At 42.5% G+C, this 144,179-nt stretch overlaps 1 protein-coding gene and 1 non-coding gene across 2 annotated transcripts; both read right to left on the bottom strand.

Moving 5' to 3' along the window:
- Positions 1–71,824: 71,824 nt before the first annotated feature.
- Positions 71,825–140,709, bottom strand: TNFRSF21 (TNF receptor superfamily member 21). Its single transcript, XM_004590424.4, has 6 exons — positions 140,185–140,709; positions 119,671–120,322; positions 118,007–118,501; positions 94,708–94,973; positions 74,581–74,809; positions 71,825–73,239 (listed from the first exon to the last, which is right to left on the bottom strand). Exons 1-6 carry the CDS (start codon positions 140,278–140,280, stop codon positions 73,010–73,012), a joined length of 1,968 nt encoding a protein of 655 aa, XP_004590481.2. The 5' UTR covers positions 140,281–140,709; the 3' UTR covers positions 71,825–73,009.
- Positions 132,623–132,814, bottom strand: LOC118758306 (U2 spliceosomal RNA). Its single transcript, XR_004995635.2, has one exon. It is a non-coding gene; the product is annotated as a U2 spliceosomal RNA (small nuclear RNA).
- Positions 140,710–144,179: the final 3,470 nt, after the last annotated feature.

Below are 144,179 nucleotides of genomic sequence, written 5' to 3'. Positions count from 1 at the left end.
GCCAATTTATAACACCCACCGGCATGTATGAGGACAGGATAGAGTGTGGGACAGGCCAGGTTGGGCCACAGCACCAACCAGTTCACATTAGGACTGGGACTGGGGGCAGCCCAGGCTGTGCTAGGCTGTAGCACCCAACAGCATGGCCTGAAACTGGAGGCAGACCAGGCCAGGACAAGCTGTAGTACTCACCGGCAAATGCCAAGGTGAAGTGGGCCATGCCAAACTAGCTGCAGCACCCAGCAGCATACTTAAGACCTGACAGGGAGGACATCTTGGTAAGGAGGCAGGGAAGACTCTCCTGCTGGACCATTGATCCCACTGGTAAGCATGAGACCTGGGCTGAGCAGGAGTACAAAACCCATTGACATGAGTGTGAGATGGGTTCAGAGGAGTGCCAGGCTGAGCTGAGTGATTGTATCTGCTGATGCATGCTGGAGCCAGAGTAAGCACAGGCTGGTGGGGCTTTGCTGCATCATCAGTTGAGAAGTCCTGGGAATCTGGCCAATCCTGTCAGGCTAGACTGCAAAACCATCTAGAAAGAACAAGATCTGGACTGGGAGTGGATTCAGCAAAGAAACTGGGTACCCCTCTGATAGACTACAGCTTCCGCTGATAAGCTTGATACCCAGGACTGGGGGTGGACCTGGCTGGACAGGTGATAGTATCTGCCAGCATAAGTATAGGCTGGATATTGGGGCTGGTTTGTTGGGCTGTAATAGGCTGCAGAACCCATTTATGTGTACAAAAGCTGAATGGGATGCAGGACAAATCAGTCTAGTATGCTGTACATACTGGCACACACAGGAACCATGGCTGGGGATGGGCCTAGCCAGGGTTATCAGGGGTCGCTCCAACTAGACTGTAGTTCCTGCTGGTGTTTGAGGGTTGAGTGTGGGGTGGGCAGGTTTGGGCTGGGCAGCAGCATCCATTGGTTTACATAAGAGATGGGGCTGGAGACATAATTGACGCAGGAACTGCAGCCACCAGTGTATGCGTAAGCTGAGGTGGGTGATAGACTGAGTCGGCTTCTATCCCGGCTGACACACACAAGAGTTATTCATGTTGGGAACCACTGGATTCAGAACTCCAAACACAGTGAAACTCGCAGGATCTGCGGTCTGACCTTGGAGTGCATGTATCAAAATTGGGCATCCTCATTTGCTAAAGACAGTGCAGTGCACAGCATGCACATGGAGCATATGGCAATCCATTTGGGCCTGTAGAGGACATCTAGTACCGTAGCAGAGGATGAGGGCAGAACAAATTGGACAACTCTGCCAGCCAAACATCAACAGCAAATGTGTGGGTAAATGGAAACTCTAAGCTGGACCATGTCAGCCAATGGACCTTGGAAGGATTTCCTCATCTTTGGAATAACAAAATCAATAGCATTTCAGAACTATCAAAACCATATAAGCAGGGCCCAGCGCAATAGCTTCATGGCTAAAGTCCTCGCCTTGGACACGCCAGGATCACATATGGGCTCCAGTTCTAATCCTGGCAGCTCTGCTTCCCATCCAGCTCCCTGATTGTGGCCTGGGAAAGCAGTCAAGGATGGCCCAAAGCCTTGGGATCGTGCACCCACATGGGAGACCTGGAAGAAGCTCCTGACCGCTTGCTTTGGATTGGCTCAGCTCCAGCCATTGCAGCCACTTGGGGAGTGAATCATCGGATGGAAGATCTCCCTCACTGTCTCTCCTCCTCTCTATATATCTGCCTCTAACATAAATAAATAAATAAATAAATAAATAAATAAATAAATAAATAGCACCTATAAGCAATACCCTTGGATCATGCTCCACATAGAGGACTCTGGGATAGCATTGGGTGGTTGTCCCCTATCCCCAGGGACTGATGTGATGAGCATGCTGGGTATGGCTTATTCCTTTCTCTCTTTTCCCCAGAAAGAGGAAGAAGAAAAAGGTAATTGGAAACAATTGTCTCATTCACTTTCCTCAATTCTTCAACTCTCCCCACACTAATCAGTGGTAAACATGGGCATGCATCCTTCTCAACTATGTAAACATTAAAAATATTATTTTTTAAAAAGACTCCAGGACAACATTCTGGCCATTTGTAATATTATTTCTATTTTCTTTCTTATAGAACACCAGAGACCTCCACGGTGCAAACATGGCATGCCACATAATATTCCATAGTACAATTGCTCTAACCCTCCATCTGAGGATCCAGTGGGGAGATTATACCTCCTACTGGATGTATCTTCTCCAGTAGGAACTGGAAAAGGAAACACTGGCTGAACTGGGGTGCCCAGCTATGGTCCTGGGCTCCAATGATCGCTAGATATTGCGTCTCTAATAAAGGACACATGTTGATGCTTTGACTGACCTTGTGTCTAATAGTTTTGAAGGGTTTCAGCATTTCATTTTCTGCAGTGTGTGGTCACCTCAGTAAATGCTTGTGAATTGGTTACAAGAGTACAGGGGAGGGACTGACTAACTGGTAACTCAGTGTGGTGTTGCAGAAGCCTTGCTCCTGAGGAACTGCTTTGCTCAATGGTGTATTACATGGGCCCTCCATAGAACATATACCCTAGTAGCTTTTCTGCACTTATGTAATGCATCTACTTAGTGTGGAGCTCTTTCATGCTTGTGGGAGTCTTCAAGTAATATATTGATGACATTTGCAAGTTTCTTGGACAGGGTGTTGAATCTGATAATCCAGGAGAAATCTTATTTGCTAAACCTTCCTTAACTGAGCTTTTCTGTTAGCCTTGATATAGAACCTGCAAAGCTCAGTCCCTGTGGCCTCTTGGTTATTGCAGGCATATTCTGACTAACCCTGCAACTGCCCAGGACCAACCTTTCCTCCATCATCCAATGCAGCTCTGGTCTTAGCCAACTTAAAATATGATCTAATGTTGGTTGCTAACCTGATGAACAGGAGAGATGGGAACAAATTCTTACAAGGAAATATGCTTTCCTAGAAAGGGGAGAACTCTGCATGATCTTCAAACAACAGCAGAGCACCAGCACTTAATAGGAAGAAAACATATTATTCCAGAAGCTCTGGTCACATAGAGAAATCATGGAAGTCAAATTCATTCAGTCCCAGCTGCTTTGTGTTATTCCCAAAAGAGGTGAGTATCTTGACACTGAAGACCTGCCTAAAGTGAGAACTCAGCCTCCTCTGGTGCTTTACTAATCTTTTTATTAAATCATGAACTTGAACTTCTCAGCCCTTGGGCTACAGAAGACAAAGGTTCTCTATAAACTGTCAGGAAATCCCTCTGGCATTCACATTTAATCTTTAATTGCCAATTAATCCCTCATGATCTTTCCTTACCTAGTTCATAACTGTCAAGTGTACTTAGCCACAGACCCAACTGTGCTATCCTCAGAGTTACATTTCCCCAAACCCTTGAAGTATGGCACCTGCTGCAGCATTCTTTTCTACTACAAGAACACCTTTCTAGTACAGCTCTCAAATAAATGCTTTATAATGGCATTCCTTATTGTCTTCTTAGCTCCAAACCCCCACCCCAATATTAAGCTTCTCAAACAACTACTGACATCATTCGTCCCAGGCTGGGCTTCCAGGGAGCAGACTCTGGGACAGAGAGTAGTATGCAGGAAATGTCTTGTAATTCATACCTGTAGAATAAAAGAGAAGAAAGACTGGGAAATGGAAGAGGCTGTGCTTGCAATTCTCTCAAAAAAGTCCATGTGATTCCTTGGAAAACTCTGCATCTGGAGTAGCTTAGAGAGATGTACAGATTGGGCACGTCTTTCGTTATGGATGCTCTCAAAAAACTAAATAATAGAGCTACCATACTTTGAAGCAACCCCACCACTGGATATTTACCCAAAGGAGAGGAAGCCAGTATGTCAGAAACTTTTGCACTCCCACATTTATTTTGGCATGATTTACGATGCCCAAGACTTTGTAAATGTCTGCTTACACAATAAGAGATTAAGAATATGGGATAAGTACACACAATGAAATAGTATTCATTAATAAAAAAGAAAGAAATTATGTCCTTTACAGTAATATGAATCATCCTGGAGGACATTATATTAAAAATGTAACAAGTCAGGCACAGGAAGACAAATGCCAAGTTCCTGCTTTTATAGGGAAGGCAAAAAAAGTTGATGTCAAAGAAGATGACGATGGAGTGATAGTTACTGGAGACTGGGAAGAGGAAAGAAGGAAGAGATAAAGAGATGTCAGTGATTGAGTACAAAAATATCAGCAGTGGAAGCCAGGATTGTGGTACAACAGAGAAAGCAAGTGGCATCAGCATCCCATATGGGTGCCAGCTTGAGACCTGGCTACCCCACTTTCACTCCAATTTCCTGCCAGAATGTTTAGGAAAGCAGCAGAGGCTAGCCCAAGAACTTCAGCCTCTGCACCCACATTGGAGACCTGGAGTAAGCTCCTTGCTTCTGGCTTCGTCCTAGGCCAGTCTGGGCTCCTGCAGACACTTGGGGAATGAACCAATGAAAAATAGATCTCTCTCTCTCTCTCTCTCTCTCTCTCTCTCTCTCTCACTCTCTTTCTCTCCCACTTTGTAATTATGCCTTTCAAAATAGAGTAAATAAATTAGTAAGAATAAGTTCTAGTGCCTTACAGCACATTAGTAAAACTATAGTGAATGATAATTTGTCACATATTGTAAAATAGCTAGAATACATATTTTTTTAAGTTTCTAAATAAATGATACAGCAAAGGATAGGACTCAGGTCATTCATGTCCTCATGGAATTTATAGCAGGCTGGAGTTCAGACTTTTGCACAAATAATAAACTGATTATTACTGTTTCGGTTTGTGTACTGTAGAAGATTTGATCTTGTCTAGGGGTTGGGAAATTGTCCCCAGACAGAGCTGGGTTTAAGACCAAAGAAGAGAAGTTACTTAGGGATAGAGAAAGAGGTAGTGCAGGAGAATGAAACAGACTAAAGGCTTGAAAAACCAAGGGACTTGGAGATGGTGGGAGTGCCCAAAATGAAGTTGCACAACCAACGAGAACTTGAGTCACTGGGCCACCGAGCTCATCTTAGAAACTTTAGACTAAACGTAGCAAGAGATAGGGAAGGCCTTCATGCATGGTGAAGTGATTGCAGCTGTGGGAGAAATGAAAGCTATTTTAGGAACTTTGTGATTGTAATAGCAATTCAGCGCTGGAATAGATTACCAAGAGTTCTTGAGGGAGCTTTCTCCCCAAATAAATTGAGTGGACTGTAAAGGAAGATAAATAAATTCACTTTGGAATGTATGCAGAAGAGAGCTATAGGGATTTTTTAATTAGGTCAGAGTGGAGAAATTGGACAAAGCAAAGCTCTCATCGCTAATATCAGACTTATAAAATGGGAAAACAAAGGTAGACAATTTCCCCCTTTTGTCATAAGCATCAAGTCTGTTTTGTAGAGTTTTAGCAACATTTTTCTGTTGCTTCATAGAATCAGAACAGGGCAATATTTCCAAAGAGGAAATGGTTATGACAACCATAGAACTTGTTTCTAAACTTCTGCAAAAATTTCTCAGAGACTTTTTACCCACATTAGTGGATGATTATTTTTCACAAACAGCAACTGTATCCAATGAATGGGCAACCCTTGAGAAGAAGAATGGGGAAGAATGGAATCTTAATTTTCAACACATTTTTGAGGGACTTTTTCCTGTTCTTATACAGTCTCCTCACTGTCAGAGTAAACTCTGCGTGACTCCCTATATTTTATCTCCTGTCTTTTTAATACTTAACGACAAATAGTTACAATAGTGAAGTAGGGAAGTTTGGAAAACCCACTTATCACAGTGGTCAGTGGTGACACTTGCCAAGTACAGTATCAATTGTACCTTATTAATAATCATATTCAGTGTTACTGGATGTTAACTGTATCTAATAACTATGCTACTGTATACTTGATGTTTTCTATATGAAATTCTAGGGAAAAATGAATGCAAATTTTTATTAAATAAGTGATTGCACAATAGCTACCAATCATTGTCGGGTAAATGGAAACTGAAAATGGAACCTATTCCAATAGATCAATGCAGGGATGAGTGATAGAGAGACCTACTAAGTCAAAAAACTTCAACTGTGCACACATCTCAGAGAACACATCTGGCAATAATCCTCTAATTACCTGCATTGGGAGATATATACATTTCTTTTTTTTTATAGATTTATTTATTTGTATTACAAAGTCAGATATACAGAGAGGAGGAAAGACAGAGAGGAAGATCTTCTGTCCAATGATTCACTCCCCAAGGGAGCGCAGCGGCCAGTGCTGCACCGATCCGAAGCCGGGAACCTGGAACCTCTTCCGGGTCTCCCACGCGGGTGCAGGGTCCCAAAGCACTGGGCCATCCTCGACTACTTTCCCAGGCCACAAGCAGGGAGCTGGATGGGAAGTGGAGCTGCCGGGATTAGAACCAGCGCCCATGTGGGACCCCGGGGTGTTGAAGGCGAGGACTTTAGCCGCTAGGCCACGCCGCCGGGCCCGATAAGTCATTTCTTAGAAACTCATGAACACTCACATACACCTAATGGGGCTAGGTACTAATCAATTTGAAATGGAAGTTAAATTTGCAAAGATACCTGAGTAAGCTTAGATGCTGTGTGAGAAGAACAGTGGATCATCCTGATTGGATTAATGAAGGCCACCAATGAAGAAGCCTGCCTTAAGTATAGTGTCTTTCTTGGCTGTACTATCTACTCTCAGCAGATACCATTTGAATGGACTGTGCAGATGGTAATCTCAATCCAGAGCAGAGTGTATGTGTGCAAGCATAAACAAACAAAACATCGTAACTGTCAAGTTCCATATCTAGCAGTATTTCACTAAAAGCCTTTAATGTCTTATTTGGTCTTGTGTTTGTTATTTCTAATAACTGCACCTTCTCAGCTTTCTACTCAGTGAGCTCAAACTTAGAAGTTAAAAGAGAAAATACTGAGAATTACCAAATATGTCAAAGAAATGAAATACGGTAGCCAGTAACATCCAGCATGCTGATTGTTCTGTCACCTCCAAGTCCCTGAACCAAGTACTCTGGTTGACCCATCATTGGCACACAATTGGAGGAAGAAAGAAAACCTTGATGGATATAAATCTCTGTAATATAATTATCTGTGTTGCTTGCTACTGAAAACTAAATTCAGAACATGGAGTCTAGCTCTCACTAGGAGTGCAATACGCATTTTATTATATTTTGTTTTATTGAGTCAGGAGCAAAGACCTGGAACTTTCACAACCAGCCCTCATGAGATAGCATCAGTACTAATTTGTAGATGATCCTCTTTCATTTAATTTGTTCTCTTAAACTGAATCAGTTTTATAATCAGCATCTATGAATCCCCCTCCAAGAATGTGATCAAATCACACAGTGTTCAAATAAGTCACAGTTTCCTTTACCTTCCTCCGAGATAATAGTTTCACGTAAGTATTACCAGTTCACCACCATTGCAACACCTGCAATGGTCTGAAGTGCACACTCAGTGTAGCCCACCTGTCTCTTAATGAACATCATTTCCCCTGTTGTCTGTCATTTCTTTCTCCCGTACAAGCACATTGTCACCTTAAATTTATCAACTACTGTGGTTTACATGTGTTTCCAGAAAAAAAGTGTATATTACTAATCATTAAATTGTTGGGAAGTGGGGCCATGTGTATGAAGTAAATGGATAGATGTCATGATTATGAGGGAAGGGTTCCTTATAAAAGATGAGCTCAACTTGTTTTGCCTTTCGATCATTATTGTTCTCACTCTCTCAGCCACACTTTGCCTTCTGTCATGTGATACTGCCACATTATTGGGCATCAGGAAGACCACTGATGGATGTTAGTTTCTTGATCCTGAAACCAGCAGCCTCAAGAATCGTGAATCTATTTGTGATATTCTGTTCTACAAGTAAAGAATAGACTAAAACACCAACAAAAGCTCAAAATAACTATTTTGACTTTGCCATTCTTCTCCCTCCAAATCTCCAATCTCTCTTCTCTTCCTGCATAGCCATCGAATTCATCAAAGGCAGGTTCTGCCATAGATTTCATTATTGATTCTGTGTATATATTGATTCTGTGTATATAGAAAAGTTTTCCTGAGTCAGAATCAAGCATGCATTAGGCACTGCTACTTTGCAATATCAATCACATGCTGCAGTTTACCATCCAGTACTCACTCAAAAAAAAAAAAGCTTAGACAGCATAGCTAGGAATTGCCTGAAGTGGTTACCATAGTGACAATGTGGGCCATCAGGCACAGTCTTTCATTTCTACTTCCATCAGACAGAGGTCATCAAAACAAGTCAGTTTCTATGGTCTGAATGAGGATTGTTTCTATGCACAATTGCATTTTTCATAGACTCCTTGGAAGGGGCTTCAAATAGGACATGGGGATTCTAGAGACTTGGTTTTTTAGTTCACGAACCATGGAATGAATTTGTCTTAGTCAAAGAAAGGTTGGAAAGCAAAGATAAATGAGTAAGAAAAGAGAAATATCAGAATCCGATAACAGAGGCTGTAGAAAGGTCACACAACAGTCTTGTATGCCTTAGAATCATCAAATTTCAGAACTGAAAGTGACCTTAGAACCTGATTCTATTAGCTCATTTTACAGGCAAGGAAATCTACATCATAAAGGTGAATCCACCTACCCAAGGTCATGGAGTCATCAGTTGATGGAAAATACTTTCCTCACAACAGAGGAATAAGAGGATAAGCTACGTTTTTCTAGGACTAAGTGGATAAAGTAATTTTTGTTTCAAATTGACTTTGTCATAACTTGGGAAGATGTTTGCTAAGTTAATAATTTAGAAAATATTGAAGTGTGGGCCCAGCACAATGGTGTAGCAGGATAATACTCTGTCCAGTGGCATAGGCATCCCTTATGGGCACCAGCTGTGTTCCAGTTGCTCCATATCTTATCCAGCCCTTTGCTTATGGCCTGGCATTGTATGGGTCAAAACAGGTTCGTATGACCCAAAATCAAACAGCCAGCAGATTCTGGCAAGATTACCACCAACAACAACAACCTAGCATGGGACAGCTGGCATCTCCCTGATCCTGGGAACTGCTCCAACCAGAAGTGGGAGAAAGGTTGTACAGACAGCAGTGCAGTCTCAGCGCATGATCACAGGAGGCAGAGAGTGGTGAGCCAGGAGCTGGGGATCCAGATGCCATGGTGGAAATGTAAATAAGAACCCAGATCTGGAACTCGCTGGAGGGAGTGACTGCAAACAAAGAGCCATGTACCAACTACAATAAGTAAAATTGAACTGTAGACCTGTGGTGACACAGTTTAGAAACATACACCAAGGAGAAGAATCCTATAACCAGAAGCACAATGACCAAGAGCAAAAGAAGAAACAGAGGCACAATGATTATTACTGAAGACTCCATTGTAAAAAAAGCAAAAGCCTTTGCCAACCTCAGAGTTCACGAAGGAAGACATTGAGAAACTGGGTCACAGAATTCAAAGCACTTGCTATAAAGTTTCTCATCAACAACTTAGAAGCCCATAAAGCAGGCATTCAAGGAATTCAAGGAATATATCACACTGGAAATTAATCAAATGAAAGCTGATATATCAGAGATGAAGAATATATTGGAGCAAGTTAAAAGTACAGTCGAGAGTCTCATAATAGAATGAAGGAGGCAGAAGAAAGAATGTCAGAATTGGAAGATATTTCCTGTCATGGGGGGAAACAAACAAAAAGCTGGAAGCAGAGCTAGGTGAAGATAAAAAAAAAAAAAACTGTTTAAGAATTGAAAGACACTATTAAAAGGCCAAATATAAGAATTATGGGAGTCCCAGAAGGTGCAGAAAGAGAAGCTGAGTTTACAAATGCATTTAATGAAATAATAAGGGGAAATTTCCCTAATCTAGAGAAAGAACTGGGAAACAACATCCAGGAGGGGCACAGAACTCCCAACAGGCTTGACCAAAAGTGATCTTTACCATAACACAAGATCATCAAGCTCTCTTCAATCGAACATAAGGAAAAAATCCTGAAATGTGCACATGAAAAAAATCAACTGACATATAAAGCAATGCAAATTAAACTCACAGGAGACCTCTCTCAGGAAACTCTACAGGCCAGAAGAGAATGGAGTGACATATTCCAGATTCTAAAGGCAAAATATTGTCAGCCCAGAATAACGTGCACAGCAAAGTTTTCCTTTGTCTCTGAAAATGAAATAAAATTCTTCAACAATGAAGAAAAGCTAAAAGAATATGCCTCTCCCAAACCTGCCCTACAAATGATACTTCAAGATGTTCTCTTGTCAAGAAGAGGAATAGCACCCACCAAAACCAAAGGCAAATGTGAAGAACAGTCCAGTGGAATCACAACAGAAGACTCAATCAGTGAACAACCCATTGCTAAAATGACAGGGCCAAATTACCACCCATTCATACTAACCCTGAATGCAAATGGATTAAACCCATCAATCAAATGTTATACATTAGTAGACTGGATTAAAAAACAAAACCCATCTATTTGTTGCCTACAGGAGACACATTTTGCCAGGAAAGATCAGAAGAAACTGTATCTTATGGATTTTGATTTTTTTGTTAGTTTCATCTCTTCAAAATATTTCTAATTAAATTCTTCAGTGACTTATAGATCATACAGAAGCATCATTTTCTTCAAGAAGGTTCTTGATTTTCTTTTTCATTTCTTCAGAGACACATTAGTCATTGAGTAGCATGTTATTTAACTTCATGGTGTTGTTGATTTCTTTTTTTTACCTTCCTGTTGCCTATTTTATTTTGTGCCTTTTCATTAAGGGAATGTATAGTAACTGTGTAATGGAGGCTATCATATTTAGCAGTATGTTATTTAACTTCATAGTGTTGCAAATTTCTCTTTTTCCTTCCTGTTGTTGATATTGCATTGTGGCTTTTCATTTAAGGGGATGTATAGTAGCTGTGTAATGGAACCTAACATATCCAGATATAAGGATACAATGCAGTACACATCTCTACTTCAAGATCAAAGATGGACTCCCAATGAAGCTGTTTACTTTATCTTGAAAATAGGATGCTGGACTCTCTGCCATTGTTTATGCCTGCAATGATGGATATAGGACTGTGTATGAACAACTATACTATAGTAATGATATAGGGGAACTTACTAAGGGGAGACGGAATTTGGGAAGGGATAAGGGAAATCCCAGGGCCTATGTAGCTGTGTCATAAAATGATAATAATAAAAAGAAGTAAAATTAAAGAAAGAAAAAAATGCTCCTTTGCCATCTTCTATTTGCCCTCAGCCAGGTGAAGATAAAAATAATACACAATATAAATAGAATCTCTCAACTTCCCGTTGACCTCCTGGTGCTGTACCCTCTTTCTTCCTCTTCTCTTTAAGTGGTCACTCTCCATCTTGCCTAAGCACTGGAATCACTGAGAAATGCCTAAATTTGAAGTCTGCAACATTTATAATAATTCTCATTTACTTACTCTGGAGTGTTGCTAAGGCTATTTTGCTTTCAAAAAGATTCCATGGGACTCTTGTTATCACTAAGGCAGAGATCCACTTGCCTTGGACTCTTCATGCCTGCACAGCACTCGACATTACAGCGCTGCTCCCTCCCTGTTCCCTTCCTTCACATCTTTCTTGACTTTTGACTCCCATCTACATGAGAGAGATGAATAACTTGTACTTCTATTACTTATACTCCCATCTAGAATAACTTTGTATAATGTTATAACTATTATCTGTGATTATAACTGCAATTTTCTTTCTGAATGTGTTTTGACAGTAATCAGTAATGACAGGTAAAGATAGGTAGATTCACCAACTGAAAATGAAAACTTTGACTGAGTCCAAGGAAAATTAAATAGTTGATCCTGAAGCAATGACTCTGTCTTACCACTCTAGGAAGGCTTGGTGTTCTTAATGTTACTGGAAGGTATAGGATAAAGAAGCTGAATTGTAGGAACACTGATTCCATTGCAGAAGGTGAACTCTGGCCAAGACATCAGCCAGGACACTTTCTCCATCTCCTTCACCCTTCAAACAACCCCATCTTCTATGACAACAGTCGACCCCTTTAGATTTGAATACTACTTACTTTATTTAGATGCGTATGGCAGCTGTTCATTTTTTTAATCCAAAAAAAATCACAAAGAAGAAATTTAAAATCATCCAAAATGTTGCCACCTAAGAAGAATCATTTTAACATTTTCTATATATTTCATGGAAATTATTAGTTTTATATTTATCTGTTCTGGTACACACATAATACAGCATGCAGCACATTTTGCTACTAAACTGAGATTATACTAGTCAAATATTTTGTGAACAGTTTTCCATATGACCAGATACTACTCTGTAGCACAATTAGCACCTAAAACAATAATTGGAGGAATACTAACTTACCTTATTCTTTTTTTAAAAAAAAAATCTATTTTTATTGGAAAGGCAGATTTATGGAGAGAAGGAGAGACACAAGATCTTCATTCACTGGTTGATTCCCCAGGTGGCTGCAGTGGCCAAACTGAGCTGATTTGAAGCCCAGAGCCAGGAGTTTCTTCTGGGTCTCCAACATGGGTGCAGGGTCCCAAGACTTTGGGTCATGCTCTACTATTTTCTCAGGCCACGAGCTAGGATTCGGATGAAAAGTGGAGCAGCTGAAACATCAACTGATGCCTATATGAAATCCCAATGCTTGCAAAGAGAGAGTTAGTCAATTGAGCTAACACAGTGGGCCCCCAAGGCATAGTAAATTATCAAGTCAGTCAGTGTTATAGGTTATCTTCCATTTTTCAGCCTGCTATGCCACACCAGAGGCAATATCCTCTAACAGAAATCTTCGTAATTTCTATTGAAGTCAACATTTACTTCAATATTTACAATCACTTACTTCATAAGATGCAGACCAGCTTGCCTATTCTCTTAGATAGCAATTCAGCCTCAGACCATTTTCAACATCAAAATCAACATGTATTATAAAAATTAACATTTCGTTTTGAGGTATAAAATGATAAAGCATGGAAAGAATTCCTGTTAACAATGAAGGCAGGCTATCAATTTGTATGACCCCAGTTGGAAACATGGGTGTTAAGTGACGCAGTTCTTTTTGCCACCCTGTACCTATCTGCCAAAAAGCCATGAAAAGCCACCTACATTGATTTTGCTGTCACAAATTAACTAGCAAGTAGGAAATTGTGCAAATATAGAATCCATGAATGATAAATATATTGATGCTTTATTTTCACAATCATATAATGCTTATATGGTGTTTTTTTTGTAATATTTCTTTATTTTTATTATATTTTTTACTATCTTTACATAGTTAATTATGGTAAAAAGTTCAGGGGCTATAGGGAAGTGGGTAAGACTATTATGTCCATATTGTTTCCTTCTTCTATCTGAGGTAAAGGGGGATATTGAGGGAGAAGCCCCACCCAGTTTCCCACCCACCCACCCCAAATCCTGGATGTGGGGCATGCTCTGAGATACTTGCTCAAGTGGTTTTTTTTTTTTTTTAAAGGTTTATCCATTTTATTACAGCCAGATATACACAGAGGAGGAGAGACAGAGAGGAAGATCTTCCATCCGTTGTTTCACTCCCCAAGTGAGCCACAACGGGCCGGTGCGCCATTGCGAAGCCGGGAACCTGGAACCTCTTCCAGATCTCCCACGCGGGTGCAGGGTCCCAATGCACTGGGCCGTCCTCAACTGCCTTCCCAGGCCACAAGCAGGGAGCTGGGTGGGAAGTGGAGCTGCCGGGATTAGAACCGGCGCCCATATGGGATTCCGGGGCATTCGAGGCGAGGACTTTAGCCGCTAGGCCACGCCGCCGGGCCCTCAAGTGGTTTTAATAGTTCATCAGTTATGAATTGCTGCCACTCTCACCACTCCAAGCACGATGAGGTCGTTGGGGAATCCACTGATTGACATAGTCCATCATAGAGCCTCCATTTGTCCAGTATTTTGCTGCCAACATTTAGCTGAGGTGGTTGATTGACTTGTTCTTTCTTCTGTCTTTTCTTGGCTAGGGTTCTGAGTCCAGCAGTTCGATTGGGGAGATCCCCAAAGAAACTTTGAGATATTCCCAGACCAGATTCTAGTATGTTCTAGCAAGCACAGGGCACGGCACAGTCCATCACCACGATCAGCTGGTGGTTGCAATTGCTGGATTGGTTCTGTGTTCAGTCCCGACTTCCACTGGAACCAATGGGTGTTGCAGTCCAGCCTGCTTCTGCTCAGCACATACTCGGCCCATATGGTGTCTTTTTACCTTGTCTGCATTAACTGTTGTGCTCATTCATAAGATTACATCTGATGTATATTTTAATTATTTCTTTTTATTGGTTTTACTTTGACACTGTATTATAATGTGCCTGGCACAGGGCAAGTATTCAGAAATGTTTTTTTTTAATTTTTAATAAAGCAAACATTTATTAAACTATAATAAAAACATTCGATCAAATTACAAAACTTGAGCAAGAAAAACAAACGGCACATGCTTAACTGTAGTTGACATTCAAATAAAATTTACATTCCCAAAATATTATACAGTAATTAGAAAATACCAGCCAAAGTAATATTAGGATACTTTTACGTGCGATCTCAACAAATTTGAACAGAAGCAAATTTTAACAAAGGTAAATTTTACAGTGAAACATAGCAGTAGATTAAGGATCTTAACATGTTTATTTTACTGCTATTTGACACTATGATACAAAAATAAGAGGATTTACTTGACATTTTTAATAAATATCTCATGGGCTGTTGAGTGCCTTACTGGTGAAAAGATTTAACTGGCTAATCTCATCAATCCATTTTGTACATTTAGTAAGCATCATCTCTGCCCTACATAACTCTTAATGCAATTCACAGCACACAAATTGTTATCAAATTAAATACATAATCAACTCGGACTTCTCAACAACAAGGAAATTAGTAAACCATCAAATGGACTGCTTACCGTACACTTTCCTCATAACTAAATAACACACAAAAAAATCAAAATAATATTTGTCATCACTCTAAACTATTGCCAGCAACTGACGGAAACTGCCAATTTGCCATATTCATTTTCACAACATGCTAAATATACTCTGCTGTTACTTCATCCATGAAATGCCAACATGCCTAGCACAGAGAATTTTCACCATCTCTTGCCGTGGGACCTGACTTGCAGCAATCTATATTTAGATCAGAACTCCATGGGCACTTGATGAACTCTACCTTTCCATGTTGGCTTTCTTATATGAGAGAGAATATATGGTATTTATTCTTTTGTGATTGACTCATTTCGCTGAGCATAATAGTTTCTAGTTGGGACCACCTGGTTTTGAATAGAATAATATCGTTCTTCTTGACAGCTGAATAATATTCCATTGAATAGATGTACCACAGTTTTTTTAACCATTCTTGCTTAGATGCACATCTGGTTTGTTTCCATGACATTGCTATTGTGGATTGTGCTGCTGTGAATATAGGATTACAGATCCCCTTCTCGTATGCAGATTTCACTTCTGTGGGTATATTCCTAAGAATGGGATTGCTGGGTCATATGGCAGGTTTATTTGCAATTTTCCAAGCACTCTCCATATGGAGTTCCACAATGATTGTACTAGCCTACACTCCCACCAGCAGTGAAGGAGGGTACCTTTTTCCCCACATCCACGCCAGCATGTGTTGTCTTTCGAATTCTGAATGTAGGCCAGTCTCACAGGAGTTAGGTGGTACCTCAAGGTGGTTTTCATTTGTATCTCTCTGATGGCTAGAGAGCCTGAGCATCTTTTCATATATTTATTAGCTATTTGTATCTGTTCTTTTGAGAAACGTCTGTTCATTTCCTTTGCCCATTTTGCTACAGGGTTTATTTTTTCACTATCCTTGGGTTTCTGAAGCTCTTTGTAGATCCTAGATATTAGTCCCCTGTCACTTGTGTAGAATGCAAAAATTTTTTCCCATTCTGTAGGTTGTTTCTTCACTTTTTTAATTGTTTCTTTTGCTGTAAAGAAACTTTTTAGTTTGATATAGTCCCATTTGTTCATTTTGGATTTGATCGCCGTTGCTTTAGGCGTCTTTTCTAAAAAGTCTTTCCCTGTTTCTATATCTTGGAGTGTGCTTCCTATGTTTTCCTTTAGTAGTTTAATAGTTTCTGGGTGTAAATTTAAGTCCTTGAGCCAATTAGAGCTGATTTTTGTATAGTGCGACAGGTACGGGTCCTGCTTCTTTATTCTGCAAGCTGCTATTCAGTTGTCCCAACAGTTTTTATTGAATAGACCAGGGTTTTTACCTGGATTGTTTTCTCTGTTTTCTTGTCAAAGATTAGTTGACTATACATGTGTGGATCCCCTTCTGGTATTTCTATTCTGTTCCACTGATCTTCTTCTCTGTTTCTGTACCAGTACCAGACTGTTTTGATAACCACTGCTCTATAATATGTCTTGAGGTCTGGAATTGTGATTCCTCCGGTTTGATTTCTATTTTTCAAGACAGCTTTAGCTATTCGTGGTCTTTTGTGGTTCCAGATGAACTTCTGTATCATCTTTTCTATTTCTGAGAAGAATATTGCTGGGATTTTGTTTTAATAGCATGACACATCATTCTTCATATATACTTTACTATCGTTTACTATAGTTTACTATTGAAACTATCCTCATAGCATATAATTTCAGATAAAAGCATAAAGACACAAAGAAACCTAGTGCTGAGCTTGGCAATCACTTGTGATTCCACAACTGTAAGGTATTTTTCTTTTTTGGTAACAGAACACTGATTTTATCTGTTGTTAACAGTATTGTTTCCAATTTAACCAGGAAAATTTTGGTCTCAGCCCATCATGACAACCCATATTCTTTAGCCAGTGACTTTTCTGGGGCTCTAATCATTGATGAGCCAAGAGAGCTCTCCCAGGGGAGTGTGGGAAAGTTTTTTCTCTGATTAGACAGGCGTGGAGAAACTCTTAGCATTGCTGTTCTCTGTCTTCTTCCTTTCTGACTTTAGAGGTTGTCACATGTCTATTCAATGCCCAAAGTTGTTGGCGCCACATTGACTATAGGAGTATAAAGTGAAGAAACTGAAAAGTTAGTGTTCTGGAATCATTGGAGCAAACTGTAAATTTCTTGTTAGGTGAGATAGCTAAATGCTCATTTACTACAGTTAAAGTAACTGCTAGTTGTGATATCTGTTCTTGCAGCTCAACACCATCCTTGCCAGCGCCATTGGCCAGAATCATATCAGTCATGTAATAGTAGACTGAGCTTGAATATAAGTCTATCTGGCTCCAAAGTCCATCTTTCTATTTTTTTAAATTGCTTTTATCTTGACAATCTTTACATAGTTGATTAGGGTACAAAGGGTCAAGGGCTACAGGAAAGTGGGTAAGACTATTGTTTCTACATTATCACTTTTTTTTTCTGTACCTGGAGTAAAGGGGGAGATGAAGGGAGAAGCCCCACCCAGCCTCCTACCCATCCCAGGCATGCTGCGAGGGTCCTGCTCAAGTTGTTTGAATAATTCAACGGTTCTGAATTGCTGCAAATCTCGCCATTCCAAGCACGATGAAACTGCAGAATCCATTGGTTGACATAGTCCAACTTAGAGTCTCCATTTGCCCAGATTTTCACTGCTGACACATGGCTGGGCAGTTGATTACTTTGTTCTGTCCTCTGTTGTGGTATCAGGTGTCCTCTGCAGGTTCTGCTGCACTGCTATATCCTCCATGTACGTCTTGGTATACTGCCCACTGCTCCATCTGAGCCTGTGAGGAGGCTCAGCTTTGACACTTGCACTCCATGGTCAGACCATGGAGCCTCCTGATTGGGGTTCTGAGACCAGCAAAGTCCCCAAATAAACTTTTTCTGAGGTGATCCCAGACCAGATTCTTTTTTTTTTTTTTTGAAAGATTTATTATTATTGGAAAACCGGATATACAGAGAGGAGGAGAGACAGAGAGGAAGATCTTCCATCCGATGTTTCACTCCCCAAGTGAGCCGCAACGGGCCGGTGCGCCAAAGCGAAGCCGGGAACCAGGAACCTCTTCCAGATCTCCCACGCGGGTGCAGTGTCCCAATGTATTGGGCCATCCTCGACTGCTTTCCCAGGCCACAAGCAGGGAGCTGGATGGGAAGTGGAGCTGCCGGGATTAGAATCGGCGTCCATATGGGATCCGGGAACGTTTAAGGAGAGGACTTTAGCCGCTAGGCCATGCCGCCGGGCCCCCCAGACCAGATTCTTGTGTGTGCTTGCCAATACAGGGTCTGGCACAGTCTGTTGTCCTAATCATCTGGTGGCTGCAATTGCTGAGTCAGTTCTGTTTCCAGCCCTGCCTTCCACACGAACTAATGGGTATTGTAGTTCAGCCTGATTCTGTCCAGCACATATCGGCCCTCACACAAACCAGTGGGAGCTGCAGCCTAATCAGACTGACTCACAATAACCAGACCCGCCCCCTTCCCTGGTTCCCATGCTTGCCAGTATGTACCGCAGACTTGTCCAGTCTGTCCCACATCCATTCAGCTCTCCTACATGTCAATGGGCACTGAAGCCTAGTTCAACCCAACCAGACCCACTATCCAGTCCACGCACATGCAGGTGGGTGCCATTCTGTCTAGCCAGGTCTGCCCCAGTCCTGGTTTTCATGCTCTCCTGTTGGGGTGAAAACCCAAGAGGAAGGTGCCCACTATTTCCCCTCTCAGCTCACTCCTGGATAATGTACTTTCCAGGTGGTTCTGCAGTTCAACTTGACAAAATCAGCCCCCAGTGCCAGCATCTGCCAGCTGATGCTGCAGCAAAGCCCAACCAACACTCACAAATTCTGATTTATGCTTGCACCAGTAGGGACAGTCAACGAAGCCTGGTTCTCCCCTGATCTGGCCCACATGAGGCCCACAAGTTTGTAGCCCTGCCCGGTCTGCCCTACCCACGCTCTCCAGTGAGAGTGGCTGTTCAGCCGGGGGGCCCTCCACTTTCTCTGTACCAGCTTTACCACCTTCCTTCCTGGTTCCAACATGTGCTGGTTGGGTGATGCGGCAAAGTCTAGCATGGACCCCTCGCCTCGGAATTTGCCAGTGAGTGCTGTAGCCTAGCCCAGCCAAGCCCGGCCCACTCTCAATCCAGCTGATGCTAGTGAGGGTTACAGTCTAGCCCAGCACAGCATGCACCCAATCCCAGCAATAATGTTTACTGGTACATGTTGCAACCGAACCTGGCCCAAACTACACTGTTCTGATGCTCAGATCACCAATGGGTGATGTGAACTGGTTCAGCCTGGTCCGCCCCCGACCTGTGCCAAATGTGTGACCGTGGGTACCTTTCCCTGGCCTTGTCTGGGCTGCTCCTTATTGTGGTTCTTTGCTCATCTGCAGGGACTGTGTCCTGCCAGAGAAGTTGCCCAGGCTCCTGCATCAGAACCTCTCCCAATGCCAGATCTCGTGCATACCAGGGGGTCCATGAGCCAGCCCTACTTAGCCTACCTCCTGTCCTAGCAGGAACAGTGGCGTTTCTTGAATGACCTTCAAACCATTCCAGTTCTTACTGTTGGATGTTTCAGCCCAGCCAAGACTTGTCCATACCAACACAGCTCACACATGGCTCAGTAGGGGTAGACCTAGCCTAATCTGTCCTACATCTACCCTGGTCCTCCAGAGCACCAGATGGTGCTGGAGTCTAGCCTGGCTTGGTGCATCAAGTCCCAGTCCACACATGTGCCAAGGAGCACCGCAGCCAAATCCAGACCAGAACACAGCCCCCACTCTGGCCTTCACACTCACCTTAGGGAACCCCAACCCAGCTAGGGTGTCCTCTTAGCTCCCCAACCAGGCCTGTTCCCAATCATAAATTGTGCACATGCCAGTGGTTGCTCTGACCCAGGCTGGTATAGCCAACCCCTCACCTGTCTTGGCCTTTGCCTTAGATGCTGTGTCCTAGCATTCCTGGCTCATGCAGACCAGCTGGTGTAAAAGTCTAGCTCAGTATGACCTGTGCTCTACCCTGATTACTGTTCTTCCTTGTGAGCTAAGGTTTGCTCGGCCCTGCCCAGTCTGCCCCTTCCATACCCAACCCACACATTAGCAAGCCATTGGAGCTGCTTTGCCCAGCTTGTCTGACCTCCAGGCCTAGACCATGTGATCATCAGTGAGAGTTGTAACCCACTAGGGGAGTTTCCCAAGTTCTCCCACCTGAACCACTGCAAGACTCAGTTCTCACACATACCAGTGGGTGTTAAGCCAGTGTCCAGCATAGTCTGGCCTTCCATTTTGGCCTTCTATGAACTGGTGAACGTTGCAGCCCAGCCTGCCCCACACCCTATTTAGGATGTACATTCGGGTGCCGCTGCCTTTACCAGCCCAGACTGTTGTTGGTTCCTTTAACCGTGAGTGATGGCAAGTTCCATGGTCATACCTAGCTCAGACCATCACCACCCCAACTCTTGAGCTAACCAGTAGGACTAGTATTTCTACAGGGTTTGGCTCACACATCCCATTCAGAATCTACCCCTGGAAATGGTTCTCGTGTATGCTGGTTAGTGTCATGGCCCTACCTAATGTGACCTGTCCCCTTATCCAAAATTCTGTCAGGTACTAGGATCTGGCCATGCTAGACAAGTCCCAGCCTTAGCTATGCATGGACTGGTGTGTGGCTGTCAGCATTGTTCAGTGATAACAAGTTCTACACAGGACTCATAAGTAGGCTGGTATATCAGTCTGACCCATACAGATCTTCTAGTCTCTCTCCTCCAAACCACCAGGTCTCAGTACCCTTGCTTCTTTTCTTTCTTTTTTTTAAATTCTTTTTTTAAAATTTATTATTTATTACGTTGCATTATGTGACACAGATTCATAGGCTCTGGGATTCCCCCTTCCCCTCCCCAAACCCTTCCCCCTTGGTGGATTCCTTCACCTTGTTGCAATAATACAGTTCAAATTAAACCGAGATTCTTTCATTGCAAACATATACCAAGCATAGAGTCCAGCATCTTATTGTCCAGATAAATTCAACAGTTTCTTGGGGAGACCATCTCTGGTCTGAAGGCAGAGCTGGCAGAATATCGTCCCGATCAATTAGAAGCCCCAGCACAACATCAACAACAATTTACAACATTATGGAATTAATTGACATGGTATTGGGTAATCAATACGTTATAACAGTGCAAGTTCTTAACCATCTCCTGTGACTACTTCATTGACCCTTCAATTTTTGTTTGTACACAGAACCGGCTGCTATACATCCTAAAGTGGTTATAGGGTACTATTCAGCTGTCTCGTGTCTGTTTTCATTTTAGTATTTAGCTGTTTATTGTGTTGATGTATAATTTTGCTGAACTTGGTAGATTTTAGGATAGTCTTAAACTGGCTTATAAATCTAACCAGGCCTTTGTCTACAGTTGAGGTGCAGAACAGTTTTAGAAGGGGTGTGCAGAGAAATCTTCCATACCCTAGTGAGGGGTAACTAATCTTTGTGTCCTATCTAGTAAGGTATATATGGATCCACGCTGATCGTTTCCTGTTTGGTTCTAAGCTTTCCTTGTATTTCTCTATCCATTCTATGGGTTTTTGGGGGGGAGGGGCGGGGGGCCTCCGGAGCGATCCTGATGGTCATTGCAAGAGAGGGTGGGGATCCAAAGTTGGAACTAAGTAAGGACCAGAAGAAGCTCCTCTCCCTAGTCCCAAAGGAAGTTTGCTGTTCTATTTCTACAGATCCCTCAGGGCTCCTGGCAGTTGTTCCGATGACCTTGGGTGCTACGAGGAAGGATTTGGTCTTCTTCCATCCCATGTGGTAGATCCAGATGGGGCTGGGTGACCTCGGAGTTCTCAGCCTCCTATGAAGTATCTAGGAATAAATCTAACCAAAAATATAGGAGACCTTTTTGAAGAAAATTATAAAATACTTAAAAAAGAGTTTGAACAAGACCTCAAAAGATAGAGCAACATTCCATGCTCCTGGATAGGCAAAATCAATATCATTAAAATGTCTATACTACCAAAAGCAATATATACATTCAATGCAATCACAATCAAATTACCCAAAACATTCTTCAGTGAACTGGAAAAATGATACAAAGGTTCATTTGGAAACAAAAAACCACGAATAGCTAGAACCATTCTGAAGAATAGAAGCTTAACAGAGGAAATCACAACCCCAGACCTCTGGACATACTATAGGGCAGTGGTTATCAAAACAGCCTGGTACTGGCACAAAGATAGAGAGGAGGATCAATGGAATAGAATTGAAACAACAGAAGGAAACCCACATAGATACAGCCAAATAATCTTTGACCCTCGCTTATTTTCAAGGAAGTCACTCTGTCATTGGGAGTCCTTCAGGATTGATTTGCAAGTTTCATATCCCCACGACCAGAGCTTGCAGATTAGCCCAGTTCACCACGTGGTCAACATGGCTGGAGCCGGGGTCCCACCCACCACCTGATGTTGGCAGTGGGTGGAACCCAGGACTGCCCTGTTCCTAAGAGTTCCCCTCTCAGTGTACTAACCAGGAAGGGAAAAACCTCTTGAGCCCAGGCCTGGTCCCTTTCCTAGCTCACTGCATGTTCGCAATGGCTGGAGCCAGGGCCCCAAGCATGGTGTCTGACCCGGCCCTCATCCTTCTGTTCTAATATACTATCTTCCTTTCTCTCTGAAGACTGGCATATTTTCGGAGATACTTCTAAACTTCTGAAAGGAAGAATATAAGCCCTGTGAAATACCATTTTGTTTATATACAATCTGTTTAAATAATCCAGATGATTTTTATTTTAATTCTACTCTTCCTGAATATTAAGCACATTAGCTTATTTAGCATGATTGTTAAATTTAATCACTGTCATTTTCTTCTTTTCTCTGTTTATTACTGATGATAGCAGATAGATTTATGTTAAAGTATCTCCCTAAGATATATTGTTTCAGTTTGAACTTCAGCTCTCCTCTTCCCTACACACCCAGCAATCCTTCCTGTATGCTGAATGTGCCCCTTTCTGTCACTAACAACAGCGATACTTGATATCCTCCCTGATGCAGGTGGCAATGCCCACATCTGGATGTTTCATTCTGGATTCCCAAACCCCCTAATAGTTATGTGGGTTGGATATTATTTCATCTGGTCAATTGGTTGTCTTAATATTTGGACATTTTGTTGTTGTTGTTGTTGTTTATTAGAAAGGCAGAATTACAGAGAGAGGAGAGACAGAGACATCCTCCTTCCACTGGTTCACTCCACAAATGGCCACAATGGTCAGAGCTGAGCAGAAACTGGTGCTGATAAACTTAAGTGGAAAGGCAACAACAATAAGATAGTAATAGGTTTGACTATTAAAAACAGGACTGAACATTCAAGAAAAGGAAGGAAAGAATCTCCAGGCATCTCAGCAGCCAGGTCTCCTGCTTTGGAATGACACACACCCATGAGGATCTCATGGAATGGGGAAAGAAAGATTTAGGGAAAAGTTCTTGGTGCGCCAATATGGATGTGTGTCACATGTGAGTGCTACTGGGAAATAAGAAAAATGTATCCCCTAAAGCTTTCTAGGTTGGAACCCATTAGAAATTATAAGAGCAGTGTTTTCCCCTTAAATAACTGCAGAAAGGAGGAGCTGACATTGTGGTTTGGCAGGCTAATTATTCACCTGTGGCATCCCATTTAAGCACCGGTTTAAGTCCCAGCTACTCCACTTCCAGTCCAGCTCTCTGCTAATGGCCTGGGAAAGCAGCAGAAATGGCCCAAGGATTTAGACACCTGCACCCTCATGGGAGACCTGGAAGAAGCTTCCTGGCTCTCAGCTTTAAATAACCCAGTGTGGGCTGTGTTACCATTTGGGGAATGGGACAGTAGATGGAATATTGAGTTCTCTCTCTCTCTCTCTCTCTCATTCTGGCTTTTAAGTAAAATAAATAAATCTTTTAAAATAAAAAGGCAGAAAGGAGACCATGGAAAAGTGTTACTTCCTGGATTTCATTAATACTGGTTTTCAGCAAACTTCTAACAAGCAGAACTGAAAGTAAAGGGAATTTTTCATCTGGAGAGTGTTGTGCCTCTTGGAAAAGGGGACTGTGGTTGTGTAGAGCTGGAGTTTGTTCAAAACATTTATTGTGATATCTTCGATAATATCCCACAAAGCAGCCCACAAATAGCAAGATTTTCTGCATCTGGGACTGATATACACACACAGTTTGACCTAACCCAACCCTAATAGCCAAGAGGGCAGTCCCCAAACCTACCAGACAACTCTGCTCTAATGATCCCCACCAGCAATGTGCATTTGACTCACATTGTTTGCCCTAGGGAAATCATAGTCACTCTGCAGGGGAGACAAATTTTGCCAGACTATTCGCACTACTTAACTTCTTAGTTCTAGAGAAAAGGCTTGCATTACACAGGGTAACAAAACAGACTGAGTGCCCAGAATGGGAATGTATTCATTTTTCATTTGGAAATTGCTTTAGCTTTGTATAATCACCATTTTGCTTCTTTCTTCCATTCAACCTTTTATGTAGAAATCTCAGTCTCTGAGTATTAAAATTAGTGGTGAGATGAGGAAGGTTGTGTGAGTTTTGGGGAGCACCTTATGAAACTATTATGTAGCAATATCCATTGCCGTCACTTCCCATCTTAGTCAACATTTCTCCAAGAGACACAATCATCCTTTGTCCTGTCCAGCAGGACAGTCAACGGGGTCGCAGCCACCTAGGAGAGAATGAAGGGACAAGAGACACAAAGAATGGACAGCAAGACAGTAGGTCTGATCAAGCTGTCAGTTTATTGATTTCAACTGAGGGTTTTTATATTCTTCAGTAACTAAGGCTCAGGGAAAGAGAAGCTGGGACGCAAGCCATGGTCTCAAGACCGATTGTTCTTGAGCAGCCACCATATCAACAATAGTAACCCACATATCGACAATAGCGTAGGTAATCAGTAACAAGATGTTGGTAAGTACAGCATCAATCACATTCTGAAACAGTTGCTAGGAACAATTGAAGCTAAGCGTGTGATTAGTTTCATAACTTCTTTCCCAAGCATCTAGCCAACTGTCCCATAGGTCTATATTCAAAATGGCTTCAGTGTGGCTATAGTGCACGGCTCCTGACAATCCTTGTCTGTTCAAGACTGATTGTATCATTTGGATAGAGCAAAGCAAGGTGAAAAATACGATGCCTCATTTTTTAAAATTTACTTGAAAGAGAAGGAAAAACAGAGAGAGAAATCTTCCATTCATTGTTTCACTCCCCAAATGTCTGCAATAGCAACAGCAGAGCCAATCTGAAGCCAGGAGACAGGAGCTTCTTCTGGGTCTCCCGCATGGGTGCAGGGTCCTAAGTCTTTGAGCCATTTTCCACTGCTTTCCCAGGCCATAAGCAGAGATCTGGATGGGAAATAGAGTATCTAGGACAGAAACTGGTGCCTATATTGGATGCCAGCACTTAAAGGTGGAGGATTAGCCTGGTGAGTTGCAGCACTAGCCCCAGCACCTCATTTTTATAAAGAATTTCAAGGTCTCAACAGTAGAGCACTAAACCAAGAAAGCCCATTCTGAGTGGAGGTCTCTATGTAAATGCACAGGTTACACGCCCATGAAACTGGCCCTTCGTTTGTTAATTGAAGCCCACTCATTAAATTCTCAGTCCCAAAATTGCTCCTTTTTCACTGGCCTTTCCCAGACTTATCTCTATCCACAACTTTCATTTGGAGTTGCCAAGTGAAAAGAAGTAGTAGAGAGGACATGTTTGCCTTTGGATTCTCCAGAGAAACAGAATCCATAGGTGAGAGTTGGATCAGTGATGGATAGATAATATGAATACTTTGAATTTTATTTATTATTGAAAAATAGGAGAGAGAAAGAAGGAAAGAAAAAGAGCAGGCTTCCCCATCTATTCCATGAATACCCATAAGAGTCACAGATGGGCCAGGGCAAAGCCAGCAACCTAGAACTCAGTTCAAGTCTCCCACCTGTTCACTTGAGCCATGACTTGACACCCCTCAGAGCACACATTAGCAGGAATTTGAAATGGAGAGCTGAGGCCAGGACTTGAAGGTAAGGGCTGTGTTATGGAATGCTGCCTTCTCAAGTAGGGTATCAAACCACCACACCAAATGCCCTCCCCAGTAGAGTATGCTATGAATAATTAGCTTAGAAGGTCACGGAGTCTAAGAAATCTCATCATCCGTATTTGGTAAGCTGTACACCCAAGAGAACCTCTGGTATAGTTCAGACTCTGCTTAAAGTCATCTTCCTTTTTTAAAAGATTTACTAATTTTTTTATTTAAAAATTATAGATAGAGAGGGAAAGATAATAGAGAGGTCTTCCATCCATTGGTTCACTCCCCAAATGGCCACGACAATTAGGGTTGGACCAAGCCAAAGCCAGGAGTCAGGAGCTTCCTCCCAGTCTCCCATATGTGTGCAGGGACCGGAGCACTTCAGCGAGTCAGATCAGAATTGGAATGGGTGGGATTCAAACCTGTGCAGATATGGGATGCTAGTATCACATGCAGCAGTGTAGCCCATCATGCCACAAGGCTGGCACGAGAGTTTGAAGTTTTGAGTGCCAAGAACATTATTAGTGTGAATTTCACTCCAAGTTCTAGTCCAAACACAGAAGATGATTCTTGTCCCACCTAGAAATACCTTCACAGACATCCAGAGCAGTGTTTAAGCAAATGCCTGTATATCATGTGGCCCAGTCAACTTGAAATACAATCAATCACCATTAGGGCTTTTCTCTTCCCTGTACCCATCACTGAAATTCCCGTGGTGGTTTGTTTTGCCACCTCCAGGAGAAGGTGTGACTGAGATTTGGCTTTTAAGATAAACATGAAGTCTGAAATGAAATCTGTCTCTGCACACTAACCCCCTTTCCCAGGAGTTGTACTGATCCACTCTCTATCCCCCATCAAACCTTGCCTCTGTTCTGTTCTGGGCATCAACCCTTTGGCATTACCATTGCATCCTCTTGGTTTTCCCTGAGTCAGTAGATCATTCTATGCCTCTACACTTCCAAAATGTGACCATTTCCATAGCAACTCCCTGATAACAGAACTCTGGGTTGTCTTATTTGTTTGGTTTTGCTTTTTTTTTTGTTTTGTTTTGTTTTTTTCATTTCATTCATTTGCAATACTTGGTATAAAGCTGACATGGTAGATGGAAGGAGCCATCATAAGTTATTGGAGCCATTGGAAGCTACTGGAAGCCACTGGGGAACCAGAGCAGCAACTCTCCATTTTCTGCTTTTCTTCATGTTCTTACTAGAGAAGTACAGTTGCTTTCTCCATGTGTTTCTTGGTTGCACCCACTTGGCACACGAGGAAAGAGTTGAATTTTAGAGTGAAACATGCCTGAATGTATTGTTAACTTGTTTTGTGGTCTTAAATGTGTTTTTAAAACTATTTCTATTTATTTACTTATTTGAATGTGTGTGTGTGTGTGTGTGTGTGTGTGAGAGAGAGAGAGAGAGAGAGAGAGAGAGAGAGAGAGAGAGACTCTTCCATCCACTAGCTCATTCCTCAAATGACAGTAACTATGGAACAAAGCCACAAGTCTAGAACTCCAAGTTTCCCTTTTGGGAAACAGGAATCCAGTCCCTGAATCGTTTTCTGTTGCCTCCCAAACTCACTGGCACTAAACCGGAATGAAGTGGATTAGCCAGGGCTTGAAAGCTCTCAAATATGGGACAGAGGCATCTCAAGCTGCGGCTTAACTCACTATACAGCAATGCCACTTTAAATGCATTTCTTCATCTGTACAATGGCGAGGCTCATGTACATACTGCCAGACTGATGAGAGGCCCATAAACAATTGTGTAAGGTTCCAGGTATATGACAGAGGATAGAAAAGAGATGCTCATAATTCAGTTCTTAGTTCTACTTTGCTAAATCCTTCTCAAGCACAGGAGAGAGATGAGCACACGTTCTCAGGGAGGTCTTGAACAAATTGGGTGTGTCTTCTATCTTCAGAGGAAACCCTGGACTTGAGGTGGCCTCTTTTCCTCTCCCCAGATACTTCCTTTCAATATCCGACAGATTTTATCAGCTTGAAATAATCATTGAAGCTTGATGCCAGCTTCCGCATCCTTCCTTCGCTCGCCAAAGTAAACATGGCTGGCAAATGTTCACAAAGAAGCATTTGGCCTTGATCAACATTTGGAGCCCAGAGAGTACATTGGAATGGACAGCTAAGACAGATAAAAATGAATCTTTCCTCCTTCTCCTCTTAGTTTGCACCCATTACAATTGTTTACCCACAATTGTTTAATAATCAATATCTTTCTATCCCCCCTCCCCACACTGGTGTGAAACACTCTCAAGGTTTAAGACAATTAATATTGATGGCTTCCATCTCATGAAAGTGGAGAAGGCAAAGACTTTTGAGTCCAACTCTCCTGTGGAGGTATTTGGGATGTCCACCTGGTTGTTTCAGGGACGTTTTCTTCTGCATCCAATGTCGGCCTTTTGGTCTTTTGGCTAAGATCAAGTGCAGAGTCAAGGTTGGCAAAAGCAAATTTCCTTTCTGACTTTGAGAAAAGGGAAGTGCAGAAATTTGTGCTGTGACCTGTCAGTGAGGAATTATTTCCTTCAGGAGATAAAGTGACTTATGAGAAGGTCTCTAATCTGACCTCCTGTGTTTCCCATCATTCTGTTGCATATTTGCTCTACAGATACTGACAGCAACATCTTGGGTTATTGGAGGGCAAACATAGCCCCAGGGACTGCTTCACCTTAGTATTTACTTACCTCTCTGGGTTCAAACTTCCTCCTTCATTGTTTGTTTTACCTCTCACTTTCCTTCTGCATTTTAAAAGACTTCAAAAAAGCATTTTGATAAGAAGTAGGCTGGAAGTGAAACCCTCTTTCAGCAGATATAATTCTGTTCTCCTATTTGACAGTCAAAACCCCCCTTTCCCAGGATGCAGCTGCTTCATCCAGGACCTTGGGGAAGTTGCTATGAAAATAATCTGGAGCACCAGTTGGGGTCCATGGAAGGACTACTAAAATCCCAGGTGACTTCATACTTATAAAGGCACCTGCCCTTCTTACTCCCCACCATGCTGTTAAAGGAGACCAACAACTGCAAAGAGGGTTCTCTCTTGCACCATAGGCCACAGAGGAGGGGACTGCTAGGTGTACACTCTTCTTCCCCTCTCCCAATTCTTTCTCCTTTTGGGCCCACTACAACCTCATGAGGGGTATCTCTGTGTGGGTCACCCATGTTTGGGGGTGTGTGTGTATTTCCTCACCTTTTGAAAAACCTTTATCATTTTGTGCCCCTTACAAGTATCTGCCCTTAGAACACTTCTCTAGGTTCAAGGTAAAAGCCTAGAAAAGTAATAATCCACTCCTGCACTCTGACTTTACTTATCCTTTTCAAGTGTTTTGAAGAAGAAATGTTTTTAAGATAACAAGTTCAGTATTTCACCCCTGACAGATGTTTTAAAATCTCTAATGTCCCCCAAACATGAACTCAGTTCTTGAGATGGTCCCCACCTCCTGATACTCATCCCCTGTCTAATTCCTTTGTGCAATGGATCAAGAATGGTCAGAGTAAACACTGAACCAAAGCAGAATTTATAGTTTCTTGGAGGCTTAAGTGTAAAAGTCACCGAGCTTCTGTGTGCGCTCTTTTCTTGATCATACATTCTCAGAAAATCTGACTGCAGTGTTCAAGGACATTCACGTATGTAGAGGCCCAGCACGTAAGGGGAGGAGGCCACCACAGCCAGCACATCAGTGTGGGAGCAGATCCTGCAGTCCCAGGCAAAGCTTCAGATGACACTGTCCTCTCCAATATCTCGTTACAACTTCCCGAGAGACCCTGAACCAGTTTACCCAGCTTACTGATTTCTGAATTCTTGAGCCTCAGAAACTGTGTGAGATAATAAAATATTCATTGCTTAAAGCTATTAAGTTTATGGGGAGATCTTGCATGGAAACAGATATTAAACACAAATTCTCTGCCCTGCTTCTAATTGCAAGTTTTAAAAATGGTGCAGGGCAATACGTCTGTAAGTTCCTCAACAAGTTGTATTCCTTGATATGTAAACTGACCAATACTTTCATGGTTAACCCTAAATTCTCCTTTGTGACTAACTACCCTTCAGAAAGCAGATCTGGAATATGGGAGGCACGCACTGGGGAAGTTCTGTTGAAGAGGGCTGTAGAGTTAGTATGAAGATTATGCTCAAGAGGGGCCTGCTCTGAAAGGGGAACGTCATGGCATGCGGTGACAGGCTGCTGCGACACGGCCTCCTCTGCATCTTCACTTACGCTGTTTTCTCCTTTACACTCTGCCTGGTTCTTTCTCTCTTTCTTTCCCTAGTTTTCTCTCTGTGTGTTTCTTTCTCTCTCTTTCTCTCTCTCTCTCCCTCCCTTTCTTTCTTCCTTTCTCTCCCTCTCCCTTTCTTTCTTCTTTCCTTTCCTTCTTTCATTTGTTCTTTCTTTCTCTCCTTCTTTCTTTCTTTCCCTCTATTTGAAAGGCGGAATTCAGAGGCACAGGGAGACAGAGAGATATCTTCTATCCAATGGTTCACTCTCTAAATGGCTCATCATCACCAACTCTCTAGTTGCAGATGAGTCAGGCTAAAACCAGGAGCTAGAAAACAGGAGATTCTTTCAGATTGCACACAAATGTACAGGATCCCCAGCACTTGAGCCATTCTCCACTGTTTTCCCACTTACAACAGGAGTAGAGCAGCCAGGACACTAACTGGCACCCATATGAGTTATTAAACTGTTATCTTAAATGAGATGGTTCAGCCATCTAAGGCTTCTTCATTGGTGAGAAGGGAACGCCACTACAGTGGACTGGTTAGGAGACTTTCCAAGATCATCATGGGCAGTGTGTACTGTGAGACAAAGCATTCCAATTGTGTAGGAGAGCAGGGGCTGAAATCCAGCTTCATTCTCCTCCCCAAATCTTGTATCAGCCAGAAGAACGGGTATATTGTTATAATTCATCGACCCAAAAGGCACCTTTCCTGGCATGTGTAGAAATGTTCTTTATCCTAGAAGACCTTGAGCACTGCCTGGTAGAAGGTGATACTGCCTTGCCACAATCAGCCCCAGGGTACAGGACCATGAATTCTGCCATAAGGTCCTGGGACCATCAAGAAATTGTGAAAGAAGCTCAAGCAGGAAGCTACTTTCATTCCTCAATCACATGATAAATTAACAAATGTCATTTGCTGTCTTCCTTATGTAGCCAAGGAAACCTGGCTATGACCTTGATTTAGGTGACTTTTCCTGGCCAGGACTCCTATAGGTTGCCACATTTTTCTCCTCTACTCCTGTTCATTGTGTACTTTTGTGTATTTAAAAAATGCTCATTGTTTCCTGGTTAAACCAGTTTTCTGTATTGATATTTAATACATGTGCTTAACAAAAACGCCCTGCGGGGTGTTTATATTGTATAAACAGAAGCAAAAGTCAAATAGCTGAGCTTTATAGCTGCCATTTGAAGTGAGTTAGGGATAACATGACCCTTTCATTCAGATGTCTTATACCATTGGGTGCTCCTTTCCTTCTTTTTTTTTTAATGTCTTCCTGTATCCCATCACCAACCTTATATCCAAAACTCACAGTTCCTTAGATCACAAGAATACATTCTTGATTACTTGTAAATTTATAAACTTAACACTGTCTTTACCCTGTGACCAATTTCCAAACCATTTTGACTTTTTAGGAAGATAACGTAACTTCTCAAAATGTTCACATTCTTTCTCAATGTGTCCCCAACAATAAGAAAAAAGAAACTACTCTTCCAAGAACGCAAATTAGCATCAAAAAAACCTTCCCCAAAACAAGGCCTACATTCATTGCTTGTTTGTAAACCTATACGAAATGATCACTTATCTGTAACAGTCTCAGCCATGTAGTCAGTAATAGCTTTAACGCAAGATGGGCAACCCAGACACCAGAGCCACTCATACTGTCTGACATCCCAGAAGCCAGGTCCTCTAATACCTTAGTTGTCCTCTTTCATGTTTAAGATTTTTTTTTTTAATTTGAGAGGAGAGACAAAAAACAAAAACAATGCTCCATTTGTTGGTTCACTCTTCAAATGCCCTAGAGATGGCCTGCTTCCATCTGCTATTCTTTCCTTGTTCTCTTCACGCTATTTCTCTGCCTCAGCCATGTTTTTGTTTTTCTTTGCCTGGATCAGCATTATGGAAAGTTGGCAGTTTCTCATGGGTTACAATTAAAGGAGACTTTTGGTGGTCTTCCTAAGGAATTGATGCTCACAGCCCCATAGACCTGAACTACAACATGAAAGGGGCTCCTGACATTCAGATGCTATCTCCCCCTAGTGTCTTCCTACTGACTTTTCCCTGACTTTTCGTTATCAAATTTTTCAAACATGCAGAATGTTGGGAAAAAGTATCCAATGGATACCACTCAATTCTTTGATGAATATTTTTGCTGAATTTGCTTATCACTCATCTAGATATAAATGCATTCCTCAGTGTGTCATACTTCTTAGAGTACTTGAGAACAGGGTGCAGGCCTCAGAACACTTTACTGTCAAATTGTGCAGCATCCGTATCATTAACTACAGTTCATTTGCTCATGATTTATATTTTAAACTGCTATTTACATACAGGGAAACCCACAGATCTTGAGCGTACCAACAAGTCTTGCCGGAGACCAGTTCCAGCTAAGTTCGGAACTCGCGAAGGGTGCGTGGATAAGGCGCAAAGAAGAAAGAAACAGACGGACCACTAGGATTCCATGATCATCATGGACAATGCAAGAAAGCTGTCTGCTTTATTTATACAAAATCAGTGAAGCTCTGGCTCAGACATTTTACGTAATGGTCAGGTGGGTGTTTCTAAGGATAATTCTGCCATTTGTTTTACTTTAAAACAATAGAAGTTCCTGCTACAATTCTTATTCTACAACTTAATCTTGTATCACAAAGAAAAGGAGAACCTAAAGATCAAGGAAAGAATGAAACCCTAAATATAGGTCCCTTGATTAGCATAAGGTCAATGGGGACAGCCAAGACAGTAGGAATAATAGAAGGCCCTTTTGTAAGACGTTATTATTGACATTAACCTCCAAGCTCACATTGTGTAAAAAGCCAGTCTCAAAGCCAGTAGTAAATGCCTGGATGGATTAGAATTCTTCTGCAGGGTGGTCCGGTATCCATGCAAAGGAAGGTGGAGCTGCATTCAGGTGGTTGTAGAGACATCCACCCAGGCCCTGCCTCACAGCGGGAAGTTCCTTGCAGCCCTGCCTACAAAGGAACAATACTCTTCACACCATCCTGTCCCCCACATCCACTGCATGGACCACAACAAAGTCTTACTTTAGATCTTCCACCAAATTCAAATATTCTCCTGGAATAATTCTGAAGTTATTCAGGTATGAGCATTAATTGGCTTGTCCTGCTTGCTCTCCTCTTTACCAGAAGAAACTCATAAAAGGACAAAAATATGTAGGGAAAGACAATCACTTTGCTTCAATGTGAGTTGTTATTAATTTTTTAAGATTGTAGCTTTTTTAAAAAAATATTAATGCATTTGAAAGTCAAAGTTTCAAAGATAGAGAGGAGACAGAAAGAGCTTCCATCCATCGCTTCACTTCCCAGATGAGCACAACAGCCAGCATTGGGCCAGGCTGAAGCTATGAGCCAGAAATTTCATCCATGTTTACCAGGTGGGTGACACTCTTTGGATCACTGCTTTCCCAGGTCATTAGCAACTGGCTGAGAAGTGGGGCAGCTGGGACACAAATTTGCACCTATATGGGATGCAGATATTGAGGGCAGCAACTTTAACCACTACACCAAAACACAAGCTCCTGAAGTTTGTAATTCATAACTGTGGAGTAGATTCCTAGTCCCAATAATTTTATTGCAAAAACACTTGCAGGAAACACCACTAGTGCTTACATGGACCTGTTGTGTGCACACAGTCAGCCTTCACGATAATCCTGCAAGGCATATGTTGTTATTTTAGTATACTCAGGGAGCAAGTTAAGCAACTTGCTCATGTGTGCTACAACAGAAACTCAGGAGTGTGCAAGTGTGATCTCCAAGCCCACTCAATGGCCAGCATTTCACCAGAGTCCCGAGCAATTGCTAAATCTCCATGATAATTCTAGTTCTCAGATACACAGTGTAATAAAAACTCAATGACTGGAAGAGTTCACAGTATGGGAGAAGACATATTATTTAGTAAGTACATTTTCTTTAATTTATTGAATGGTAGATTTTAGCACTACTGATTTGCAATAAAAAAAGTTAAAATTAGATTCCTAAAGTCAAGGACTTTATCTAATTAGTTGGGCAATGATGTTGAAACAAAGACCAATTTCAAATGTAGACCACTGAATGGAACACAATAGTTTTCTTTGTTGTCAAGATTATCTAAAGCACAGAAAAAGGGAGTGTTAATATAATCAGTGACATGCATACACTGAAATGGAGACAAGAAAGAGAAACTCAGTTGAGAAAACAAACTATGCAGACTTAGTTCGTGCCCACCCTAGCCTGGAAGAAGATGAGACCGTCTATGTGAGGTGAGGATCAATAGAGAACAAGTCTCTGAAAATGGGGTCACTTGCAGCAAAATGTTCCCAAAGAAAGCAATATGAAGTAAATCTGATAGGGCAGCAGGGAGGGGTAACAATCACTAAAATACAACTGTTTGGGTCTCTTTTTGTGCAGCAGAGGGGCAGGTTTTGCTTTAGTTTCTGTTTTGGCACTTTGAGCCCAGTGCTGCAGGGCACACACATGCCTGGGATTGCTCTGCACAAATGGAGACAGAGCATCGGCAGACATAAATCAGAACCAAGATTTAGAGCCCAAGTCCAGGAAGTGAAAAAAGTGGGGAATCAAAGATGTTTGCTGCTGTTCTCTAAAGTCGGCAAGAGGAAGCAAAAGACAGTATTTTAATTAAATGATTTTTAAAAATAAATCAGAATTTCCTGGGTTGGGATCCAGATCCCATTGGATACACAGAAAAGCTGCCAGTTTCAGAGGAAAGGGCCTGGGTGTTAGAGTCAGGGCAGCAGGTTTGACATTACCAGCCTTGTAGTCTTAAGGTTGGGTACCAACCTCTCACTCTGCCTCCTCTTTTACAAAATACAGATGAAAACATACAAGGTAGACTTCAGCGATTTTGCTAATGGCCATTTCACACACAACTAATCCTTAAAAGATGCAAAAATGACTTAATTTTTCCCCATCTCAAACACACACAAACACAAATGCTTACATAAATAAAATCGGTAATTCTATGCTGAGGCCAGCACCTTAAGCCTACACCTGAGAATACAGAAAAGAATGGCTTAACCTTGGGCCCCTGTATCCATGTGGGAGACTCAGAGGAAACTCCTGGCTCCTAGCTTTGGACCAGCACAGCTCTGTGGCCATTTAGGGAGTGAACTTGTGGATAGAGGATCTCTCATTCTCTCTTTCTCTCTCTCTGCCTTTCCTTCTCTCTCCTTCTCTCTCTTTAATTCTGCCATATATATATATGGACATATATATATATATGTAAAGGAAAATGTAATACTACCCCAAGAAAGCTGCAAATAAAGTCTAGTTGGGAAACTAAGCACTCAGGAGCAATGAAACAGAATATGGAAAGTAAAATATGGTCACGAAAGGTTAAATGAGGAAGTACAACAATCTTAGGCTTCTGGGACTAAAAGCCAAAGAAAGCTAAGCAAGGGCAGTGGCCTGAGAATAGGATGTGCCCTTGGCTTAGAAAACTGGACAGAGTAAGACCTAAGCAACCTTGAATCTCAGGTTCTTCATTTTTAGAGCAAGGTTAGTAAGACCTACCTCACTAATTTGTTGTAAAGATTAATATAATTAAATGTGATGACATGTACAAAATGATAGATGACCATACAGGTCCAATAATGGTCACTAGGGTCTTAATCTGAATTTCAGAATTCAGAATTTCATAATTAAACATTGTTGATTCATATTGGCTTGCTTCTACAGCGTTATTATCGATATGCAAAATAAAACACATTAATTGACTATGTGTTGAAATCCAGCCTCTTGTGCTACGCAGAGCACACATCACTTTGATTTTCCCTGCTAGAGTTCAGGCGTGAAGCCCCTCTGTACTTCTCGGGTAGGTCAGAGAAGCAGCTGGTGCTTGTTCAAAAGGCAAACATGCAACATAGGAGTGAAAGCAAAGTTCAGACCAGCTGTTGACAGTAAACTCTGCAATGTCCTTGGAAACTTCCTTCTGATGATATCTCACAAGATCTTATCTGATCAAGCAGGCAATCCACAGATTCCTGAGGAAGTTTCAACCCTCTTTATTTAAAATTAGGGACCCTGAGAATGAACTACAAGTGGGGTTCCTTGCAGTTCCCCAAATACAATTCAACAGATACCATGTTGCTTTTGATGTCAACTGTTTCTTCAACTAAGAGGGTTCTTTGGAGCTTAGAAACTTCATACACACAGGGAGAAGGTTAGCAGCAATCCAATCCATCAATCTGGGGCATTTTGCTTGCTTTTTCTTTATCCATTGAGTTGACAGATATTTCTCTGTAAAACGTTGTGAGGTGAGATTTTTAAATATGAAGCAAGAGCTTGTTGCTCTGGTAAGACTCAGCCAGAGAGGAAACACCTACTGAGAAGGCTAACCTGTCCCCTTAAGTTTTATCTCCACATTGGGGTATGCCTTGTGCTTGCTGAATGCTCATGAACACTCCTCTACTGCTCCAGGTAAACCATGGACTTATAACAAAGCCAAAGTCCCAGGTTCTAAGAAGTGAAGCAACAAATCAAAATAGGAGTCGTTTAAAGGCATCTCTGTGATGGTATAGTTCTTGATAAGTGTTGGAAGGGACAAGGTCTAAGATGCCTTAATCTATTTGGAGAGATATTTTGTTCATTAGAGATGTTTGACAGAGATCAGGAATTCAGCACACATTTGAAATTCTACATAAACATTGTCACTCTAGTCCCCTTAGTGCCAACTATATGCACTAGGTACTCTATGAGGCACATTTCCTACCTGACTTTATTTCAACCCATAGGAATCTAGAAGATGGTCAACCTCATTTAGTAGGGAAAGGCATCAGACCTGGTCAAATAACATTGGAGATTCCATGGGTAATTCAATGATGGTGAAATTGGCTCCCACGGTCATCTGACTCCAGAACTCATGATGCTCCTACTTTTAGTTAGTGACAAAAACTGAAATCAACACTTTCAGAAAAGAACACAAAGGGATTTGCCTTCATTCCATTTTACAGCCAGACCTCTGCTGCAGCTGATGGATCCTCAGGTCTTGTAATGGCTCCTAATTATCATACCTGCCTCTTCCTCCATCTGCCTTCTTACTCTACTTCTGAGTCACTGGGACTTTGCCCAGTTTCTATAGCCTTCCAAGTCATCTTTTATATTCCCCTTAGCATTATTCATCTAAGATAAATATGGCCATGTTACAATTTTGTTTGAATCCTTCAGTAGCCTCTCTACAGCCAATAACAGTTTGATAACAATTACCATGTAGTAGACACTGTTTTCAGCATTTTACCTATGGGAACTCCTAAGACATAAATGTGTCATTATCAGTGCTAACTCCATTTCACAAACATAGCAGTTATATTCCTTATCAAGAATACCAACTAATAAATCCCAGAAGGAGTATTTAAATCTTGTAAACATAACTCTAGGTTCTGTGCCTTTAAGTCCATTCTGTTGGTAAAATCTGGGCTTTTCCCTGGCATATAAGACTCCTTATAATAGAATTTTGCCTCTCAGATCTTTTTATTTTGCCTGTACTCCAACCATTGGTATCTATTTCAGAGATTTCTCTTTATTTCTTTATTTACTTATTTATTTGGAAATCAGACGTACAGGAGGAGGAGAGATAGATGAACTCAATCCTCATCCCATTTCTGCTGCTTTTTGCCTAAATCCTACCCTCGGTGTCTATGTGACTGACAGCAATTCACCCTCAAGTGTCACAATTTTTTTGTGTTTAAGAAAACACAACGGGAAATGGGCAGACATTTCACAAAAGAACAAACCCAAATGGTAAACAAGCATATGAAAAAATGCTCAAGTTCCCTGACAATAAGGGAAATCCAAATGAAGACTACAATGAGGTACCACCTAACTCCAGTAAGGATGGCACACATACATAATTCCACCAACACTTGCTGGCAAGGATGTGGGGAAAAGGGAACCCTTCTCCACTGCTGGTGGGATTGCAGACTTGTACAGCCTCTATGGGAATCAGTTTGGAGAATACTCAAACAACTGAAAATCAACATACCATATGATCCAGCAATAGCACTCCTAGGGATATATCCAAAACATCTCCTACACAAGAAAACAACATGCACGCCTATGTTCATAGCAGCACAATCTACAATCGCAAAAACCTGGAAGCCAAAATGCCCATCAATAGAAGACTGGATAAGAAAGCTATGGTTCATCTACTCTATGGAATACTACTCAGCTATCAAAAAAACCGAAATACAGTTCTTTGTGGTCAAATGGGCCCGACTGGAATCCATCATGCTAAGGGAAATGAACCAATCGCAAAAGGTTAAATACCACATGTTTGCCTTAATCTGAGATGAAAAGATGACAACTTGGAAGATAGTACCTGTATATTGTAATATTAGTGCAATCTCTAACAACCTGTATCCAATGCAATAAGATAATGCGATATAATCTATAAACCAACAATTAATGTCAGAATACTTAAGATCTACATCGAAAAACTGTAAAACCTACTATACCCTCAATAAGCTATGTTAACCTGTAATGGGGAGGGAGTGCAGGGAAATCTTTCAGGACCATAAAAAGAGTGAGAAAAAAGTACAATATAGCCTATCAAGATCAAATCTGGTAATTCATAGATAACAGACTCAAAGCGGCACTAAACAACAATAAAACTACTATACCAATGCATGAGGGGGGAATCGGGTGCGATCCTGACAACCTGTTAACAGGAGGTCATGTGCGTAGAGCAGGGGGGCACTCCAGAGTGGAACAGGTGGTAAGGAGGAAGCTTGGATCCCAACCATGAAGACTCCCAGACCTTCACCACAAACTATTAATATGAGCAACAAAGACTATATCCCAACTGCCAAGGAGGCCACAGGGAATTGGATGCCCTCGGAGGCCGAGTACTCTGAGGTCACCCACCCCCAACCGGAGCTTCCACAGGGGATGGAACAAGTCCAAACACTACCACGCAGAAACCAACGTTATCGGAAAGACAACCAGAAGCCCTGAGCAGTCCGCAGAAACAGAAGAACAATAAATGTCCTTCTGGACCAGGGAGGAGAGCTTTCTCTGGTCCGAGAGCCTGGCTCCACCTCTGGACCCCCCCCCCCCCGCAATGACCATCGGGATCGCTTCAAAACTCCTCACAGCAAACAAACAATCAAAAAAAAAAAAAAAGATTTATTCATTATTTGAAAGGCAAATTTACTGAGAAGAGAAATAAATCTTCCATCTGCTGGTTCACCACCAAATGGCTATAATGGCCAAAGCTGAGCTGATCTGAAGCCTAAGGTCAGTAGTCAGGAGCTCCTATGCAGGTACAGGAATCCAAGGACTTGAACCATCCTCCACCACCTTTCCAGCCCATAAAAAGAGAGCTGGATCAGAAATGAAGTAGCCGGGACACAAACCAGTACCCTTATGGGATGCTGGTACTACATGCTGAAGATTAGCATGATATACCACCATGATGTCCCCAAGAGTCACAGTTTTGGGTAGGACTTTCCTATCATTACAGTTCTTTTAGGTTTATGCAAAAAACATGATCCATATTGTAGTGTTCACCAGTCATTGACCATCTTTTAAAGCAGGCTGGGTTCCTTGAGAGGACCTTGTTTGAATGGCACGTAATAATATGAGCTCAGTAATTTTCCTTTCATGAAAAAACTGAAAGCAGTATGTGACAGAATTAGAAATCAAGAAAGACAAGAAAGAACTGTTAAAAAGTTTAAGAGAGGGAGATTATAATGGGTTGGGATCATCCAACAATGTCTTCATTTTTGCCTAAGATAAAACTGAGGCTCATAAGCTGGATAAATCATCTAGCATCTCACAGGTAGTTAATAATAGAAATGAGGCTTGAACTGAATTATCAATCACCAGGCCTCATGTTCCACCTGTACAAAACTTTTGTGTCTTATCACTTAGCTTTTTAATTTGGGGTGTATGAAGTATTGGGGCCCATCACAATAGCTAGAGGCTAAATGCTCACCTTGCAGGCACTGGGATCCCATATGGGTGCTGGATCATGTCCCAGCTGCTCCCTGCTTGTAACCTGGAAAAGCCTTGGGACCCTGCACCCACGTGGGATGCCTGAAAGAAGCCTCTGGCTGCTGGTTTTGGATAAAATCAGCTCTGGCCATTCCAGTCACTGGGGAGTGAAATGGCAGACAGAAGAGCTTTCTCTCTGTAAATCTGCGTTTCCAATAAAAATAAATAAATCTTTATAAAAAATTAAAAATAAAAAGTATTAACTAGTAATTATATGAATATTATTGTTTAGGATAAATATTTGAAACAAAATAGCAGAACTGAGACCAACATCAGAATAGTGGAAAGATAGTGATTCTTATACAGCACATAACAAACTATAACAAAGGAAAAGGTAACTGATGTGTAATGTATATGCCTACAGCAGATGTAGTTGATGAAATCTCTATGACATCAGGTGGATATAAGTCAAGGAAATTTATTGGCTGTCTAACATTTTCCACTGTTAGCTTGGAGACTTTCATTCCATTGTCAATAAATTCCTTTATACTTTGGGATTGTCAATAAATTCCTTTATACTTTGGGCTTTTATCTGAACAGCTTCTCCTTTTATGATCCTTTCTACTCTTTCCACTACTCAAAAATGTAACTTTCTCTTTACCTTTTAATTCTCAAGACTAGAATTTGTTTCTTCCTCACTGTAGGCCAACTTCAGGAAGAGGGACACATTCTCATTAACCTCTATCCCAGTTCTGATCCTACATCATTCTGATTAACTTTCACCTCCTAAACCAACTATGCGTCCTCCCTAGAAATACATTTCAGATCATCACTTCTCCATATTGGCCTCACTTTCCCTCTGCTGTCTACCATCTACCAAGCTTCCCTTCTACACTGGCAGGCTCTGATCACAGCAATTTTTCAGTGTGACTTTCCTTTTCCTTTTTGAAAAGTGTCTTCATTTGTTTTGGATTTGTATTGTTCCTCCAGCTAAAAGATAGGTTCCTTCAAGGTCCTACAGTAAGCTCTTCATTCTTATCCTTTTCTATATTACTTGATTGATGATCTTTCTTCAAACACTGTTTCTTTTTCACATCTTTCAAATCTACATCTTTGTGTCAAACCTTGTCCTGAGCTAATGGCTAAAATTTCCAAACATTTATACAATGTCTACAATGACATGTCTTGCTTCTAAACTTGACTCTCCCTCTAAATCCCTTCTCCAAGAGAATGTGAATGACCTAGAAAACGGTACTCAGCTACTTTCAAAATGTTCCTCATTTCATAATCCACCAACTTTCCTTTGGTCACCATCTCTCTCTAGTCAGTCACTGTCATTCTGCTCTGACGGTTGTTCCATGGCCTATCTTCATCAGGTCTCAGATGAACCTGTGTGATTAAGGGCCATGTCAACATCAGATAGCAAAGCATAGTTTGGCTAGAACACTTCCAAGTGTCAACTTTGTCTATATAATACACCTAAAACATAGTAGGGCTAAAGCCAATGTTGTGCCTCCACTATAGCCATCATCTTCCATTTTCCATCTGTATAAACCCTATTCTAAGCAATCTGAGTTTCTTGGTGCTACGCCTGAAAATATTCATGCATGCAGGCATGCATTTATTTATCTATTTCAGAAATATTTATTAAGTATCTGACATTTGCCCAATGTTGTTGTAAGAATCAAGAACCTAATTACAGTAATGACTTCTTTGTTTAGATTTATATAATGAAAGAATAAAATTAAGAGTGACAAGTCCTAATCTAGGAAGACAGTTGGATATTATAGGGATTAATCTAGAAGCTCTTAAATGGATAAGTGTAGGATTCGGGGAATAAGGAGAGAGGAAAAGTTATCTGAGGAAAATAATATCCCACTGATACATGAAAGTTCACTATGGCATGAGGAAGAGTGTGCTATTAAGATGGAGGAAAATGAAATAGAAAGACTTGGGTCAATACGGGATTGGCAGAGAAAAAGTGACTGAGGACAAAGTTCGAAGAGAAAGGAAAAAAAGTGTTACAGAAGCGGAAGGATTGGAATGTATGGGGAGGTTACAGTGAACTAGAGTGTCAGTGTTGCCATCAGGCCAACTGAGGTAGATTTAGTGATGGAGAAATCATTCCCAACACACCAGAAGTCATTTGAACAGAAACACAGACAGAGGTTAGGTTCATGGTAAAGGCATAAATGAGTGGATGGTGAGGCCCTAAAGACTGCAATTGTACACAAGTAATGAAAATTGAAAGCACCACATCTTCATTTTATTCGGGCATTCTGGACTAGTTAGTTCCCTCTTCCCTTGATTCCTTCCCTGTGTTGCTAACAGCCTCACTTCCCCATTTCTTTCCCTATGGAAATCCTCATTATTTTTCTTTAAACAAAAACCAATTCTTCTCAACAGTTAGAATGGACGATTCAGTTCCTAATAACTACATCTTTGTTGAATTAGCAAATTATTTCCATTTCACTGATCACATGGCATTTTTCTGGTATGATTGGTATAGACTTTGCTTCTTGATATGTTGCAATCTATTTAGGAGTATATTGCTCTCTCCTTAACTACCCAATTTGATGACGATGAACAAGCTATGTATTTGTCATCTTTGCAGCACTTGTAGTTCCAACTAGATGTGCTGGACTTTATGGTCATCAACATTGAACTCAACTGACTATTGGTAGTCATGCTTCTATTTCTGTACATGACATGTATGACATGGTCTTTGTTCTTGGTGATGTGATTTTTAACAATTTGCATAGTGGAAATGAACAAATCTTCTCATTTTCTAGAGTCATCCTTAACTTTTCAAACTTTTTTCCATGTGCTTATTCATCCTTAATGCATAAATTATTTTCAGATTGGTTCATTCAATATACATGAATGAATTCTCTCCACAAGCCAACTTTCTTATTTGAAGGAAACTCACTCAGCTTTGAAATTCTGAGTCTTTAAGTAGCAACTTATTAATGAAGTTGAGTTAACTATTCACATATCTCTTTCTTTCCAAAGAACAGCCTGGAGAATTGTTAAACCAAGTCAAACTGTAAAAGTGACATTGAACTTTTGAGTTCATGAGAACTAAAACTGAAAGAGTAAGTCATACTCTTAGGTTTTACGTGCCTAGAGATTTGGACATGAGTGATTTGAGCAGGGAAGAGACAACAGTGGATATTCGATTAATGAATAAATTTATTATGCTATGGATGAAAAAAAATTCAAAGCTTTCCGAAGTTTTGCAGTTAGAGAAATAATAGTCCACTAAACTCTATTTAATAGTATAATTAACAAAGCTTAACTTTGAAAATATTCTAATATTTCTCTTACGTGAATTTCACAATTATTTTGAAACATGATCTAGAATTTTTGTCACTGCTCCCTTAGCAAAGTTCTTGTCTTCACTACATTTTAAAGTTCAAGCCCAAAGAGGTGGCCAATTCAATCCCAAATCACACAAGATAACCCATTTCTTCAAAATCAGAGTTCTGGGGCCCAGCATGTTGGCTCACTGACTAATCCTCTTTGCAAGTGCCAGGATTCTATATGGGTTCTAGTTCATGTCTTGGCTGCTCTACTTCCCATCTAGCTCCCTGCTTGTAACCTGGGAAAACAGAATAGGATGGTCTAAAGCATGGGGATCCTGCATCCAAGAGGTAGACCAGAAAGAATCTTCTGGCTCCTGTCTTCGGATGGACTCAATTCTGGCCATTGTACCAACCTGGGGAGTGAACCAGTGGATGGAAGATCTTTCTTTCTGTCTCTTCTTCTCTCTATAAACCTGCCTTTCCAATAACAATAAGATAAAATCTTAAAATCAGAGTTCTGAAGCAATTGTGTCTACATGTTAATATCTGATATAACTGGATAGTAAGCATTAATCATGGACCTACCTGTAAAATGAAAGGGGAAACATCCGTGCAGTCCAAACTTCTAGAACTTATCAACTGAACGCATTTTTGGTACTGAATCTTGATTTTCTAAGTTCTCTACTTACTCCATGAGTACTTAGAAGTCAGAGGTATTTTTTTAGTTTCCAAAGGAAGAAAAAATTAGTTAAGAGAAACCAAATTATTCTAGAGCAAGGGCAATTCTAAGTTGAAGTAGGGATTAGAATTTCTGAGGTATCAAAGGAAGGAAGACTGCTATCAAATGCTGAAAAGCATCACAGACATTCAGTCAGTGCTTCTTCAGGAAATTCATTGTTAGTTTAACAGGACTTAAGAGCTCCTTGGAAAAGATGGCCTCTGTTACTGTGTGTTCAATACTGACCATGGCAGTGCTGGTCCAAACTCAGTAGAGCTTTTTGCAGCTTCCTTTTTAGTAGTGATGCCAGCTGAACACAGAACTACTCGTAAGAGTACTTGCATTTTTTTTTTAATTGGAAAGATGCATTTACAGAGAGAAGGAGAGACAGAGAGAAAGATCTTCCATCTTCTGGTTTACACCCCAAGTGGCCTCAACAGCTGGAGCTGAGCTGATCCAAAGCCAGGAGCTGGGAGCTCCCTCTGGGTCTTCCATTAAAGTGTTCAGGTGCCCAAGGTTTTGGGCCATCCTCCACTGCTTTCCCAGGCCACAAGCAGGGAACTGGATGGGAAGTGGAGCAGCTGGGACATGAACTGGCAACCATATGTGATCCTCTTGAAGGCAAGGTGAGGATTTAGATGCTATGCTACCACCCTGGGCCCTATCCTTGCATTTGTAAAGGAGTTAACTGGGGGTTCTGAGTGTTGTTTGGTGTGGAAGAGTTAATGATTCTAAAGTGTAGGAAGAAGTTCAGAACATCAGGGCAAGAAAGAATAAAGTTTTCTCCAAATTCTCTTCCAAGCTCATTTGATAGCATTCTGTTGCTAGGGAGCTAACTACATGATATTCATTTGGTTGATGAAGGGATCCACTGAACAAGAAAGGGAGTCCATGGTAGTTTCAGTACGGCTCTTCAATTCTGATCTTTCCTTCTTTATGAAACTCCTATCCTGCACCAATAGTAAGACACTACTTTATCCTTTCTCCTCCTAACTCCTCAGTGTGCTCTCCTCAATTACACACACACCACACTCATACACACGCACTCACACATTCACACACATACGGTCATACACACCCCTGATATTGGTAACAGTTTGTTCTGCACACCAGAAAACACTGTTCAAAGTTGATGAAGTATCATTAGGCAGCTGAGGGCAATGGGATGTTGATAAAGAAGGGTAAATCTCAACTCTTTGGAAAGAGGTGTGAGGGAAAAACACAAACAAATCTCTTATCAATGCTCACTGCCTCGAAACTGTTGCAGGATTCATTGACAGTGTTCATTCACAACCCAATCATGGTAGTCACCTGACCTTCGCTTTAGAATCACAGCAGTCACACACACAACAAAACCCACAGTCTCAGGTCTCAGCTGTTCAGCCTATCTCTAGTGGCTTTCTCTAAAGCTTCCTTTTCTCTCTCAATATCATCTCCCACTGCGCAAGAAACACTGCATCAAACAGACCTGTCCAGGCCTGTGATGCTCAGCTGTCTGAATCCCCACAATCACTGCCCTCCCTGGGAAGTTACCACACTCTAGGGTTTGTTACCTGCCTCAGCTGACCACACAGAAATCCTTCCTCAAGCTGAAATCCTGGTCTGTGTTGCTCTTGGATAATTCTACAGGCCACGTCAAGGCCTGAAGCCTCCTGATGTCCATTTCCAACCAATTGGCGGTGCTACAAGGCGAGAACAACAAAGAGGAGAACCTATCAATTTAAGAAATGGGGCAGAACATGCAGACCAGGACATGGTGGGACTTTAGGATCACCAAAGCTTTTTAAATCTTCCCTCAGTTTTGTCTCAATCAAAGGCTGTAACCAGGGGAAGGAGCACTTGCAAAGGCATAGGTAATAGTGGGGAAAGGTAGATTAAATCACTTCTCTGGAGACAGAGGATTCAGAGTCACAAGAAGCATAGCAAATATGTGTGGGGTTATGTGTATTTATGTGCATCTGTGCATGTATGTGTGTACCTAAGTGCATATACATTCATGTTTATGTGTGTGCACATGCACATGTGAGCATGGCTGTTGTCTGCAGGAGTGGTTCTTCCAGTGCCATTGCTTTAATCTGCCCTCCCTGTGCACTGAAGCTCTGGTTAGCATGAACATTCCACCCGGGCCAGTGCACTGAGACAGGGAAGGGTATAGGGCATCTCGGAAGGCTGGAGATGAAAAGGACTTAGGGAACACAAAGCTAAAGTTACTCATTGCACAAATGAAGCACTGTGATCTGAGAATGGTACAGAGGCTGTTCCAGGCAATGATAGAGCAGTTGGCACAGCTAAGACCCTTCACATCCTCTGCCTTGGAGTGGGGCACAACTGCCCAGTGGGAGCTTGCTTTGTTATTTACTGAAACTCCACCAATGAAAGAAACTAGGAGTAAGGAGTCTCATCCTCTCATTAACTCGCCTTCCCAGGCTTGGCAGTACATGATGTCTTCAAATCTTGCTGTTGGGCCTGGCAGCAGAATTTTAGCATAGAGACTCCACATCAAGGAACCAGGAGGGTGTGGAGAAGGGTTAAGTCAGTGCACTGTGTGACAGGTGGGGAAAAGGGCTGCCCAGAGAGGGCTAAATGAGGAGAGCCAAAGAGAAGCTGAGGTCAGCCATGGACATATGATTGCAAAGGCTCCCAGCCAAATTGAGCAATGCATCTTCTCTTCTCTCTGGAGCAAGAAAGCAGACCAAGCAGGTTCTGGGGGTTACCTCTGAAAACCGCAGCCTGCTCAGTCCTTTGGCTTACGTTCACAGAAAGTCAGGTGAGATGATATCATAGAAAATACAGCTGGTATTCAGTAGGAGGAGACACAGGGACACTATCAGATACCCCCTAGAAAATCCTGGCCTTCCCAAAAAGGCTGCTGAAAACTGCAGCTTGGAGCCCATAGCAGGGCCAACCCTAGGAATACTATAGTTGCTTAAGGACTTCTTGTCAATGTTTGGTCTGAACCTGCCTGGGACCCAGACATTTTATGCTCATGCCAGCCTAATCCTCCTGAAATATGCTTTCATCGTACCACTCCCTGCAACAGATCACTCCCCTGGCTCCGTGTGGTCTCCTGCTTCAAGTCCAAGCTTTACTGTCCCATTCTAGAAGCCCTGTGGGGCCAGTCCTGCCTCCCTCCTCCACATCCACAGCCCTCCCATCAACTCCACACCCTGCATTTCCCACAAATTCCTGCCTACTGAGCTGTTCCCTGCATGCGCTCCCTATGCCCTCCCTAACTCCTAGCCTTTCCCCCTCATCCATCCAGAAAAAACCTCTCCTCCCTCCTTGTCCAAAGAGACTCTCCCAGGAATCCTTCTTTCATGTCTATCTGTATCTCTCGCTCCCTTCTCAAAATAGCTTTGCAAAACTGTATCAAGGCTGCTAATATTAAAGCTAATACACTGGGAGTAAAAAGTTCTGAGGTGTTAATGTTTGCTAGACTAACTTACAAAGAATTCTGTGTACTAACTGGTATCTCCCAACAATCCTGTAAGCTGAATACTCTGGTTACTCTTACTTTACATCTCTGAAGAAAGAGGATGAGGATGGCCATGTGAAGTGTCCTCACATTTGGTGAGTATCTGATACACAAGTTGTATCCAATGAAAGTTACACTGATATCTCAGCTGTGGGGCACGGATAACCTTTACCGTTCTCGCCAAACAATGTCAAGAACTAGGATTATCAGGATTCAGGCTGAGGAACAGGCAGAAAAAACAGGGAGGTTGCATTTATCATGATAAATACCATATGCTGGGCAATTAGCTGACAGGGTGCACACATGTATATTCTGTGTTAAGGCATGTATAAATGTTCAGTTCATATTTTATGTTTTCCTTTGGAGTAGAACACGGAGTGCCTGATGGGGATTAATTCAACATTGTTATTATGAATAAAATCAAACATACACAAAAGTACAAGAGTTAAAGAAGCCCCAGTGTAACCTTCACCTGGCTTCAACAACACTCAGTCTCTAGCCAGGCATGTTTCATCTACATCCCACTTGCTCCCCTGCAAACCCAACTGCTTGGAAATTCACAATACCGTATTATTTCATGATAAGATTCCAAAGAGAAAGGAAGGGAACACATATGTTTTACGTAAACTTCAGTTTCCCTTTATCAAAGCGTGAGGGCTGGGAAAGAACAAGATAACCTGCTCCCAGGATAGACAGAAAGTAACTAATTCCATTCCATTTTAAATGTTTCTCCACTTCGTTTTTTACATAGCTTATTGTTGCTGTCATCAATGAGGGTACTTCAAAAAATTCATGGGAAAAGTGACATGAAAAGGTAAGTTGATTTTGGCACAAGCAAAAAAGTTTTGAAATCTATAGATGTTTTCCATGAATTTCTTAAGACCTGTGTGTACTACCCTGGAACTTGTAGCTCAACGGATCGTCCCTGGGTTTGCCTTATTAAATTCAACTGGATTTGGAACACCTGGTCCACAGGTTCCATGCTTCCCTCTGACTGAATTTAGCATTGTGTTCATGCTGGTGCTTCCTGCGTCATTTGGCTTATTTTACTCATCTGCCACTTGCCACCTGTTCTTTGTTCCTTTCCTAATGTCCCACCTTCCTAAACAATTACCTGGCTTTCTTTCATTAACCCCACAAGCATTCACTGGCATAGCTCCTAGCGTAGAGCAGAAACAGTACTAGATAAAATGAGGACATCTTGGCAGGTCAGATAGCAGAAGGAAGGCATCTACATCTGTGAGAGTGAGTATGAAGGAGCCCTAATGTGGTCTGTGGGTGCGAGAGAAGAAAGGGCCTTCCAGGTGGACAAACAGCCCTGGCAAGGACCAACAGAAGACATTTGGAGGCTATTCAAGGAACTGCAAAATGAACCATGTTGCTGGACCAGTAAATTTGAGTGGGTAAGAGGGGAGAAAACAATAAGTGTTAAAAATGTAAAATTAAACACAGTCTACAATTTTGATAATAATATTGATTTGTGTGAGAGGAAGTGAGTGAAAGAGGGCTAATGGGAGAGAGGGGGTGACCTGAAACTTCACAGCTTGGATGAACAATCCAAGCACCAGGAATCACTAGAACACTTTCCAACTTCTACATCATCTCCTATGAGAACGCATTCTTTTAAGAATAGTGCATCTGGCCCAGTGCAGTAGCCTTGTAGCTAAAATCCTTGCCTTGCACATGCTGGGATACCATATGGGTGCCAGTTCATGTCCCAGTAGCTTTGCTTCCCTTCCAGCTCCCTGCTTGTAGCCTGAAAAAGCAGTAGAGGAAAGCCCAAAGCCTTGGGACCCTGCACCTGTGTGAGAGACCCAGAAAAAGCTTCTGCCTTTGGATTAGCTCCGCTCTGGTCATTGCAATCACTTGGGTAGTGAACCAGCAGGCGGAACTTCTTCCTCTCTGTGTCTCCTCCTCTCTGTGTATCTAACTTTTGTTTATTTTGTTTTGTTTTAAAGAATAGCATGTCTTTGGGCTGGCACTGTGGGGTAGCAAGTAAATCTTATGCTGGTTTGAGTCCCAACTGCTTCCCTTCTAATCCAGCTGCTTGGTACTGAAAAACAAAAACAAAAACAAAAACAAAAAAAAAAACAGCAAAAGATGGGCACATAAGGAATGAATCAGCAGATGGAAGATTTCCTCTCTGTCTCTCCCTCTCTCTGTGTAATAAATAAACAAATTTTTTAGGTAGTATACCTTTTTATTAGTTAGCAAAAGACTAGTGCCTTCCGGAAAAAAAAACAAAAAGTGTGGAACCTGCATGTCATCTAGGAATAGCATCCATCTCAAGAACACGTACTTAGTTTTGCAAAGATTTGACTCTCCATATAATGTTTTCAGAATAGAAAATAGACCAGATTTTGTTATGTTTATATATTTGTTTCACTTGGTACAAGCAAACAAATGCAAAATGATTATGAGCTGGGAGGACAATGCAAATATTTTTGAGGACTGTTTTCATCAGACTGAACTCATTGTAGTGCACCTGCAGAAATGTGTTTGGAAATGTTCAGTTCACAGCAGGAGAGCTGCTTAATAATGAGACTGAGATTTTGAGTTGCACTTGCAGTTGGTATTTGGCTGCTGCATTGGAGTTGTGTAGCTAATTATTACCCCTGAATTATCTATTTTGGCTGTTATCACCACCCTCATTGCTTGGCAGTTGGGCATTCTATACTTTATGCTTGAGTTGTTGCACTTGACTGGTTTCAGAGCTGGAGGGCTGTATTGATGTTTTTAAGCTCCATGGGTCATGAATTTGCATTGCAGTAAAGTATGTACTAGACAGTTCTGGAGTGAGAAGTGTGATTAAATGACCTCTAATGTATCTTGGATTTACATAATACTCTAGTTCTTGGGTCACAGACATGTGGGGCTTTTAATTTTTTTTTCTATTTAAATTAAAAGCAGGCCATTGAAAGACAATAACTCAAACATGAATCTGACTTTGATAGGGGTTGGGATCTGGTTTCTCAGTAGGAGGTTTTGACGTGGGCTCTCCCAAGACAAAGGCAGGACAGGACGATGCTGAGTCCCCTGCACCCAAACATGACTTCATGTTCACCCACTGGTTCCCTGGTTTGATTCAGTCTCACTCACCTATTTTCTTCATTTAGAGTCAGTTTCCCAGGTTTTGATTTTACTTTCCTGTTCAAATATGGTCCACCCAGTTCTCATCCTCATCCATAAGCACAGTCATGCCTCTATCTCTAAGGATAGATCTGGTATTAAGGAAGAAAAGCTGATTTTCTAAATACTGAGAGCCTTGTAGCTCTGTTTTTAACCTCCCCACCCTCAGACTTTGAATAGTGAATCGGGTTTCTAACCTTTCCTCAGCTGTTTCAGGGACAGGCTGCCCAACACATGCCCCTAGCCTTCTTCGTGCTAATACTCTGTTCTCGGGGCGTTGATTGATCTCTCATCTTATTTCTGCTTGCATCCACATCTAGATTGTAATCTGTGAGACATCAGAAATGATCCTTGTGACTCATAGGTCTGAAATCCCAGAATCACACAGCCTCTGGACTCACCCACACATTTATCGTCCAGCTAGGTACCACGACGTGAACCTTTAGACCCTGTCACCAGGACAGCTCGGCCGAGCACAATCTCTCGGTCTGTTCCAGCCCCTGCTCCAACTGAAGCCTCACTTGTGACCCTGGCCCCAAGGAGAAAGTGAAAATGAAATCTCAAACTCTGCCAAAGCCTTGCCTAAGTTAAGAGTGCTACCTTATCATCTTGTAGTTACTTTTCTCACCTGTTGCTTTTCTTGCTCAAATATTCAAAGGTTAGCCTGTGACCCAGAGTTTGCCCCGACTATGATAACAGTGTCTGTGTGTGCCTCCTGTTTCCTTGGAACTCTCAGAGCCTCCTAATCTACTACAGTATTACTTTACCATTCCACTTGCCTTGGTTTTACTCAGCTCTTCCTAGCCTTAATAGTTGCTGCGGCCTTAGGCTAGAGACTTTTGACCCAAACAGTGTTATAATCTGTTTCAGTATCTCGCAGATGCTGCTCTGGAGAAGACAGCTATTCCATGAGATAATAGACATTTGTGAAAAGTAAACAGAAATTAGAAGGTTCACTTTAAGTCAAACGTATTAAATGATCATGTGTATCTGGGAAATTCTGTAATATATGCTAATTAATAAATAAATAATAAATAATGCTAAAGAGGTTACTTCACTATAGTCCTTCACTATTCACTATATGCTTCACTATTGGTCCTTTGCTCTGCCACTAACGAGCGCTATTATAGTTAACTGAGAGTTGAAGGGAAAGAGTATGTACATAGATTTTTTTCAAATGTATTGACCTATAGAAGTTTCGTTTTGTTTTGTTTTCACAGAGCACTCTACATGTTTCGCTAGAAGTTCCTGAAAACACCATATGGGACAAGCCTAGTGAGATATGTTCCATGGTGTGACACTGAACCAGAGACACCCACAATAATTTCTGACAGTTGCAGTGAAGCAGGATAAAGACTCTTCCAAAAACATTGGAATTAAACTGGCCCCTTATCACACACTATATCAAAAATCTACTCTACAAGTTTAAGAAAGCAAAAATGCCCTGTTTGATTATTATACAATGTATACACGAAATACAATATTACACTATATCCCACACAAATGCACAAAATTTTAAAATGTATATAAACCCAAGTGTATCAAAAACTTAAACATCAGACCTAACATTAGTAAAAAACCTAAGAAGAAGCATAGGGACAACACCTTGACATTGTTGTTGGCAATGATTTCATGAAAGTGACACCAGAAGCCCAGGCAAGACAAGCAAGAACAGACAAAAATTTTTGTACAGCAAAGGAAAATAAGGAAGCAAAATTTGGAGACCATTAATCTTTTTTTAAGCTTTATTTTTATTGTAGTCAGATATACAGAGAGGAGGAGAGACAGAGAAGAAGACCTTTCTTCCACTGACTCACTCCCTAAGTGTTCACAATGGACGGAGCTGCATTGATCCGCAGTCAGGAGCCCAGAGACTCCTCCAGGTCTCCCACATGGGTGCAGAGTCCCAAAGCCTTGGGCCATCCTTGACTGCTTTCTCAGGCGACAAATAGGGAACTGGATGGGAAGAGGGGTTGCCGGGATTAGAACCAGTGCATATATGGGATCCTGGCGCATGCAAAGTGAGGACTTCAGCTGCTAGATTACCATGCCAGGCCTGAGACCAATTGAGAAAACCAAGAAAGCTTAATATAACAATATTAAAATCTGTGGTTTTCAATGGTGCAGCCTCAGCATGGATCACAGCAGGTGGAGAGCAGTGATCCAGGAGATGGGACTATGGAGACTATGCTAGAAATCTAACAGAAGAACCCAAATCTGGAACTCGCTGAAGGGAGTTACACAAGTGACTGAAAACAAAGAGCCATGTACCAACTGCAATAAGTAAACTCGAGGGCCTGGCGGCGTGGCCTAGCGGCTAAAGTCCTCGCCTTGAAAGCCCCGGGATCCCATATGGGCGCCGGTTCTAATCCCAGCAGCTCCACTTCCCATCCAGCTCCCTGCTTGTGGCCTGGGAAAGCAGTTGAGGACGGCCCAAAGCTTTGGGACACTGCACCCGCGTGGGAGACCCGGAAGAGGTTCCTGGTTCCCGGCTTCGGATCGCCACGCATCGGCCCGTTGCGGCTCACTTGGGGAGTGAAACATCGGATGGAAGATCTTCCTGTCTGTCTCTCCTCCTCTCTGTATATCCGGCTTTCCAATAATAATAAAATCTTTAAAAAAAAAAAAAATAAGTAAACTCGAACTGTAGACCTGAGGGTGACACAGTTTAGAAACATACACCAAGGAGAAGAATCCTATAACCAGAAGCACAATGACCAAGAGCAAAAGAAGAGACAGAGGCACAATGATTATTACTGAAGACTCCATTGTAAAAAAAAGCAAAAGCCTTTGCCAACCTCAGAGATCACGGAGGAAGACATTGAGAAACTGGGTCACAGAATTCAAAGCACTTGCTATAAAGTTTCTCATCAACAACTTAGAAGCCCGTAAAGCAGGCATTCAAGGAATTCAAGGAATATATCACACTGGAAATTAATCAAATGAAAGCTGATATATCAGAGATGAAGAATATATTGGAGCAAGTTAAAAGTACAGTCGAGAGTCTCAGAATGAAGGAGGCAGAAGAAAGAATGTCAGAATTGGAAGATATTTCCTGTCATGGGGGGAAACAAACAAAAAGCTGGAAGCAGAGCTAGGTGAAGATAAAAAAAAAAAAAACTGTTTAAGAATTGAAAGACACTATTAAAAGGCCAAATATAAGAATTATGGGAGTCCCAGAAGGTGCAGAAAGAGAAGCTGAGTTTACAAATACATTTAATGAAATAATAAGGGGAAATTTCCCTAATCTAGAGAAAGAACTGGGAAACAACATCCAGGAGGGGCACAGAACTCCCAACAGGCTTGACCAAAGGTGATCTTAACCATAACACAAGATCATCAAGCTCTCTTCAATCAAACATAAGGAAAAAAATCCTGAAATGTGCACATGAAAAAAATCAACTGACATATAAAGCAATGCAAATTAAACTCACAGGAGACCTCTCTCAGGAAACTCTACAGGCCAGAAGAGAATGGAGTGACATATTCCAGATTCTAAAGGCAAAATATTGTCAGCCCAGAATAACGTGCACAGCAAAGTTTTCCTTTGTCTCTGAAAATGAAATAAAATTCTTCAACAATGAAGAAAAGCTAAAAGAATATGCCTCTCCCAAACCTGCCCTACAAATGATACTTCAAGATGTTCTCTTGTCAAGAAGAGGAATAGCACCCACCAAAACCAAAGGCAAATGTGAAGAACAGTCCAGTGGAATCACAACAGAAGACTCAATCAGTGAACAACCCATTGCTAAAATGACAGGACCAAATTACCACCCATTCATACCAACCCTGAATGCAAATGGATTAAACCCATCAATCAAATGTTATACATTAGTAGACTGGATTAAAAAACAAAACCCATCTATTTGTTGCCTACAGGAAACACATTTCACCAACAAAGATCAGAAGAAACTGTATCTCATGGATTTTTATTTTTTTTTTGTTAGTTTCATCTCTTCAAAACACTTTCTCAGATTAAACTCTTCAATGAGTCATTGATCACACAGAAGTATCATTTTCTTCAAGAAGGTTCTTGATTTTCTTTTTCATTTCTTCAGAGACACATTAGCCATTCAGCAGCATGTTATTTCACTTTATAGTGTTGTAAATTTCTTCTTTTCTTCCTGTTGTTGATTTTGTTTTGTGGCTTTTCATTTAAGGGAATGTATAGTAACTGTGTAATGGAGGCTATCATACCCAGATATGAGGATACAATGCAGTATGCATCTCTACTTCCACATCAAAGATGGACTCCCAATGAAGCTGTTTACTATACGTTGACAATAGGATGCTGGACTCCCTGCCATTGTCCATGCTCACAATGATGGACATATGTCTGTTCATGAAGAACTACCCTATAGTAATGACATAGGAGTATTGTAGCAATGATATAGTCAGAGGGAAGGGAATTGGGGAAGGGATAAGGGAAATCCCAGGGCCTATGGAACTCTATCATAAAATGCTATTCATTTTTTTTATTAATTATTTTGCATTATGTGACAGTTTCACAGGCTCTGGGAATCCCCCCCCTCCCCCCCTCCCCCCTGGTGGATTCCTCCACTTTGATGCAGTATTACAGTTCAAATTCAATCAAGATTCTTTCCTTGCAAACATATACCAAGCATAGAGTCCAGCTACTTATTGTCCAGATGGGTTGAACAGTTTCTTGGGGAGACCATTTCTGGTCCGAAGTTAGAGCTGGTAGAATATCACCCCAGTCAATTAAGAGTCCCAATATAACATCAACAGCAATTTGCAATATTATGAAATTGACATGGTTTTGAGTAACCAGTATGTTGAAAAAAAAGCAAGTCCTAACCACAACCTATGATTAGCTCATTGACATTTCAATTTTAGTTTATATACAGGACCGGCTGCTATAAGGTACCATTCAGCTGTCTCATGTCTATTTCATTTTAGTATTTAGCCATTTGTTGTGTTGAAGTATAATTTTGCTGATCTTGGCAGATTTTAGGATAATCTAGACTGGCTTGTAACTCTGACATTTGTCGACATTTAAGGTGCAGAACATTTTTTTTAGGGGGGGGTGTGCAGGAAAATCCTCAACACCATGGTGAGGAGTAACTAATCTTTGTGTCCCATCCAGCGAGGTAAGATAATGCGATATAATCTATAAACCAACAATTAATGTCAGAATACTTAAGATCTACATCAAAAAACTGTAAAACCTACTATACCCTCAATACGCTATGTTAATCCGTAATGGGGAGGGAGTGCAGGGAAGTCTTTCAGGACCACAAAAAGAGTGAGAATAAAATGCTATTAATTTTTAAAAGCATATAAAATGAAAAAAAAATAGAGTTAACTTAAGGTCCAGCCTTTCCATATCTGGATCTTTATTCAAAAGAGCTAAATTTGGGATCTCAAAGAGAATTGACACTCCCATGGCTATTACAACTATTTTCACTGTTGTCAATACACAGAAACACCCTAATTGTCCATTGACAAACAAATGAATTTTTAAAATGTGGTTTATATATCCAATGACATATTATTCAGTCTTAAAAGAATAAAATGCTGCAACACATGATACTGTAGATGAACCTGGATGGCATTACGGTATCATTCACACATAGAAGCAAGTATTTCATCATACCAGCTGCGCAAGGAATCCCCAAGCAATCAAGTTAATACAAAGTGTGGAATGGGGCCTGGCGTGGTGGCCTAGCAGCGAAAGTCCTCCTGGCAGCCCCACTTCCCATCCAGCTCCCTGCTTGTGGCCTGGGAAAACAGCGGAGTACAGCCCAAAGCCTTGGGACCCTGTACCCATGTGGGAATCCCAGAAGAGGCTCTAGACTCCTCTCTTCAGATCACCTGGCTCAGCTCTGGCAGTTGAGGTCTCTTGGAGAGTGAATCAGTGGATGGAAGATCTTCCTCTCTGTCCCTCCTACTTTCCAATAAAAATAAACAAATCTTTTTTTTTTTCAGTGTGGAATGATGGTTCCTAGCAGCAGTAGGGAGAGTGAAATAAGAAAGCATGAATCAATGAGCATAAAGTTTCCATCCAAGCAAGATTAATGAGTTCTAAAGAATTGCTGAAAAATACTATATGTCAACAGTTAAAAGGATAAACCTCCTGCTAAGTGTCCTTCCACTTGAGCAAGTATCTCAGAGCATGCCCCACATCCGGGACTTTGGGCGGGTAGGAGACTGGGTGGGGATTCTCCCTCAATATCCCCCTTCACCTCAGATACATAAATAGTACAATAAAAATATATATTAATTAAGAGTGGCAAAAATAAAATAAAAAGTATAAAGATCTAAAAAAAAAAAGTGTCCTTTCCAGAGGGAAGATCATTTAAGAAAAAAATAATGCATGCAGCTAAAGAAAAGTGAATGTAACAGAGCTAACATTTTTAAATTTTAAATTCTTCACTGCATGTCTTCATAACCACAAATTCAGGTGAACTACTCTGTGCCAGTTAGAATGACTATAATAATAAAACTAAAAACCAAGGACTAGCAGTGACAGAGAAACTGGCTGCGTTCTACATCAATATGGGAATGTGCAACAATACTATCACTATAAAAACAGTTTGACTGTCCATTATAAAGCTAAGCAAATATTCCCCATTCCAATCAATAATCCCAGTCCTTGGTATTTAACCAAAAATAAAATTTATGTAACAGAAATAGTCGCAGCAGCTTTATATATAATAGCTTTAAACTGCAAAAAGATACAGATGTTGGGCGTGGTGGCGTGGCCTGGCAGCTTAAGTACTCGCCTTGAATGCGCCAGGATCACATATGGGCACAGGTTCTAATCCTAGCAGCTCCACTTACCATCCAGCTCCCTGCTTGTGGCTTGGGAAGGCAGTTGAGGACAGCCCAAAGCCTTGGGACCCTGCATCCACGTGGGAGACTTGGAGGAGGTTCCATAGCTCCTGGCTCCGGATCGGCACAGCATTGGCCGTTGCACTCACTTGAGGAGTGAATCATCAGATGGAAGATCTTCCTCGCTGTCTCTCCTCCTCTCTATGTATCTGACTTTGTAATACAAAATAAATCTTTAAAAAAAAGTGCAGATGTCCTTCAATGTCTGAACAAATTTAAGAAAACAGAGGTGCTTCAATAGCATGAAATATAACTTAGTAGTAAAAACAAACACAGGTTCTGGCACAGAAGCCTAGTGGCTAAAGTCCTAGACTTGTCTGAACCAGGATATAATATGGGTACTGGTTCTAATACCAGTAGCCCTGTTTCCCATTCAACTCCCTGCTTGTGGCCTAGCAAAGCACAGCCTTGGGACCCTGCACCTGTGTGGGAGACCTGGAAGAAGCTCCTGCCTGTTGGCTTCAGATCAGCTTAGCCCTAGCTGTGCAGTCACCGAAGGAGTGAATCAATGGATGGATGATCTTCCTCTCTGTCTTTCCTCCTATCTGTGTATATCTGCGTTTCCAACAAAAATAAATAAATCTTTTTTTTTTTTTTAAGAAGTTCATCAGTGAAGCAGACAGCTTTATTTCAACTGATAGAGACTCCCGAGACAGAAGATATGGCAGTGGAGTTGGAGAGGCTCCCTGGGGGCTCTTGTCAACCCTCCACATGGTTAGGCAAGAGCTGCTGTACAATACCTTCTGTGAGCTTACCCAGCAGTGTAAGCAAACTCCTTTATGACCCACTTTCAATCCATATGTGAACTTCTGCTGTGCCACTGGATTTCCACATGAAAATCTCAGATATCTCTCAGGACAAGGCTAATATTCCTCACGTCAGAATGCTGTGCTGCTCTGCCACATCACAGAGAGAAAGACACTCAAGAGCAAGCTACCGCATGACTCTCTAATGGTTTGCTAGGAGCAGCTACCTTGGGTAGCTTCTGTGGTGAAAGTAGGAGCCTCCACTGAGCTACTTTCATTCTTTTTTTTAATTTTTGTTTTTATTGATTACATTGCATTATGTGACATAGTTTTATAGGCACTGGGATTCCCCCCACCCCTCCCCAAACCACCCCCCATGGTGGATTCCTCCATCTTGTTGCATTACCACAGTTCAAATTCAGTTGAGATTCTTTCATTGCAAGCATCTACCAAGCATAAAGTCCAGCATCTTACTGTCCAGATAATTTCAACGGTTTCTTGGGGAGACCATCTCTGGTCTGAAGGTAGAGCCGGAAGAGTATCATCCCAATCAATTAAAAGCCCCAACATAATATTTCCAACCATTTACAACATTATGGCATTAATTGACATGGTATTGATTAAGCAATATGTTAATAGGAGAATGCAGGTTCTCAACCACAACCTGTGACTTCTTCATAGACATTTCAATTTTGGTTTACATTCAACCATGTTCTATACGCCTTAAAATGGCTTAGATTGTTATGCAGCTGTCTCATGCCTATTTTAATTTAAGTCTTTAGCAGTTTATAGCATTGAAGCATGATTTCGCTGAATCTGGCTGTTTTTCGGGTGGTCTAACTCTTTAATTCTAACAGGATATATGTCAACAGTTTAGGTGAGCATGTTTAGGAGGGGTGTGCAGATCTTTTTCTCTTTTAACATATTGGTTACTCAATACCATGTCAACTAATTCCATAATGTTATAAATTGTTACTGATGTTATGTCAGGGCTTTTAATTGATTGGGATGATACTCTGCCGGCTCTACCTTCAGACCAGAGATGGTCTCACCAACAAACCATTGAACTTACCAGGACAATAAGATGCTGGACTTTATGCTTGGTAAATACCTCCAATGAAAGAATGTCAATTGAATTTGAACTATGGAAATGCAACAAGGTGGAGCAATCCGCCGTGGGGGGAGGGTTTTGGGAGGGGCGGGGGGAATCCCAGTGCATAAAAAAATGTATCACATAATGCAATGTAATTAATTAAAAAAAAAAAAGGAAATGCAATAAAAATATATGTTAAAAAAAAGAAAAAAAGAGAGAAAGAAAAAAAGAAAAAAAAAAGAATGTAAGTTCTGAACCACATCCTGTGACTTCTACATTGACATTTCAATTTTAGCTTATATACAACCGGGTTCTATACACCTTAAAATGGCTAAAGATTGCTATTCAGCTGTCTCATGTCTATTTTAATTTTAGTATTTAGCAGTTTAAAGCGTTGAAGCATGATTTTGCTGAACCTGGCTGTTTTTCGGGTAGTCTTAACTCTATAACTCTAACAAGACATATGTCAACAGTTTAGATGAACAGTTTTGGGAGGGGTGTGCAGAGAAATCCTCAATACCCCAGTGAGAAGTATCTAATCTTTGTGTCCCGCCCAGTGAGTTACAAGTGCATCCCTGCTGGCTGTTTCCTGTCTGATTCTAAGCTTTCCTTGTTGTTCTCTATCTATTCTAGTTTTTTTGTTTGTTTGTTTTGAGGGGTTTCTGGAGTGATCCTGATGGTCATTGCCAGAGAGGGTGGGGACTCAAAGTTGGAACCAGGCAAGGACCAGAGAAAGCTCCTCTCCCTAGTCCCGAAGGAAGTTTACTGCTCTTCTGTTTCTGTGGACTGCTCAGTGCTCCTGGTTGTCGTTCCGAAGACCTTGGATCCTGCAAGGCAGGATTTGGGCTTCTTCCATCCCATGTGGTAGATCCAAATGGGGGTGGGTGACCTCAGAGTTCTCGGCCTCTGAAGGGACTCCAATTCCCCATGGTCTCCTTGGCAGTTGGAATGTAGTCCTTGGTGCTCGTACTGATTGTCCTTGGTGAGGATCTGGGAGTCTTCAGGATTGGGATACAGCCTCCTCCTGTCTCCCTGCTCCACTCTGGGGTCCCCCCCTGCTCTGTGCATTTGACCTCCTGTTAAGAGGTTGCTAGGATCGCTCCTGATTCGCCCCATATGCCTTTGTAGTTTTACTATTGTTTAATGCTGATTCGAGTCTGTTGTCTATGAGTTACCAGTTATGATCCTGATAGGTTATATCTCCCGTCTTCCTCACCCTTCTAGGGTGATGTAAGATTTCTCTGCTCTCCCTCCCCATTATGGAATAACATAGGGTATTAAAAGTATATTAGGTTTTACAGTTCTTTGATGTAGATCCTAAGCTGTCTGACTCACATTGATTGTTGATTCATAGGTTACATCACATTATCTTATTGCATTAGATACAGGCTGTTTGAGGTTGAAATAGTATTACAATGTACAGGTACTATTTTCCGGATTTACATAATTTCATCTTATATTAGGGCAAACATGTGGTATTTACCTTTTGGGATTGGCTCATTTCCCTTAGCATAATGGTTTTCAGTTGGGCCCATTTGGCCACAAAAAACTGCATTTCGGTTTTTTTTTTTTTAATAGCTAAGTAGTATTCCATGGAGTAAATAAACCATAGCTTTCTTATCTAGTCCTCTGTTGATGGGTATTTTGGTTGCTTCCAAGTTTTTGCGATTATTGATTGTGCTGCTATAAACATAGGGGTGCATGTTGGTTTCTCGTGTTTTGGATATATTCCTAGGAGTGCTGTTGCTGGATCATACGGTATGCAGATTTTGAGTTGTTTGAGTATTCTCCATACTGATTTCCACAGAGGCTGTACAAGTCAGCAGTCCCACCAGCAGTGGAGTAGGGTTCCCTTTTCCCCACATCCTCACCAGCAAGTGTTGTTGGTGCTTTTTTGTATGTGTGCCATCCTTACTGGTGTTACGTAGTACCTATTGTTGTCTTAATTTGGATTTCCCTTATTGCCAAGGAACTTGAGCAAAAAATAAATAAATCTTAAAACAGTATTGATATATGCAACAATGTGATTTGAGTTCAAGGGAATAATTGGAGTGCAGAACAATGCAACTCAGACTATACCCTGTAATGTTTTTCCTTTCCATTAATTATTTTTATTTTTTAATGATTTTTACAGAATTGATAGGGTGATAAGGGTCAAGGGCTACAGGAAAGTGGGTGAGATCACCATTTCCACATTCTTTTTCCCTCCTGTATCTGAGGGAAGGGAAGAGGTAAGGAGAGAAGCCACCCAACAGCCTCTGCACCCTGTGATGGCAAAGAGCCACTCGACACCACCCCAGGGTCCCCGATATGGGGAATGCTCTGAGGATCCTGCTCAAGAGGTTTTGATAGCTCAACAAGTTCTGAATTCCTGCCAATCTTGCCGCTCTAACTACGTTGGAATCTCTCCAGAATCTACTGGTTGACATAGTCCTCCTTAGTGTCTCTGTTTGCCTAGATAGTCATTGCCAACACTTGGCTGGAGTAGTCCATCAATTTGTTCTGTGCTCTCTCTTTTGTTGTGGTACCAGGTGTTCTCTGCAGACTTGAATTCACTGCCATGTCCTCTATGTGCAATGCTCCATCTAAGCCACAGAGGAGGCCCAGCTCTGACACATGCATTCTATGATCAGACCATGGAACCTGCAATTCTCTCCATGGCTGGGATTCTGAATCCAGCAATTTAGTTGGGGGATCCCCAAAGAACTTCACCTAAGGTGATTCCAGACCTGATTCTTATATGTGCTTGCCAATAAAGGCTCTGACATCCGTCACCCCAATCAGCTATGCACATGCTGGTGATTGCAATTGCTGGATCAGTTCTATCTCCAGCCCTGTCTTCTACATAAACTGATGGGTGTTGCAGCCCAGCCCAATCCTGCCTGTCACTCAGCCTTCATGTAGGCCAGTGGGAGCAGACACTTAGTAGGAGTGACCTGCAATAACCCCCACCAGGCCCAGCCCCTGCCCTGATTCCCATGCTTACCAGTACGTACAGCAGACAGGTCCAGTCTGTCCCACACCCCATTCAGCTCTCCTGCATGTCAATGGGCATTGAAGCCTAGTTCAACCCAACCAGACCCACTATCCAGCCCACACTGGCGCCAGCAGATGTCACTCTCTATTTTGCCATGCCTATCCCAGTCCTGATTCTCATTCTTGCCAGAGTGGCAATCTAAGAAGGAGGTGCCCACTGTTTCCTTAATGGGCCCACTCCCATTCCTGGATTGTGCACTCTCCAAGTGGTTCTGCAGTTTAACTTGACAGAGTTTGCACCCTCATACCAGCATGTGCCAGCTGATGCTATGGTAAAGCCCAACCAACCCCACGCCCACTCTGCCTTATGCATGCATCAGAAGGAACAGTCAACCCAGTCTGGCATTTCCCTAATCCAGCTCACATGAAGCCAACAAATGCTGCAGCCCTGCCTAGTCTGATCTGCCCCCATCCCAACTCACACTCTTTAGTGGGAGTGGTGGTCCAGCAGGGAAGCCCCTCACGACCCCCCCGCCAGTTTTGCCCCTGCCTCCCTTGGTCTCACATGTGCTGGTTGGGTGGTGTGGCCCAGTCTGGCATGGCCTTCCTCACCTCGGCATTTGCCAGTGGGTGCTGCAGCCTAGCCAAGCCCGACCTACCCCCAATTACAGCTCATGCTGTTGGGGCTACAGTCAAGCCCAGCCAAGCCCAACCGGCCCCCAGTCTTGACCCTCATGTGAACTGGCTTGTGTTGCGACCCAACCCGGCTAGACCCACACTTTATTCTGGCGTTAGCATTCTCCAGCAGGTGATATGAATTGGTTCAGCCTGGTTTGCTCCAGACCTGCACCAAATGTATGCTGGTGGGTACCATTGCCTGGCCTGGTTTGGGCTGTTCCCTGTCATGGTTCTTGCTCTCTGTTGCAGGGACTGTGTCCTAACAGAGGAGTTCCCCAAGCTCTTCCATCAGAACTTCTCCCAATGCCAGATCTCGAGCCCATCGGTGGGTCCATGAGCCAGCCCTACTTAGTCCACATCCTGTTCTAGCAGGAACAGTGGCCTTTCTTGACTGTCCTTCACCCATTCTGGTTTTTACTGTTGGGTGTTACAGCCCAGCCAGCCAAGCCTGGTCCACACCCAGACACAGCTCACACATGGCTCAGCAGGGGCAGAGACCTAGCCTAGCCCATTCTACACCTATCCTGGCTCTCATGAGCACCAGTGGGAGCTGGAGTCTGGCCCAGTCTGACGCACTTCAGACACAGTCCACACTTGTCAAGGGACACTGAAACCATGTAAAAACCAGATAGGAGCCTCCACTCTGGCCTTTGCACTCTCCAGTGGGAACCACAGTCCAGCCAGAGCATCTCCTTCGCTTCCCAATGAGGCTTGTTCCCAGCCATAGATCTTGTGTGTGTCAGAGGTTGCTCTGACACAACTTGGAATAGTCTTCACCTGTCTTGACCATTGCCTTTGGATGCTGTAGCCTGGCCTGATCCAGCCTGCCCCCAGTCACAACTCTCACTGGCAGGTCCTGGAATCTAGCACTGTTCAGCGTAATCCCATCCCTGGCTAATGCAAACCAGTACATGTGACAGCCTAGCCCAGCAGGACCTGTACTCCAACCTGGTTTCTGCACTTGCCAATAATGAGCTAAGGTTTGCTCAGCCCTGCCCGGTCCGCCCTTTTCCACACATTAACTATCAATTGGAGCTATCTTGTCCAGCCTGTCCAACTCCCAGGCCTGGCATACATGCTCATCAGTGGGAGATATGACCCACTAGAGAAGTTTCCCATGTTCCACACTTGGCCCACTCCCAGATCCAGATCTCACACATGCCAGCATATGCTAGGCCAGTGTCCGGCATTAGTCTGCCCTTTCATTTTGGCCTTGTATGAGGTGGTGAATGGTGTGGCCCAGCCTGTCCCACACCCTGTTTTAAGATGCACACATGGGTGCTGCAGCCTGGACCAGCCCAGGCTATTCCCGGTTCCTGTATCTGTGAGTGTGGCAGGTTCCATGGTCACACCTAGCTCAGCCCATCATCACTCCAACTGTTGCGCTAAGCAGAGGGACTTGTATTTCTACAGGGTTTGGCCCACATATCCCCCACAGAATCTACCCTCAGACATGATTCTCTTGTGTATTGTTTAGTGACATAAACTTGCCTAATGTGATCTGTTCCCTGTTCTGACATTCTGTCTGGTACTGGGATCTAGCCCTGCTAGACAGGTTCCCAGCCCTAGCTTTCATGTGGACTGGCATGTGGTAGTCAGCAATGTTCCATGCTAACAAAACCTATTCAGGATTCCCATGTGGGCTGGTGCATGAGTCTGATCCATACAGATCATCTGGTCAGTCCCCTCCAAACCACTGCAAGTACAGTGGCTTTGTTGTTGGGTGTCCCTCAAGATTCATTCCTCACCTACACATACATGGCCTTATGGATGTTCCTGGGTAGTAATTCCACGTTCCCAAGAACATAGAGCTCACTGCCAGGAGGCCAGCGGACAAAGCCCAGGATTCTCCCACTGCTTAGCAGTGGTGGCTGGGTCTAGGACCCCAAGCATTGAGCCCGACCTGGCTCAGATGCCCCTGGTAGCCACCGTGCTACGAGGAGGTCCGTTCATCCAAGACCCGAGGTTGAACTCACCTGTCCACCACCAAGATGATGGCAGTGGGCACAGCCAGGGATCTGAGTTGCTGCGATCTCGTCACAGTATATTTACTGTGAAAGGAGAAAACTTGCAGGCAGAGGCAAGCCCTGGATTTGCTCACCGCTTGGCAGCAGTGGCTGGGGCTAGGGCTCCAAGCATTGAGTCCAACCTAGCTCAGATGCCCCCAGCAGCTGCCACACTGCTGGGAGGCTCGTCCATCCAAGCTCTGAGTTCGAACTCACCTGCTCCCACCTCACCAACCCTGTACTGTTTGTGTAACATTCTCTAAATATCAACCACTGTAATGGAAAATAGTTTCCAGGGTTTCAGTGCAAGGGAAGATATGCATGTGAAGGAAGTTTCTCTTTGGTAAAATACTTCTGTATTTTGATTATTGTGGTGGTTATCTATATTGAAACACAATGAAGTTGCATAAACATGAAATAAAGATAAAAAAGCTCAAGTTGAAACTGATGTCAACCCAGTAAAGCCTGAAGATTAATCAGAATATTGTGCCCATGTCAGTTACCTGCTTTTGACAATGTGCATGGCTTTGCAAGAAATTATCCTTGGGGAAGCAGAATAAACGGGAAGCTGGCACACTCTTTTTGGAATTGCTCTTAGATGATCCAAATTTAAAATTACCCCCAAAATTCAATTGAAATTTAAGTCACCTCAGAGACGTGAAGGAAACAAAATGGAAATAATAGCTTTACCCACTTTCCTGTAGCCCTTAAACCTTTTTACCTTAATTAACTATGTAAAGATTGTCAAAAATATAATCAAAAAAATGAAAAAAAAAAAAAGAAATTTAAGTCAAGTTCCAGGATGGCAGAAACCACATCCAGTGAATTTACCCATTTGTCTCTGGCATTTGCCACCATGACTGGCTTGCTTGGCTCCTTTGAGCCTTCCTGCTCCTGCCCCCTTACTGGCTATGTGACACTGGGAAAGCCAGAGCCTGTGCCTGATTGCCTCATCAGTAGAGTGGAAGTAACAGATCCCATGTCACAACATGCAGGTTAGGATTGAAGAGCAAATAATGTTAACTGCTTTGAAGGGATGTTCCGAGAGGACTTACACATCATACCTTGTGAATGATGCATGCAAAGCAGTCACATGACTGGGTCTCATGTCTCATGATGATGGTCACCAACCAACAAGTCAGGGAAATGGGGAAAAAAATGATACATAAACACAAGAAATCCTTATTTACTTAACAATATTTACAGCATACCTGTATTTGCCTTTTGGTCTTTTTCCTTTTCTCATCTTCATTCCCTAAGCTTTGAAAGACATGAACTGTGACAGTCCTTGTTTTGACATGATTTTCTTCAAAATTAGTAAGAAGGAAAGTTTTGCACTATTCTTTCCTTTATGGGATTTGGTTTGATTCTCCTAATGTTCTTTCTACCTTACTGTGACTTCACTTGGATGCAGATGGTTCCTAGGTCAATGTTCCAACTTCTCTTGCTAAGTTGTATCTTCTGGAAACAAGTAGCTTAGGTTGATTCATTAATTTAATATGTAAATAACTCAGCATCCATCATGTGGTAGGCATGCTTCTAGGAAATCAGAATACAGCTGTTAAACAAATCAATGCCCTGTTCTCCTTGGGAGTTAAGAATCTTGTACCCGGGCCCGGCGGTGTGGCCTAGCAGCTAAAGTACTCACCTTGAATGCGCCAGGATCCCATATGGGTGCCGGTTCTAATCCCGGCAGCTCCACTTCCCATCCAGCTCCCTGCTTGTGGCCTGGGTAAGCAGTCAAGGATGGCTCAAATCTTTGGGACCCTGCACCTGTGTGGGAGACCTAGAAGAGGTTTCTGGTTCCTGGCTTCGGATTGGCGCAGCACCGGCTGTTGCGGCTCACTTGGGGAGTGAATCATCGGATGGAAGATCTTCCTCTCTGTCTCTCCTCCTCTCTGTGTATCTGACTTTGTAATAAAAATAAATAAATCTTAAAAGAAAAAGGAATCTTGTACCAAATTCTTTTGTGAATGTTGAGCCCTAGTAGAGTTCCTGGTGCGGGCTCAAATGTTTCACAGATGTGTGCATAGAGGAGTAAACTATCTTCATGAGTGGGCATACTATCTTCAAGCAAAAGTAAGTAAAACATGGTGTGAAATCAGCTGTCCTTAGCTACTGGAAGCAATGAGAAGCTGTTGAAGGTCTGTTGGAAAGGATGTTTTGGCCTCTTTCCTTTCCTGTCATTCTTCCCGTTTTGCTATGGAGAAAGCAGTGGGTGGGTGTAACGAGACACTGTCACTGCAGAGCAGACACATCTCATTTGGGAGCAGTATAGGAATCTCTCTTGAGCAATCTTTAATCTTTGTTTCATAAAGATATTAATTAGGAGGTTCCTGTGCTAAGTAACAGGAAAAAGATGTTTTAGCCAGAAAATAGCTGCTATGCTCTACCTCTACAATTCCTAAATTTGAATTCCCTCCATCTGAACTTTGCCTTACTTTTGTGTTGGTTTGGAAACCAAGCCCAAGAAAAGTATCCATCATTCTCAGGAAGAGGTTGAGGAAAATTAGGAAAAGGTTGCTACGTGTCCTGAGAGCAGGGAAATGGGAAGGTTCCTTTGCAGATTTTCCTGATACGCTCCTCTCAAAGCAAATTCCAGCACTTGAGTTCCCAAGTCTCACCCTGGGTTTAACAGGTGTACGTGTCCTGGATGCCATAGAAATATTCTAAAATTTGACTCATAATTTGGCAAATTCAATAATACATTCAATCACCACAAGACATAAAAGACTCAAAACAAATTATGCCAACAATGTGTCCTTTCTCTCCTTTTCCTACCGCCTATCTCCCCTGCTTACAGAAACACATTAGCTTTTTACACATCCTTGCAAGATAGCCTCTGTATTTGAATCTAAGACTGTGTCACCCAAATGTGTTTCATATAGATGGCTACTTAAAGGCAAATCTGCAGTGGGAGCAGTGTTGTGGTGCACCACATTAAGCAGTCCCTTGTGATGCTGGCATCCCAATATGAACACCAGTTAAGAGTCCCAACTCCCTGCTATTGGACCTGATAAAGTAGAAGTAGCCTACGTGCTGGATTCCTGCACCCATAAGGAAGACCTGAATGGAATTCTGGGCTTTTGCTTTCAATCCAGCCAGGACTGCTGGAGTCATTTGAAGAGTGAAACTCTGTTTTTCTCTCTTGTACTCTCTCACATATTTTGCCTTTCAAACAGATACACCTTTTAAAAATAGGGTAAAAATCTTTTTTTTAAAGGTATGTGTAAGGTCTGGTGCAATGACTCAACTGGCTAATCTTCAAAGCACCGAATCCTATGCGGTTGTTGGTTCGTGTGTCTGCTGCTCCACCTCCCATCCAGCTCTCTGCTTACAGCATGAGAAAGCAGTAGAGGATGGCCCAAAACCTTGGGACCCTGTACCCTTATGGGAGACCTGGAAGAAACTCCCCGCTCCTGGCTTTGGATTGGCTCAGCTCGGCTGTTATATCTACCTGGGGAGTGAACCAGTGGATGGAAGATCTTTCTATCTCTCCTTCTCTCTGTAAATCTTCCTTTTCCAATGAAAATAAGTAAAACTTTTATTTATTCAAAAAGCAGAATAGCAAAGAAAGGGAGAGATAGAGATTCTGCATTCCTCTATCCCACTGGGTTATTTCCCAAATGCCCAAACCAGCCAGGAATTGGTCATGCAGAAGCCAGGGCCCAGGAACTCCATCTAAGCCTCTCACCAAGGTGGCAGAAGCCCACCCCATCCTCCACTGCCTCCCCTCCTGCACAGGAGCAGGGAGCTGAATAGAAAGCAGAGTAGCTGATAATGAAGCTGGCACTTAGAGGGCATGTGTATATTCCAAATGTCAGCTGGATCAAATGTGTCACACACCACCTGTACAGTAATACTTTTTTTTTTTTGAATAAAGATTTATTTGATAGGAAGTTTTACAGAGAAAGACAGATATTGAAAAAGTGAATTTCCATCTGCTGGTCTTGCTCCCCAAATGGCTGCAATGGCCACAGCTGAGCCAATCCAATGCAAGGAGTCAGGAGCGTCTTCCAATCAGGTCTTTGCCTGCCTAGGAATCCTCTTTGAAAGAGATTGCCCATTCCCAGGTGAGTCTTATTTACATGAGTTTGAGAATCATTGACCCAGACCCAACTTTTTTGCAGAGTAGCAATCATTCACTCCCTGAAAGGCAGCTTGAACCAACTGCATTTACCTTCACCAGCCCAGCGGAAACCTTTCACTCTTAGAATTCTCTCTGCTTTCACCCTTCAAATGACTGAAAGCAGTCTTCCTCCTGCCTGCATGGTCTTCACAGTCAGGCTTAACAGGTCTCAAAAAGGCTCTTGATTCTGTTTCATATTCTTCTCATTGTGCCCTGCCTCTATATTCCCGGACTGGAAGCCTTCATCTGCATCCACACTCCTCCATCAACCCAAACAAGAGAAAATCTCTAAAATGAGCCATTCAGCATAGATATGACACCATCACTGATTCTATTTCAGAACTCTATAATTTAAAATGCTGGGCCAGGCAGCGTGGCCTAGTGGCTAAAGTCCTCGCCTTGAAAGCCCCGGGATCCCATATGGGCGCCGGTTCTAATCCCGGCAGCTCCACTTCCCATCCAGCTCCCTGCTTGTGGCCTGGGAAAGCAGTTGAGGACGGCCCAATGCATTGGGACCCTGCACCCGCGTGGGAGACCCGGAAGAGGTTCCAGGTTCCCGGCTTTGGATTGGTGCGCACCGGCCCGTTGTGGCTCACTTGGGGAGTGAATCATCGGACGGAAGATCTTCCTCTCTGTCTCTCCTCCTCTCTGTATATCTGGCTGTAATAAAATGAATAAATCTTTAAAAAAAATGCTATTTATTTGACAGATGACACATAAACACACACATACACACGCACGTGGGGTTGAAAGAGATCTTGGGTGGCAGGGACCCAGTTTCTCGAGCCATCACCTACTACCTCCCAGGATCTGCACTAACAGGAAGCTGGAGTTGATAGTGTAGCTGGCTTTCAAATCCAGTCCTTCAGATGTGCATCTGAACTGAAATCTTATTCACTAGGCCAAATGCCTGTACTACAACTTTTGCTTTTAAATAATGAGGCTGAAGATGGCATTCACTTTTTGTTTTTTAAAAATTTATTTGAAAGGCAGTTACAGCAAGGGAGAAACGGGAGAAATCTTCCATCTGCCATTTCACTCCCCAAATGTCTGCAATGACCAGAATGAGTCAGGCCAAAGGCAGAAACCTGCTACTTCATCCCGGTATCCTGTGTGAACAGTAAGAGTCCTGGTACCTGGACCATCTGTTGCTTTACAGACACATTAGCAGAGAGCTGGCTTGGAGATGGAACAGCTGGGACTCTATCCAGTGGGGGATGACATGGGATGCCAGCATAGCAGGCAGCAAATTAACCTGGTCCCAGTAGGACTTTCATTAGCAAAAAACTATGTGTTATTTTAGTATTAGGCTTCCGTTTGACCACAATTGTGATAAGTCGTTTCCATAGGGCATTAACACTGTCACCCTATTCCTGCACTTTCACAAGCATTTACTGAACTTGAGTATAGCACTTTACTGATAGCCCAGATAAATGTAGTGACCGATTTCTGCCCAGTATTTCAGCTAACAAAATGTTTCTCTACACTGGTCCTGAGTGCAGCAAAAACAGTCTTGGATTCAGACCTGATCTCTCCAACTTCAGCAGAAACACTTCATGAGTCCCTGCACCCTTCACTAAATCTGATTTTTCCTCTGCAAAATGAGCATAATAGTTTACCTATTTTATAGAATAGTTGTGAGATTCAATAAGATAATATGAGAGGCACTTTGTAGTGTATAAAATTGCATACATTTTCAGGTTATTAAAATGTATCCTCAAGCTACGAATCATCTGCAAACTGCAAAATATTGCTGCTTTATTATTTTTCACCTGCACGCAAAATAAGTTGCTGTCTTGAAATCTGAAAAACAAAATCTGTCTGCCCCTCTACCATCTCCATCCCATCCTGCTTTTCTTTCTTTGTGAGGTGCTCCTGTCTTCTATCGACAGAAGATGTGCTGTGAGCACCAATGAAACCATATGCCAGGGCGGTTCTCTTGAAACCAACCACCCAGAAGTGGATAAAACCAGAAAAACACTGCCAGTGTGGGTGTCAAAGTGTTCAGACAGTTTCCTCACTGAAAGAGGAACTTCAAATTACTACGGTCCTGACAATCGGAATTTCCTAAAGCCAGGACCCCCAAGTTAAGGGGACATGCTATAAATGATAGATACATCCCACCACACAAGGCCTTACCCTGCCTCACTTCCAGGAAAGTCCTTTGAACTTACTCAGAGGCAATGAGGTTCATACAGAATCCAGTGACCTTATGTAGACTTTCCCATGAGCGGTGCACTTCCTAGGGAAGTGGGTAAGAACATACTCCAAGGCACGCTTACTAAGTGAACTTCTCCACGCTGTTTTCCATCCCATATTTCTTACAACAGGAACAATCTCAAAGCTAGAATCTTCATGTTTAACCCAAAAGTCTAGGGCATGTTTGTTCATTTTCCACAAAGTCCTTCTCTGTGAATCCAGGTACATTTCGAGGGACAAATTTTTGCTAATTTTCACAATTAACAGAATAAAGATGCCAGGCTATTAGAATACACATGCTTTTCCTTGAAATTATTCAAAAAGTTATAACATTAGCACATGTATAAGGCAAGAGAGTTAAGAATTAAATACACTCAACATACTCCAGTAACAAACACCTAATATTTATTAATAAATTAGTACACTTGAAGGCATTTTTCTGATCTCGGTCCCTTATCACAACCCACAAATGCTGCCCACACAGAGGGAGTGGATGCCACCTTTGCATTAGAATCTGGCAATTGAGCATTAGAGGGTACTTTATAAATGAGAGCATAGTCACAAATATATCAGACAAGGGACTTTAGAGCCGCAGCCATTTTTAATTAAAGTGATCAAATGACGAAGGAACCCCACCAAGACCAAGGCCTCGAGGGTTAGACTGCATCTATTGACTATGGGTATATAAAAAACCAAGACATTTTTTTAAAGCAAAGCTGGCAATTTTCTACGGAAAATGTGCCAATGGTGCCGAGTTCTGACGTTCCAAAGTGCAGCACTATGTTCCAGGACAGCCTAAAAGATGAAGTTCAAGATCTTTGGTGGCTCAATTGTCAAGCCACTTACACAGCAAGTCCTGATGGCTTGAGGATGTCATTTCCCCAGCCAATGGCAGATCAGCGTGAGGAGCACAAGGAATCAAGCATTCCGCACGGTGTCTGGGGTAAAGCCCGACACTCAGCCACGACGTGGGCAAGTGTCAGCCACGAATGGGAAATCTACAAGAAGTCATGTTGAAAGGATAACTCAAGGCCTAACTGTATTACAGTAACTCAAGAGAGCCTGAAATGCTTAGTCCTGAAGAAAATCTATAAAGGACAAACAATAAAAATCATCATCACCATCATCATCATGAAACAGGTGTGGATTGACAGTGAAGACTGCTTATAGAATCACAAGATGCCATTACACTTTTAAGAAAAGCCTCACAATCCAGTGTGTAGGAAAAGCGACACTGAACTGACAGCAAATGAAGTGAATTTAAAGTGCACAGAACAATTATGAAAATGCCTAAGAAACCAAAACAAAGAAAATAAGGAACTGAAAAAAGCGTTAGTGGTGGGTATCTTGTAACAATTACACCTTGAAAGGTTCATAACTAACTTCCCAGAAGGATGTAGCAAAAAAGAAAAGCAGAAGGAACTTAAACACTGGCCATATACTCTCTCTCTCTCTTACATACACACACACACATACACACACCAAAACGCAAAAATCAGAAATGAAACAAAACAAAACAAATCCCACCCTGCCTCTAAATTGAGCAATTTCCAGAATGCAGTATCCTTATGTTCTACAATAGATCAGGAAGATGGCTATAAACAGAGTCCAGGAGTGTCTGGCTGGCTTCCTGGCTCTTGACTCCAATAATCTCGAACAGCCGGTCCAGTTTGTCCTCAGCCTGGGGAATCTCTTCGATCACTCGCAGCTCCTCTGGATTCAGAATGTGCAGCATGTCATCAAAGATAGGCTGCAAGTCACAGGGATCCAGGCGGACCTGCCGCAACACTGTGTCCTTCTTTTCTGTGTGAAAGACAGGCAAGTGGTCGGGACAGTCAGAGGAGAACCGTAGCGGCAGGTGACTGACACTCCCACTCCCATCCCCTGCCCTCGCCTGATAGTGAGCTCTGAGTGACCCTTGGGCCCATGGTAAACAGCACAGGTGGGTTGTTTTTTTCCTTTTTCTTTTTCTCTTACGCTTCATTGCATATAAGATGGCAAATAAAGTTCACCTGTTCATACAAGGATCTGCTGGGGTGGGTTGTTGATGTGTCACTAAGGTGACATTTGCTTAGACTTGAATGACTTCTAAAGTCTGCTCAAACAGGAGGAACTAAATTGCTTAAAAGGAACTTAAAAAACAAAATACGACTTTGTTCATTCGCATCGTATGTCTGCCAAGCACGGACACTGTCAGTCGGGTCTTCTCTTTTCCAAATGAAGTGAACGCAGATTGCTTCACTCCTGACTTTCTGATTACATTGCAATATTTTAAAAGCTAATTTACTGAGAGAGTGAAAGGATGTAACAAAATACAAATGCATAGACTAACATTTTATAAACATAAACTATAACTTTTATAAAAAACATATCTGAAATTATCTAAGCCAGGATTTTTACCCTCACTAGTCCACTGCCCAAATAGCCACAGTGGCCAAGGTTAGCAGGAGCTTCTGGGTCTCCCAGGTGGGCGCGGGGGGCCCAGGCACTTGGTCCATGCTCCTCTGCTTTCATACGCACATTAGCGGGGAGTTGGATCAGAAGCAGAGCAGCTAGGATTTGTGCTGGGACCCATATTAGAAGCCAAAGTCACTGACTTCGCCCACTATGCCTCAATGCGGCTCCCAAACTAGGAAATTCCTAATCAAAATCTGTCATCACTTTAGTGTGTATGCTCAACTCCCCTTCTATTACATACTTAGTCAATTATTTCCCCCCAAAACACTCAGTAATGTTTATAAGATTTTTATTTGAAATCTAGTTTAGCAGCGTGAATTTTAGTCAGTCTGTGTCAGTAAAACCTATGCTGTACATTGACTCTCAAGGACTCCAAGCAAGCCTGGTAAATAATTTTCAAAAAACTTGCCCAGCTACATTTTATCAGACACTTCCTGAAATTCATTTGATAGCAACATCGAATACAGGGTGACCTATACCTCTGCAGCTGGCCATAGATTGTCTAGGCTAGGTATGTCCCCATGGACTGGTGATGTGGTTTCTGGGGCCAGCCTTATCTGTGTGGGAGTACAAGGCAGGTCTCCCGGGGCAAGTCATTAGAATGACTCAACCACAGCCATGCTGCTGAACCAGCCAGGGAGAAGTCCCGGAGCCACGCTGGGGATCCCTCCCTGCGGCCACCTGTACCTTTGGTAATAAAGGAGCCGGTCCTGCTCAGGGCTGAGGAGCCACTGGATGTGGAGTCACAGCGAAGAAGGGGCTCAGACTCATCCACGAAGAAGCCCTTGCTCTTCTCCTGCGGGGACGGCTCCACGGTCAGGAGTGTAGGATTCTCAAGTTTGGTGTTCGGGCTGGGAACGGGGCTCGGGCTCAGCGGACCAGGGCTCATTGGGAGAGCCAGTTTGTCAGTTTCCAGCTGTGGGAGGGAAAACGATACTTACTATGCACGTCAGAAATCATGCAGGATACCAATGGCACTAAAACTGACCGAAGTTTTTGAATATCTATTCTTTCATACATAACCTGTCCCATTTATAATCATCATTACTTATGTAATTGTTAGACCCACTTTTTAATCCTGTAAAGACGCACATTAGGCCATATGTATTACAAATCAGAAAGTGTGGACCCAGCCATTCCCTCGGAGGTGGAGCTGCACATGGGTGTGAGGAGAATGCGCAACTTCAACCTAGGTTTGTTAAGCTGGACGGGGTCTTGGCATTCTAGATCGCCTCTGCGGGAACCTACAATGTATGCCTGCCGTCAATATTTGTGGGTTGACATTTTAACTCCCAGTATCTCAGGATGCAGCCATTTCTGGAGACCCAGCCTTTAAAGAGGTGACTGCAGCAAAATGAGGTTGTCGTGAGGTGGGCTCTTGCCCAGGAGATGAAGGTGTGTGTGTGTGTGTGTGCGTGCACGCACACACGCCTATACACAGGCAAATGAGAAGAATCAGGGAGAACACAGCCATCCACAACTCAGACAGGTCTCAGATCCTGCAGAAAACGTCACACTTGCACGCTGTGGCATGGTGAGAAATCCCCAGACAACTAATCCATTCTCACTGTCAATGTGGGAAACTGAGGCAGGGAGATATGAAGCAGCTTCCTCAGTCAGGGCTACCAGGAAGCAGCAGCACAGGACCACAGACCTCAGGTCTTTGGAGGTCCCTTTCTGCCCAGCTCAGGCAAGGAAGGAGACGAGCATAGGCAAGCCTAGCCAGGAGGAGCGAGCTAGCAGAGCAGCTCCTAGCAAATGACAGGACCGTGAAGCTGGGCTTCTGGTGTGACAGGAGGGGCTGCAGAGGCTGGAAGCTGGATGGCAAAGAGGGTTTCCCAGGCAAGGGGTTGGCTTCACCTTGGTGCATCTCAGGGAGGCAAGAAGCAAAGCATGCGACCAGCTGGTGTGCTTCTGTGTGGCCAAGAGAGGAATGACCCTGATTGCAAACCAGGGCAGTGCAGAGCAGGGGAAAGTGAGAGGCGATGAAAATCCCATTTTACAGATGGAATGACTGAGAGACCCAGCGCAGGCACACAACCATCTGGAGAAAGCTAGCATTCAACTTAGGTCTGTTTAACACGGCCACCTGGCTCACACGAGAAAATACTTCCGAAATCCGGCAGACACTGTGGCATCTGCTCATCTGATGGCCTTATCTTGTCACTGGCTTTTCCAGTTTGGGTGAAATACTTGAAGGAGCCAGATCACAGGGTCAAGGTTCGGGGATTTGGGATGGTATTGAGGTGCAGCCAGTTCAGCGGCTGCCTGAGACACTATCTAATCACGGATGCAAGTGCTGGAGACTTCACTTCGGATCCAGCTCCCTGTTAAATGTCCTGTTAAAGCAGCATAAGTGTCCCCAAGGACTTGGGCTCCTGCCTTTCACATGGGAAACCTGGAAGGAATTTCAGGCTCCTAGCTTTAGCTTGATTCAGAGTCCATCATTATAGCCATTTGGGGAGTGAACCTGTGGATGGAAGATCTTGCTCTCCCTCCCACCTCTTCTATGCTAGCCTCACACACACACACACACACACACACACACACACACACACACACACACACGTCAGAATAGCGTATGTGTATATATAATAGCACATATATAAACAAAGGTTTAGGCACTCATGATGTGCACACTTTTAAGAGCTGCTAATTACTACCTCTTAGAATGCCCATTACTCTACTCACGCACTTTAAGCTCTCCCACAAAGACATCACTCCTTTGTCAAAGTACTATATCAGTCAGATAAAGTCATAAGCAAACACAACTGCCATTTGTAACTTCCAAGGCCTGGGCCATTCCTATAACTACAGATTGCAGAGACCAGTGAGGACTGCACATGACTAAAGTTCTAACAGCCTCTGCCTCTGCCTCTGGACTACAACCCAGGCCCTGCTTCTGCTTTCGCTGTACCTTTCAGATTGGCTTCTGCAAGAGGCCACTTTTGATCCACAGCAGGTTTTATGTATATGCGTGTAAAATTTCAGCTCAGCAGACCCTGGCGCATGTCCCTCCTCCCTGAAAATGCATGGCCATTCGTGCCAACACACTTCTTATTCACTCAATGAGACAAAGAGTGCTTGTCTACATTCTGGTTCTCGGGGCCATTACATTGGATGTTGTGGTCAGTCAGTGTAATGTACTGTTCTTGCTTTAAAAAAGAATCCCACCCACACATCACATGCCAACAGATGAAGAAGTCCACCCACACAGTTCCTGAACTCAGTTCAAAACTTTAAATATTTAATCCCGTCCCCCAAACCGGCCAGTTATTTAGAACTTCTTATCAGTGGAAATGAATCACATGGTTTCCAACATGAATTAGAAAGACAGAATGTTGAACTGATGGATTTTTATTTTTTATACACTGAGGAGGAGAGACAGAGAGGAAGATCTTCTGTCCGATGATTCACTCCCCATGTGAGCCGCAACGGGCCGATGCGCGCCGATCCGAAGCCGGGAACCTGGAACCTCTTCCAGGTCTCCCACGCGGGTGCAGTGTCCCAATGCATTGGGCCGTCCTCCACTGCTTTCCCAGGCCACAAGCAGGGAGCTGGATGGGAAGTGGAGCTGCCGGGATTAGAACTGGCGCCCATATGGGATCCCGGGGCTTTCAAGGGGAGGACTTTAGCTGCTAGGCCACGCCGCCGGGCCCGAACTGATGGATTTTTATAATTAACAATTAGTCAACTGAACATAAAATGTCCCCAGAAGCACAGCTAAAGCCAGAGGCCATTTATTTGACAATCATTTTACTAGCAAATCTACTTAGCTATTAAGTGTATGTATCCCTCACTTTGTATAACAGCAGAAAGTTGTATTCCAAATATGTCTGAAGTTACTTGTATTTTACTCTATTAAAAAAAACTGTCCATAGAAAATCACTGCTTTCCCCCCTTTACCTTAGTATTTACAATCATCATGAAATTTGGTTTCCTGCAGGGCAACTGTATTAGGCATGTGCTCCTTGTGACTTCTATAACTAGAAAATTGAGTCAGTAAGATGTGGAGTGAATTCTTAGTTTTAGTGAATTCTTAGTGAATTCATAGCAAACAAAGAATATCATATAAAGTTAGATATGATAAACCAAACACTCTAAGGAAGAAAACAGATTTCCACTGAGAAGGTTCTTTTATTTAAAAATACTAACTGATAATTTTATCTTCCTTTTGCTAATTTGGAAAATGTTTTAGCCTGACAGCTCTTATCAATCCTGGCAGCAAGAAAAAGCTGGCGGTTGTTGGTAGCAGGAAGGTAGTTGGTGCGGCTGAGCTCTCCACTCTTATCCAAGCGGTCCTAGATGCAAGAGTGTTCACAGAAAATGGAGTAAAGGATTAAGGTTTGCTGTCTAGCAAAAATTATATTGGGGGTCTGGCACCGTGGCACAGCACGTTAGAATGCCACTCTTACTGTATAGCATATCTCAGTGTGCTGCTTTGAGTCTTCACTGTTCCAATGCAACTCCCTGCTCTTGAATCTGCTAAGCAATGGAAGACGGCCCAAGTTCTTGGGTTCCAGACTCGTGTGTCCTGCGCTGGTGCGTCCGTGGCCGCAGTGGTCATGTGTGGGAGTGAACCAGAAAAAGAACAATCCCTCTCTCTTTCCCTCTCTGTCATTCTGCCATTCAAATAAATATCTTATAATTTTAAAAATCCATGAAAGGGGTCCTCAGAAAGCTCAAACAAAACCCATGCATGAATTTAAATTTTGGGCACCAAAATAAACATCACCTAATCATACTTTGCACAAACTTTTTAAAGAGTCCTTGTACATACCCCCAACTCACTGCTGATGCACAGGAGCACTTGGCACTGCACCTATCAGGTATTTGAAAGTCCTTTAGAGAAAACTGCAAACTTTCTTCACTTAATAACCATAAGATAATCATGCTATGCTGGAAAACTCACTTGGAAAATGAGCTGTAGATAGTTGGCACAGACTGAAAATAAGAAGCGCTTACCAAGTAGTCAAAACCAGAATTTTCTTGTGTGAATCTCAAGAGTGTGCAATTTCTTTTGGCCAAATAAGTCCCAATGTCAGTCCTGATTGATATCCAGACAAAGGGACTTACTCTTTCCCTATCTCTATCAGCCCAGGCTGATAAGGGAAGACAGATAAGTGGCTTTCCCATTACTTCACAGCTGAGTCACACTTGCAGCTCCCCAGGTAACCTATTTTTTTTCCCTGGTGTCAGCAGTGCTGAGGACAAGGACTTAGATAAACAGAGTGTTGTTTGAAATCTGAGGGTTTGAATATCTCTAGGCTACTGAGGCTTACAGTGAGACAATGGCTTAACTTGTATTTGGATGACACCAGAATGAGCCACACCTTCGTTTTCTCCTTTCCCCAGCTGTGTCCTTGTAAATCCTACATTCCTACCTCAACCAGACTGCTCAAGTCAAAAATGCTCACTGTGAGCACTCATCCAAATCATATCTGGAAATGAAGTTCAAAAACAGCTTTCAATTTGTCTTAGAAAAAAAAAGTGTTTACATACAAAATCAATTATCAAATGAACCGTTTTCTACGCAATCTATTGATTCTATATTAGCAAAATATTTTAATAGAAAATAAATTAAATTTTAGTAATTAATGTAAAAAAAAAGTGTTTATTTTAAGGAAACACACATTGAGCACCACACACATGCGCACGTGCGCACACACACACACACTTTCTTTTCGCCGAGGCATTCACAAACGCAGAACCATGGCAGGTGAGACTGTGTCTGGTGGAAATCAGGACCTCACGACTCAGCTACTTCAGCCGTCACTTTCTGCCTCTCTGGATCTGCTTTATTTCTGTTTATTTTTAAAGATTAAAATACTTTTTTTCTTGGAAAGGCAGATTTACAAAGAGAAGCAGAGATAGAAAGATCTGTGTCTTCAGGTTCATTCCCCAAGTAGCCACAATGGCTGGAGCTGAGCTGATCTGAAGCCAGGAGCCAGGAGCTTTTTCTGGGTCTCCCACGCAGGTGCAGGGTCCCAAAGATTTGGGCCATCCTCAATTGCTGTCCCAGGCCACAAGCAGGGAGCTGGATGGGAAGTGGAACAGCTGGGACATGAACCAGTGCCCATATGGGATTCTGGTACTTGCAAGGTGAGGATTTAGCCAACTGAGCGCTCGTGCTGGCTTGGGATCTGCGTTAGCAGAAAGCTGGCACACAGTCAGGTGTCCTGAGTAACCTCTCCACTGCTGTGTCCATGTCTGCCTGGATAATTTTGCACTGCCAGGATCAACTGCAAAGTCATTTCCCCGTTTGTTCACCCTTTCTGAGATGACATACTGTAACAGGCTGCAGTGTCCCCACTGGAGATAGTGTCACATGGACAGTAAAGCAAAATCCTTCTGAGCGTTGCTCACAGCGAGGTGATCTCGAAACAAAAAGGCTTTGTCATCCCCCGTTCTCACCCGTGGTCTGCCAGCAATGCTGAGTGTCTGCGAGCAGGACTGTCCCAGGACTGCCTTTTCAGAACATCTTCCATATTCCCCACAACTAACTTCCCAGAATCAAAGTCATGGGAATTAATTGCAAGGGAAGAAAAAAGACATGCCTTTAACTAGTTGTATGGCTTTAGAAAAGCCACTTCCTTCATCAGACCTACTTCCTCAATTCTAACTGATAAAGGGTACGCGAGGTCATCTCTAAGCTCCTACTCTTCAAGTTATGCCTTTTGTTTTTCTCACGGTTGTTATTTTCATTCTCACCATCCTATAGCCCCAACCTCAATGCTCTTTTTCCTCTCCAGTTCCCCTGTTGTCCCAGCTGCCCAATTTTACTTTACAGCCATAAGTCTGCATAGGTATGCTCAGATTGGGTTCTGGGTTTAAAAAAAAAAAAAAAAGAAAGAAACAAACGCTGTTCTCTTTTTCACATTGGAATTTCATGATATCTGAATCTATTTGGTCTTTTTGTACAGGGAATGATAATTCAGATATAGAGGATGCTATGTTACCTGAAGTGTCCATGGTTCTAGAATTTCAGAGAAAAAAAATGAACATTCAAATAAAGAGGTTTAATGGCCTAATTATGCAAGATTTACCTGAATCTACTGAATTCCTTAAGTTAAGGTTTTGAAGAATATCCCTGTATACAACTTCCTCCTAAATAAATAAATACGTCTTGGGCCAGTGCTGTGGTGTAGCGGGCAAAGCCACTGCTGAGGTGCTGACAGTCGATATAGGTGCTGACTCTAGCTGTCTGCTAATGTGCCTGGCAAAGCAGTGGAGGACAGCCTAAATCCTTGGGTCCCTGCACCCATGTAGGATACCTGGAAGAAACTCCTGGCTCCTGGCTTATAAATGACCTGGCTCCAACACTGTGACCATTTAGAGTATGAACTAGCAGGTCAAACATCTCTGTCTCTCCCTCTCTCACTCTGTAACTCTGCTTTTCAAATGAATAAATACAACTTAAAAGACAAATGAACAACCAGATTTGCTTAGAGTCCCAGACAATGGCTATTTATATTTATGCATTTATTTTGAATATTTAGTTTTCATTTTTAAAGTCAGAGTTGCAGAGAGAGAGAGAGTTATAGTTATTCTGATTGCTGGTTCATGCCCCTAATGGCCACAACAGCCAGAGCTAACTTCAACTTCATCTGAAGCCAGGAGTCAGGAGCTTCTTCTGGGTCTCCCACACAGGTGCAGAGTCCCAAGGCTTTGGGCCGTCCTCGACTGCTTTCCTAGGCCATAAGCAGGGAGCTGGATGGGAAGTGGAGCAGCCAGGACATGAACTGGTGTCCATATGGAATGCCAGCATCACAGATGGAGGAATAGATTGCTAAGCCATGCCACTGGCCCAAGTATTTTTATTTTCATATACTTGAAAGACAGAGTAATATAGAGAGGGAGAGAAAGATATGTCAGAGCAAAAGAGATTTTTAATACACTGGCTCACTTCCTAAATGCCTGTAGGCAAGGCTGAGCCAGACCAAAGCCAGGAACCCAGAACCCTCTCCTGGTCTCCCACATGGGTGGCAGGGACCTAAGCACTTATGCCATTACCCGCTGCCTCCCAGGATGCTTAACAGGAAGCTGGGCCTGAACTCAAACCAGTACTGACATGGGATGCAAGGGTCCTAAATGCTCATTAAACCCAACTCAGAATAAGGAGTTTTGGCAAGAATAATGCAAATTTACCTAGTACACCTTATTGCGATTTTTGCAAACTGAAAGAAAAATACTGAAAATTTAGAGAGAAATTGGAAAATGCTGAACCCTTTCAAACTTTGAAAGACTGTAAGAACAGTGGGTTTGTCTAAAACTGAGGCTATGGATGGCAAACATACACACATATGTTGGATAATTATTGAATCCAAATGGTACGTTCATAAGCGCTTTTTAATATATATATATATATATTAATTAAGGGACATAAAAAGCTTTGCTTTCAGCTTTTTTTGTTGTTTAATAGTAAATTTTATTTTTAAAAGTGATGAAAATGCTGAAAAGAAAGGCCAGAAGCCAAATAACCTTCACACAAGAATTCCCCAAACTTTTCCTAGGCTTGGAGTTGTCTGGCCAAATCCTTGTGCTTTCTTTCCTCCTCTTTGTTCTTTCGGGTCCCATACAGACACAAGAGACGGATGCAGGGAGTTGCTCCCACTGCTTAAGGAGGGAGGAACAATACCTCTTCAATCTAAGTTATCAGTTGCCAAGTGCACAGTGGAGAGCTCTCACCGTCTGGCTCACCTGGGGTCACAGGTCAGGAAAGGCAAGGAAGAAGAGGAGCACTACTTCCACACTCTGCTCACCTTCCTGGGGAAGCCTGCAGCCCCCGACAGAAAAGGCACAACAAACTCACCCACCCCTTTAGGAGAATTTCAGGATTCACCTGCTCCCCTCCTGCAAAATGCCCAAAGCACTGAAGCATGACTTACCGACACTAGAGCTGTTCAAGCACAGGCTAATGGAAGTGAGCTTTGCTTCAAACGCAACTGATTACATGTAAAATTAGCCCCAGGGGGCTGGCCCTGGTGTATTCCTTCTTTCTATGCCCTCACACCCACATCAAAGCAGCTGACTATAATTTTGCGGTGACTTGTCATCTCTGAATTCTGATAGTTTTTAAGAGATAACTTCAAAACTGAACCCTTAATGCTACAAATCCATCCACGATTTAGGTCCAATGTCAGTGGCAACTCCTTGCCCTAAGGAGAAGCTTCTTTACAGGATGCACAGGGGAAAAAGCACAGGAAGCCACAACAAGTTGGGCTGTTCAGAGCTGCAGAAGCTGGTATAAACCAGTTGGCTCCGGAGGGAGAGAGGGAGAGGAGGGAGTACTCCACCCAACTGCCAGCCTGAGCGTGAGCGTCTGCAAGCTGTCCAGGCTGCTGACATCAACGGGAATGCTGCTGCAGCCTGGTGGTGCTGACTCACCGCCTAGCTTGAAAAAAAGGAAGTAAGGGCACAGTAAGTGCGCTTTCTCACACTGCAACGTATCACCAAATTTAGGGCTCAGCACCCCTGGTGCAGTAAGAGATCACACTCCACAGGAAATCACTTGCATTTCCCTAAACTTCATTCAGTGTCTATCAGGAATTCTTCCCTACCAAAAACAACAACAAAAAAAAGCCCTCAATCATAAGCATAAAAAAATGTTGTGAAAATCTTCTCAAAACTTGCCTTAAAACTCAGTGGAGGAGAGACAGCAATTTCACAGGACATTCACAATCTTGAGATTAGAAGGTTTGAATTTATGACTTAAGATTTTTAGAAGTCGACAATTAGCCATTTTAGAAATGCGTTTGCAGCATTCCAGTTGTAACATACCTGAGGACACAATTCTAAAAGCCCCTCTGATTTCCAGGTCTCATCTACTATTCCTCATTCCTGGTGGTAACTGCTGTTATCACTTCCCTGTATACTGTTCCAGGGACAGTCTATACTCCCAGCCATAAAGATAAGTACATATATTCTCCACCCTGCACCCTTATGATTTAACAAGAGTTTTATATGCATATGTATATATTTTACAATGGTAGTACAACGCACACACTGGTCTTCACTTTGCCCTTTTATATGTGAAAACCACCCTTGAGGTTAGCACGCAAAATGCTGACTCATTCTTTTTGACAAGTGCATACTGTCCCACTGCATGGATGCTCCGTAAGCTGCATAACCAGTCCTTGGATGAAGGGCATTTGTGTAATGAGCAGCATGCCATGACTACTACAGTTCTTGGGTCATTCTGAATGTACGTGAATGTGCGTAAGGAACATTTCTAGAAGTGGAATCACAATCAGCTGACACATTGGATTCAACCAGATGGCCTTTCTCAGGAGATGGATTCCTTTATGTGCCCATCAGCCTGAATGCTGTTCCTCTTCCCTTAATTCTTCACCAAGGCTGGACTCAGAGGTTAAAAATCTGTTTGTGAGCATCCATTATTTCCTCGTTTGTAGACTCTAGCTCAAAAGACTGACTAGCGTTCTCCTAATTATCTTGTAAATGCTCTTTATTTCTAAAGGAAAGTTACCATAAACTGCAAACAATTTCCCTACTTATTATTCTGTCATTTGTATCTGGTATTCTCTGTCTTGTATTTTCATTGTTAAGTAGTTGACTTTTCTATGTTTTCCAGGTTTTTTATCATTCTCAGAATGAAGTTTAACTACTGTGGTGATTTTTTAAAAAGTCTCCCCTCCATATTTCTTCTAGGGTTTTTTTTTTTTTTTTTTTGGGGGGGTGATATATCATTTTAACTGTTGGTCATTCTGTCTATTGGCTCAGTCTGACTGTTGATAAATCAATTTCTTTTGTAATGATCTTTTAATCAGAAACCCAGGAGTAACAAGAAAATGGTGACAAACCAGACAGGAAAGCACTGAAATTGACAAGTGTACAATAAAATCTATTGATGATTGTGATATAACTTCTCCTGAGCAATATACTTGTTCTTGATACATGCGATACAATACACCGGGGGTTCGCCTCGCAAAGATGGGGTGGAAGATAAAAGCCCAGACTGGAAGTTACTGAGCTTTATCGGAGATGTGCTTTGAGTTTAACAAAATGATGAAAATCGTTGCACGGATAAACAATGGAGAAAGTAAACCTCTCTGGGTACCGATTCCCCCAACGCAATCTCTGAGAAAGTCAACCAGGGTGTATGCAAGCAGCGTCAACAGACGGATGCTCGTCTGAAGCTGCAACACTGCTTCTCAGGAAAACATCACAAGTGCACTTTAATCCCACTAGATAGCAGTTCACAGAACATATAATGCCTGACTCATGTTTTATCTATCACTCCTATAAAACTGTCACCCCTCTATAGAGTAGTTTCGTAAAAAGTATTCGAAAGTCTGACTCATATATCTACATCTCCTATAAAACTGTCAGTGAATAGAAGAATAATTCTTTTTTGTATTTGTTTTGTTTTGTTTCAATTCAGTGTCTCAGTTCCTTGTATAGGACTCAATACAAAACTTGTGCCCAGTTCATGTGTAAATAAAATACCCGTGTTAAATCATCTGATTCCTTCTTTTTAAAAAAGACTGACTTCTAAAGAAAAATTACTTATTATTTTAAAAATTTGTTTATTTGAAAGACTGAGTGACAGAAAGAGGGAGAACGAGAGAGGAATGGAGAAGAGAGAGATATCTTCCACTCACTGGTTTACTAGCCAAACGGCCACAACAGCCAAGTCTGGGTCAGGCTGCAGTCTGGAGTCAGGGACTCCATCTGACGTTCCACAGTGCGTGGCAGGGGCCCCAAGCACTTGTGTCACCCTCTGCTGCCCTCCCAGGCTCCTAAGCAGGAAAACGAATGGGGAGCAACCAGGACTCGGACTGGCAGTGCAAACAGCAGTTTAAACAGCAGTTTAATCAGCAGTTTAATCAGCAGCACAACACCACCTCACAGTCTCAAAGCCAACAACCAAGTGTGTGTTGGAAAGGGAAGCTACATCAACAAGACTGAAGAATCTGTCTCCCAGACTTTTCTTCTCATAACATTTCTATATAAAGCTCACCTATTGTATTTCATTGATTTGATGATGTACATTCTTTTTCACATTTTAACATCTCTGAAATATGCATGTTTGTTACAACTATAATCAGCAGTGGTTTTCTTTCTTTTTCAGTGGCACATATGTTACACCTTACAACTGAACATGGGATTCAACAGCATATGGTAATCTATCTTTTTGAAAACATTTCACATATTTATTTGGCAGGATGTGAAAGATACAGAAAGAGATCTTGCATTCACTGGTTCACTTCCCCAAAATGGCCCATGACGTCCAGGAGGCTGAAGCTGCGAACAGACAACACAATCCAGGGTCCCAAATGAGTGGCATGAACCCAGTTCCCTGAGCCATCACCACTGCCTCCAAGGCCTGAATGAGCAAGAAGCCAGAGGGAGGAGCAAGGACAGACTCAGCCATGGGGACACAGGTTGTGTGCAACCTCAACAGCATCTGAACTGTGAGGCTGAACATCTGCCCCAGGAACATATGTTAATCATAACACCAATCTGTACCTCTCAGGACTGTGAAGTTCTTAAAGTTAGCACAGATGTAAAACAATTAGACAGTGATTAGGACAACAGATACTCATTCAACTTTGGTCCATTTTCTCCTCAGATGTGCATATACTGAAAACCGAGTGCATGTGCTCTCTACTCAGTAAAAGACGCTGCAGCATTCCAACACAGAAAATGGTCACTAAGATTCACTGACACTCCCATGCTGTCGAGTGCAGGATTGGACATTTATGTACCTTATCTTCAGTTCTCACCAGATCTTCTCAAAGCTGCTACAAACAACTTGAGACTTGGAAACACTACAGGACTTGCCCAAGGTCACACAGCGAGTAGCAAAAGCAAGCCTCGTATTTGAAGTCCAGCTGGACAAAGCCAGAGGTTTCTGAAATGCTTGCTACTGAGAAATGCAAAACAAAGATTGAAGGAAAAGGAATGCTATTTGAAGAGACAGAGGTTTAAGAAACGCGGAAGTCAGAGGTTTAAGAAACGCGGATGGGCTCCCTTGGCAAAAACCAAAAAGGAAGTTTATAGAAGAATACCAAAACACAACTGTAAAAACAACTACCAACTAATTTTTTTCAACAAAATTTTCAAATGGCTAAATATATATCAGCTCCAGTTTTCGAAGTGTTTTTTTGGTGAGTACAAATTTCTCCCTCCTGATGCCATTTGTCGCTTCTCATACATTTATTTATTATGATACTTGCTTATACCATTGTGTTGCGATTATTTATAGATTTGTCTCCATCCTGGCAAATAAACTGTTGAAAAACCAAGACCATCTTTTCTTTTATTGACTACCAGTGTCGCTGTCCTGCAGCGATGGACTTGGTGCACGGAGCCGATAATAACACGCTTGGACTACTGGCTGATGATCAATAGCCCAAATTTATTAGGGGCAACAGACTTTATATGCTGAGGGTCATACAGGATTAGGGTAGAGATACTTAGTTCATCAACAGAACCATCAACTGTTTCTATGCCTTAGTTTGGAAGTCCTTTTGCCTTGTATATTACTTCCCACTCAACTGTTCTTACACAAATGATATTTCATCAGGTATACAAAAGGTAGCCATTCAGTTGTTCTCATGCAAAGGATATCCAATCAGTCACACACAAGACATCCATTCAGTTGTTTATCATACAAATATTGTCCAATCAACTGTAATCCTGTGCTCGCTGACCTTCTAGGGTCACAATGTCCTCCTACATACCAGGAATCCAGTGGGTAGTTGACAAAAGATTGTTGAACAACTGAATGAGACCTTGAAATAAGATAATAGATAGAATAATCTGAAACGTCATCACAAATCTGAAACCTACTCACAGACATGACTTCCTTGTGCACAACGAAAACCTTAAACACAAATTTCACCAAAGCTACCTTGGAACCCGTTTGTGAGCAATGCCTTTACAACACAATGCTCTTGGGTCGGGCACAATAGCCTTGTGGCTAAAGTCCTCGCCTTGAACGTGCTGGGATCCCACATGGGCGCCGGTTCTAATCCCAGCAGCCCCACTTCCTAACCAGCTCCCTGCTTGTGGCCTGGGAAAGCAGTAGCGGATGGTCCAAAGCTTTGGGACCCTGCACCTGTTTGAGAGACCTGGAAGAAGCTCCTGGCTTCGGATTGGCTCAGCTCTGGCTGTTGCGGCCAGTTGGGGAGTGAATCATTGAACAGAGAAGATCTTCCTCTCTGTCTTTCTCTCTGTATATCTGACTGTCAAATAAAAATGAAAAAAAAAAAAACTTAAAAAAAAAAACCACTATAATGTCCTTGTCTTACCACTCCAGAAACTCCCTAGAATTGCAGCCACACCCCACAAATGAAATACTTGACCTTGAATGACCCTTTGTGTGGTAAGTTACACAGCAAAGAGCAGTGATTCTCTGTGCTCTAGGGAATGCACACACAGCTTCGGCTAAACTCTTAGAGTCCTTAGTCTGCCGTGAATAATCCCTGATCTTCTAAAAGACGACCAAGTAGAACGTTAAAGACAAAGACTGATCTGAACAGCCCAAGAAGGCAGCAGTTAAGTGTACAGCTGGTATTTGCCTCAATTCACCCTCGCTACATTACATTTCTGAAAATAGCTGTCTCATAGCCATAGATAAGGACAGCTGCATCCTGCAGCTGCTAAGCAAGAAGTCAGCAACCAGAGCCCGTGTGTAGCAGGAGCAGGAGCACTGCTCTCTCTCGCCAAAACATCAGACCCAGGGCTTTCTCTAGCTTTAGGATTCTCCCAGTTACCCAACTGATCGCACATAGCAAGGCCCCAGGCTGCAACAAGGAGCTTACTAGCAGAAAAAGAGGGAAATGATGCACAATTGTTCTGTTCCTAGATACAAGGATATCTGAAAGAAATGGAATTAAAAGTATGAGTTTTTTTTGGTGCCAGAACACTTTAATAATACATGGGAAAATGCACACTATGAAAAAAATCCATGTATGAATAACTCATACTTTTAGTCCCATTTTCCATGCTTTTTTTTTTATTCATTAATTACATTGTATTATGTGACAAAGTTTCATAGGTACTTGGATTCTCCCCACCCCTCCCCAAACCTTCCCACCATGGTGGATTCCTCCACCTTGTTGCATAACCACAGTTCCATGCTTTTTTTTAAAGATTTATTTATTTTATTGGAAAGGCAGCTGTGCAGAGAGGAGGAGAGACAGAGAGGACGACCTTCCGTCTGATGATTCACTCCCCAAGTGATCGCAACGGCCGGAGCTAAGCTGATCCAAAGCCAGGAGCCAGGAATTTCTTCCAGGTCTCCCACACGGGTGCAGGGTCCCAAGGCTTTTGGGCGTCCTTGACTGCTTTCCCAGGCTACAAGCAGGGAGCTGGATGGGAAGTGGAGCTGCCGGGATTAGAATTTGAGCCCATGTGGAATCCCTGTGCGTTCAAAACGAGGACCTTAACCATTACGCTATCGCGCCGGGCCCACGCATTTTTTAAAGCAAAATAGTAAATATTTTGTGGTTTGGAAGATAAGATAATAATATCTTACTACACTAATCACCAACATCACTAGCACCGGTTTTTGGTTCTACTTACTGCTATATTATTGATATAATTTTAAGAAAAGGATTTTTTTTTTGAAAGGGAGAGTTGAAGAAAAAGAGAGAAATAGAGGGATAGCGAGTTTCCATCCTGCTGGTTCACACCACCGAATGACTGCAATATATAGTAGGGATTGGGACAGACCAAAACCAGGAGCCAGGAGCTTCACGGGGTCTCCCTTGTGGGTGTAGAGGCCTACGCACTTGGACTATCTTCGGTGACTTTCTCAGGCACATTAGCAGGGAGCTGGATAAGAAGTGGAGCATCAGGATCTCAAACCATTGTTCATACGGAATGCTAGTGCTGCAGGCAGCAACTTAACTTGTACCACATCAAGCCCTGTTACTGAAGTAATTTTAATCAACCTAAGCTTATGGATGCCTGATCAAGTACTATCAATTTGTGAATCTGGTTAAAAAGAGATAAAACAGATAGCTAAGTTGACACTTCATAATATCTCGTATCCCACTTGACTTTAATATCATTTTTAAATGTATAGAAAAAACATGTTTCCTCTTTTCAAGCGGGGACAATAAAGGGATGCTGAAACCTCAATCACAATTACTTCTGAACTTGGCCACTAGGCTCCATGTTATTATCTCCCTTTTTGTACATCTCAAGGTTTAACAGGTACCTACATCGGTTAGCTCTGATAACGACTCACAAAGGGTGAAGCGCAGATCATAAATGGCAAAGATGTCAGGCAGACACTTCATTTGCCCAGGATTTCCCATGAAAAGAGCCCTTCCCCCTACCCTGTTTGCGCTGCGAAACAGAAAAAAGGAGGGGACTGCAGTAGTAAACCCTGTCTGCACACAGCCGCGTCTTGAAGGGGAGGTGATAGAAACCCGAAAAAGCAAACGGTTAAGACTATCTGAAGGTCTGATGGCCTCAAGCTGTTTCCTTCTCCAGATGGCCATCTTCGAGGGAGCAGCACAGCAACTCTACACATACCATCAGTTGGCCTTGCCAGCATCAGAACAGTTGCTCAGGCAACAAAGAATAAATATTCGCAGTGAGCCAGCATCCCCTGTTCTTGGGCAGTGAGAACCGTGAGAGCCACCTTCCAGCCCCACTGTCCCTTGGACGTGTGAGACTCTGCACCTGACACTATGTGATCTGGTACGTGTGTGAGCTGAAGCCAATGGGGAACATTCTCCCACTTCTCTAGCTTCTACAGTCTGGAAATAATTGCAACTATCAATAGAAAACATTCTTTGAGTGGGTCACACCCTCTTAATGATCAGACAAGCACCCACGTTTTCATACTTTCTCAAGAAGAAATGGGGGGCAGAGAGGCCTGATAATTTATCCACACAGTCCCCAAAGCAACTCTACAGGGTAGCAACTGGACCGTTTCTATTGGATCCCAAATGGCTGCTTGCACATTCCTTCTCCAACCTCCTGGATGCACTCCCGTAGGTTACATAAGTATGTATACATTTCTTCATTCAGCTCTAAGCTTCCTTGACAGCACTGACTTTGTCTTACTCATCCTCGTACTGCCCAAAGTGCCTGGTACCACCGCTGCACACCTAATTTGTTATGTAATACAGATTTAAAAATAAAACCACATCAACTCCTTTGCTATTTAGTAGGGAAAAGTTAAACCCAGGCCAAGGACTGAAAAGCACCTGGCAAGCAAAAGCTCTGCTTCCAGTTTCCCTTCCAAAACTAAGGTGAACTAGCATGAGGAGCTTATTTACTTGTTTTCTTGAGAATCTTCCGCACAAAGGCAAAAAACAATTATTGCTGGAGACCTTCGTTGAGAAATATTCTTTAGGCTGAAGAAACATGATCCCAGGGAGAAAGTCAGGCTGAAGGAAGCATGAAGAACAACAGAAAAAAAATCAATAGACAAAGAAAGCCTGTGTAAGACTGTGTTAACTATTCCTTTAGGGGGTATTCAATGCATAGTATTACAATGCATGTCAACATAAGCAAAGTTCTGGAGAAGATAAAGTAGGAATAACTTTTTTTTTTAAGGTTGCTTTATTATCTGAGAAATGGTAAGCCGTACACATACATGGCATGCGTCTTGTAATGGCAGTGTGCATGCTGCAATTCCTAGGATACCCATTACAAATAATGTTTAAGAAGTCGAACTAACAAGCTCACAGAAGAGGAAAAATCAAACAATAAAAAATACTTCTTATGGGATAGGTGAGTGGTCTAGTTGTAGACATTGCTTGAGGCCCTTGTGTTAGGGCCAGCATTGTGGTATAAACAATAGTCATATCACATGCAATGCTGGCATCCCATTGGGTGCAGGTTCCTATTCCAGCTGCTTAACCCAAGCAAGACACATGGATGAAGCTTCTGATCCAGCTCTCTCGGCTGCAGCCATCAAGGAGTGAACCAGAGGGCGGAAGCTCTCTTTCACTCTCAAATATATACATTATTCTTTTTTTTTTTTAAGATTTATTTATTTTATTACAAAGTCAGATACACAGAGAGGAGGAGAGACAGAGAGGAAGATCCTCCGTCCAATGATTCACTCCCCAAGTGAGCCGCAACGGCCGGTGCGCGCCGATCCGATGCCAGGAACCAGGAACCTCTTCCGGGTCTCCCACACGGGTGCAGGGTCCCAAGGCTTTGGGCCGTCCTCAACTGCTTTCCCAGGCCACAAGCAGGGAGCTGGATGGGAAGTGGAGCAGCCGGGATTAGAACCGGCGCCCATATGGGATCCCGGGGCTTTCAAGGCGAGGACTTTAGCCGCTAGGCCACGCCGCCGGGCCCCTATACATTATTGTTAAAAACAACACTGGTGTCCCACAACGAAGTGTCTGAGTTCAATACCTAGATTTGGCTCCAGACTGCGGCTTCTCTTCAACACAGACCCTGGAAAACAGTGATGACAGCTCAAGGAATTGAGTTCCTACCACCTAAGAGAAAGACCTGGATTGAGTTCTCAGCTTCTAGGTTCAGCTTGGCCCAGTTCCAGCAACTGGATGCTATTGGGAGAGTGAACTAACAGATGGCAACCATGTCTGTGTCTTTTCTGCACCCTCCCTCATTCCTCATCTCCAATAGCAAGTCTTCAAAAATAATAACAGAATTTTAATATATATTTGTTTTTAAGCCAAAACAGAGCTCAATTTGGAAGACGGAAGGAAACAAAAGGAAATGAAAAATGAGATAGTAGATTCAAATCCAAGTATATTAGTAAAGAAATCCCCTCACCAAGTAGCAAAGTTGTCAGATTAGATTCATGAAAAACTCTAAATACATACTCCTTACCAGAAACTTTCTTTAAATAAAGGCACAAGGGAAAAAAAGGAGAACAGAACAAGCTGGACAACTATCCCAGACGATGACAACAAAAAATCTCAGTGAATGGAGCCAATGGACATTGGGGAGGTGACATCATCCTCAGATCGGTGAAATCAGCAGCATTTCAGAACTATCCAAACCACTTAGACCCCCTGGAATATGTATACACTGAGACTCTGGGCTGGTATGAGGTGGCGGTTCCTCATCCCTGGGTACCGGGATATGTGGAAAGTCATGAGTGGTTTCCCCCTTTGTCTCTCCCCTTCCCCAAGGAACAACAAGAAGAAATAGCAAATTTGGAAGCAATGAGTTCACCCAATTTTCCCTAAAGCTTGATCCTTCCCACCCTGATCAACCACGTAATCATTATTAAAAAATAAAATTTCTTAAAAAATAAGAAATAAGAAATAATTTACATGCTCAAGATAAATAAACTATAGGAGATACTGGAAAAGTTTATGAATTACATTCTTAAATTGAAAAGAAAAGCTGTTCAAAAACTACATTCCAGTTTTTCCTACTATTGTTTTTTTTAACACTCTGCTTATAGTGTGAAAAAAGGAAATTGAAGGAAAAACCCTAAATTAAAAGGCAAAGCTAAGTAACTCCTAAGAAAGAAAGAAAGAAAGAAAGGAAGAAAGAAAGAAAAATGGAAGGAAGGACAGACAGACACACACAAGGAAAAAAGGGGGTGGGGTGGAAAATGAGATATCACAAAATTAGGAATGCTGTGTTAGGTGTTTATTTTCTTTTGTCTTTGAATAGCTTTGGAAAATCCCAGTGACTTCCAGCTGTTATTCCACTGAGTTGCTGCTGCTGTTGCCTAGAAAGGGAAGAAGACACGGGGAAGCTGGGCTTGGTTTCGATCTTGACCTTGAAGGAAGAGGGTGCCGAGAAATGCACCTCATACCACAGATCAAAACAGAGTCAGGTTCTGGATGTGTTTAATTTAAAAGTGGTGACTAGGCCACCATGGTAAACAAGGAACCAGCTGTTCTGCAGAGAGGTAACAGCCACACTGGGACCACTCCTTCAAGTAGAACATAACACAGGAGCTCTCAGGCTCCTGACTGTCCTATAAAACAGCCAGTTTTACACATTAAGTGTCCATTAACTCCCAGGGTAAATCCTGAATCCCTAGAACTACCGCCATACACAGACTGTACACACCCTTCTCATGAACATGTTGAATGTTGCCTCTGCCTTTTGATTCTCTTGTTTGACTTAATCTCAGAGATAAACTAGGGAAAAAATCTCAAGCGGGTCATCAAGTCTCAGTGGCAATATTTCCTTTACTTTGGGAGCAGATTGTGAAACTAATCAAAGTCTATGGGAAATAAGACTCAATGCCCACATCTGTGCTTCATTCATGGCCTTACAGTAGATGTTGCTCCAGAGCCTGGTACTAGAAACTACAGCAACAACAATGACTGGGATCCCTTTGAGAACTCTGAAATCATGCTGACTCATAGTCTTCACCCTGCAAATTCTGACTTGACTGGTCTGCAGCAGAATTCAAGACTAGCATTCTTTTTTAAATTTTATTGTATTCATTTGAAAGGCACAAAGGCACAGACAGAGCTCTTTCACTTCTGGTTCACTCCCCAAATTCCAACAGCTCAACACCATCTTCCCACGTGACAGGTATTTGACTTCTTGGGGCCGTCACCTGCTGCCTTCCAGGGTATGCACTGCCAGGAAGCTAGGATTACAAGTGGGGCCTGGATTCAAACCGAGGCCGTCTGATGAAGGACACAGGGAGTCCCAAGCTGCATTTTAACCACTGCGTCAAACACTTGCCTTGATCAGACTTTTGAAAACATTCCTTAGAAAATTCTAATGGCAACGATTCAGAGTCACTGCCCTGGAAGGTCAGGGTGTGGTGGGTGCGGTATGTTGTGGCTGTTGCATCATACCAAATACAATTCAAAGCACAAGGACGAGGGTTCCTGGCAGAGACACGTACAGCCAGGGCTCCCTTACCTGGGTGGTATCTTCCATCAGCCCACGGATCTTCTCCACCACATCATTGCGCCGGTGCTGGCGCAGGGCACTAATCAACTGGGCAAGGCTGGCTTCAGGGCCGCGGATGGTCCAGTGCTGCAGAGCCGCATAGGCCCGCTCATGGTCTGCTGTGTAGCCACTGGAGAAAGCAGCCACTTCCCTCTCGCTGGCATTGCATAGAAACTGATAGATATCCTTCCACTGGCTCCCCACTTGGGCCGCTACAAGTTTCAGGATGTCAATACCTACACCGGAGATAAAATACATGAAGGCATGTGAGGGAAGGTGTTTGGGTTAGGCCGCTTCAACGAATTAGAAGAAGCAAGCTTCCTCATTGCTCCGTGATGAAGGAATCTACTGCCTTCTGTAAACACGTGGGGACAATTCAATCATCTCCTGCATGTAGGAGGAGCAGTGTGAGGGTGGAAATACAACAAACCATGCCCAAAAGATGTTTGAAAGCTAAGTTCAATCAAACAAGGTTGTAAGCGGGAGGTTGCTATTATTTCTAAATACAACCAGAATCTCAAAAAATGAGAAGCTCTCGCACGGAAAAAAAAAAAAGGGTGACTCCATGGAATTTAGAAAACCCAAAGTGATAAATTACAACTGCATTGGACTTTATCCAGAACTATCAGGAAAGGAGTGCATATTCTAGAAATAGTCCCTAGAAATAGACAGAAGTATTCCTTAAGAATATCTTACCTCCTATGCACTAATTAAAGGCCCAAAAGCAATTTAATGATGTTTATTATGCAGTGATTTAATACGATTTGCATGGTTATAATCAAGAGAATAGACAAAGTGACATTATAATAATAGTGAACAACTTCCAGGCATGAGGTTCAGGCTTTAGTTCATTGAATAGCTTTATAAGACATTAACATTCCAACTGCACAGGTAAGAGGAAAAGCACTCAGGATTCTAAGTTAGGCATCTGGCTCCATATCACAAAGATACATGGTTCTTACTTAAAAATCCATACATGGGACCTTGAGTGGTGGCCTAGTGGCTAAAGTCCTCACTTTGAATGCGCTGGGATCCCATACGGGTGCTCGTTCTAATCCTGGCAGCTCCGCTTCCCATCCAGCTCCCTGCTTGTGGCCTGGGAAAGCAGTCGAGGACGGCCCAAAGCCTTGGGACCCTGCACCCGCATGTGGGAGACCTGCAGGAGGTTCCTGGCTCCTGGTTTCGGATGGACACAGCACCAGCTGTTACAGTCACTTAGGGAGTGAATATTCCTTTCCGTCTCTCCTCCTTTTTGTATATCTATCTGGCTTTACAAAAAAAAATGATAAATAAATCTTTTAAAAAATCCATACGTTTAACCATGCTTAAATTTGTCAATGCATACTTCCTTCCAAGGGAGAAAATGCCTTAAGCAAATGACCAAGGGTGGTTATTCTGAATTTCTGTCCCCCATAATTTGATATGCAGAAGACTCCCAGTGGATGACTGAAAGTACAGGGTACTGAACTCTAAAATTTAAATTTTTCCTTCTTAAGCACTTCACACACCCTCTGAGACCATACCCTCTGGAGTTTGAGGCAAAACAGCAAAACTAGCACAAATGTCCTTTTCCTTCTTCATAGATTCACAGAGGGTTCATTCTTAGCATAGGTTTTAGGAATTTCAGCATATGAATTTTTTCCCTTAGTAAGTTGAGAACTTATACTTTTGCACTTAATGAAAAGAATTTTGTGGCTTCTCTTAAGGTTATTTGAATTGCCAGTCACTATTCTTGTCTCTGGGGCCATTATTAAGTAAAATAAGGGCTTGAACACAAACACGAGGACAAGACAGTTGCCATCACAGTCCAAGTGGTTTGCACAGTGAGGATCCCAGGCACCAAAGGAGGACACTGAGCCCAGGCAGGATGTACTGGAAAGTTCTAACGTTTCCCACATTACTTAGAACAACACACATTAAAACTTATGAACTGTTTATTTCTGAAAATTTCCATTTAATATTTCCAGACTAATACTGACCACAGATGATCATTAAAACTCTGGGAAGCAAAACAGTAGAAAAGGAGGGAATTAATGTGTGTCATTCTGGCTCATTTGTCACTTGAAGTATGTGAGTGAATGTGTGTGTGTGTGGTTCCCAAATCTGCAAACTCATGATAAACACTGGGTACAAAATCTCTATGTGGTGAGGCACTCCCTGGGGAACTAGTTTGGTGTCTCTCACTTAACATCTCCTCTTTGCAATCATAAGTTGTTCTTGCCTGAATTTGTACCTAAGGTAGATGTATACAGCCCACATAGGAAATGGGCTCTGGTATTTGGCATCAATAAACTAATGAGTCCTCTGAATAAATACTAGGTCATTGAATGAGGTCATATTCATATGACCAGATACCAAAGTTGCTATAGTCAACATATCTTAAATATTCATTATTTTTAAAAAGAAGAAGAAGAAAGGGTGAATGGAGTTACATTCTCTCTCTCTTTTTTTAAAAAAAGATTTATTTATTTTTATTGGAAAGTCAGATATACAGAGAGGAGGAAAGACAGAGAGGAAGAGCTTCCATCCGATGATTCACTCCCCAAGTGACCACAATGGCCGGTGCTGAGCCAATCCAAAGCCAGGAGCCAGGAACTTCTTCCAGGTCTCCCATGTGGGTGCAGAGTCCCAAGGATTTGGACTGTCCTCGACTGCTTTCCCAGGCCACAAGCATGGAGCTGGATGGGAAGTGGAGCTGCCGGGATTAGAACCAGCGCCCATAGGGGATCCCAGTGCATTCAAGGCGAGGACTTTAGCTGCTAGGCCAAGCCGCCGGGGCCTGGAATTACATTCTCAATTGAGTTTTAGAGAAGAAAGGAAAAATAAAGCGGAGTTTACAGTTACCAAATTTTCAATTAACCAGAAGTTAACCATGAAAATAACACTCTTTTCCTCCGACAAATTATCAAGGAAAATATTTATATGAGCTATCATTTTTTTGCCTAAGAAAAGAATACTATTGCATAAGTTTCTCTGAAAAATGAAGGACTTTGTGGTTCTTCTACGTTAATATTTTCTGTGCGATGCAATTGTGGCAGATGACTTGGGAAAGTATAAGAATATACACAACCTAAATCCCCTCGAAATTGCTTTCAAAACTAAGTTCACAGTAGGTGATCACATTTTTGTCAACTACAACACAGTAGAGTCCCACAGAAAAACTACAAAAAGAAAAGATGTATTCCAAAAATTGAGACATTACTATACTTTTCACACAATTTTCCATGGCACTGCAAGGTATCCTTGAATCAGTGGCTTTTCAGTTTTCATACCAGCATACAGTCAGACACAGAACTTGTGATTCCAAGCAAAGAGATGCCTCAAAGCCCAAGTCGTATTAAAAACCCCGCAGTTACCTTCAAGGAACAAGCCAACTCTTTGTGGTTAATATGTTAGACTCTTCCCAACACCCCCAAACTGGTTAGTCTTTGATTCTTAATTTAGGTCAATTTGACTAGGGTCTACAGTGTCTTACAATAAAACATGACTATATTTTTTTAAAGTAGGAGCAGTGCTTAAATCTTCATTATGCCAATGACAGTGTGGCTTTGGGCAAACCACTGTCATGTCTACTTCCTCACTGTACAATGGAGATACTCACTATGGTTTCTGGGGATATGCTGACTAACATTTTCTGTGGAGTTAATTTATTTTTGGAAGTAGTCTTATCATTATAAATGCTCCATGTACTAAGCCATAGAATTTAAGATTTCATGCATTTCGCATGAAAACATACAGCATTTATACAAGTAATTTCAGAGTCAAAAAAAACTGTCACAACAACTCCTTCTTCCACAATCCAATATTTATATTTTTAAAGCCACAAATAAAAGGGGAGGGACGAGATGGAAAAAAAAAGGAAGAAAATGCAATGAGATCTCCCTTCAACTAAAATTGGCTAAGAGTTAAATTTCAGGTCCACAAATCAGATTTCATCTTTTTCTCTTACTCATCTAGATTTTCCTACTACAAAAACGTGGAGTCAACCCTGCGACCTGCCGGAGTCAGCAATGTTCTTTGGCACAGCCCTTCCCATTGTGGAGCTGATACACCAAAGCTGGAGGAAACACAGGCTCCCTAAGGTGACACTAGACTTTCCCCTCAGCACTTTAACAGACCTCCAGAGAAGAGACCAGCAGATGAGTGTGAACTAGCCCTTGCCCTCTCCATCACTGCCTTGGAAGAGAAAAGAGAAACTTACTGGAGTGTCTCAAGAGTATGCAGGCTGCACTCACTGAGCTGATAACCTTTAAGCAATTGTAAGATAGGAAGAGTGCACCATCAAGAAAATGAAACAAAAACGAAATACATATGAGCTGGGCTTTAAAAGTGTTCAGTGTTTAGGAAAAAAAAGAAATATGTATATATACGACAACTATAAAGAAAATTAGTAGATGAATAATCAAACTGAGAGATTAACTCTGCGGGGAGGGAGGAGAATGTGTTACACAAAGGAATTCAAAGTTCTGTGTCCTAAGATGATCATGGTGAAACGAGTCTTCTTTTGATGTTATTACTTCACTTGATACTTATCTTATAATTCTTTTTGAAGTGGTACATATAATACACAAGAGGAGGCTTCAAAAATGTCATGGAAAATGGAATTGAAAGATTAGTTAATACTTTAGTACACTAAGTTTTTGAAATGCATGCATACTCATGCACACTTTCCATGAAATCATCAAACACACATATATAAAGGACTGTATTTTGTAAGCACATAGTTCTTACTGTTAGGTTTTACTGGTAACGAGTCTGAGTGGTTGCCGTCTAGTGCCAGGTCACCCACTCGGCTAGTGGTGCCTCTGCTGTGACTACAGCGATTGCAACGTGACAGAGGAGCATTATTGCCTTCTATAGTCTAGATACAAACGCCTTCTGGGCTGGCCATGCAGTGTATGTTTTTTTTCAGCTTGTTGTAACTGATTATTCACATGCTGGAACTGTTTTCTCTGTTGCTAACAAGCTCATGTCTTTAAAATTATCACAGCATGCTGTAGTTTAGGTAGCTTGAGTGTGTCTCCCAAAGGTTCGTGTATGGGAGTTTGGAACCTAGTATGGTGGTGATGACAGGAGCGCAGAATCTTTCAGAGGTGGTACCTAGTGGAAAGTCACAAAGCTGACCCTTGTTTCGACTCCGGACTCTGGCGTCACCAGGTACCGGTGCTCCCACTGTTGACAGGCCTCCGCCTAGGAGGCCCTCACTTGCGACAGTTAGCACTCTGTCTTTGAACCTCCAGAGCTGTAGGCTAAATAAAACTCTTTTGTTTATGAAGTTACCCAGCCCCTGGTAGTTTAGTTCTACTGACACTGTAATCCTGTAATTATTTTTAAATAAAAGATTAGTGTATTTTCTGTAACAACAATAATAAATATTTTAGGTTTTGAGACCATATCGTATGTTTTCTGCTGAGACTCTTCATTCTGGCAGAGCTTGAAAGCAGCCAGACAGCACAAGTGAATAAATCCAGAAGAGGGCTGGATATGGACTGTCAGCTGTAGTTCACCAATCCCTGCAAATACTGCAATTTAAGGAGACTATAACAGAGCCACTAAATAACATGAAAGTTTAGAAAAGCATTTTTGTTGAAAGGAGACAAACAAACAGACAGCATAAAAAACATTTGTACCTGAAAGACAATACAATTCTCAATCTCAACTAAATGGAGACCACCTCCCTGCCTGGCAAGTGCCTTGGTTATTTGTCTCGTCAGCGTTCTGCAAGTGTTGTGATGCAGCATGTTAAACTGCCATTTAGAACATCTCATCCCACATCAGAGCGCCAGTACAAATCCTAGCTGCTCTGCTTCCAACCTGGCTCCCTGCTCACATATCTGGCAATGGAAGGTGGCCCAAGTGCTTAGGATTCTGCCAAATACGTGGGAGACCAGGATGGAAATCCTGCCTCTTGCCTTTGGCCTGGCCATTGCAGCCATGGGGAGTGAACCAGTAAAAGGAAGACCTCGTCCTAAATCTTGTTTTGTCACTCTGCCTTTCAGAAAATAAATGAATAAATAAATACATCTTTTGAAAAAAAGTTCTGAGGTTCTGAGAGCTTTTGTCAAAACTGGAAATAGTACCACGTGTTAAATTGTCTATCATCTAGCCGAACAAGATGCTTAGTTTTTTTCCTTATGTTTAAAAAGTTTCCCCCAAAAGAAATCAAAGGAATCAAGCCCCAGAGATTGCACCTGGCCAGAGCTGAGAAGGTAAGTGACCACATCCCTCAGAGGACACCATAAGTGGAGGGACTGAGCAGCGGGATGATCATCCATCTGGTATGGTTTCAAGTTTTCCCCTGGCTTGCTAGTTGTATGACTGTGCGGAAATGACAAGCTCTAAAGGTTTTTGTATCTCAGAAATGTTAGTAAAATGGAAATATTTGCTAGGGTGGTTCATCAGATCTAGAATTAAAAGCGTCCAGTGCAAAGTCTCAGTACATTGTTGGTTCTCCTCCACTTCTGCTTGGACAATGTACCTAAGAGGTGGAAAGAGTTCTACGTAAACATTGCCTTTAGCACCAGCATTACAGGCATTGAACCACGAAGCAGAGCAGCAGACTGCTGGCTTCCTGGAACCTCACTTCTACAGGCCTGCAGTGACAAACTGTGTGACTACGGAAGATACGGCATTTTCCAGCTTAGCATAAAACCCTGAATTCAACGTTATGTTATCCAAAGGACAACCTCACTTTGAGGATCATTTTTTCACTGCCTATAGGTTCTTTCTCTTTTTGTAAAAACCTGACCTTTATAATTAAGATACCAAAGTCCCTTTGCTTTGGAGATGAATCCCTGAAGTGAGAATCTTCACAGAGAACTCCTATGAAGGTCTTCCTTGGAAAGACATGAAGAACAGTGCAGATAGCGCTGGAGGGAGCCACAGCCACCTGTCAGCACACAACACAGCACTCGGAGTTTCATGCTGTCCAGCCAAGCTTTGCACAGAATGGGCTCATTAAGAGATTAATAAGGGCTTAAACTCTTTGATGTTACCAAATCTATCATTTAAAAGGATGCAAGCTGGGTCCCGCGCGGTAGCCTAGCAGCTGAAGTCCTCACCTTGCATGCACCAGGATTTCCTATGGGCAGCAGCTGGTATCCCACGGGCTCCACTTCCCTTCCAGCTCTCCCCTTTTGTCGCCTGGGAAAGCAGTGGAGGGTAGTCCAAAGTCTGGGACCCTGCATCCATGTACAAGACACAGAAGGAGCTCCTGGCTTCTGGCTTTGGGTTAGCTCAACTTCAGCCATTGTGGCCACTTGGGCACTGAACCAGCTGATGGAAGTCATCTTTCTGTCTTTGTAAATCTGATTTTCCAATAAAAATCAGTAAATCTTTTTTAAAAAAATGAAAAAAGGATATAAGCATTTCTACTGCATCTCTCCTACTTGCCAAGTGCATGCTAGCTCTTCATATTTTTGTACAAAAGAGAAGGGCTGAATAATGAGAAAATTCCCAAGGAGGCAATTAACGTTTAACCTTCTCCCAGGAAAGATGACTGCACAATTATTCCCATGCGGATTTCTACATGCGAAAAACATGAGATGTGAGCTTAAACACAGCTTCCTTCAGAATCTGTGAAAGACACGCTCTTAAGAGACAGCTTATAATTCCAGGTTCTCAAACTGTAGATATAGGGGCAAAGACAAACACAATGTATACAATTTAAGATTGGCATATGTCAGGTTCAGGAACTGGAATAAATTGGCTTCAGCATTGTTGGAATCAGTATTCTATTTCACACATCCTCTTAGTTGCTGCCTCTGACTATAGTCTGTCCAGATCCCACATCTGTCTGGAATATTATTATCACCAGCTCCACCCAGAGTCTAGATCATAGCAGGAATACAACAGATATTTTTGAGGCACTGTATGAGTCCATTTAATGCATGATTTTTTTTTTTATGTTACCCTTGTCCTTTTGCCTGAGCTTCTCACCATCTGTAATCTCATCAGCTGTTACTTCAGCCCCTTGAGAACATGAGTGTCCACAGACCCTTGCTATGCATCCTTACTGAATCTACACAATAACGAGGAGAAAGGGCCACAGTCCCATTCTGTATTCAAAGGGTGGGTCCTGGGCTTCCTGGAACCCAGTTCTTATGCAAGTCGGCTGCCTCTGCCAGTGCCCTCTTACCACTGAGACCACAGGTCACAAGTAGGAAAAGTCTTCTGAATTCCCCCAGTGAAATCCCTCTGCCAAGATCAGTCACTAAAGCCATGATCTCTGCTCTCAAAAGCAGCAAGCCCACCTGTGTACTGAGTACATAGCAATCATCCCATCACAAGATGATTAAAAACTTATCTGAACAAGGATCATTCCCAGTTAACTCACTGCACAGGAATTGCTTTATCAGTGCTGGGAACACAGTATACCTGGTTAAAGGTACTCTTCCCTAGTTGAAGCAGAAAGTTGCTACAAGCAGCTTGGATTTTATCTTAACTCCCCTAAAACGATTTCTCAAACAGAATTACTTGCTAACTTGTTTCAAATTGACAATAACTATAAACTCAGCTGAATCTTAGCAGCTACTAAAAACGGTGCTTATGATCTCTTGGAAGTTAAATGACATAATGTTTTCCAGTGACAAACCATCAAAGCCATACGCAGTTTTCTAAATGGAAGAAGTTGATATCACTGATCCTGTGAGGAAAAATAACTGACTCCAGCACAGAAAGAGAAACAGTAAAACAAAAGGCCTCCTTCCTCCTCATTTGAAGCTGTTAGTTTACTCATTTGGCAAACATTTACTGAACACCTTCTTAGTGCCTGACGCTACTCTAGGCACTAGGTGGATGCCAATGAATGAATGAATGAAGAGTGAAACAAAAGCCCTTTCCTCACAAAGCCTTTGTCCTGCTGAGAGGAAGTGAGAAACATAATCAAGTTGAGCAAAATGGAAAGCGTGTTTGATCTTGAGGATTGCTAAGGAGGGAAGGGGATGGGGTGTGGTGGTCTCGCTAACACTGAGTCATGACCCAAATGGGGCAAGCTGCATGGCTCTCTGGGGGAAGGGAGTTCCAGACAGATGGAACAGCAGGTGCAAAGGAAGGAAGGGTGTTGGCCTGTCCAAGGAGGAGCAGGAAGGCTGATGTGGCTGCAGCAAGCAAGTGGTGGGAGCGGTGGAAGTCACTGGAAGCAAACTGGAGGGTGGGAAGGAGTTTGGTTACACTGGGTCTTTGAGGAAAGAAAAGACATAATCTCACTCAGTGTGTAAACAGCATCATCCAACTATTATACCAAGAACAGGCTGAAGGAGGCACATACAGAAAATGCAACAACTAGTTGCAAGTCTTGGTGAATTATAAGAGGATGTTAAGAGTGGTTTAGTCAAACAGGTGGCCATAGAGGTGACAGGAGATCATGGACTTCTGCATCTACCCGGAATAGTGCTGGGTTTGCTAATAGATTAGATAAGGGGTGGGAAATATATAAAGGGGTCAAGAATGTCTCTAAAATTTTTTTAAAGATTTATTTATTTTTATTGGAAAGTCAGATACAGAGAGAGGAGGAGAGACAGAGAGGAAGAGCTTCCGTCCGATGATTCGCTCCGCAAGTGGCCACAGCAGCTGGAGCTGAGCCAATTCGAAGACAGGTGCCAGGAACTTCTTTCCGGTCTCCCATGTGGGTGCAGAGTCCCAAGGCTTTGGGCTGTCCTCCACTGCTTTCCCAGGCCACAAGCAGGGAACTAGATGGGAAGTGGAGCAGCCAGGACATGAGCCAGCATCCACATGGCATCCTGGGAGTGCAAGAAGAGGACCTTAACCATTACGCGGCCATGTCTCTAAAATTTTGACCTAAACAACAGTAATTCAAGAGGGCCACATACTGTGATGATGGATTCATCTGGAAGTACAGTTTGGGATTCAGCATTGCACATCAGTAAGAGTGAGCTGCCTGTTAAAAATCCAGGTCTGTCAAGCAGACAGGAGGATATTCCAGCTTGAGCTCAGGGTCAAAGTCGAGGATTAGTTTATGCCATTGGGACTACCAGAAAGTAGATGATATTCACAGCCAGGGGTCAAAAAGTGAGAAACACCATGTAGGTAGCAAAGGAGTGCAAGTGCTGTTTAGAGATCGGGGAGATGAGGATCCAGCCACAGAGACAGAGAGGGAACAGTCTATGATGTGGAGGATGTGGGAGCGAGGCTCAAGGAAGAACATGAATCGAGGAGAAGGGAACGGAGAGTGCCAAATGCTGCCAATAGGCCAGGAAGACGAAAACCAAGAATTGACATCTGAACTGGATCTGAGCTGTGAGGCAAAACGAGAAAAAGAGATGAGACTACGGCTAACATTATTAACATAATCCACTAATTCTAGCACATTTTGAATATATATTTTAGCCATCGCCCTTTGCTAGTTTCGTTGCAGGATCTTTTCTCCTTAGTAGTTTGATTTGATGCAATGCAGATTATTTCTGGTTTTCAGTTTACAATTGGTTCCACTTATTTGTTAAAATCCAATACATCGAATTCTAAATGTACAGTGCAATGTGAACCACAAACTACTCATGAAGAATGATCAAGAAGTTTCTAGAAATTCCTTCTCCTCTGCAAAATCTACTTACATAACACCTGACCGTGTTGATTTAAGGACACAGATTTTCAGGGACTTTTTAATGTTTCTTTCCCTTATTTGCATCTGTGTCCTATGTGGGGAACATGCTGATTTGTTTTTCAATATTCCAAATAACTTACATTCAAAAGCTGTGAGATAAATTATAGGATTGGATAGGCAACAAAAAAAATTATCTTTTCTTTGAAAACAGCCATTGGTAAGTTGCCTGGGTGGGGAGCATTCTGAACCGAAAGGCCAAAGCCATGTCTCCAGTCACTTCATGCATGAGATAATGATTTTTTTGCTATGGCTTTTCTCCTGCAATGGTTTTAAGTACATTATTATCCTTGGTCATCCCAAGAGGTTAAATAGGAAGGTGCAGTCTGCTGGAAATGGTATTATTGGAAGCAAAGGTGGAAAAGGCAGTAGGGCCGAGTGTATGCAGTGGAACGGCCAGCTCTTCTTGCCCTGTAAAATGACGTGTGATTGCCCTTCAGCCTTGGGGCTGCAACGCTGGGACACAAGAGCCTCCCAAACGGAGTAAGCTGCTCCTTTCAGCCAGGCTTCCTGGTGTTTACACTTCAAGTCTACTTCCCATAGGAAATCGGGTCTGACAGACAGGATGAGTGTCTGGAATTTCTAGTCAAGCAGTCTACCTGGCAAAGGAGAGAAGGCTCTGTGGATGCAGCAGCTGTTACTGCTATCTGGTGCTAGGAAAGCCAGACAGGACTCCTAGGAAAGCCACTGAGGTAAGCAGATATGAGTTCTGATTAGCAGGACTCCAGGCAACCTCTCATTGATCTGAAACAGGGCTTATTACTATATATTCTTTCACACAGTCCTGAATAGTCATCCGTCATTAGGAATTAGGCTTTAGAATTCTTTCATTTGAAGCAATTCATGATAAAAATAAGGACATTAGTGTGACTTCTACAGAGAAGTCATTTTGATATTCTGTAGGGGTTTTAATTCAGAACAAGCTGGGTTTTGTGCAAGGAAAAACTATTTTTTTGATTCAGTATGGTTTGGAATAACTCACCACAAAAGCTTACAAGGTTCTATCACCAAGTAACTGACGAGAAATTCAGATTCTGGCTATTAAGAAACAGAGTCTAAAGTCAGTTTGATGGTGGAGTTTAAAACCTGGGTTGCTAGGGGATAAGGCAGGTTAGATAATGAGCACCAAAATACAGTCTGATAGCACTGGGAGTGGGTGTTCTGGAGAGTGGCTAGGAAGCCTGCACCCCACATCAGAGTTCCTGGACTTGAGTCATGGATGCATCCTACTACCTCCTATTGCACAGCTTGGGAAGCAGCAGGCAATGGATCAGACGCTTGGATCTCAGCCTCTCGTGGGAGACCTGCTGTGGGCTTGGCTGGGCCCCAGCTGAGGTTGGCACTAGGGAGTGAAACAGAGCAGGGAAAGAGCTCTGTCTCTCCGTGTCTCTCACATAAAATTAAAACTTAAAAAAAAAAAGAAAAAGAAAAAGAAAAAGAAAAAGAACCTAAAAAAGAGGAATAGGAGCCTGGCATGATGGCCTACTGGCTAAATCCTCGCCTTGAACATCCAGGATCCCATGTGGATGCTGGCTCATGTCCTAGCTGCTCCACTTCCCATCCAGCTCCCTGCTGGTGGCCTGGGAAAGCAGTGGAGGACAGTCCAATGCCTTGGGACCCTGCACGCACACTGGGAGACCCGGAGGAGGTTCCTGGCACCTGGGTTAAGAAAGGTTCAGCTCTAGCCATTGCGCCGCTTGGGGAGTAAACCAGCAGATGGAAAAGCTTTCTCTCCGTATCTTCTTCTCTCTGTATATCTCTGCCTTTTCCAATAAAAATAAATCTTAAAAAAAAAAGAGAGAGGGAGAAATAACAAGTTCTAATGTTTCACAGCACAGATCACAATAATGTATTACACAGCATATGAAGAACTCAAGACAGGAGAAACTGTAAGACTCCAAACACACACAAAAAAGATGAAAAGGCTTGTTGACCAGTTTGATTGGTTTACCTTATGTGTATGTGTGGAAACACTGCACTGTAGTCCATAAAAATATACATTAAAGGGCCCGGCGGCGAGGCCTAGCAGCTAAAGTCCTCCCCTTGAACGCACTGGGATCCCATATGGGCGCCGGTTCTAATCCCGGCAGCTCCACTTCCCATCCAGCTCCCTGCTTGTGGCCTGGGAAAGCAGTGGAGGACGGCCCAATGCATTGGGACCCCGCACCCGCATGGGAGACCAGGAAGAGGTTCCTGGTTCCCGGCTTCGAATCGACGCGCATCGGCCCGTTGCGGCTCACTTGGGGAGTGAATCATCGGACGGAAGATCTTCCTCTCTGTCTCTCCTCCTCTCTGTATATCTGGCTGTAATAAAAAAAATGAATAAATCTTAAAAAAAATACATTAAATTGCATAGTAATGAATTTCTTTTTTTTTTAATTTCTAAAATAAGATAATTTTAAAAAATCTAACGCTGCCACTTGCTATGCGGCTTTGGGTGGGTTGTTTTCTACCCCAGATCTCCCAACTGTGAAATGGGGAAGTTAAGGCTCTGAAAATATTTATAAAACTGAACAGAACACATCTCTCAGTAGGCAATAAGTGTTTGTTAAAGCAGATGAAGAAAAACCATGACAGCAGAAACTTTTTCATAAGATTAGAAACATTATTTTAGTAGTCTCAGCTTATTATCTTTCCATCTCTAAATTTTCTTCTGATTTTGCCTGTTTGGGGGTAGCAAACTTACTTTAAACAAAACGGTAGTGGAGAAACACACTTGGTTTAGTCTTCATTTGTGAACACTGCATGATGCAGGTTTAACAATCAGGTGATATGTTTTCTTAAGTCATTCCTGATGCCTGATTCTAGAGTTTCTGATAATGTTTGAACATAACCAGGGTACATCCTCCAGTTGCTCAACCTCTCTCTCTCTCTCTCTCTCTCTTTTTTTTTAAAGATTTACTTATTTTCATTGGAAAGTCAAATATATTAAGAGGAGGAGAGACAGAGAGGAAGATCTTCCATTCACTGACTCACTCCTCAAGTGGCTGCAACGACTGGAGCTGTGCCAATCTGAAGCCAAGAGCCAGGAGCCAGGAGCCTCCTCCGGATCTCCCATGTGGGTGCAGAGTCCCAAGGCGTTGGGTCATCCTCAACTGCTTTCCCAGGCCACAAGCAGGGAGCTGGATGGGGAGCGAGGCTGCTGGGATTAGAACCAACGCCCATATGGGATCCTGGTACATGCAAGGCGAGGACTTTAGCCGCTAGGCTTCCACGCTGGGCCTGCTAAACCACTCTTATCTAACACTTGCACCCTCCGGGAAGTATTTATACAAAGAAGTAAGACACAATTCTACTCCCACAACTACACCAGTTATAGACAAGGGGCAGAATAGAAGAAGTAAAAATATTGTCACCCAGAATTCAAGGCCTAGAGTAAAGCTTTGTTCAATGACAATGTGAACTTTTAAATTGCAGTAAGCAATTTAAGTCTTGTTTCTTAAATATCATTATTTCCCCTAAGAGCAGTCTTAATATACAGATTATCCATGAACGTCATAAAATATTTGACCATCAAGTCGGTGGTTTACACTTTAGGTTAGCTTTTGAGTTTCAATCCTAAAATATGGATTGAGTTTGGGTGTGGGTGTTTCATGAGGACCCACAAGGTTCTCATTGCACAGCTTCCCTCCCTGAGCCAGTGAGGGCCTGAGCTCACACATCGACCGAGCAGACTTCCATTCTCACATGGCACAAAGTGTTGGCTTCTCCTCTTTACCCCGGCTACACCTCTCAGCTCAGTAAATACTCCTTTCACTGCAATAGCCAACCTCAGCTCCCATGATATATACGGGCAAATGTCCTCTCTATTCTCTCCCTCAAGATGCCCAATTTACTTACTTTTAAACGACAAAGCTGTTTGTACCAACCAATCCTTAAACAGAAAGAGACAACATGGAAATTTTTAAGGAGTACTGTCCCACAAGTCAGAGGACCCAGGCCTTTGCTTCCCTCCAATCCTACTGGCCATGGGACCTTGGGCACGTCTTCTTCCCCACGCCCCAGTTTCATCTGCTGAAAAATGAGAGGATTAATAGGGTTTCTTCTAAATGCCTTATATATACATGTACACACACAAACAGAGCTCCTCAGGATGTCCACTCCTCTCCAAATTATAAATTTTCCAAAAGTGCACCAAAAACAAATACATTTTATGTTACCAAAGTCTAGTAAACCCTAGGCCTAGAACAGTGCTTTGAACTTGGTGTTCAAATACACATAATTAAGTGAAGACATCACAGGTTGATCAGTTTAATAATCAGTCCTTGTTTTCTTTTCAACTCTGTAGTCTTGTCTACGGCCATACCACCCTGAACGCGCCCGATCTCGTCAATTCTGTAGTCTTGGCTTTGTGATTTTTTAAAATTGAACCCGGTTACAAATTTGTCCCAGACTTTGCCTCATCATCTCAGAGTAAGCAGAACAGCACAATGTACAGAGGAAGTGTTTGCTTTGAATGATAATTCTCTAACCTAATAGCTGTCATAGCATTTTTTCCAAGGGAAATGATGGCTGTCAAGGCTAATGGTATGTTCTATGGACAACAGCCTTGCCCCTGGAGAGTCATTTTACTCCTGGCAAGGTTCTTTTTCCACCACCTGTCAGTGAAACTAGACTGGTCATTGCCTTTCTGAACATGAAAGAAATGATTTCTATAACCCAGTTTTCAATCTCTATCTTGGTAACAGTTTTCCTTGTCTTGAAAGGGTTGGCTCAGCTCTGGCCATTGCAGCCATTTGGGGAGTGAACCAGCAGATAAAGGATCATTCTGTTTCTCCTTCTCTCCATCAGTCTGTTCTGCCTTTCCAATAAAAACAAATATCTTTTCTTAAAAAAAGTTCTTTTCTAGATGACTGTATAATGTAAGTACATGGTGCCAACAAATTACAAATGCACATTGCTTTTAGCACACATAAAATTTAAGATCTATTTCCTAGCAAGAGAGTAATGGTTCCACTAATGAGTCTTGTCAAGCATATGCCAAAGAAAGTTTCAGTTCAGCTGAAGCCACACCTGGGCACTAACGATTAGCTAGACGGGAAGGAGGGGTTGCTGGGACACATGCATCCCAGAAACTAAATGCTCTTTTCAGAGGATGTAAGGGACTGGCTTCTCGCCAGAAGAGGAGCAACTTTTTCAAAGCACAGAAAACATTTACTAGGGACGATTCCTCCTCCCCTCACCTGTGACCAATGCAAGCCCATTGCCAAGAATCCAGTTACTGTGTGGGGCTCCTGCAGACACAGAAAAGACCACAGACAGAGCTTCTCAATTCCTTTGCAATCAAGGTGAATGTTGGAATACTGTAATTTTTGGTGACACATATGATGGAAATAAACAATTTAAAATTTAAGTTCTTCCTATTTCGATCACTATAAAAATATCTCCTTCAAAGAACACAGTCATTGCATATTCTCTACCCTGCCTTTGCTCTACCATAAATTCAAGGAAATCTTTTCCAAGCCCCATTAAACACAAAGTCCTTCTCTGGTACCCAGGTGGGATTAAGGGTGTCTGCCTTCCTCTGACTTAAACAGCCCATGACTCCACATCACAGGACTCATGGTGGGTCAGTGTCTCCCTTGTCAGATGTGAGTATGCGGATGAGTAATAGAATACTCACTTAAGGCAAAAATAGATCATCCCATTGGTCACCACCTGCATGATGGATTCAAGTTTCCCATTTACAAAAATGGCAAAAATGTAAAAAGAGAAAGTGCTTTTGTCCAGGTCATCCATCCTTTCAGTATCAGAACAGATCTGGATCTCAGCTCTCCGAGCCCTTTGTGATTTTTTAAAAAATATATTTATTTTTATTGGAAAGGCAGACATACAGAAAGAAGGAGACAGACAGAAATATCTTCCATCCACTGCTTCACTCCCCAAAGTGGCTGCAACAGCTGGAGCTGCAATGATCTGAAGCCAGGAGCTTGGAGCCTCTTCTAGGTCTCCCATGTGAGTGCATGGTCTCAAGGCTTTGGACCATCCTCCACTGCTTTCCCAGGCCACAGGCAGGTGCTGGATGGTAAGTGGGGAAGCTGGGACGTGAACCAGTGCCCACATGGGATCCAGGCACATGCAAGGCCAGGACTTTGGACACCAGGCTATCCCGCTCCGTGATTTCTGTGGCTCTCAACTGCTACTCAGTAACAGCCCAACACTGGAAGAACGAACTTGAGTCAACTATCACATGCTTTATAAAAGAGCTGCACTGCAGACATGCTTCTCGTGTGGACACACCCTGCATCCTTCCCAATGCTCTGAATGAGTACTGAGATACGATATTCTATGTAACTCAGTTAGTCCTCTCCATTTCTCTAAAAGGAAAATGGGTTGAGCTGGAGACTAACACTTCGCGTCCATCTTCCTTCCCTCCTGGTCTCACTTTCTCCTTATGTTGGAAGTTGACTAGAGAGTCTACTCTCAAACTGTCTATTAAAATACATTATCTAATTTTCTAACCTTGTAAATGGACCTAGAGTAGTAAAAGGTCTCAAGTGAAAGCAGATGGCTAGGGAATGGCAAATCTGGAGTTCTACTGCTTATTTATTTTAGAGGCAGACAGATACAAGTGGACAGATAGAGCTCCCATTCAGTGGTTTACTGTCCAAATGTCTAGAACAGCTGGGGCTAGGCCAAACTAAAGTTGGGAGCCAGAAACTCACTTTAGGTCCCCTCATGAATGGTATGGCAGGAACTCAATTGCTTGAGTCATCACTGCTGTATTGCAGGGTCCCCATGAACAGGAAGGTGGAGAACTGGGAGCCAGGGATTGAACCTAGACACTGTGATATGGAGCTCAGGTGTCGATGCAGACCATAAGCATTTTAATCTCCATGCTAAATACCAACTCCTGGATCTAGAACTCTAGAACTCGAGTTTGCAGATATAATTTCAAGGTTTGCTCTTGCCTCTCTTCCAGAAGTCATTGTTCCCATTGCCTCGCTCATCCTACCTCTGACCCAAACACATGACTCCCATAAGCTTCTCTTGCTTCTCTGCTTAAGGCCACCCATAAGACCAATTAGGTTCAGGCTAGTTAAAAACAGCACCTAAGTATTTATGCAGGTGCCAAGGTCTTTGAATTGGTGTATTTCCTACATCAATTTGCTCTGCGACATCCATAGTTTATTCCACTTTGAAATAAGTAAATCACATGAGGAATATTGCCAAACTTCTCTGAACAGTTTCTAATCTCATATTTTAAACCAGTGTCATGGAAGGATCCTTTAGTTTTAAAAATAATACTTTCTGGCATCTACAGCAATTCCCTGTAAAAAGAACCCACCTAAGAGCTTGATTTTAAACCTCTATCACCAATATCAGTGTAAATCAACAGGAAAAAAGCTAAATAGGTCAATGGCTTTAAAAACAATTCATCACTAAAGAGGATAAATAGGTTCATTAGCTCATGGGTGCTCTAGACCAATGCAACATGACAGAACTTTCTTTCGGTAATGAAGGAACTGTTCTACGTCTTTTCTATATAGTGTGGTAACTATGAGCAATGGTGGGTGGTCCAATTAAGGAGTCTGCATTTATAATTTGAGTCCACTTTAATGATAAACTAAATAGCTCACGTCACCCCTTTACGCCTCCTTCTCAAACGCAGAGCTATAGACCGGGCATGGAGACATAGAGTAAGGCCCACTGTCTGCTCTCTAAGAACTCACTGTGGGATCAAACGACACACCCACAAACAGTGGCAGAGGCAACAGCCAAAAACATTAAGAAATAACCTCTTAAAGCACGTCTTGTTTCACTTTGCCCTTTTGTCGCTGTGAACTCAAAACAGTTTGCTTGAGATAGCGTGTCCCTGTTGCTTTCACCATCTCTGCAGCAACCCATTCGAAGGAGATGGTATCATTACATCAGATGCCTACATGGCGAGGAATGCCTCCTCTGGGAAATGTTTCTTATCTCTCTAAAGCAGAGCATGAAAAATGTGCCAAGCAGAAACAGCATGGTTGAAACTGCATACATTCAAGCCTTTTGCCTCTCATCCTGTTTGTATCATTTTTCTTTACATCCTTGAATGCAAAAAAAAAAAAAAAAAAAAAGGAAGTTTGGGTAAAGCCAGAAACTCCCCATGTTTTACTCCCCAAGTCACTTTGCAGAGCTGACTTCCGGAGAACTCTCAGGGGCATTTCCATATCGCACCTGCTTTGCAAACTTTCAACATTTACATGGCAACAGGTTACTGAGAACTCTTTTCACACTTTGTGCAGAAGTAAGAGAATCTCAAAACATTCATGGGATAGAATAGAAACATAGAATGGAAACATACATTTAGGGCCTGGCTTGGTAGCCGAGTGGCTTATTCCTCGTCTTGCAATCACTGAGACTCTATGTGGGTGCCAGTTCATGTACTGGCAGCTCTACTTCCCACCCAGATCCCTGATTGTGGCCTGGCAAAGCAGCAGAGAATGGCCCAAAACTGAGACCCTGCACCTGCATGGGAGACCTGGAAGAAGCTCCTGGCTCCTGGTTTCAGATTGGTTCAGCTCCAGTTGTTGTGGCCACTTGATGAGTTAACTACCAAAAGATCTTTCTCTTGGTATCACCTTCTTTCTGAAAATCTGTCTTTACAACATAAATAAAATAAATAAAGAAAGAAATAAAGAAATAAAATTTAAAAAAAGGAAATACATGTTTATTTTGGTACCAAAAAACTTTAAAGTCTGGCTTATTTTGCTCATAATTAGCATTTTCAGTGAATCTTTTTTATAAGATTTTATTTTATTTTTATTGCAAACTCAGATATACAGAGAGGAGGAGAGACAGAGAGGAAGATCTTCCATCCATTGATTCACTCACTCCCCAAGTGGCCGCAACAGCCAGGAGCTTCGAGCCTCTTCTGAGTCTCCCACATGGGTGCAGGGTCCCAGGCCACAAGTAGGGAGCTGGATGGGAAGTGGATCCTCCAGGATTAGAACTAGTGCCCATATGGGATCCCAGCGCATTCAAGGCAAGGACTTTGGTTGCTAGGATATCGTGCTGGACCTGATTTTCAGCAAATCTTGTGAAGAAACCTTGCATCTACAGATTTCAAAAAGGTTTTCACATCAAAACAAGTTTACTGTTTAATTCCATATTCCACTGTTTGATGTACCCTTAAGATAAAGGGGGAAGAAGAATGAAGAGCAGTGCATGGAGACTGAAGTAGGAAGAGGAAGGACAGAAAGAAAGGGAGTTTCACAAATCAGAACCAGCACTGTAAGAACAGCAGTGGGGTCCTATTCTTAGCCACCCCATTATCAACTGGAACTGAAAAACTGTTTTGTATCTTCCACAGATACAACCAAGTGAACAAAGTGACTGTGTTTGGATCATTTGAGACTTCCTCAGTGCAAGACATGGACCCTTGCATGGGACCAAGTTTTACTTTTGTTCCCTTTATGACAAAATGGACCAAATACGAATACTGTTTTCCGTGTACCCTTGCAATCAATGTGACCCAAAAGTAACCTTAATTTGAAATTAAATTGAGCTTTGTGAACTACCCTCAGACTTATCCCATTACTTTGGACAAAGCATGACAAAAATAGGATAAACTGAGTGTTAACACCGTAGATTTACATCTTGATAACACTCTGACTAGGAAGTAACCAAACAGATTTTTGGGTTTAAGACATTTCAAAAAACTATCTTTTCCATAGCCTGAAACACACACATTGAAACTGCAGTCCAATCCTAACCTATCAAGTGTAAAACTGCCCTGGCTTCAAAAAGAAGATGCTTACAAACTGCTGCGGCACTCCCTTCTTCCATCCTACTAGGCATTTCAGGCCTCAAGCTGTGCTTCCAACACTCGGACTCCAGGAAATTCAAATTGCAGTTTTGTGGAGTTCAACTTTAAATAAAAACTGTAATCCTGTGGTAGGTTAGTAGAGGTAGATGATATAACACCTCCGTGTTGGCAAGATAAACAGGAAGCAGCAGCCTAGTTTCAGAGCATTAGGATCTCTATGGCATCCAGGAGCAAAGCATGTCTGGTTTGGGTGGGCAGGGCTAAGTGAGGCCTTAGAAGACCTTGGACAGAAAGCAATCCAGAGCCACGTGGTTTTCTCCTATCCTCATGAACAATTCATTGTGAAAGAGACAAGGGCCAGAAAAAGGTCTGTTATACAGAATCTACGGGCTGGCTGAATTCACTGCAATAACATCAATAAGACATTGTTTCTAGAGGCCTCTCTGAACACCTGGTGTGGCTTTTATTAAGCAGAACCTCTCTTTGTAATAGACTTTTACCTGGTTGTTCCCTTGAGACTATCACTTTGGGAAGAAAATAAATTACTTAATAAATTAAAAAAAAAAAAAAAAAAAAAACAGCATTCTTCAGAAAAACTAAATCCTGAGGGGGAAGGTTAAACCTTTGGAAGAGGTAGTTACACCTGAATAAGACCACGTGATTTCTTCTGAGAAGCACATTACTGAAATACTGCTTTCGCTGAAGACGATGATGAGGTCTTGTTTAATTTGACACTTTCATGCTGTTTTCAAAATAGGATACTGTTTTAAGGACAGTGGCATAATGGTTCATAAGGTTACTGTGGCCATAAGAATGACTAAGGTTGTGGCATTAAGTTTGTTTCTGCTGCTAGAACAGTTTTTATTTCTGCGATTTGTTGTATTCTGAAGACTATGGAAAACTACACTGAAAAAAAAAGTCTAGAAATGTAGCAGACCATAATATAATCTATGAATGCAACTGCTATAGAAGTAGAGATAATTCTTCACTAAAGTGAGAGGTCAATTGTAAATAGTTGCGTTTACATTGTTTACTTGGTGCTTATATGCTTGTACATGCAGACACACACACATATAACATAGCTGAATATATAACATTATGGATAACAAACTATTCCAATGCATACTTTAAAATATAAAAATATATATTTATGTTTTTTAAAAGAGGCAGCACATGAGAATGCAAAAGTTAACAAAAAGGAAATTTGGGCATAGATACACAGGTATTTTTTATTCTATATATTTGTAATTTTTCATTTTGAGATTATGTTCAAACAAAATTATTTCTTTTGTTACAAGGGGGAAGCTGTACCAGCACAGTGGCCTAGTGGGTAAACCCTATGGTGCCAACATCCCATGTGACACTGGTTGCAATGCCAGATGCTGCATTCTCTGATGCAGCTTCCTGCTGCTACGCATGGGAACGCAGTGGAGGATAAACTAAGTGGCTAGAGCCCTATACTCACATAGCTCCTGGATCCTGGCTGGGGACCTGCCCAGCTGCAGTTACTGTGGTCACTGGGGGAATGAACCAGCAGATGGAAGATTCTATCTCTCCATATCCCTCAACCTGCCTTGCAAACAAGTAAATAAGTCTTTAAAAAATAATGAAAGTAGAGAGGGGGATTAAAGCTTTCCTGCGCTAGATTTCAGGTACACAGCTCATTCAGAATTCGTGCAGCATGCTTGCCTCAGCCTGGTTTTTCACTTGCCTTTTGATCACTCCCCCAGATCGGCAAGGGAAACCAAAGTGAGGCGTATTTAAAAATTTCTTTAAATTTTTAAGCAACAACTGCTTATTACAGAAAATTTGGGGAAAGTATAGGGAGTTTTCTTTAAAAAGGAAGTATCCATAAGTAAAACCTGCTACATTAAAGAAAAATTGTCATTTTGGCATATTTAAGATTTTAAGAGAGCAAGGATTATATTACATAGAGTATCTGTCTTATTTTTCTTTGCTTTTAGAGTTTCATCTGTGTCTCCCACCCTGGGTGCAGGCAGGGTCACAAGTAATTGATCTATCTTCTACTGCTTTCCCATACACATTAACAGGGAAATAAATTGAAAGTGGTGCAGCTAGGACTCAAACTGGCATCCATATGGGTTGCTAACACTGCAGACAGTGGCTTACCTCACAGCGCCACAGAACCAGTCCATGTTTCCTGAATTAGTATAAGCAATGCCAACAGTAAGAAGCACAACAATGCCAACAGTATTACTGTGCCAACAGTAAGAAGCACAACTTTCACAGTACTCCAGCCTTGATCAACGCACACTGGCTACTAGGTGAGGCATAAAGAGGAACTATGTCTCAGATGACGACCCCAGTGTTATGCTATGAGTGTCTATCATCTTAAAGACCTCTCACCTTGATAGAATAGGGTCCTATAAAGATAAGTGGGGAAAAAATGTTCATGTAGAAGAGGTGGCAAGGATGAAATAGCAAGGATTAGATGCAAAGGGCAAAGTTGGGACAATCAGTTTTGTCCCCCTTCTTTCTTAGCTGCCTCTTGATGTAGAAAAAAGTGCTCCATCCTTCAGGAGACAGGCAGTCTAGCCCAATGTGTTCTGAACAAACTCTCGTCTGAAGAGTTCAAGGCAGGAAAATCTCTCTGAACTTAATTTCCCCACTTGTTAAATGACAAGGTCAAACAAAGTCCCTAAAGATCATTCCATGTCTCCTGATTCTACCACATTCTCCCATTTTAAGCTAGCAGGGAAAGATGCCAGTGTATTCCCTCTTCTAACAATATCATCAATCTCATTTTTCATCTGACTAGATCAAGTAGTGCTTGGCCTACAAGAGATTCCAGAAGCTCCATTCCTCAGTCCTTCAAAAAATACAGATTGGGCAAAAAGACAGGGAGATTTTTAAGTAAGAGAAAGCGAGACAAGGCTCACCGTGGCCATTGCAGTAGTAGATCCACTTCTCCCGGTTCTGGGTTGGAGTCACGGATTTCTTCAGCCCTGCCTTCTCCACAATGGTGCTGGGATCCTGCCGGGGCCCTTTTTTAAGAGTCCTTGAGCTCTTCCGCACGCTGCACACCACGATCACCACAAGCACCAGCAGCAGGAAAAGCACAATCATCCAGGGCAGATGCTCGTTGATGTCAAAGTGCTTGTGTAGGTTCTGCCTGGGGTGGCCTCTCTTGGGGCCCTTGATAGGCGTGCTGGATTTCTCACCCGCAGTGGCCTCCATGGATGGTAGCAGCTTCAGGATGTGTCTGTGGTGGGGGCCTTGCTGGTGGTTGACTACTTGGAGGATAGGGAGGGTCCTGTTGGTGCCTTCCTCCCCTCCTGCTGAGCTTGTGTTGTCAGGGACTGTCCCTTCCTGGATGTCGCTTGGTACCTTTGGTCTAACAGAGGCAGAAGAGTTGGGTTCTGTTGAGTTCATGCCTAGAAAAAGAGTAAGGAGGCGGGGAAGAGCTTTTCCATATTTGGGGATCCATATATCCTCCTCTCCCTGGTCATCTCTAAATTGGGCCAGATAATCAAAGAAGAGATGACCTTTGGATCTTAAGAAAAAAAAATCACATTATGTGTTTTTATAAAGACTCTAACAGCATTTTTATGTGGAAGATAAGAACTCAACTGAACAGCTAATTTCGCTCCTTGTGCCAAAACCAAGAGACTCCAGGAATTCAACATTTGAACTTCATGGCAACATCTACTGTATTTCAAGCACCAACTAGATACATGTATGTTCAGCATGCCAGATAACACTTTAATTATTGTTCCCATTTCTTTACTTCAAAATGGCGGCTGTCAGGAGGCTGTCTTTACAAAGTCATCATGAAGGTCAAATATTATCTCAGGACAGTACACTAGGAAACATTATTCAAGTTAGTTATAAATTCATAGAAATGAGTTCAATCAGAAAGGATCTGAAAATAAAGGCTAATTTTTTAAATTTTTTGTCTGGGAAAAGAAGGGCATTAAATTAACTGGGGGGGAAATGCACTTAATATTTCCCAGATGTGAACGCTAGCTACCTTCAACCTGAAACAAATTTGCTTCCTCCCTGAAACTTCATCATTCCTTCCCAACCTTTACTTCGCCTTGGACTCTCTATCTACCCCTCTCTCTCAAATGTAATGAAATTTTCTCCCCTTTTTCATCTTCCTTTCCTTCTGACTGTGTCTGTTCAGAATGGACTCCATGCTGGAAAATTTTCCATCTGAAAGGAATGTGAAACATTTATAGTGCTCATTTCCTCAGTAAGTTTCAAATCAAGGCCTGAAGAGGTTAAATGACTTACAGAAGGTCACACACTGTCCTTATTTCTCTCGATTCTGATTTTCTAGTTTGATATGACCTAGTTTCTAAATAACTGGTCTTCTGTAATAGAAAACTTCTGAGTGTGCATGTTTCTAACAAGTCCAAAGAAGTTAGATTTAATTAGAATAAAAATGAAGGTCCCCTTCTCCACAGGATGATTTTGGAACACACAAAATCTAAAATTAAAAAAAAAAAAAGAAGGAAACATCTTTAATATAAGGCCACTCTTGGTACCTCCTATGGGTTCAAAGTGGTCTTCAAACAAATATTTGATGGTGGTAAGTTACCTTTGGGAATGTAAGTGGAGGAAGGAACTTCATGGGATTCCATGTGCTCAGTGCGTGAGGAGATGGCTGTGGCAGGAGAAGGTGAGGTCGTGCTGGAGGAGGGCAGGTGCATGCCACAGACATTGTCTGTCTCCTTGGTCCCTGGCTTGATCACGACCAGGTTCTGACTCAGACAATCCGTGTGTGTTTTGCATTTCATCACACTAGAAGGCACATCAGAAAAGGTACCCCGAGCACACTGCTTACACCGGACGTCCTCAATCTCTGTTCCTTTCTTCCGTACACCCCACCCCACAGGACAGACTGTATGGGGGGCGCAGGTACCATTAGACTGGAACATGCCAGGTGGGCAAGTGCATTCTCGGTCAGTCAAGGCAGCACAAGGTAATTTCTCAATCATTGGCCATGGGCATGGCTGACTACAGTCATGGCATCTCTCAATGCCATTCTCATGCCTGGTAAATGTCCCCGTGGGGCAACTGCTGCAGACACGCAAGCTTGTGTTGGTACAATGCTCAGAGACATAGGTTCCTGCTGGACACTTGTCACAGGTTAGCACCTGGCCAGTGGCACGGTCAACATGGCGGTATGAGCCGATGAGATTCGGAGCTCTCCATTCTGGCTGAGCTGTGGCGGTGCTAAGCAATCCAAGCTGGAAGAAATAAAAGGGGAGGGGAAAGAAGAAAAACCTCTGTTATGAAGGGGCAGAGAAACAGAAAGGACCAACAACTGCAACATCTGCATCACTGGTCCTGTTGAAGGTCTGGTGGTAGTACATCTTCTTGACGCTACTGCTATACGACACAGTAGGAAGAGTGAAGTCAAGACCTGGATCCCCTCTGTGAAGCTCTTTTTGAGCTGCCTGGCCTTTCCTCAACTTCCTCTTTTTCCATTTGTAAAATGAAGCTATCATACTTCTCAAATTGGTTATAAAAATTAAATGAGAATATGTATTTCAAAGCACTTTGTAGCTAGCATTAAAAATGCTATGTAGATAGAATTCAAATCCCCTACTGCAAGAAGAAAATAAACTGGTGAGCAGTTGTCTTCTTATTCCTGACCCAAATCGTAAGCTGCTATTCCTTGATATCAGTACAAAGCAGCTGAAAACCAGGACGGCATATATTCAAGCGGCTACTTTCAAGGCACCAGATTGCCTGTTTGGGGTTAACCTACGAATGTGGTATCACTTATAGGAGGTCAAATTTTTTGTTTATTAAAACAGAGAGGCCTTTGGCACTCTTGTGAATGCGCTTTAAACAATAACTAATGCTTTTTTAAACACCTTGATTGTTTAGCCTTTGCAGGCCAGAGCCATAGCAAGCATGGACCAGAAGCCACATAAGTGGGCCCAGTAAGAGAAACTCAGCATACATCTAAATTAGATACTTCATTCAACTAAACCAGATATTAAACCAGCTTCTAGAATGAAAATTGAGAAAGGGACGTTGTATTTGTGATTTCAATGTTGTAGTCCTTTGAAGTAAAAGCAAAGAGTGAGGGTAGAATATTAAAAGGAAGCTTGCCTACATTAGTAAAGATTGAATTTCTAATAGCTTTTACTTCAAAATGCAGTAACTTCATGTATCAATTTATGTGGAGTGGACACTTGGTGTAGCCCTAAGTTGTCACTTGAGATGACTGCATTCCATATTGGAGTGTCAGATATGGAGTTCTGGCTCTACTTCCTGTTCCAATTTCCTGCTTATATACATCCTAAGAGGAAACAGGTAACGGCTCAAGTGATTTCACTCTGCTGACTACATGGGAGACCCAGAATGAGTTACAGGCTCCAGACTTCGGCCTGTCTCAGACTAAGCTATTGAAGGCATGTGGGAAGTGAACTAGTGGATGGCAGTTATGTCTCTCTCTCACTCATTCTGTGTTTATGTGCATGCGTGCATGCACGCCACTGCTCTTAAAAATAAATAAATAAGCAAATAAATAAAAGTTAGGGGCCAGTATTGTGGATTAAACCATGACTTGGAATGGGTTGAGTCCTGGCTGCTCTGTTTCCTATCTAGCTTCCTGCTAATGTGCCCGGACAGCAGATGATGATGACGCAACACTTGGTTCCTTGCCACCCATATGGAAAACCAGGATAGAGTCCTGATCCTTGGATTTGGCGTGGCCCACCATTGGCCACTGTGAGTATTTGGTGAGTAAATTAGCGGAGGATGGAAGATTCCATTCTCTTTCTGTTTTTTGAATAACCAAAAAAATCAACTTTACAAAAAAATAAATAAAATTCAAATAATGACTATTACTAACCACAATACCAGCTACCCAACAGAAAATTCCTTCTCAATTTGCTGCTGTACCAATAATTAGAGAGAATAAAGCAAGAATGTTGTCAAAGTAATCAGACTTCCTGTCTTAGTATCTTGGAACTTAACTCACAATTCAATTCCTCCTTCTGGAATTTAGGAACAAACCCTAACATTTCTTTTAACTGAAATATCTCCTTTAAACCCATTTTCAGCTTATAAGAATATATTCATTTTGTTATTTAATATGACACCAAAAATGAAAAAGCAGAAAAAGTGATATGCCTTCTTAAGAAGCTTAATTTTATCTTGGGGCCCTAAGAAAAAACCTTCTGTTTGATGATGATTAATTCTGTAATATCTTCCCTTTTCTCTCTCTTTCACATTCTTGCTCCTTCATGTACAAAAACAGCCCCAGCTACCCTTTTCTAAGCACATCAGATACACCGGGTAGAGGGATTTGTATTGTAGAGCCTAAGCTTCATTTGCCAAGTACACCTAGGACAAGATGAGACCCAGGCTCATCAACACAAATGACCCAACCCAACAAGACTGCAGAGTGGCTCTGCGCTGTACTTTTTTTTTTTTTTAGTACCTACATGCAAAATCAGTTTAAGTTAGCTGCAGTGTTCTGAAAGTTTAAGAGATGTATAAGTAACTCAAATGGCAGGTTATTAGAAAGTAGAAGATGGAATCAGATTCCTGACCAAGGAGTGGTGGCTGGAACAAACATCACTCTGATGTGCTATGATCCAACTTTGCCTCCCTACCTCTGTGGGAAGCTGGGTTGTGAGCCACATACATATACCTAGAACATCAAGGAGGCTAGTTCTGTCAAAAGAGCAAAGGGTCATCACGAATGGCACTGAATAAGTATGTGTCTGAGGTCTGAAGTGAGGACTAGACTCCGTATGTCTTCTTCTTTCTTCCCAGGTAACTTGTAGTTCCAGGTAGAGGATGGTAGGTCCTGAAACAATCACCTGATAATCATATTTCTAGCAGTCTCCCTAGTACACAAAACTTAACTCCAAAATGACCACACCCTCATTCTTTCTAATGCTTTAAGTGGATTTTCCAGTTCTTAAGATACTGAAAATGTATCTTTAATTTACTCCAAGTTAAAGGAAGCAACTCCACCTTCTACAAACAGAGCTAACAAGCAGATGCCATAGTGCACTTCACTGTGCAGAACACTAGAAATCAGATTTGTGAAAAAACTTTTCACAGAGCTGGCATGGTAGCCTTGTGGCTAAGTCCTTGCCTTGCATGCGCTGGCATCCCATACGGGTATCAGTTCATGTCCTCGCTGCTGCACTTCCCATCCAGCTCTCTGCTTGTGGCCTGGAAAAGCAGTCAAGGATGGTGGTAGGCTTAGCTCCGGCCTTTGCGACCGTTTCGGCAGTGAACCAGTGGATGGATGATCTTTGTGTCTCTCCTCTCTGTAAATCTGACTTTCTAATAAAAATAAATAAATCTTAAAACAAAAAACTATTTACTATGAATTCACTGGACAAACGATCTGCTACATGGGCATAGAGTACTGTGATCTGAGTTAAGGACAGAACTTAAGAACTCTATGACAAGACGCAAGACTGACAACCATCACATATGTATAGGTGCCACATTGTGATCTTAATCCAAAGCACAATGACAAATCAGCATGTGCTGTCTAAATGGTGGAGACTGAGGAAGCATATTACCACACTGGTGAGTGACAAGGTTATCTGGCTAGAGAATGAAAGGTGAAAGGTAGCTCAGGGAAGAGTAGTAAGAAAAGTCCATGGGGACCTGGACTAGGGTGTTGGCTGTGGATATCCAGAGAGGGTGACAGAATTGGGGGTTTGCTGAATAATTCCCTAAGGAAAACAGAAATTGATACTTTTCATATTGAACTCCCAAGAGCCCGAGGGAGAACAATGCTCTCAAGGCTGCCCCTGGTGCCAGGGAAGACTAGGGTATAAACACTAAACCATCCACTCCTGCCTTCCACAGAGCAGCTCTGCTATACTCATTTTCTAATGTGGCTTCCAAGTAAGGATCCACATAAAGGAGAGTTTATTCCTAAAATAAGTTTGAGGATCACTAAGCTTGAGGGACCTCCAAGACGTCTGCCAATTCTGAAGTTAATATACCAACCCATACCAACCTGTCCATTGTGCTACTAAGTTGGAGAATTGCTCCATGGGGTCTCTTTCTGTACATATACTCTGTTGTGGGGAAGAGGTGAGAACTTTCCTTTCTCCTTCAAGAAACCCAGTTGACAGGTAAGGGAAGCTATTTTCCCTGTGGCCTCTTAGTCAAGTGAAGATAGTCCATCTAAAACTAGAGTTTGTCTTATTAGTCTGGTTGCAACTTCCTGGTTACTAAAACAATTAAAACACAGTAAAGGACCTGGTATTATGGCTCAATGGCTAAATCCCTGCCTTGATGGCACTGGGATCCCATAAGGGCACTCATTCCTGTCCCGGATGCTCTGCTTCCCATCCAGCTATCTGTTTGTGGCTTGGGAAAGCAGTAGAGGATGGTCAAAAGCCATGAAACCCTGCACCCATGTGGGAGATCTCGAAAAAGATCCTGGCTTCAAATTGACTCAGCTCTGGCTGTTGCAGCCACTTAGTGAATTAGTGGATGGAAGATCATTCTTTCTGTATGTCTTTCTCTCTCTAAATCTGATTTTCAAAAACAAATCTTTTAAAAAAAGCACAGTGAAAATCATTAAAGTTAATTCCAGCTATGAATGAAAGAGAATGAAGTGGATCAAGTTCAATGCTAACATGTAAGATAATCCTTCTAAAACTTAAAAGCAAGATTAGGTGACTCCTAATGTTGATGCCAAGGGAAACACCTGAAGTTGGAGATACAGTCATTGAAAAGTGCGTAAGAGTGGCAGTCAGAAAACCTGAGGCTAAGATTTTGCAGGTTGGGGCTGGCGGCGTGGCCTAGCAGCTAAAGTCCTCGCCTTGAATGTGCCAGGATCCTATACGGGCATTAGTTCTAATCCCAGCAGTTCTAATTCCCATCCAGCTCTCTGTTTGTGGCCTGGAAAAGCAGCTGAGTAAGGCCCAAAGCTTTGGGACCCTGCACCCATGTGGGAGACCCAGAAGAGTTCCCAGGCTCCTGGCTTCGAATTTTTAAAATCTTAAAAAAAAAAAAAAAAGATTTTTCAGATCAAGGGCCTCACTTCAGATCTTAAACACAACAACAAAATTACCTAGGAAGCTTTTTTTTTCTAAAGATTTATCTATTTTTATTGAAAAGGCATATATGCAAAGAAGAGAAGAGACAGAAAGGAAGATCTTCAGACCACTCCCCAAGTGGCCACAACGGCCAGAGCTGAGCCGATCCAAAGCCAGAAGACAGAAACTTCTTCCAGGTCTCCCACATGGGTGAAGGGTCCCAAGGCTTTTGGTCGTCCTCGACTGCTTTCCCAGGCCACAAGCAGGGAGCTGGATGGGAAGCAGGGCCGCTGGGATTAGAATTGGTGCCCATATGGGATCCTGGCACGTTCAAGGTGAGCACTTGAGTCGCTAGGTGCAGCACGTAGTTTTTTTCTTTCTTTTTAAATTCATATTCTGAGTCTCATCTCTGAGATCAGTGTTGTTGTTCAGTAGAGGTCAAGAATCTGGCTTGTTTTTCACTTCACTTTTCTTTAGTGTGTGTGTGTGTGTGTGTCTGAGAGAGAGAGAGAGAGAGAGAGAGAGAGAGAGAGATTTGTCTTCTAAAAGACTCATTTATCTTTGAAAAAGTTATAGAGCGGAAGAGACAATCATATCTTCCATCTGTTGGCTCTCTCCCCACATGGCCCCTGCTAAAATGAGCCTACTAAATGCATTTATTCAATCCAAGGGTTATTCAGAACTTGGATGTAAATAATATTTAGGCAAAGATGTACAGAATAGAAGATTTATGTTCTTGTCCAGGCCCTGTTTTAAAACCAGCTGCACCTTGTTTTATTCACTTTACTAATAGGGTGAGCTAGGTGTAGTCTTCTAACTGTTCATAATTATTTAAGTCAAATTCCACATCCTGTGAAGCCTTTAAAACTATTCCTAGGAATGAGCCTGCAGCAGGTTAAGCCTTTATCCCACATCAGGGTATCTGCTTTGAATCCCAACTACTCACAAGTTCTGGTCCAGCTTCCAGCTAATGTGTGCTCTGGGAGGCAGCAGGTGATGGATCAAGTACTCGTGTCCCTGCTACATACATGGGAAACCTGTATGGAGTTCTGGGCTCCTGGCTTCAGCCTAACCTAGCCCCGGCTTACTGTGGGATTTGGGGGAGTCAATCAGCAGACAGAAGATGTCTCTGTGTGTATGCGTTTCTTCCTCTGTCACTTTGTCTTTTAAATAAGTAAAATCTTTAAAACAATAAATGTAAATAAAACAAATCTTTAAAAAGTAAATAAAACTGAGTTCCAGTAGATGAGTGACACCGCATCACATTTCCTGTTTCTGCTCTTCATATTGGCGCTTAATTACATACTGTCTACTAATGTTGACTGAAGGCCCCCTAAGTGTATGTACTTATCTTCCCATAATGATTGCAAGCAGCTCAAGGCCAGGGACATGCATTTCTTTCCTTCCTCAATGACCTCAATAATGGAGATTACTGAAATAATAAGCAAAACACCCTCTGAGCCAATGGTCCGCAAAATACATCTTGTATACCAACAGCTCTTAAAAATAATTGGAATCTAGGCATTTGTGTGGGTCCTGCCTATGGCTGCTTTCATGCTAAGGTAGTAGATTTGGGTGGTTGCAACAGAGACCATATGGCTCTCAAACTTAAAATATTTACTATCTGGTCCTTCATGGTAATAGTCTGCCAACACCTGTGCTGAGCAATCAAAACAAGTGTCAAAAAATAGAAGCTCACTAAGGGAAGCCCTCAGAACTCTGGTGTACAGTGAGTTCTGGGCTGCCTTTCCTGACACCCTTGCCAGTCAAACACAAATCTGATCTCTTCATGATGATGTCTTCATCGTCTGTTCAAGACTCCCAGCCCTTTTCCCTCATGACTTAGGATGAAATGTAAAATCTTTAACAGAGATAAGATTCTTATGGGAAGCCATTCCTGCCCATGCCTCCTGACTGTAAACAAGTTGCATCACATTGCCTGTGGTTTTCCCATAGGACTACTGTAATTCAGTCCTAGCATCTCTCTTTTGTTTGTTTGTTTAGTGTCTTCTCCTCCGAGTTCACTGAGGAAAAAGGGCAGGTCTGTTTTAGTGATACCACCCAATCCCTCAAGAACCCAACTGATGGTGTAACAGACAACCATGCTTGTTGACAATGTGAATGAACGGATTTTCAGACCGCAAAACATTAAAATGTAGAGTTGGGGGAAGTTGCCAAAGATGAGCATGCATCTAAAGAATAAGAAAACTTCAAACCCTCCACAACGTAGCCACAATATATAAGGATACGAAGAACTCTGGTGTTCTGTGTGTGAGGGCAAATAATAAAATTTACCAATAAAGACACCAAGGGTATCATGCTGTTTCACAAGAACCATAACCAGTTTTCAAGAATTATCCTCTGTGTATAACAGAAGTGTAGTGCAGACTAATACATTCAGATGTGGGGACAAATGCAGTCTGTATCTATGCATCCAGACCAAAGATGGACTCCCAGTGAACAGTTGATAATATCCTAACAGTAGGATGCTGGACTCTCTGACACTGTCCATGCCTACAATGTCTGGAAACATTTCAATAATAGCAAGATGGACTTGGAACTGTTCATGAAGGACCATCCAAATTGTAATACCAGAGGGGAAATCATTGGGGTGGGAGGAGGGAACTTGGGGCGGGGGGGAAAGGATGGGAAATCCTAGAGCCTATGGAAGAGTTTCATAAAGCAATAATAAAGAATAATTTAATAAAAAAAAGAATTATCTCCTGCAAGGTGAGGGGCTTAAGACAACAAACTAATGTATTTGAGATTTAAGCACCCCCATCTTCAAAAAATTTAACCATTACACTGAATAGGTGCTTAGAATTATAAGAAATATATTGAGATTTTACTAAAGTTTATCCATGATCCATATCAGTTTAACTTATGTGGAAAATCTGATTCATTCAGCACACTTATTTCACCAGCAATATTCATATGCCCTCCCAAGCTGTACAGGATGTCAGTATACTATAAATACTTATTGCATGATTAAAGGTAAAACGAGGATAAATCTAGGGTCAAAAGAGGACAGAGTAGCCTGCTGTAAGGGCTTCCAGGGCCTTAGAACTCACCCTGGTGACCCACATGACACCTGTGTGGTTGTCATTTCTCCAAGGCGCAAAGATTGACCAAAGACAAGAAACATCTGAATGAGCCGATACCTGTCCGAATGCTGTTGACTCTTTTTCGCCGAACAGTTCTTATTCCATGATCTCACCTTCACGCAAACAAAAAATTCCTTGGAACTTATGATTACAACATATTTATGCCACTCATCTTCCCTATCAAGTTCCCTATCAAGTTACATCATTCCTTTCCCTATCAAATTCTAGTAAATACTAAAAGAAAATGAGCAAACTCAAAGTAGTGATGCACTTTGCCTATTTACAGTGGTCAAGCAGGAACACTGCTGTGGATTTGTTATTGATTCTTTCATAATTTTGCATGACATTTTCAAGAGGAAACTCAGTTAACGTGGAGACAACAAGGCAAGCAAATCATGTCTGAAATGATAACTGGAAAACATGAGAACATGATCAAAAAGCCAAAAGCCATTCAAAGCTGGGCAGAATTTCTTACTCATTTTGACTTTCATGTTGTTCAATCTGCAATACTAAGACAAGAGCTACATGGAATTCTCAACATTTGAAGGCAGAAAAAGAACACATGAAGAGAAGCTTCCACAAATTACAGAACCATTTCTAGTTGTGTTATATAAATTTGATTAGCTTTTGTGGTTCTGATTAAAAAAGAAAAGTCTTATGTTGTAAGCAAAGGTAGGGACTGATCTAAAAGATGACAAACAGGGAGAATGCCAAGGCTAGAATGTGCTGGCTAATCAAGATCAGAATGAAGTAAGCCCAGGGGACACTGGAACAAGGGAGGAAAAAGTATGCAAGACTTCATCCAGAAACTGCTTTGTCTGGGACCTGCAATGCAGCTGAGTGTGCACTCAGCAATCCGTCAGTGAGCCACAGTGTCTCTTTCTATCACAATAGTTACTCCTAAGACTTCTACTCACATGTAGAAGCCAAAAGTGGGCTCTCCATTTATTTAGTCACTAAATATACATAAATCGACATAACAGACAGTAGAGTCCACATAGAGAATGCTATTCTGCTAACTAAGAAATTTGCAAACAGCATATAAACCAAGGCCAAACCACCAACTCCTACAGGAGATTACAAGCAATATAGGCAAGCAGGCCCAACCCAACCAGGTACCAAGTGGGTATGCTATTGTGATATAACAGGAAATATGTATTTGCTCTCCGACCTTGGTTCATGGTCACATCTCATAAAACCTTCCAGAGTATCTTTTGTGTGCTAGAGGGTGTAGGCACTAGATGATTTCTGGATAGGAACTGGTCACCAGAAAGACCAAGACAGAATCATAGGGTTGGGACTATTAGCCCCATTCCCAATCTTTTGAGTGGGAAGAACTGAAGGCTGAATTGATTCGTACAGTTTAAGCAGCTGGAAAAAAATCATATCACAAAATGTCATGTTTTGTGACATATGACAACTGTGAAATTCAAATTTCAGCATCCATAAATAAAATTTTATTGGCACAGCCACACCCATCCTTTTGGGTATGGCTTAAACCTATTTTTGTCATACAAAGACAGAATTGAACAGTTTCACGGCGATCACATGACCATGAAACAAAAAATACTACTTGGCTCTTTATAGATAAAGTTTAACCAGTTCATTGTCTCAAAGTTTAGGAAATGCTTCCTATTGGAGCCTTCTTTTGGAATGGCACAATAAACATTAACCTGCTGAGCACTCCAGTAGGTTCTGCAAGAAATATGCCAGAATGCTGAAACCAGCAACCCATAAATGTACTTGACCAACCAATTTTTTATTCACATGGTGTTGTTTTAACTGCAAATGTGACACTGAGGTCCAGACATCAAAAAGATCAAATACAAAAGTCAAAGTTATCAGAACAGTTTATTTATCCCATGGTTTTCTGAATATAAAACAAAAGGAACAATAAAAATTATCCTCATTCAAAAAAGAAAACTGATTGAATCACATAAGCCTAAATTTGTTATTAAAAATAACACTATCGTAAGTAGGATGTAAAACATGTCATCTATAGCTAACAAAACCTTATAATTGGGGTGAACAAGTGGGCACAGACTTCAGAATCCACTTGGGATGCTCACATCTCATTCTGAAGTGTTCGGGTTCGAATCCGAGCACTAATCCAACAGCTAGGTTCTGCTTCTGATCTAGCTGGTAGCTAGTGCTCACCATGGGAGGCTATAGGTCCTGCAGGTTATGAATCAAGTAGTTGGGTCCTTGTCACACCTATCAAATACCTGGCCGGCTTTGGCTTAGTCCAGGCCCAGCAATTGCAGGGGAATAAATTGGTAAACATGAGATCTCTGTTGCATGTCTCTCTTTCCCTATCACTGTCCTTCTTGCTTTTCAAAATAAATAAAGCTTATAATAAAAATGTGTAAAGAATTCATGGAAAGGTGGTCAACTATTCCACTAAATGGTTGAGACAGAAGACTAGCAGTAATAACCAATGTAACCACGATATGACTAAATGTATGACTTCCCTAGCAATGACAAAATGCAAATTTACACAACTGAATGTCCTTACATATCTATAGTACAGGAGCATTAATAAAATAAAATGATAAACTCCAATGCTGGCAAGTTTGTGGAATACGAAACACATTTATAGACGGCTGTCAGTACTCCAATTTCAGTCTTCTTGAAGACAGTCTGGTAATATGCAGCAAAAGTCATAACATTGCGTCTTTATTTATTCTGACCTGGCAATTCCACTTAGGCGAAAGCACCATGACAAAACAACACAGAAAGAAAAAGAATAATTGCAGGTTTGTGCAGAGACAGTCATCCAAGCACCAACAGCAGGATGGCTCAACACACTGGCCAGCTATTGGAAATCGCAGGCAATGAGGCCTGAAGAATCACAGGCACCTTAAACTTACTCAATACACCCCAACTTGGGGTTTCACAAATCTATCCACTCCTTTCCCAATCCTCTCAAAGTAATCAGATCACCATAAATTTCAGTTTAGAAAACCGGGAGCCAGCCTCGATGATCGCTTTCATTCAACATCACCTCCTCTTCTCTCACCACCAGTAACCTACCCCAAATCACTGTCTAATAGTCCCAATACTTACTGTCACCATTCTACGTGCTATCACCTTCTACCTGAATTCCTGTAAAAGACACCAACTGGCCTTCTTTGTATAGGCTTCCCCTCTAATTCAATCTCCACAAAGAGATCTTCAAGAAAATTTTGAATTAAAGCCATATTTAGCATTCCTTCGCACTGAACTTTTCAATAATATTCTGATGATTTCATGATTTTAAAGGTCTTGCATGGACTGACCAATACCTGCCTCTTCAACCTCAATCTGAGTTTACATTTATTCCACTGAGTATCAAACACAATGGCCTTTCTAATCGAGTATTTACAGCTCTTCCCCATCTCTGGGCCATTCCACATGCAATTCCCTCCTACTAATTTACTCTTCTTCTGCCTTTGAGTGGCTGATTTTTTAAAAAGATTTATTTATTTTTATTGGAAAGGCAGAGTTACAGGGAGAAAAAAAAACAGAAAAAGACCTTCCATCTACTGGTTCACTCCCCAAGTGTCTGCAGTGGCCAGAGCTGAGCTGATATGAAGCCAGGAACCAGGAGCTTCTTCCAGGTCTCCCACACCTGTGCAGGGTTCCAATGCTTTGGGCCATCCTCCACTGCTTTCCCAGGCCACAGGCAGTGAGCTAGATGGGAAGCGGAACAACTGGGACAGGAACCACTGCCCATATAAGATGCTGGAGTAGCTAACTGAGCTATCTCATTGGCCCAAAGTGTGTGGTTCTTACTCAACATCATCTCTTTTATAAACTCCAAAAGGGAAAGATTATGAGGAGCCTTTCACTCTGATAGCCCTCAGCTTCAGCAATGCCTTATATTTAGCAAACGTTCCATAAATTCAATTAAATAAATGACAACTGTTAATATATCTCTGTGTGATAACAGAAAGTAACTTCGGGCCTGGCAGTGTGGCCTAGCGTGCCACGAACGCCTTGAACGCTCCGGGATCCCCTGGCCTTGAACGTGCCAGGATCCCCTGTGGGCTCAAATTCTAATCCCGGCAGCTTCACTTCCCATCCAGCTCCCTGCTTGTGGCTTGGGAAAGCAGTCGAGGACGGCCCAAAGCTTTGGGACCCTGCACCCGTGTGGGAGACCCGGAAGAGGTTCCTGGTTCCCAGCTTCTGATCAGCGCAGCACCGGCCATTGTGCTCACTTGGGGAGTGAATCATCGGACGGAAGATCTTCCTCTCTATCTCTCCTCCTCTCTGTATATTTGGCTGTAATAAAATAAATAAATCTTAAAAAAAAAAAGAAAATAACTTCATAGAAAAAAGAACACAAGCAATTTGAAACCACCGATTTTATTTATTTTTTATTTTATTCCCACTGGAGGGAATAAAAACATGAGGAGTAAAAACAGTGAGATCTCTTGTTGCATGTCAGGTACTGCAATACCAGGTCAATGCATGAGTGGACGGGTCAAGCTCCTATTCTAACTCCCTGCTCCAAAACTACATTTAATATATTGCCCCTGGATAGAGGACGTATCAGATATTAAACTGATAAGAACAGATATTACACTTGATCTTAGCCAAAAGTCTGAGAAGCAATGAAATCTCCAAATTGAAACAGTCATAAATGCCGTTAAGAAAAAGAATTGTAAGAGGGAAGACACAGTAAAAAAAATTCAACATCCATTACGGTTCTTCTGGTCTGCCAACTACCTTATATTTAGAATGTTCTTTTTAAATAATTTCACCATCCTTCGCTGAAGCTCAGAGTAACCAGGAAGCTCCAACCACCCTCTAACTTGTGTAGAATGAACAAAAGTTCGTTTAAAATACTATTCTTCTGGAATTCACTCAATCATTTATTCCTCAAACACTATGTGTCATGGCATTGGGCCAGAAAGACGAAGGTGAATAGCAATTGAACTAGAACAGCAGCATTTGCCAGAGGCAATGCAAATGAAGAAATACACAAATCTTACCCCTTTTCTATTTTTTCTTGAGGAAGTACCTGAGTACCTAAAATGAAGGATAAGCCATGGACTTTTGAACATAAAGAAAGAGCAGGGGGTAGCCTAGTGGCTAGAGTTCTCGGCATACATGAACCAGGATCCCATACAGGTGTTCCACTTCCCATCCAGCTCCCTGCTTGTGACCTCGGAAAGCAGCGGAGGACAGCCCAAAGCCTTGGGACCCTGCACCCATGTGGGAGACTTGGAAGAGGATGTGGGCTTCTGGCTTCGGATCGGAGCAGCACGAGCTGTTGCAGTCACTTGGGGAGTGAACCCAGCTCTGTCTTTCCTCTGTATATATATCTCATTTTGCAATAAAAATAAATCAATCCTTTTTTTTAAAAAAGAAATTAGATGGTAATTTTCTCCCTGTCTTATCTTATGGGGACAAGATTTCAAGTTCTTTTTCAGGACCAATGGGGAGGGAAAAAAAAGCCTGTTTCTTCTCATCCTTTGCCTTTCTCTAGCCTATCACATTTCTACAATATGTAAGGAGATATGTTGAAAAACTTGCTAAGACAGTGCCACCAATCAGTTTCATAAAATATACACAGACACATCTACTGTGGAATCATTGAAACTGTCATGTTAAACCAGTTTCCAAGTGACCCGGAATGAAAATGAACAGAGAATAAAGAAAATACTAACAACAGATGGTACAAGGCCATGCACTTGCCCTTTACAAATAAGATGGGTGGCAAAGAAAACCCCAACAAATTCTCAGGATAAATGAGTCGAAACTACATTTCTAAGCAGAACCTAGGTTTCACTGTTACTCACTAAGCAAATATTTTTCAGAGTGACCCAAGGACCCAAGGAAAGCAAAGTATCCATTCCCTATTTATAACATTTCCATCTTAGCAGTGGCCCCACTGCCTGTCAGTGTCACACCATAGGAAAATGCCTGCCAATGACTCCATGCCCTCCCTTTTGAAGTCACACACAAGTTGTTCTTACTGCAGAACCGGTAGTTTTGGTTAAACCTCCAAACACCATCATGAGGCAGAACTGCTCATCAGAAGCAAACAATGTTCAATTCTTAGGTAAAACTGTTCTTTGTACACGAAACAAAATTCTGGTAAATTAAGGTGACCTGTTGCCTACCCACGGCTTTGCAAAAAGCAGCGGATATAAAGCCACACTGACCTAGCTTCAAATTCTCCTCCTGGCAGTTAGTAATTGTATAGTCATAAACTCTGAAATATCAGTCTTTCATCTATAAAATGGAGCTATTGTTATGACCTTAGAGACCTGGAAGATTCTCTGATATGCTTTGCAGAAGATATTCAACACAGTGTCAATGGTAAGCACGCAGTAAGAAAAAGCTAATGGTATCAATGGAAATGATCAATATTCACAAGCATTTTCATATTCTTCCCCTCTGGACTCTCAGAATCCTATTGGATCCCAAGCTACTGTCATTTTATTCCAGGATTCCTGGTCTCTTTCCTCTCCTCACTTAAACCCATTAAGATCATGTACTTCTTCCTCAGCAGATGGAGCTGCAAATGGTACCTAGCTATAGTTCTGGCAGCAGAGGAGCAAATGGAAAATAATAGAAAGATTAGATAATGAGCGTTTCTGTGACTTAACTAACAAAGTCCCTCTGTTTTCCTTTGTTTTTATTTCTAACAAAATCTTGGGCATAATTTTTAAATATTCTAAAGAACATGAATCTATAGTGCCACTCCATCCATCCCCCACACTGCCTAAGACCCCTCTGAGGACAACTTTCCCAACACTGCAAACATCTGTCATCCGCAACACCCAAGCACTGTCAGGAAAATGTTCACAACACCCCAAAATCAGTATCCTAAACACCAGTAAGTCTCCCTCTGTCATCTGAAGTCCGGTCCATGCTTGGGCACGGTCTCACCATGTTAGAACTTCTACCTAAACTCCCTTACTCTTGGATTCAGGCTGGAAATGAGAGATGGTAGGAAAGCCAGGTGGCAGCATTCAGGTCAACTTAGGATCCCTGTTGATTTTTTGGTATTTGGCAAATATAAACACAGTGGCAAGGTCAGTGTTTATTCATGATCTTACCCCTGTTCTTAAAGAATCAAAACTAGGCAGCTGCTACTGCAGCAGCAAAGTCCAATTTCTACCTACTGCTCCACAAAAAGCCAACTTTGGCAACACACGTTTGGCTTCAGCTGTGACTCTGCCCAATGCACACACCCGTATCTAATAGTACAGAGCGAGTCTGTTCCAAATGGTCACTGGACATGCTGAGATACCCTGGGCTCCCCTTGCCACAGAAGAGAAGAACCTGAGTTTGCCAGGAAGTGCTGGTGACCTAGCAGCACCAGAATTTGCCAGGCCTGTTTGCAGGAAGAGGGCAAACGGAGTGCTAGTGCTTACTGGAAAATAGGCACAGCCATTTAAGCAAGGAAAAGTCACTCAATTCATTTTAGCCCCTGAATAGTCCGATGATGCATAGGACCATTTCCCATCACACACACACACACAGACAAAAGGGTTAATCAAAATTATGCTTTATGAAAGGCTGGCTAAGCAAATACAAAACCAACTTGCAACTTGCCCGTGAAGCCCTCAGGTCAGGAGGTGCAAAGTTAAAGCATGCAATCTCCTTGTTGTGATCTACCAGGCAGAAAGCACACAGGAGGAGTTCCTTTATGTTCGCTCCTATCTAATGAGAACACACATGAAGAAAGGGACTGTCCACAAACTAACCTGAAAGATGCGCCATTAACTGTGCTTACAATATCCAACATGATAAGCTTTATTCCATTTTGGCTATAGTGAAATATGTGGTGGGACAACGGGTGGACGGTACAGCTACGCCTATTTAGGTTTGGTGTTTTCTCTCTCTCTCTCTCTCTCTCTCTCTTTCTCTCTCTCTCTCTCTCTCTCTCTCTCTCTCTCTCTAATTACACTAGTAGAAATCCCAGTACTAGGAACTTTTTTTTCCCTGCTGCTTTAGTTGACTTGCATGGTGTGTTTAGATTGGAGACTCATTTGTTCGTCTTAGACTATACCTGAGTCAGTTTCAAATACATGGCTCTAGACACAGTGTGATGAGAAACTTGATCCAATTCTTTATGTTGGACTCCACATGACTCACAGGTAAGTCAGGAATCCTTTGTTTCTGGGCCACCACTCCTGACTTCCCACACACCACTTTCTCCCCAGAACCTGATGTATACTGTGCTGAGACTTTTTTCTTTCTCTGACTTTCACACTAATGGCCAGAGGAACTTCAGGGGTTTTAAAGAGTTTAACAATCAATTACATTTAGTGTATGACCCTGAGTACAACAAATTCATTCTCTGATTCTACAGCAACAAATGAAAACCTGATGTACCGCTGATGGCCACTGACATTTTATATACCATTTATTTATCTCATATCACTGAAATATCATTTTGTATACCATATAATTGCATCTTGGCAAGTTCCAAATCCCAATTCACCCCAAGAACAGTGTCTCACACCAGGTGCTCAGCGCAGGGAGGTTTGTTGACATGAAAAAGGCACTTCACCAATTTAAACTGTTTTTACCCCTCACCCAACAAATATAGTGTGTTAAAAGAGTGGTTTTTATATTTCCTTTCAGTTCTCATTTTCTAGGATCGTAGAATAAATGTGTAAAAGTTCATAAAGGAGATACTCTTTTGGATATAATATCAACTTCAATCAAAACTTCTGCTTGAATTTGCCACCTTGTCTTTTTATTTTTAAATATGTATCTTATTTTTATTGAAAAGTCAGACATACAGAGAGGAGGAGTAACAGAGAGGAAGATCTTCCGTCCTTTGATTCACTCCCCAAGCAGCTGCAATGGCCAGAATGGAGCCAATCCGAAGCCAGGACCTAGGAGCTAGGAGTCTCCTCCGGGTCTCGCACAAGGATACAGAGTCCCAAGACTTTGGGCCATCCTTGACTGCTTTGCCAGGTCACAAGCAGGGAGCCGGATAGGAAATGGGGCCACCGGGATATGAACTGGTGCCCACATAGGATCCTGGCATGCCACCAGGCTGCCGCACCCAGCACCGCCACTATGTCTTGACACAAGTCAGGAGGTAAGGCCCTACCAAACCATCCCATATCTGCCTAGTTAAACAGACAAAGTGCTAAAATAGGGAAATGACTGTGATTAGGTCAGCAAGTAGCACTAAACTAGGTATATAGTCCCAGGGACAGAAACACTTCCTAGACAAACACACTGGACAGGCTATGACAGCAAACAGCCACCTGATCAGAATTTATAACACATGCAAACGGCGGTTTCTAAAACTTAAGATCCACTTTATGAATTATGGCTCTGCTCTCTTCTGTCTGCCCACAGCCAACACTCTCTTTGGGTGGTCAGAGTAAGTTCTCTGAGAGCCAGAAACAATTTATCTGTCTAGTGTCACATTGGGCAAACCTATCTAGGGCATTCCTTGACACTGGCACAACCTGATGGTCTCACTTGTTTTGTCTCTAGACTTTTGGCTGGGAGCAAGCATCCTGTCTATCAGTTTGTGTGCGTCTTTTTTTTTTTTTTTTTTTTTTTGCTAATATTGCACAGATGCCTCAATTCATCATCAACAGAGATGCAAGTGGCGAGAACCAGGGTCTCTCATGTAATTCTCTTCTGTGTTCTGCGACAAACCAAACCATCTCAACTTTCCCCCAGTGAGCCTTCTTGGTTGCTGCATTTAGCTATCAAGCACTCTGGAGTTGTGAAATTGGCACTGTGGCACAGGAGTAAGAAGAACAATTGAGGAGTCAGGAGGCACTGGGTTCTGGCTCCAGCGCCACCATGGGCAAGCAGTGCCACAGGACAAACCAGTGGAGTTCTTGGAGCCTCTGTGTGCTCACCCATAGAATGGTGATACTAGCACCTGCTTCGCTAACACTGCACACAAACACCTAGAACACAATAATCTTAAAATCTTATATAAGCCAGAACACAATAACAGTATTTGCTCTCTCTTCACATATATACATACATATATGCCAGATATATTACACATTATGACATGTGCATATATGACACATTGTCATTTTTAAAGGTTATAGTAAGCAATCTTCTACGTGGTTAGTCTATCATGATCCCAAAATATGTCACAAAAATGACAAGACACCATCTCACAGAAACACGATAGGACTGAAGGAAGGGAATTAATTCAAAGCCATAATAAACAGAGCATTTCACTGAGGTTTTCATTGTCCTATTCTAACTGCAGTACACACACACATCTCCAATCTTTCTACCTTCCCTAGAAGTGCTCAAGGTCTCCTACTATGCAAGCTCTAGTGCCAGTTGTGTATTTTTTTTTAATATTTATTTGTTCTATTTGAAAGCAGAGAAGAAAAATTCTTTCTGCCGCTACTTCACCCTCCAATTGCTAAAACAGCTTGTGCTAGGCCAGGCCAAAGCCAGGAGTCTTGAACCAAGTTTTTTTTTTTTTTAAGATGTATTTACTTTTATTGGAAATGTGTCATGGGTTAGGGCAGTGGGAATTCAACGATACATTCAACTCCACTGACAGATCAATGGACCAGGTGTATTTCTCTGTATACCAAGACTCTCAAACTAGGTTCACCGTCCCTACGAGAACTCCCTACTTCATACACCACCACACTGCTCAAAGCATACAAAACCTTAACTTTGCTGTTATTATAAATGGGCAGACAAGAGCCTCTGAAGGGTAACTGGGACTTGCCTCATTATAAACGCTGACAGCCACAAACTTTCCTTTAGTCTCTCTCATGCTCTTAAACACACACAAGGAACCACAGAGTCTGTAGGCTGGATTCTCAGGCCATAGCAACTGTAGCGCCTTGGGACCTAAGCAGAGCTTGGCTGGCCAAGCTTCAAGCCTCTGTGGATAAAGAGACAGCAAGCACAGCCTTTCCCTTGCTTAGCCCTGCAATGAACACAGGCTCTTGTTCTATTTTGTTTGGTTTGTAACTAAAACAAAAACATAAAAACTCCATCTTCTCCGCTGAGATAAAAAGTATGGGACTACATCTCCGATTTTCTTCCATCTAACTGCACCTGCTCTCCAGTACTTACAGGTAAGAGGAAAAGATTTAAGGCAATGCAGAAGTTTTGGGCCAAGGGTGGTTTTGGGCTTTGGTCAGGTGAGTGATGGGGGACTACGAAATACAGCACGCTCCAGGGGTGCATGCAGCGTGAGTGATGGCCCCTGTAACATCCACAGCAGGGTCATTGGCCTGGTCACAGGCACCGAAGATATAGCAAAAAAACTCGTTCTCCTTTGGGTGGATCTCTTGTCCCCTCCTCCCAACCCCCATGAGAGTGTCAGCGCCCTGGCTGGCTGGGAGCCGGCGCTTTGGAGGCGCCTGGGAGGGGAGGGCGTCTAAGGGCTCTTTTCTGGCTTGTAGACACTGGGACCCATCCGAGCCAAGAAGGAGGCGAGAGATGCTGGAAGGACCCAAGGAGGATGGAGGGTGGGGGCGGCGCGCGCCCTGCTCGGGAAGGGTCCCTGGTGCCGGGCGCGCACCGGCGCGCTGTGTCCGCTGCGGTAGCACCCAGACATGACACTGCAGTGCAACAAAGCGGGGCCGCGGAGAGCCTTGGCGGCCCGCACCCCAGCCGGATGCCCGCACTACTCGGGGGGGGGGGGGGGAACGGCTGCTGACCAACGAGGTGAGAGGGGTAGGTGTAGGTGTCGGCAGTCGGAGGTAGGCCAAGTAGCCGGGAAAGCCCTGAAATGCGTAGAAAATCGGGCGGCCACCTCTAGCGCAGCCAGACTGCAAGGAAAATAATTTTGCCTTCATTTCCGAGCCCCTGCTGGGCCTGGAAACTGCCTCAAAACACCGAGTGAGAGCCCTCTGGTTGTGGTGTCTTCCTTTGCAAACCTCCCAACCCAGCCACCCCGACCAGGCTCCTCCCGCAGCACCGGTCCGGGGACCCGCCCCGCTGCTGGAAAGGAGCTTCTTCCCCGGCGTGGCCGCCACCCCGGTCCCCGCGTGCGCTCACCAGAAGAAGGGAGCCCACGATCATCGTGGCTCTGGCTCGGCCGGCGACACGGCTGTTGGGTTCGAGGGTGGTGCTGTTCCTCGCGGAGGTCCCCATGGCTGAGCTCGGGGCTCGCAGGGGCTCCAGGGGCGCGCAGCCCCACGGCAGCTGGAATCGGCGGCTGCTTCTGCCCAGCGCCGCATCCACCGCCGCCTCTCGGGCCAGGAGCCCATCTACCTCCAACACCCCATGTACACTGCGGCAGCCTGGCAGCCGAGCAAAGGAAGGAGGTGACGTGCTAAGCTCTGGATGCACTCAGTACCTGCCCAGCCGCGCGGCTGTCGGAGCCGGGAGAAGCAGCCGCGGATGCAGCCCGCGTCTCCCGGTGCTCTTCTCCGACAGTGGCAGCGGAGAACCAGGGAGGAGGGCTGCGCGCGAGAGCGCAAAGGAACAACTTCCCATAGCGAAGCTTCCAGCCACTGCCAGCCACCGTCCTCTGCCCAGACCGGCCGGCGAGGGACTGAGTCGGGTGGCCGCCGGGCGCGGGGACACACGTGGTGGCGCCCAAGGGGCGGAGGGCCGGCCCTTTGTGATGTCACCCGGGAGGAGGCCGGGCTCTTTGTGCGGTCGGGAAGGCACAAGCATTCCAGGTGCCGCGGGGAGACAGAGAGCGCCCCTTGGCGTTCGATTCAGACATTACAGTTGCCTACCCAAGGCCAAAGCATGGCCAAGTCTGCACACTCTGACCTAACTATGCTTTCATGATTCCAGGAAAATTGTTTCTGTGGCACACATCCTTTTACTGGTTTTGACGCGACGATTTTGTAACAACGCTTATACCGAATGCATGACAAACAGTCTATGCACTGGTTTGCAAGCTTTACTATCCCCTGAAACTCTTGCAGAGTTTGTAATATATATATGATGTATACTGATTCTTGAGTCCCACCTTCAGGTACTGTGATTTCATTAGAAAAGAAAAGATCCAAGTTGGATATTGCATGTTTTAAGTTCTCCAGTTGATTTTTATATGGGGCAAAATTGGAGAACTTCTGGGTTAATGAAATCAATGCAGGAAATTCAGATCAACGGTTCCGAACCAAGGACCTTTGCTTTTGGATTTGTGGATGGACTTTCGGGAGGCTTTGGAACTCCTTGAAACTTTTGGTCAGAAGCATTTATCTAATTAGGGATTCAGAGTGGTTTTTTTTAAAAAGATTTATTTATTTTTGTTACAAAGTCAGATATACAGAGAGGAGGAGAGACAGAGAGGAAGATCTTCCATCTGATAATTCACTCCCTAAGTGGCTGCAATGGCTGGAGCTGAGCAAATCTGAAGCCAGGAGCCAAGAGCTTGCTCCGGGTCTCCCACGCGGGTGCAGGGTCCCAAAGCATTGGGCCGTCCTCAACTGCTTTCCAGGCCACAAGCAGGGAGCTGGATGGGAAGCAGAGCTGCCGGGATTAGAACCTGCACCCATATGGGATCCCGGGCGTGTAAGGCAAAGACCTTAACCACTACGCTGTTGCTCCGGGCTCTGGGATTCAGAGTTTTAAAGGAGTTTATTACAGGAAGAAGAAACACTTCTCTCATCCCCTTTCATCCCCTGTCCCCAGTATCACTTACAGGATTTGAGTTGTAAAGCCTTGGAGGGATGTGGGACTATAGAAGGGATGTAGTTCCGTTTCAGAAGCAAGCACATGAGTTTTCTCTTGGGCACTTCCCACGCGTGAATCAGAGGACCTGTTGCCCTTTGTTTCATCCTGAGGTAAGCCGGAGAGTGTTCTTGCTCTCACCATCCATCCTGAATGGTGCTGTCAATCATCTGGGTACTGGTGGTGTGTGGCACTCTGTACTGAAATTACCTTGCCAGCCATCTGGTCCACATGACACAATGTTAAGTCCCGAGGCACCGGGCTTATTCTAGATGTTCCTTGGCTCATCCTACTTCAAAACAAGCAGTGTTCCAATTTTCTGCTTCAACACCCAACACCTAGTGCCGACACAGGTAAGCTATAAGGACAGGAATGCCAACTATTTGTTTTCTAAATAGTTACTGTATTGTCTTTTGCTGCTTTGCTCTAAACACACTTTGGAAGAAGCTGAAAAATTGATGAATGAATTGCAATCTATTCTTTCAACCAGCTCTCATAAAAGGAAACACCATACTATACAACCTCTTGAAAAATTCAAAGATGTTCTAGAAAATGTCACTACTAAGTTTAGAGTTTAGGGGACAGAATGATGGCTGAACTCAAACCTTTCTAGCTACAATTAGTTCTGGACGTTTGAAGTATGAGAGATACATGGTGTGTTTATGCGTAACAATTTCATTGCTTCAGAATTCAAATGACTGATCAATATTGCAGTACATTTTTTAAGGAAGCCAAGTAGGTATTAAATGAGGAGGAATAATAAGCAAAGAACTTTTTAGTCCCCTTAGCTCCTTACATCCATGTAAATCTGCATTTCTCATGGCAGTATCTGAATTATTTGCTTGGTAGAGTTGGGTGGGTTATTAGGTTACAAGCAGGTATGAAGAGTTCTTAACTCTGCATCTTCCTAAAACCTATAAAGAAGCGGACTTGTCCTTGCACTGCTTCCAGTTTCTATCAGTTCCTGGTACGGCACTGATCACAACAAGTACAAATTTCACATACATATTTTAAGGATGAAAACTCACTCAGTAGTATTTCCCACACACATTTAAATAAATATCCCTCTATGCAAGTGGCTAACAGATTATGGATAATTGAATGTGCATGGGATAAGAAACTTTATTGCTTTCAATATGATATATAAATATCTTCAAGTTCACTATATAAAAATGCTTCAGCCATGAAAGCATGTCACATTTTTATTGTGGTCACTTAGACATGTTTATTTTCTGGAAAAGGATAAAAAAATTTATGATGCAAAGAAATTTATTCTCAAGGTCCAAGGAAAGAGAAGGTAAGAGTTTAATCAAAAGGCCCTAAAATCAGACAAGACCCAAATGGGCAATGCCAATCTCATCCTTGCAATGAAATTATATTGTCCGCAATCTCCATCTTAACTTTAGATTTTTTTCCCCATTTCACTTAAACTACACAATTCTCATAATTTTCCAGCCTGAAAAATCATTGACAATTTTTTCCTCTTTCATAGTACGCTTAAAATCAGTCCGTTTTTGTTCTTCCACTTTTAAATACCTTCTCCATTTTTTTAAATAAAAAAGGCTGATTTATATTACCGTTTGATCTTGATTTTTATTTTCATGGTTTATTTATCTTCAACACCTTGCAAGTGTTACCAAAATTTAATTTTGGTGGGGGAAGTGGGGTCCCTCCCTAGACCACGAGTGTCCTCTGTAAGAATAGAGGTTAGAATCCGGGAGGCTCCACTTCTGACCCAGCTTCCCACTGGAGCACCTGGGAGCACATCAGAGGCCGGCCCGAGTGCCTGTGCGGGCAATCCAATCAGAGCTCCAGGCTCTTGCCTTCTCCTTGGGCCAGCCCGTCATTGTGGTCATCTGGGAAATGAAACAGAAAACGGATGATCTCTCTGTCTCTCTTCTCTCTGTTACTGTCCCCCTTTCAAATAAAATGTGGTTTTTTAAAAAAGATTTATTTATTTATATTGAAAAGGCAGATTCACAGAGAGAATGAGATACAGAGATAAAGCACTTACATCCTGCTGCTTCACTCCTTCAGTGGCTGCAACAGTCGGAGCTAAGCCGATCCGGAGCCAGGAGCCAGGAGCCTCCTCCAGCTCTCCCATGCAGGTGCAGGGTCCCAAGACTTTTGGGCCATCCTCCACTGCCTTCCTAGGCCACAGGCAGGGAGCTGGATGGGAAGCGGAGCAGCCGGGACAAGAACTGGCGCCCACATGAGATCCCGGTACATGCAAGGCAAGGACTCAGCTACCACATCGGGCCCGAAATAAAATATTTCTACAATAACAAATTTTTGTTTTTGAAATGTAAGTGTACATTTTCAAGATGTCCAATGGTTGCCTAATGCAACCAATATGCCTGAGT

The sequence above is a fragment of the Ochotona princeps genome, chromosome 1, assembly GCF_030435755.1.
Source record: "Ochotona princeps isolate mOchPri1 chromosome 1, mOchPri1.hap1, whole genome shotgun sequence".
NCBI classification, from domain to species: domain Eukaryota; kingdom Metazoa; phylum Chordata; class Mammalia; order Lagomorpha; family Ochotonidae; genus Ochotona; species Ochotona princeps.
This window is presented reverse-complemented; position numbering and strand designations above follow the sequence as displayed.

Coding starts and splice junctions, on each gene's coding strand:
- TNFRSF21 (XM_004590424.4), bottom strand. CDS start 140,280: ATGGGGACCTCCGCGAGGAACAGCACCACCCTCGAACCCAACAGCCGT. Junction 120,323..140,184: donor TCGTGGGCTCCCTTCTTCTG/GTGAGCGCACGC, acceptor TATTTCTTCCAG/CTTGGATTGCTTAGCACCGC. Junction 118,502..119,670: donor CTCCACTTACATTCCCAAAG/GTAACTTACCAC, acceptor CTCTTTTTCTAG/GCATGAACTCAACAGAACCC.